We start from the raw sequence: 119,328 nt of genomic DNA on the forward strand, positions 1-119,328 counted from the left end.
AATTAGCCCAGAAGCAATATCTAAATTTTGGTGAGAAAGATGGGATTTCCAAAGAAAATACTTCCCTGGACTTTCCAAGGAAATTTTGGGAATCTCCACACTTTCCACTCAAGGCTTATACCTAATCAAGAGGGGAACCTCATGCCACAGGCCAGATGGTGAGGCCCAATGGCACCAACGACTGATATTGGAACAAAGGCATCAAAATGGCACTCGTTCTTCTTCAAGAGACATTCGGTCAGGTAGCTTTAAGTGAAGAACTTTTAAAAGCCATTTTTACCCTGAACCCTTCTGGATTCTGGAAGGAAGTCACACATGATTGCTTATTAAGGTAGTTCATGTATGGAAACTATTTTGAGATGAATAGACTCAGCAGAGATCTTCAAAGAAACCGTAGACTCCACAATTGTGCTTTTTGCTCCAATCAAGGCTGAGACGGACTGGCCCAAAGAAATTGCTTTGTCCATTCAAGACTATCCTCCTGTTATTTTTCCTCAAACAAAAACTAACCTCTTTTCCAAGTAACTAAGAAATTTTTTCCTTTATTACCTCCTGAAGTGATGATAAAATTTTAGTATTTTCCTTGGATATTTGAGGATATTGTTGCTCTTTAAGCAATACGCAAATATTTGCTCCAAACCAAATGCTAAGTCAAAGTACTTGGTGCAAGACCGGGGAGATGCAGAACCACATTTATTCCTTCTCTAGGTACACACTCCAAACCACCAGACGATGAAAATAGGCAGTGGAGGTAAGCATTCCAAATTGTGCACCCATGGGCATGCACGCACCACCACCCATTTTCATCATCCCATTTCATACATTTCAAAAACACGTGAAGGATTTCAACTAGTCATTCTTAGGAAGAACTTTATTACTTGAATTGGAAGAATCACTGAGCCTTCTGAAAATTCTTCTGAAACCGTTCCAGACCTGATCTGGAAAAGCCCATGCTGGGATTATGGAATCAATCATCAAAAGACATTCTGCATGAAGCTCTAATCCTATTTTATGCTTTCCTGCAATAATTCAATTCATTATAATGTCATTTGCCTCTGAAATATTCTTGGTGAAAAATATTTTGCCATGCTCTAAGTGCCAGCTTATGCTCTCTGCCAATGAGGTCTAGCCCAGCAGATTGTACCATCTACCACTGACCAATGACCATTAGCATACCATACTGAAAATGCATCATGCATGTGTTCATTTATTCAACAAATATTTATTGAGTACTTGCTATAGGCCAGGCACTGTTCTAGATGCTGGGAATGGAATGACAAAGAAAACAAAATCCCTGAATTCATGAAACTTATACTCTAATGAGGAGAGACATACAGTATACACATAAATTGTTCCAATATCTATTACAGAATAACAAATGGTCCCAAAACTTGGTGGGTTAGCACAACAATTTTATTATTATCTTTCACGGTTCTGGCAGGTGATTAGACTAAGCTAAACAGTTCTCACTTGGAGTCTCATGCAGTGGCTGAGGCTGAAGTCATCTCAAAAGCTTCCTCAAAAGTCTAGAAGTTGATGATGACTGTTGGCTTGGACTGAAGCTGGGGCTGTTGGTCAAAACAGTGAGCTGTTGGCCTCTCCATGTGGCCTAGGCTTCCTCATATCATAGTGACTGAGTTCCAAGATTTAGTGCCCCAAGAGGACCAGGCAGAAGTTGTCTGGCTTTTTGTGACCTAGCCTCAGATGTCACATAGCATCACTTCCACCACAGTTACAGGCCCACTTCGATTCAAGAGGGATGGGAAACATCTCTCAAAGGGAGTAGTAGAAACATCACATTGTAAGAAAAGTATGTGGAATGTGAAATCTTGTTGTGGTCATCTGGGAGAATATGATCTGCCACACAAATAAATGAATATATAATATGTGATATGGTGATAGGTGCTATGGTGGGGAAAAGGGCAGGACAGGGAATTGGGAGTGTGGTACAGGGGTAGAGGGTGGTTGGAGAAGGCTTTGTCATTAAGGTGACATTTGAGCACAGACCTGAAGAAGGTGGAGCCAAGTTCAGGTTTTACTCTTAGTGAAAGTGAAGTCACTGGAGGATTTTGAGCCAAGGAGTGACATGACCTGAGAAACATCTTTAAAGGAACACTCTGGCCGCTTGGAGAGAATAACTGGTAGGGGCAAGGTTAGCAAGCTATTGCAATTTTCAGGTGAGAGATGATGGTGGCCTGGACCATGGTGGGAGCTGTGGAGCTGCTGAGTGAGTTCTGCAGTACGTTGTTTACTTCTCTGTGACCTATTTTTCTGTAGTTTAGTTTGTGCCCTGGGAGACAGTTTTGACCCATAATGGCTAACAAAATGTGTGTGAGTGATGGCGCTATGCCTGCCACAAAAAAATAAAGGAAGAATATCCTGCTGAATGTTAAAATGGGAGTTTTGCAGGGACTGGAGGCATCTTTGAGGAAAGAATTCAGGAAACAAGGGTAAAGATCAACAGATAATCAGGGAATGGAATAAGTTCTTTGACACTGTAAAAGGTATCCTAACTATGCCACAGCCTGGGAGGATTGATCAACAGTTGAACGACTGATAGCTGGAAGAAATCAGGGGCAGAGACGTCTATAAGTTCAGAGCATTTGAAGAAAACTCTACCACCTTGCAACACCAGAGCAACATGTCAAAAAAGGCTTTATAGTTAGCGTTCCCATTTCCAGAAACGTATTCTCCTAGCTGAAGAAGGAGAGCGTGTATTAATTTGGACAGTCTTGGAACATTTTGTTGTCGTCTGCTAACACACAAGTTTCTAGAGTGAAATAATAGAACTGATACTTGTGGTCTCCTGTATTTGAACCATCTTGATGATGATGGGAGAACCAAAGCAGCAGAACAAATAACCTGGATTAAATCCCTAGAAATCAATTCACATGTACCTCTATAACATTTTGGGGAGGGGTCTGAAAGCCAATCCAGTTTGGTATATTGAAGAAATTGGGACCCTAATACTGCTGCTAAAAAGCGACCCAAGTCTTCGGTAGCCAACTTAGAAAAACTGAATCCTCTCCATATGGGTTTCTAAGAAAGAAGGTCAAAAGTTAATGGAAGTCCCAAGTTGGGCATTTCACAGTTAGGTAGCAGGAGAGTGTTTCTTTTCAACAGTTTATAGAAACACTTATTTGCTTCCTTGGCTTATGGTTTCTGCCACGAGCTGAAAATTGGAACCACCTGTAACTTGGAGAGTGTCAAGGCAGAGACACAAATGATTTCAACATGTCTTCTGAAGTAGTGAGCCATGGGTGCTCCTCTGCTGTCACTTTGTTAATGTACAGACCCAATCGCTGACTCCTCAGGTTCAGTGTGAGGCTGAACGGTATGTCTCAGGGTGGGGATTGAAGAGGATTGTAAGGTCAGTCAGGCAGAAAGCAGCTTCGTGGGGGCCAATGCCAGGTTTCCTTAAAAATGAGCATCCCGCTCTTACAGAACACACTTAGGTTCATCAAAACCAGGAGCTCAAAGGAAGCTACTCATTTTGGAACAGCTAGAAAAACAGTGGAAACATTTTCACCACCTGAGCATCTCCCAGCTCAAAAAGATTGACAACTGATTGCAGTGAGCCCGGGAGTCTAAAGAAGTCAACGTGTGGAGTGGGAAGGAGACATGGAAATGCCTAGCTTGCAGGGAAATCATCGTGAAATAAAGGACAAGTGAAGATCTATGTTTGACCAGTGTCAAATAAAAAATGGGGAACTTGGAGGCTGTTGTAGATTGTATTTAAGAATATTGTTTGCTAACTCCTTATGTTTAGAGGAGCTGAGGACTTTCCTAGGGGCTCAGATAATTCTAAGGAGGTGAGAAATAGCTGGAGGAAGTTTTCAGCCTGGGTTTCTCAAAGAAGAATTCCTCATTAGCTTTCAGCAAGAAGCAATTGAAAGTCTCTGTCTTCAAAATATATTTTTCAAGAAATGCATGAGCAGCAATCTCATCCGTCATCAAGACTTCTCAGTGAGTTGCTATATGATTTCATGGAAGATAATAATTTAGTTAAACTTTGAATTAAATTAATATTATTTAAGAGATACTCAGAAGCAAACCTATACTTGTTTCATCTAGGTTGTTGCACTGGAGTTGAGCAGGTATGATTATCAAGTAATTAAACTGATTCCATAAAACTTCACAGAAAAATGAATTGGATTACTTTATGGACACACTTGTTTATGTGGCTTGTTCATTATAAGAGATTGCAAAGTAAAATTAAAAATTTTTTTTGTCTAGGATACATTTTTTTTCTAATTTAGCAGTGTTTGTATTTTATTGTAGTCATAAATAATTTCCAGAACACAACTGTGGACATTAAACAACTTGAGTCATTCTTTTGAAGGACGTGAGGATTAATATCATTGTTTTACAGATGAGGAGACTGAGGTATCCTCCAGAATTAAATTAAAAAATTTTCTGGTGTAGATAAGTGGTCAGATCCTTTTGGGTCTCTTCTTATTGTTGAGTATGTACAGTAAGAGTTAGAGGTAGCAAGGAGGCCATCTCCTGTGATAGCCAAGTATTCATTTTTTAATGCTGTTCCTATTGCCTGAAACATAAAGGTAATAAAATCTGAAAATGTGAGAGTGCCAAGATTCACCAATTTAAAATCATTTTATAGGAGGAAAATGATTTAACCTTCATTCATCCAGGAAATAATTCTCGCTTCTAGGTTTGTCTGTAAATGCATTGGTGTGTAAGTACTATGAGTCAAGTGCGAATATGAGCTTCCTCTTTCCTATGCACCTGCTTCCTGGCAGCCTCTGATCTCTGCTTCTCCTATTCAGAGATCTTATACCTAGTCTAGAGAAGTGAATCTTAACCTTTTCCGCATTATGAACCCCTTGAAAATCTCTATAAAAGCTATGGATAATCTGCCCCAGAAAGATGCATATTTGTGCATATACACAAAATTTTGCAAACACTTTCAGGCTTAAAGCCCATTCATGTGCCTGTCCATGAACCCCAGGGAAAGAACCTCAGGCCTGGGCTCATTGGACAAGATGCTTCACTCCCTGTGTTACCAAAGAAATGATAGCCTCTCAATAATCATATGAACATGTGTGCCCAAAGAACTAGAGATTCTTCTCATTCTGACAAGTGGCTTATTATTATTATTATTAATTACTATTGTTACTACTATAATTTTATTTCTTCCTTTACCTTTGCCCAAAATGTTATTCAATATCTGTGAAAGTCCAAGAACCTCTAAGACCTGAAAGATGATCAGATAGTCTAACTACCTCATCCAGTTGAATTGATACCTTTGGAATTGAGGAGGTTATCCCTGATTCTCCAACCCTGCAAATATAGTGACCCTCATGGGATGCCTGGCCTCATTTACCTGATTCATTGGCTGTGACTCATTGAATATTCATGTACTCTCTGCATTTCCCGGCCTTGAGGTAGGGCCTCAAGATTGAGTCCTGACAAATGGGAATATGAGTGTGATTGGTGACTCCCAGCCTAATTAAAGCACTTAAAGGCTGGTGTGGCTCTTCTCTTCCCATTTAGAGAAACGGTAGAACCACAAGATGGAAACAGTCTAGATCCCTGAGTCACCCCAGGGAGGAGAGCTGAACTAGTGAGTTTCCCAAAATACATTGGACTTAACCAGACAACAACAAAAAACCTTTATTGTGCTAAGCCATTGAGATTCCAGGATTAATTTGTTAATTCAGCATGGCCTAACTATACTGACAAATACATTGGTATAAAGACTGGATTTGAAAAAAAGAAAGAAATTACCCCAGAATACTTTTATGGCTAAGAATGGGAATCATTATGGTTAACTGGATAGAGTTTGATATTACCTACATTGCAGGGTTATTGTATAATAGATATGATAGTATATAAAATACCTAGGATGGCACCTGGCTTATATTAGTTACTCCATAAATAGTGGCTTTTATTATTAGTTCTTTTAAAAAAATATTTATTTTATTTATTTATTTGGCTGTGCGGGGTCTCACCTGTGGCATGCAAACTCTTAGTTGCAGCATGTGGGATCTAGTTCCCTGACCAGGGATTGAACCCGGGCCCCCTGCATGGGGAACGTGGAGTCTTAGCCACTGGACCACCGGGACGTCCCTATTATTAGTTCTTAAGATATCCTATAGCATACTATAAGTATTTTATGGGACATGACAAAACTGGACTACACTCATGGATGATAGGCTCCCTATTCTGATTCTTTCCCAGATTCTCCCCTTAAGGTATCTCTCCTAAATAGTTTGGGTGTTGGGCTCAAGCATCTTTTATAAAATTACTAGAACTAATAACTTCCAAGAAGTAAGCTGTATATTGTCTTTAATCCACCAACATTGAGTCAAACCCTATTATTTCTTCCACACGTTAATTAACAAAACAGCGTAACAGGTAACATAATATCGCCAAGTGCTGATTCATGTGATCCAGACAATGAAAGAATATGACATATAAAATAATGCTGTGTGAGACAGTACTTTCTGGAAAGAAAAAGGAAAGCTCTATGTAGGCTCAAGTCTTCAGTGAAAACTTCTTGAAAGGAGTAGGGCTCAGATCTTGTCTTGAAGCACAGGTAGGATGTGGATAAGTAAGAGAAAGGAAGAAAAACATTCTAAGTGGGCAACAGAATGATCAAGGTACTGATCAGACCCATAAAGGATAAATAATCAGGTTGAATCATATAACATTACAGGGGGGTTTTTTGTAGGTAAAAAACAATCAAATATTGGCAATTTCATATTGTTCAACCTAATAAAAGAGGCATTTGTGGAGTGATACACTGGAAATTTTAACTGTATTTGTAATGTTTTATTTTTTGTCCTGAGTGGTAGGTACATAGGTTCCTTATATGACTTCTTACTTCTTGTGGTTCTTAAGTATTTCACAATTATTAAAATAATTTAACGAAAAGCAAAAAAGAAAGTTGTCTCATCAAATAATGTAAATGACTCCTTTAGGTAACACTCATTCTCTTGACGAAGATAACACTCAGTTTTCTCAGCATTCTCAGACTTTCACCCTCTTCCCCAGCTTTTCTCCAAGTATATCAGGGGACAGCATAGCTTATGCAACCACATGACAAAGGAGAGGATCCAGAGATCCCCCAAGTGCAGTGTTCTTTGACTCCTCTGGCCTTTGGGGCAATGTCCCTCTCCACCTGGCCACTGCTTGCCCTGCTGGTGTTGGCAGCTGAAATTTGTGGTTCGAGACCGTGTGGATATAAGGGACCTGGCCTCCTTTAGGGTGCTCAGGCCTCGTGGCTCTCCCTCTACCCCGCCTCAGCTCTCTGACTCTATGGGTCCTTCTCCCGTTTGTCTATGAGGCCCATCTGGCCGTGGCCCCAGGGTGGCAGAGGGGGGTGTTCCCTTTGCAGTCTTCACTGCAGTGTCACCTTGCCCCTTAAGGTCACCCCCCCAGCCAGCTCCTTAGTCAGACATTCAGCCACTATGGCTCTCACTGTGGGTTTCCCAGGAAAGCTACACCTCAAGGCCTCCTGCCTGACTACACCTTTACCTGGTGTGACAGAGGAGAATAGAGCGTTCTGGGCCTCCTCACAGGGGCCCAAATAGGACCAGTCCCTGTTATTCCCTCCAATTATATGATGCACCTCTGTCATCTCTACACAGAAGCCTGGAGAGGAGAAATTGGGACACACATCTGACAGTTTTCCCCTTCCCCTTATTTCTCGATTCCCCTTCTTCTTCCCAGTATCCCCCAGGGTCAAAAACACAGGCTTGCCTGCCTTCCTCGTCTTCATGTCCTTCTATCACTGAGCACAGGCATCATGACCTGGCAGTCATACCCTTTGGAAGAACTCCCTGAGTTAAGCTCCCCAAGCTGGGCTCTTCAGGGAGGTACAGGAATTTTTTTTTTAAAGGGAATTTAGGAAATCCTCCTTCAAGCCACTAACCTGGCTTACAAAGTTCTTGTCTCGCTATAGAATCCTATGTTGAATGTCAGAAGCCAAATATCTCAGTATTTTTTTCCCCATTCCTTCTGTAACAAATCTTTATCTCCCCCAGGCGGATGGATGCCAAGGGCCAACTAAGGATAAAGTCATTTTCTCAGAAAGGGAAAAAGGAAAGCATGCTATTTTTCAAAAGATTACTTTTCTAATTGCACTAAAATTCTCCCCATCCCCTGTTCCTCTCCTTCATAGAGCTCCAACAACTGCCCCATGACCCCGACAGGTCAAACGCCAAGATTTACTGCCAGGGTTGATACTCAGAATGTTGAACAACTAGCTGAATAGCAACCCTGACCCATGATGAACACGTAGAGGAAATAACAACCAGTTAAGTAAATTCGCAGTGTTTGCTCTTCTTCTCTCCCAAAGCATATCTGTGCACAGCTTTGTAAACAATTTACCCAGGGGCTGCCCTTCCTCCATCCACGTTTGCAATGACCCCCCTTGCCTGGTAAACAAGATCTGTGGAGTGTGTCTGGTGCACTTCAGATGCCAGTTAACAAGGCATGACTTCAAGGAACATAAACTGTCTCACTGATATCACAATCGCCTTTTAGGCAAGAGGTCTTTGGAGGAAAACACTCAGATCCAATATTCAGGGAGTCAGTGAAATGAAATGAAAGGAGAGATGGGCAGCGGGTAAAGAGTCCTGCCAGGCACTAACTAGCACATTACTTACCCTTGTTTAAGCTCAGTTTCTTCAACTATGAGATAGGGTTATTAGGAGAATTCACTGACCTAATGCATGTAATTTTCTTAGCACAGAAAAGTGTTGATAAATAAATGTTGATAAATATAAGTGTTAATAATAATTATTTTTATTATTATTTTATTGTTGTTATCACTGGGCCAGTGGCCCACTATTGACAATGAAAAGTGTTTCCCTACCATCGGCACCTTCACCCGCATATTCACGTGGGCCTTCTGATCCAAATGTCGAACAAATGAAAATGGCAGGAATGAAGTGAGTGTGTGTAATGGGGGCAAAGATAGAAAATTCAGTCACAGACCACAGCCCTGATTAGCACAAAAGAGAGCTTCCCCTACTGAGAGGGGACAAAGTCAAATTCAATCACTTCAGGCTTTCATATGACCTAAACAGGATGATAAAAAATTTTAAATAAACAATTAGGGAAAAGAGAAAAATGTTTACTTTAAAGTAAACATAAATAAAAATAAAATAGATCCACAGGAGTATTTGAGTACGTGATATTCCAGCAACACAAGCTTCCAGGGCTGCACTGCAGATAGCGCTTTCAGACACATGTGGAATGTGTCCATGGCCCTGGGGTCACAGGGTAATAGAGGAGCCATAGGGAAAAGAGGAGCTTGGCAGAATTGCCTTCATATTTTAAGCTATAGCTTTCTTTACTGAAATAATAGCTTTCAAGAAACAAATTATTCACAAACCATTAATAGCATATGTTGAGATGGGAAGATGATAAGCAAGAAGGATAATTAATTCTGGCCTATTCTTTAAATAAAATACTGTCTAAGTATAGAGGAAAAAATTACATGACTTTTCAAACCTTTCTAATCAGAGCCTCCTAAAATAATCCCATTGTCTAGTGCAGTGGTTTTCAAACATTTTTTGACCATAACACACAGTAAGAAATATATTCTACATCTAGACTCGGTACATGCAAACAGACAGTAGTCTCTCATAATACTGGTTTCACGAAAGAATATATATATATTTTAAAATAAATTTATTTATTTTACTTTTGGCTGCGTTGGGTCTTCATTGCTGCATGCGGGCTTTCTCTAGTTGCGGCGAGCGGGGCCTACTCTTCCTTGAAGTGCGCGGGCTTCTCACTGTGGTGGCTTCTCTTGTTGTGAAGCATGGGCTCTAGGTGCGCGGGCTTCAGTAGTTGTAGCACGCAGGCTCAGTAGTTGTGGTTCGCGGGCTCTAGAGCACAGGCTCAGTAGTTGTGGCTCACGGGCTCTAGGCACGCGGGCTCCACCGCATGTGGGATCTTCCTGGACCAGGGCTCAAACCCGTGTCCCCTGCATTGGCAGGCAGAGTCTTAACCACTGTGCCACCAGGGAAGCTCCCATGAAAGAATATTGATCCTTAGTTATGTAATATTTTTCTATTCTTTTATGCTGGCTCCTTCCTTTCTTTTCCTTCCTTTCTTCCCTTGTCCCTTCTTCCCTTTCTTTCTTCCTCCCTTCCTCCCTCCCTAATACTCCTTGCCAAACTGATTTTGCCACTCATAATCTGAAAAATACAGGCCTATTGGGTTTTCCTAATCATTAAATATTTCTGCAGGTGAATTTACCCATCCAGAATATGGACAGAATTCAGCCAACTTTCCAGAAGAGCAGTTTCTAGGTTTGACTTTTGTCTCTTGGATTTAAGAAGTCATTCCCAGGGGACCTTGTTTTGTCTATAGCTGAACATAAGGATTTGGGAGAGGGCGGGGAGGAAGGGGACAGATGAGAATCAATATAAAGAACTGCAAGGTCCGAAGACAAGAACCATTTGTCTAGTGCAATCTATTTTACTATATATTAATTTAAAAAAAAACAATTCCATCTTAAATATTTAGCATCATCGTGCACCTTTTACAATTAACCCAACAAACCAAGCTCTGGCTTGAAGGCGCAATTATTCATTTTCAAGGAAGAGTGACCTCTTTTTTTAAAATCCAGGACCTCCCCCAGCGCCCCAGCCCTTCTCCGGCCTCCAACTTTTCCCTCCAGTTTGGTGGAAGGTTACATTAGGAGAAAATAGTCCCTATAGTCTAGAAACTTTTCAGGGGAAAAGAGGGCGTTTGACGTGTGGGTGGGTGGGCAGCGCCGGCCGGTGCAGCTGGAGCGGCGAACGCCCGGGGCTGGGCGGCACGCGGACGCGGAGGCGCCAGCGGCGGGGGCGGGACGGGGCAGGAGGAACCCGGGCGCGGGGGTGAGAAGAAAGCGCTGAAGTCCAGCAAAGGACAGAGGCGGCCTGCGCTCCTTTGCTGCGCACCCGCCTCCCGGGAGGGGGCGCTGGCTGCCGGGGAGTTGAGGATGGGGCCTTGGTCTCCCGAACCCTAGAGTCGGCTTGGGTTGTCAAGAACCGTCTTTTTTATTGATCATTTCTTTTTGTCATGATGCTCTCTTGGCCTCAGACTGCGTGAAGGGAGCCATATTAAGAGTGCAGAAGAAGAGGTGACCTGGAGGAAAAATTAAAATGCGATATAAAAAAAGAGTTTTTCTTACTTCCTTTCTCTCTCAAATTAATTTAGATGTAAAGTACATTTTGAAAGGTCCCAAGATCGGTCGGTCTCCAAGTCTCTGTCCTCTGTCCTCACCAGATACACAGAATAAGATTTTGATGTGATAGTAATTTTGCCAATGGAGGCCGACTCCCCAAACCATCACCCTGGTAAGTAATGAACAATTTCCACGGGTTATGACTTTGAGGTTTTGTTTTACTTCATTCTAATAGATGTCCCGTCTAAAAGTGGGTAAGATTATACCTAACTCAGCCCAGGTTTAATTCGGATTATTTTTGAAAACTCTTGATGGGTAGGTAATTTACCTAGTTTCTCCTTATTCAGATTTAGGAAATTTTGCTTTATTGCTACATGCATTTTAAGTGTCTTTTGCCATGCTGTTCTTAGTGTGGGTAGAATGTCTCTCTCTTTCCCGGTTGGTACTGTCAACAAACATTCGAGGAGTGCTTAGCTCAGAATACTGTTGGGTATTACAGATTAAACAATCTGACATACCTGTCAATTTCATCAGAAACAGCATTTATGTATACATATAGTCTGTACCATGCTATATACTAGAAATCTTTGTGAAATGTAAACTCCTCATATGTAGAGACCCTATTTTATTCTGCAGTGAAATGGAGTTGATCTCCTTGCAGTGTCGTGTATTTTAAAGGATCTAGGATTTAATAGGGACTATTAAATGATAGCCATTAGTATTACTTACCTTGATATCCTCCAAAGTGCTTTGCTCGTGGCAAACACTCAATAAATATTGGTTGAATGAATGAACATGGCATGTTCTTTACTATGCGCATAGGGAAAATACCAGGATGGGGACCCTCTAGCACAATGACTTCATTTCACCAATGAAGCTTAGTGTGGAGGTGTCTATCCTACAGCCCTTTTACCAGATGCAGGCTCTCTTGACCTTGGAATGTGGATCACTTAAAATTTTCAGGGGAAAAAAAGTGTACTTACTTAACTAGTAGGCCCTAACCTCTTGTCAGTATGGAGCTTGAGAAGTGTGCTTAAATATGGAAAAGCTAAGCTTACTTGACACAAATCAGGGGGAAAAAAAGGTTTCTACATGTTATTCAAGTTATTCATGTCAAGAGTGATTAGTGGGCCCCAGCTTCCATTACATCATTCATTAGGAGAGTGTGGGCTGGGAGCTCTGCAAGTCACATGATTCGATGGAGGAATTAAGACAATTTTCTTTTGTGTTTCTGCCCTTAGCCATATCCAGTGGTAAGCATGTTTGGAAAAGGTTAAAGCAGAACATGGAGATCTAGTTTATTTTAATGCTGTCAGACTGCTAAGCGGTGGAAACTTGTTGAAGAGATTTACCAAGCTGTTTCCTTAGATTAAAGACTTCAGTGAATTAATTAAAAGGGTTCTGAGAGATACAACATGCCAGACCCCTACTGGCTCATAAAATTGTTCTTTCTGATTGATGTGACGTGACAGCTGAGCACAGTGCATGTAAAGCTGCAGGAGAATAAGAGTAGTGCTGATGTGTTCAAAGACATGTAAGAGTTCCACTTGAACTAGCTGTGACCACGGGGTCAGCTGGACACCGTGCTTATTTCCTTTGGCTCAAGCACCTGAGCTCAACAGAAGCACAGATTTGGCAAGGTGCTGAACTATTGGGTGAAAATGAAGTCACAGCTTCAGAAGAGCTTCACAGATTGTGATATGCAGGTATTATGTTCCATGCTTTAGTCATTGCTTTTAGAACGCACGCTTGAGGGTGGTCCTCAAGTATGGAGCCATGTCTGCGCCTCTTGGTTTCCCGAGCGACTGACTGAGCTGAAAGTGAACTACGTTTTTTTTTTTTTTTTTTAAATTATTTATTTATTTATTTTATTTATGGCTGTGTTGGGTCTTCGTTTCTGTGCGAGTGCTTTCTCTAGTTGCGGAGAGCGGGGGCCACTCTTCATCGCGGTGCGCGGGCCTCTCACTATCGCGGCCTCTCTTGTTGCGGAGCACAGGCTCCAGACGCGCAGGCTCAGTAATTGTGGCTCACGGGCCCAGTTGCTTCGCGGCATGTGGGATCCTCCCAGACCAGGGCTCGAACCCATGTCCCCTGCATTGGCAGGCAGATTCTCAACCACTGCGCCACCAGGGAATCCCCTGAACTACGTTTTTAAGGAGACAGATATCCAAGACAAGTAGATGAATTGCAGAAGTATTCTAAAATTTTTAGCCAAATTCTAGGCAATGTTGGGTCTAACTGGTTTAGAAAATTACATTCTTTTTTAGCCAACAGTGTCAACAATATCAACCAACACTGAAGCTGAGAGCCGTCAGCATTAATACATACCTGCAGTCAGAATTTGAATGTGCCTTGGCCAAATACATTTATTCATTTATTCATTCAACGCATATTTATTAAGTGCTAGGCCTTGGAGATACCTCAGTTCTTTTTTTTTTTTTTTTAAAGAGCTCCTGACTTATTTGTTTATTTATTTATTTATGGCTGTGTTGGGTCTTCGTTTCTATGTGAGGGCTTTCTCTAGTTGTGGCAAGCGGGGGCCACTCTTCATCGCGGTGCGCAGGCCTCTCACTATCGCGGCCTCTCTTGTTGCGGAGCACAGGCTCCAGACGCGCAGGCTCAGTAGTTGTGGCTCACGGGCCTAGTTGCTCCGCGGCATGTGGGATCTTCCCAGACCAGGGCTCGAACCCGTGTCCCCTGCATTGGCAGGCAGATTCTCAACCACTGCGCCACTAGGGAAGCCCCTACCTCAGTTCTTATATTGTTTAATAGTGTTGTTCAATAGGAATATAATGTGAGCCACGTATGTAATTTAAAATTTTCTAGTAGCCATATTAAAACATTTAAGAGAAACCAATGAAATTAATTTTAATAAGGTATTTTATTTCCACCAAATATAGCTAAACTATAATTTTAATATGTAATTAATATAGGAATTATTAATATAATATTTTACATTCTTTATTTTGAATTGTTGTTCTAGTTCAGTGTATATTTTATGCTGAGAGCACATCTCACATTGCACTAGACACATTTCAGCTGCTCAAATGCCACTAGTGATTACCATATTGGGCAACGCAGGTCTAGAGGGAAATACAGATGGGTAAAAAGGTAATTTCAATAAGATGTAATAAAGGCAATGACGAGAGAAGTATAAGGTACAACAAGAACATATAAAAAGGGCTTAGTTCCTTCAGTTCTTCCACCTAAAAATCCCATACTTCTCTCTGCTCCTCTGCATTCTTCCTGCCACCACTCTAATCCAAGCCAGCATCATCTCTGTCCTTGACTTTCACAGCAGCATCCAAAACTGTCTACCTGCATCCACCCATGGCCCTCTCTGCAGCTAGAGTGATCTTTTAAAAACGCCCATCTGATCATATCACTCCCGATTCAAACCTTAACTAGATGATGAATTGAGCAAATGTGAAATGATGGACGTAAAGCACCTGGCACAAGACTTCTGCTCACTAAGTTTACTTCTCCCCACGTCTCCCTTCACTCTCTTGTTTCTGCCTGCCTCTTCCCTCTCTGGCTCTGGAAAAACCATCTGCCTCTCACCCCCTCCTTCCTCTTATCACTTATCAGTCTCTTACATCTGACTTTTTTTTTTCTTTCTTGCTTTCCCCTTTCTTCTTTCTTGTCTCTCCTTCATGCTTTAGTTTATTACAGTATAGAATTTAAATAGGTTTGAAATTTTGTGCTGTAGGGAATTCCCTGGTGGCCTAGTGGTTAGGATTCTGGGCTTTCACTGCAATGGCCCGGGTTCAATCCCTGGTGTCGGAACTGAGATCCCATTCCATAAGCTGCACAGAGCAGCTGACAAAAATAAACAAACAAACAAAATCTGTGCTGTAGTTATGTACTTCTGTGGTTCAAGTTCTTCATTTTAAAAGTCAGAAAAGCTTGGCCTTGTATCAGGATTAAATTAAAATGCTTTTTACTTCAGCATGGTCTTCAGTTAACTCTTCTTATAGAGAGCTTCTATAGAAAAATACGTATTATCTTCTTTTGGGAGGAAAACAATCCCCTTTTATGTTTTGTAGAGGAGAAAATGGTGCGGCTGTTTACACAGCATCCTCCTCTAGTGATGTGAAACAACTCAGAAGAACCCAGGTACCTGCCCGTAGCTGTGCCTCTCTTAGGTGGATCGCTGCTGCCTCTTGGCAGTAGGGCAGTGAGGCAAGTTAATTATTCAGTGTCAGTGGAAGTAAATAAATAAATGAATTACCTAATTAAATAAACCTTCAGGGTGCTGAAAGCTGGCAGTTTCCTTAACTGCACACTTTCTTTGGAGGATCAGTTCTCTTGTTTGAAGGAACAGCCAACCCAGGCATATGGGCTCTTCCCTTGTACTTCTGAGAAAGTGGATTTACGACCGTCTGTGTACTCATCTTTCTGTTTATGTCTCTGACATAGACAACTCTGCCAGTTGCCAACACTCTTTCTACCTCCACTGAGAACAAGGAGAGATCCTGCAACTGCAGAAGGAAGAAAGGAAGTTATAATTCAAGAAGGACTTCCTGCTGTCAAGGCATAATCAACACCAACACAAAACAAGTGAGGGAGTATCTTAGCCTAGAAAAGATGTTCCTGTTATAGAAAAGACCCCCACTCATCCCAGGCCTGGCCTGAGGGAGGCCCTGCCCCCGGAAAGGCTTGGGCATTCAGAGTCAGAATCAGCAAGCATTTGTTGAATAGATAGATACTACATAATACAAGGCAGCTCCATGTACATCTTTCTACTACACCATTTTAATATGTTAATCTAAGAGAAACCCTTCAGCTTTTTCCCAAATGGAATTTTATCCTGAAATGAGATCCTGCAGCATGAGGACCAACTAGAGAAATACTTTAGTATTGGGCTTCCCTGGTGGCGCAGTGGTTGAGAATCTGCCTGCCATTGCAGGGGACACGGGTTCGAGCCCTGGTCTGGGAAGATCCCACATGCCGCGGAGCAACTAGGCCCATGAGCCACAACTGCTGAGCCTGCACGTCTGGAGCCTGTGCCCCGCAACAGGAGAGGCCGCTATAGTGAGAGGCCCGCGCACCGCGATGAAGAGTGGCCCCCGCTTGCCGCAACTGGAGAGGGCCCTCGCACAGAAACAAGGACCCAAAACAGCCAAAAATAAATAAATAAATAAATAAATTAAAAAAAAAGAAATACTTTAGTATTAAGGGACCTCCACAACCTGAAACATTTTTCCTAACTTTGACCACTGTTCCATGCGCTTCCAGAGGCTGTACCACATTCTATCCTAACAGCTTGTTCTTAACCTCCCACTACAAAGATTTACTGAGAATTTCTTTCTGAACAGAATTACTCTCGTGAAAGAAATGGTAGAAGCATGTTGTATTTGTTAGGATAAGTGCTGTAACAGATCCAAATAAGGAAAATGGCTCACACACAGTAGTTTATTTCTTGCTTCTAGGGTGGCAGAGCAGCCCTCCTCCGTGCAGCCGTTTAGGAGCCCAGGTTAATGACGGCCTGCAGAAGGCACGGAGGAGACACATGGGAGGTTTTATGGGCCTTGAAGGAGGGTTCATCCCCCTAAATGGGCTCCACTGATGGGTGTCAGTTTGCAAACAGTTTGTTACTGATGCCTGACAAGATAAGTACGGAAATGGAGAGAAAGCCTTTAGAAAATTTTATAGCAATTTTGATAGAGTAATTTTATGTCTGCTGAATTTAATAAAAAATTGGGGCTTAATTTATATCTTCGTTTTTTAATTTCATTTTTCCATTAACTTATTGCTAGTATATTTTATCAAAAGTTCTGGTCCACAATGGATTAGAAAGAAAAAAAAAATCTTGTCTTTTTTGCCACATATGTTATGAGAAGCACTAGTGTACATACATTCCTTCTCTCCATGTACCTTCTGCCAGAACTTAGTCTCATGGTCATGTCTAACCGTAGTGGAGGTTGGGAACGTGGTCTAGCTGTATGCAAAGGGAAAAGGGGAGAAGGCAGATGTTGGTGAGCACTAGAAGACTCTGGCACACGTAGCTCACACACCTGGAAACACAACTTGAAGTTTGAAACGGAGAGAGAGGACTGAGCCCCCAGGATGAGGGTGAGCTATGGGGAATGTATCCATCCTACTTTCGTCCAGGCTGCAGACCACTGACGGCTATTGGCATTAGTTACAATTCAGAAGGATTTGGCTGCTAAGGTCAGAAGGAAAAATGTTGTCTTTATTTGCTATGCTCATTTCTCTCACACTCGAACTTTTCTTTCCATTCTCCCTGCCATGCCTTACTTAGTTCGTTATTTCTTAAACTATCGAAATAGCCTCCTATCAGAGGCCCCTACATCTGTCTTCACCCACCTCAGCCCCATCTAACATGTGAGTCTCACTGTGTTATGCTTCAGTAGTTTCCTTGTCACTCACAAGCCTGAGTTAACTTTTGTCATAAAAATCCCATGAGGGCATTCACATTCTAGTCCCTTCCTACCTCTTAGGCCTCATCTCCTGGCACTGTGCTCTGGGCATTCTGTGCCCAGCCTTACAGACTTCCTCTATTCCTGGCACACTCCATGCACTAACATGCCTCCTTGCTTTGGACGTGCAGCCTCCCTGGGCCCACTCCCACCTGTCCTTCAGCTCTCAGTTTAATGTTACTTCCTCTGTGAAACCTTCCTTGATTCTCTTCAGCTTGGTGATGCACCCCTTCCTTCAGGAAAATCATAATTGTTTGGTAAAGAATAGTTATCGCTCTAAAAAGTGTATTTCTCCCCAACCTTAGACTATAAGCTAAATGAGGCCCAAGAACATGTGTTCTCATTTATGTATCTCAAGTGCCTCCTGTGGTTTCTGATAAAGAGTTGGTACTCAGTGAAGATTTGTCAAGTGAATGAATGAATGGTTTTCGACCTTTGGACAATTCAAGGATGAACCTTTGGACCATTTAAGCTCTTTCTTGTCTGCCCCCTGTCTAAGAATAAAGGGTTTGAGGAAGATAGGACAAGAAGTTGACACAAAAACAGAAGAAACGAAAGTTAGATCTCAGAAAGACTGTCAAATGAGAGGACTCTGAAATGTTGGTGTCTTGGACTGGATGTGACATCTCAATGCCTAGAGAGAGGAGACTGCTAGTTGCCTACTCAGTACCCAATATTTCATCCTTCCTTACTAACAGAGCCCTTATGTTATTGAAAGTGGCAATGGGCCTAGCTGAGAAACGACATCTCTTAGACCGTTGTTGCTAGGAGGAGCCATGAGATGTGATGGAACTTCTTGGAAAAGACCTTTAAAGGTGGCTGACTTCGCTGAGAGGTCTCCCTTTCTACCTTTGCCTCAGCCTCATTTCTGCTGCTTAGAATATGGATGTAGTATCTGCAGCTGCAAATCTTGCTACCAGGAGGCAACCTTGAGGATGGAAGCCGTGAGCTAAGGAGAGCAGAATAGAAATGTAGAAGCAGCCTGAGTCCCTAATAGGATGGAGCTACCCTACCTGGCCTGTCTTGCCTATTTTGTATAAATTTATTTATTTATGTATTTTTGGCTGCGTTGGGTCTTTGTTGCTGCGCGCGGGCTTTCTCCAGTTGTGGCGAGCGGGGGGCTACTCTTCACTGTGGTGCGCAGGCTTCTCATTGCGGTGGCTTCTCTTGTTGCGGAGCACGGGCTCTAGGCACGCGGTCTTCAGTAGTTGTGGCTTGTGGGCTCTAGAGCGCAGGCTCAGTAATTGTGGCACACGGGCTTAGTTGCTCCGCGGCATGTGGGATCTTCCCGGACCAGGGCTCGAACCCGTGTCCCCTGCATTGGCAGGCGCCACCAGGGAAGTCCCAGTGCCCACTCTTAGCCATTACCATATTAGCAATAACATAATCGCATTCAGAGGCCTGACTGTAGTTCGGAAAGCTTCGGTAACTTGTTTAAGGTGACGCAGAAAGTGGTAGAGCCTAGATTCAGACCCAGGCCCGCCTGAATCTTAAAACTGTGCATTTCTGGGAATTCCCTGGCAGTTCAGTGGTTAGGACTCCACTCTTTCACTGCCGGGGTTCGATCCCTGGTAGGAGAATTAAGATCCCGCAAGTTGCACGGTGAGGCCAGAAAAACAAACAAACAAAAACAAAACAAAAACCCAAACTGTGCATTTCCCCATGCATTTTGGAAGGACCCAATGTGGGCAGACTACAGGGTGAAGGGGCGGGATACCAGATGGATAAATGAAATCCTGCCTTTTACTCTCCTGTAACCCTGAGTCTTACCCATGGAGCCGACATCCATCTCGCCCTCTTGTGGCCACATGACCCACTGCTCTTGGCAAGCAGTGACTAGGAAGTCCCACCGGGAGGGCTCAGGTCAGCAAAGGGCTTAGCTCAGCCCACCCATGGGAGAAAGATGGGGTATTCAAGGAGGAGGAAGGCAGCTACCAAGTTCAAGGGAACCATGCTTAGCCTGACTTCCCAGTACCAAGTCCATCCCCAGAGCTAGGAGTGTCAGCCTCCCATAAAAATGAGGCCCAGAAAACTCTAGGCAGTTGATAAGACTTTCTTAAGCATGATGTGGGGCTCTCAAGAGAGGAAATGGAAGATATAGTCCCCTCCCTCAATGAACTCATCATATAATTTATCCATTTGCGCAATCAGCAGACAGAATTGTATATGGTTAAGAGCAAGACTCTAGAATCTGACTGTCTGGGTGTGAATTCTGCCTCTGCTACTTACTGTGTGACCTTGAGAAACTTAATTCTCTGTGCTCTGGTTTCCACGCTTAAAACAAGGGTGATAATACCACCTACTTTATAAGATCATCATGAAGACTAAATGAAATAATATTTGTAAAGTAATTAGAATAGTGTCTGGCATATAGTAAATGCCTAAGTAATTAGACTAGTGTCTGGCATATAGTAAATGCTTAAGAGACTTATAGATAACCTATAAATGAAACACTCCTTTTGTGGTTTAACTCCATAAAAATTCAGAAATGGGAAAAGTCATAGGAGAAAAGAAATTAAGAAGGGTTTCACTAAAATAGTGAAACCAAATAATGGACAGGATTTGGGACGACGCAGAGGTGTGGCCCGGATCCAGGCAAAAATATGGAGGCAGAAACTGGCATGGTCAGGGCTACAGATGAGGTGGGGAGTGAGAAGGCATGCCAGACAGTAGACAGGGTAGGTGCTTGCAAGCCTCTGATCAGAGCATTTTCAACTGATAAATTCATAACCTTGTGTGTGTTTCTGTTTGAAGACACCTTATTTAATATCTATTGTTGATTCATTAACATTGAACTCATGACAAACAGCACTCCAAATCATGCCTGAAGGAAGCTTATCTAACGCCCTTTTTCTCTGTAGGGCACATCCCAGCCTTCTTGCACCTGGGAAGCACTTCAGCACTGCAGTTGGGGGCCATTGTAAACAGAGAAATCACCAACAAAAAGCATACACACAAAAGCAAAAAACATGTCACTAAACAGACCATGAATAGGACACTTGTTTACAGGATGAGAGCTGAAACAAGGAGGTAGAGCGTTGCCCTGTTGGACCTCAGTTGGTAACGTCACTACCCCATGACTCAAATTTTCTCCTGCTCTGAACACATCTGTGAATGACCGTGAAAGCCTTATGATGATTGATTGGGGGGTTACAGATAAATTTTAGCAAGTAGGCAAAATTGACAAGTATAGAAACTGTAAATCATGAGGATGAACCATACATAGAGAGAGGACCAGCTTCTTGGTCATGTGACCTGTCCAGTCACACAGAGACTACATTCAGAAGGGCCCCAGGCTTGGTTTAATGCTCTGATGTTGTTACTGTCCTGAAATTCCTAACTTTTTTTAAAATTGAAGCATAGTTGATTTACAATATTGTGTTAGTTTCAGATGTACAGTGAAGTGATTCGGTTTTATATATATATATATTTTTTCAGATTATTTTCCATTATAGATTATTACAAGATATCAAATATAGTTCCCTGTGCTATACAGTAAACCCTTGTTGCTTGTTGCTTATCTATTTTATATATAATAGTATGTATCTGTTAATGCCATACCTTCCCCCCCACCCCTCGAAATTCTTAACTTTTGAACAAGGGACCGCACGTCATTTTCATTTTGCACTAGGCTACAAATTATGTATCTGGTCCTGTATATATGTTTGTGTATGCATATTTAATTTCATAAACGAGATCATATTATAAATACTCTTCCTTTTTTCTTTCTTATATTTTCCTTTTTTAAAAACTTAGTATTATATCTTTGGAGATATTTTCATATTGACATATAGAAGTCTACTTTCCTCCTTTTAACATCCATAGTATAGGTGTATCATGATTTATTTTTCAAGTCTCCTATTGCTGGACATTACTTTGTTTATGAATTTTTAGAAATTATACTGAAAAGACCATCCTTGTTATACATACACAAACGCTTTGGCATATCTTCAAATTATATTCATACACTATACTAGCAGTAGAATTGCTGCTAGTATAATATGATCATTATTGCCTTGTATATATTGCTGCTAGTATAATAATATTGCTGCTAGTATAATAGTGATCATTATTGCCTTGTTGCTCTCTAAAAAGTTTGTACTGATTTTCACTCATACCAAGAAAGTTTGAGAATGCCTATTCTCAAATACAGCTTGCCGACTCCATAAGTTTCCAAACTTAAAAAAAATTTGCCAGTCTGATCAGCAAAAAAGGTATTTTGTAGTTGTTTTAATTTGCATGTATTTAATCATGTGTGAAGTTGAACATTTTTTCTGTATGTTTATTTATTAATCATTTTTTCTCTGTTTTTGAATTTCCTGTTGCTATCCTTTGTTCATTTTCCTATTAGGTTGTCTTTAGTACTTCTTTATATAAATGAAAGAAATTAACCCTTTGCTTATTATATGAATTATAAATATTATCCCTGACTTATGAGTCTTTTTTTTTTTTTTCCCACACACACACACTGTATTTTATTTTTACAAGAGATAAATAGACTGACACCAAGCATTGTACATGGATGACCACAACAAAAGCAACAATGATTGCAATTACTAAACATGAAACACACTCATACTATGTCATAATATTGACATTCAGTCCAGTAATCCTCCACTGACACAGCTCCTTTACTTTGCAGTGAAAATTGATTTGTATATTCTTTGCCTCTGAGTCCTTGTGGGATTTTTTTTTTTAAATTCAGACAGAAAGTCACAAAAATTATACTCATCCTCATCAGTTCACTCAGTCCCATGTAATTAATTTTTTTTTTCATCTTGATCTTTTGTTAGCACTTTTATGAGTTCATCAGTTTTTCATTAGAGTTCTGAAAATGCTTATTCATTCAGTTCAGCAGTACAGTCAGTTACCAGAAACCTGTACTTGTCAGAGTCTTTTCCATGAATTTCTTGAAGATGAAACCCTTTTATAGGAACATATTTGCAAAATCATCAGAGTACACCCAGAACTGTCTGTAAATGACAAAAGACTTAAAAATGACCATGGTTAAAGAGTTGATGAAAGTTCATAATAATGCAGTTGACAAGAAAATTAGTTATTTCTGAGATATACATTTTAAAGTAATAACTAGGATTATTACTTATAACATTATACCAGAACATATAAGATTTTTAGAAGTTTCCTGTAATGTCTGAAACATTTATATTAACATATTTCCATACATATTTCCATACAAATACAAATATAAGATTTTTAGAAATTTCATGTAATGTCTGAAACAGGAACAAAGCTTTTCATGTTATACACTGAAACTTCTAGAAGAGAGATATTTTAAATTTCAATCAGGGAATTCCCTGGTGGTGCAGTGGTTAGGACTTGGCGCTGTCACTGCAGGGGCCTGGGTTCAGTCCCTGGAATGGGAACTAAGATCCTGCAAGCTGCGCAGTGTGGCAAAAAAAAAAAAAAAAATTAAGTCAATATCACTTCATGATAGCTTAGATATAAAGGGCCTGGGAGAGGAAGACATCAAAGATAACACCAGTGTTTCTAGGTCTGGGGAATAATAATAGTGTCCGTACAGGCTCCTCCAGCAGGAATCCTCCCAGCGATAGGTCTTCCCTGTGAGCTTAGGGAGCCAAAGTTTCAAAATCAACAATTCATTAGAGTTTACTGCTTTTATTTTTTAATAAATTATTTAGGAATAATTTTAGATTCACAGAATAGTTGCAAAGATAGTAAGCAGACAGGGTTCTCAGATACCCTACACCTTGTTTTCCCTACTATATATTAAAATATTACATTAACATGGTATATTTATCACAATTAACGAGCCAATATTGACACATTATTATTATTATTATTATTTTTTTTTTTTTTTTATTGATTGATTGATTGATCGCTATGTTGGGTCTTCGTTTCTGTGCTAGGGCTTTCTCCAGTTGTGGCAAGTGGGGGCCACTCTTCATCACGGTGCGCGGGCCTCTCACCATCGCGGCCCCTCTTGTTGCGGAGCGCAGGCTCCAGACACGCAGGCTCAGTAATTGTGGCTCACGGGCCCAGCCGCTCCGCGGCATGTGGGATCTTCCCAGACCAGGGCTCGAACCCGTGTCCCCTGCATTAGCAGGCAGATTCTCAACCACTGCGCCACCAGGGAAGCCCCTGACACATTATTATTAACTAAAGTCCATACTTTCTTCAGATTTCCTTAGTTTTTAGTCTCATAACCTTTTTCTATTCCAGCATACCATATAATATTTATTAGTAATGTCTTCTTAGCCTCCTCTTGACTGTGACAATTGAGTTTCCTGCTTTTTGTCATTGTCATTCCACATCAATTCACTAATGGGAGCAAAAGCCTATCTGAACTAGCCATGCCCAGGATACAGAATCAGCAAATAGCTGACTCTAGATCCCTATCCCCACTCTCCTCCTGCTTCCAATCCCCCTTTTCTGAGTCTCTCAGGCACCCTCCACTTCCCCTACATTCACTCCAGTGCCCTGCGCATTCCTTCTTTGCCCTCTGACTTAACCTCTGACTTAACCTAGCAATGGTTAAGTCTTCCTTTGAAATCAAAGACTGTTTTCTACCTTCTTTGCCAAAGGTAGGGATTAACCCCCACATAGTCCCATAAATTTGCCTTATTTGTTTAGTTATAGAATTATTTGTTTGTTTGTTTATCCCCTCAATCAGAGTAGCTGGCTGGTTTTCTTAGTAGCTAGTCTCTGGTACAATTCTAAGAAAGGAGGTGCTCCTGATATTGGAGAGAATGAGGGCTACGATTAGTAGAGGCAGGGAAGTTGGGAAGGAGAGCTGGGGTACTGGGGAACTTAGTGCACCTGGTTTGTATGTGTCCTAAGTACAGGTGAGTTGCGCAAGTGCAGAAGGCCCGGAAAAATTTAGACATACAGATTTCGTACACTAATGAGAGGTCAGTGTTTAAAATGGAGCTTGGAGAGATGTCTGCTTTTGGAGGTGGCAGCAGAAAGCATGAGAATGAGGGAGAAGAGCAGGGGGCAGAGGAAAGAACCTTGTCCACAGTTAGGAGACAGGGGAAGAAGTTCCCATGAAGGAGGCAGGGGAGGGGCTGGAGCTATGGAAGACCATGGACAGAGCAGTGGTGAAGGAACCCAAGGAGAAGAGAGTGTGGAAAACCAGGAAGCAGAGGAAGAAGAGCCACTCAGTAAAGGGAGGACTGAAAAAAGGTCTTCAGTTTCTCAGCTCACGTGCAGGGGAGGGACCAGAGGACTTGGAACCCTCGTATAATAAACTGCTTGACTCAGACTTAGTAAATAGAAAGGAAAGAAATAGGAGAGCAGCTTCAAGTTGCAAAAGGATGAGGATAAGTTTCTCTTATACATTTTCAGGGCATAAGGAAAGTAACTCAGGGAGGGAATTATTGAAGATGATAAAGAGGAAAGGGAGATTGGTGGAAGTAAGATTCTAGCTTTTAGTTTCCCTGCTTCACTTAGGATGAAGCTCATGAAGGCAGGGATTTCTGTCTGTTTTGACTTCTGTTATATTCCAGGAGCCTAGAACAGTGTCTGGTACCTGGTAGGTATTCAATAAATACTGCTGAATAGTGGAGAGGAACAGGAATTATTAAGTCTAGACACTAAGAGGAGAGGCTGGTTTTAGAATGAAGGATAAATAAATATCTCTTCCTCTGAGATCGTAGGGAAAACTGAGGAGCCAGAGGGGGAGGAAGGAACTCAGGCCTGAAGCCCTAGGCTGAATAATAAGGTACCTAGTGAAGGTGGACTGCAGGAAGGCAGGTCTGGCAGGGCACTGAGGGCAAAAATCCCCTCCTGCTCCCATGCAGGGCAGCCAAGAGCTGGCCTGGGACACCAGCTGGGCGCTTTTCCCAGCCCTTGCATTCCAGCCGAGTCCCATACACAATGAAGAAATGGAGCTGACAGTGCAGTGACATGATTTAGGTTAATGAACTACTGATCATCTGCCAAGTGGGTGGGAAGTTGTTTTTCTGTCTGCCCACTTTTATAGAAAACATTTTTTAATGAATGATTCATGTCTTATTACTCAGAGCACAAATTTGTGAGCTGATAACAAGAGGTTAAAACCCAGAGAGAACATAGCTACCCCCACCCCATCCCATTCCCCCCAGTTTCTGGTGGATAGGTATGCTCACCCTCTTGATTTTGGTGAGGATTTCACAGATGTATATATATATATATATATATATATATATATATATATGTATGTGTGTGTGTGTGTGTCAAAACTATCAAATTATATATTTACGTGTGTGCAGTTCACTGTATGTCAGTTATACCTCCATCAAGCTGTTTAGAAAAAGGAAAACAATCTTAAATGTAAATATTTTTTGATCACAGAGTTTGGAATATATATATATACATACACACATATATACACACATATATATTTATATATATTTTTTATATTTTCATATATATTTATATTTATATTTTTAATTGCATATATAAATTTATCTAATTTATCTTTACAATCAAAGAAAAAGTCATTTTGAAATAAAGTAATTATTTGGGGGGAAAACAAAGGTCAACCCAGGGAGACGAGATACAAAGAGGGTCATTGTAAGATTTCCAGCCACATCCCAGGATAAACTCCCTCTCCTCGGGTGAAAACTGAAGAGGAAAAAGTCTTTGGTTAGCTGGGGTGAGAATGTTGTGTTCCTTTTATAAACTTTTTATAATTCTTTATTTAGCTCTCCTTGAGGCCATGCTCTCCTTGTAAACTTCAATCTATAGAAAACCCTCCCTTTCACAGCCTGGAGAGAAAGATGGCTTTTTCCTAGGGAAGCCAGTTGCTCTGCCATTCTGCTGGTGCCAAGGGTCCCATTTCTTCGTCCTCCTGATACACTACAGAACTTGAGAGACACCAGTACAACTTACCAAATAGGTGGATCTGGGACCTGGTTTCCCTGCCCCCAGAACTCAGTGGTGAACCAAATCCTAGCTGAGGCCAGTTTACTTTAAACTTTTCTGAAGAGGTTTTGAAAATCATTTCCAAAGGAATTAAATTTAATTGGGTAAGGACTGAAATTACTCCCACTTTGGGCTCTGCCATCACATTGCAGCCTTAGGGCTTTTATGCCGGACAATATGCATGAAACAGTGCTGGGTGCTGTTCTTAATCCTAAAGAGACAGGGTTGGTTCTCGATCTTGACTTGAAATTCAGAAAGCCTAGAGAATAAAATCCCTGGGGTGGGGAGTCACAAATCCATATTTACTTTGTGAGTTGGAACTGGTCTGCTTAATAAAGCTCATTCATAAGTGAGGATGGTAAAAGTCAACACACTTCCTGAACTAACAGGCCCCAAATTCACCAAAAATATCCAAAGGACTCCAAGGGGAACAGAGCCAAGTGTGCTAGTAATTGCCTTCTAATCCTTCAGGCTTTAGTTCCAAAGCCAATTCCTCAGAGGGAGTTCTCTTGGTCAGACCACTCTCCAAACCTTGTCACCGTCATGATGCCCTTTTAAAATTGACTTCAGGGGACTTCCCTGGTGGTGCAGTGGTTAAGAATCAGCCTGCCAATGCAGGGGACACGGGGTGCTCTAGAGCCTGCGCCACAACTACTCAGCCTGCACACCATAACTACTGAAGCCCACGTACTCTAGGGCCCGTGTGCTGCAACTACTGAAGCCCGTGCACCTACAGCCTGTGCTCTGCAACAAGAGAAGCCCCTGCTCGCCGCAACTAGAGAAAGCCCGCACACAGCAACGAAGACCCAACACAGTCAAAAATAAATAAACAAAATAAATAAATAAAATTGACTTCATAGCACTTATTAGCATTTTATCAATTAATTTACCTGTTTATTTTCTGTCTCTCCTACACTGGAAGAGAATCTCCATGGAAGCAGGGATCTCACATCCTGTGTTCATCTCTGTGTTACCACAATAATGTAGAATAATGGCTTCCCCAAAATGGCCACTTCCTAATTCTAGGAACTCCTGAATATGTTACCTCATGTCATAAAAGAGACTTTGCAGATTTGATTAAGTTAAGGATGGGGACTTAAAAGTGGGGAGAGTAGCCTGGATTATCCAGGTGGGCCCAATGTAATCACGAGGGTCTTTATAAGAGGGAAGGAGGATCAGTGTCAGAGAAGGAGATATGACAACAGCAACAGCAGTCAGAAAGTGGGAGAGAGATTGGAAAATGCTGTGCTGCTGGCTTTGAAGATGGAGGAAGGGGCCATGAGCCAAGGAATGTAGACAGCTTCTAGAAGCTGGAAAAGACAGGGGAATAGAGTCTCTCCTAGCCTCTAGAAGGAACGCAGCCCTGTGACAACTTGATTTTAGGATTTCTGATCTCCAGAACTGTAAGGGGATAAATTTGTGTTGTTTTAAGCCACTAAATTTGTGCTAATTTGTTACAGCAGCCATAGAAAACTAAGACAAATGGTACCTGATGCATAGTAGATGCTCAACAAACATTTATTGATTGACCAACTTCCTTATATCTGAGACCCCAGCCTACAATAAAAGCAATACTTTGCAACTTCATAGTGTTGTACAATAGCAAAATGAGATCATAATCCTAATCTCATTTTATTTTCACAATTATTATCCTTATATTACAGACAAGGAAATTAAAACTCAGTTGTCAATTTCCCATAGAGGCAGAAAGTAGATTCAGAACCAATATCCTTATTTTCTCCTTATTTTTGTGTAATGTATAAACAATGTTAACAGTAAAGGACAGGTAAAAAAAAAATTTCATCCACAATCCTTTTACTCTAATAGATCAACTAGTTTTATTTTTCTATGTCTTCTTCCAGGTCTCATCTATGTAAACGTAAAAAATCTTTGTAATTCTAGTCTGTGTTACATATATACGTAGTTTTCATTTTTCTGGTTAATATTATTTTACTGCCTGGGTGTGTTGGTTTGGGTCTTTTGGGAAACAGCTGCTGAGACAAAGTTAACAATATAAGAAGTTTATTGGGGGTAACACCTGTAAAAGATAAAGAGAGAGGAAGCAGGATTGGGTGTGGAGAGCCCCAAGTCATGATGCAGCTCTGACAGACTCAGCCAGCCCAACACGGAGATCTGGGATAAAGATCGCCAGTTAGAGGAGTCTCATGGAGCAGAAATGGCCAGTCCTGGTACCCACATCAGGCTCAGTCATTGGCTGGGGGCTGTCTGGGAAGAGTATGGTCTCAACTGGAATATAATAGTGAATCCTGAAGGTGTTGCAACTGGAAGCTGTGAGATCACTGCATTCTGGTAGGTGAACAGAAATACTTTCCTGAAGGGGATCCAAGTGGGGCACCTCCACAGCTGCTACAGTCCACACCTTGTGTCACATGGATTCACTTCGCCATACATATTGGGTAAGTGTTCCCTGGACCTCTTCTCAGGAGAAACTCAGTTGAGGGAGGTTAGTGGAATAATGTACAGCTCCATTGCTGCAGTTGGTCTCAGGGCTGCAACTGGTGCTCATTGTTTCCTTCCTCCATTCTAAATCCCCTTTGCCCTCAGCCTTCACCTCTACTGGTCTCAGTGGCTTACCCAGTGGTGCAGCCCAAACACTAATTCCTAAGGGGTCTGAGGTACCTTCTCAGGTCAGGGTTGCTACACTTGTCCATTCATGGTCACAACTAGGCAAGGGAGTACCAAGAGGTGCCCAGGTGGGTCACCGCACACATTCCTCCCTGCCCCAATTGGGTAACTGAAGGAAGTCTACCTCTGCCCTGATCAGAGCCAATGACCCCTGACAACATGGTAATTTCTTTTCTTGCCTGCTGCTCTCTGTATACAAGGAGTGCAAAGTGCCCAGGTGGCAGCCACTGCATGAAACTCAATGTTACCCTTGTGGAAAGAATATATCCCTTTGGGGATTAGAACTTCAAACCCTGCAGAGCCCAGAGTTGCAGGAACAGGAAGCACAAAGTCCCCAGTGGGTCACTGAGAATGGTGGTAAGTGGGTGCTATTGTCTGAATGCTTGTGTCCCTCCAAAATTCATATGTTGAAATCCTAATGCCCAATATGATGGTGTTAGGAGGTGGAGCCTTTGGGAGGTGATTAGGTCCTCAGAGAGAGCCCTCATGAATGGTATTAGTGTCCTTATTAAAGAGGTCCAAGAGAGACCCCTCCCTGCTTCTGCCATGTGAGGACACAGTGAAAAGACAGACATCTAAGAACCAGGAAGTCCTTACCAAATACCAAGATGCTGTACTTCCCAGCCTCCAGAACCATGAGAAATAAATGTTTGTTGTTTATTAGCTACCTGATATGTGGCATTTTGTTGTAACAGCACGAGCTAAGACTGTGGGGCTACTCCTTTCCTGCTCCAGGCCCCACTCAGAGCTGGCACTTTTTTTTTGTCACCTAGTATGTGGGCCAGAGCAGTATTCCTAGCGTGGAAAGTATTGCCTTCACAAGCTGAAGAGGCCTCCCAGGTCTGTGATCCTTTCTTTGTGGTAAGGGATGGAAGATGAAGTAGTTTGTCTTTTACTTTGGAAGGGATGTCCTGGCATGTCTCTTAAACACTGGACTCTTAAGAACTTTACTGATGTAAGAAAGACTTTACTGATGTAAGACCAACCGATGTAAGACTTTACTGATGTAAGAATTTCTGTAGGGATTATCTTCCACACTCTGGAGTGTGTGTGTCTTACCTAGGCTTTTAGGGTGCTAGCTCCTCTTGCTCATCCTGACTGATCAGCATGATGTCATCAATGTAACAGACCAGAGGGATGTTGTGCAGGATGTCCACACAGTGCAGATTGCTTCTGACTAGGTAGGGTGGATCCACTGGAAGCTGGACTTTGGCTAGGACTCTACTTATCACCTGACTCTCACAGGCTCCCACTCCAACAGAGGGGTGAGAATGACACTTTGGGTCTCCAGGTGTCAGTGTCAACTTAGATTCTGTGTCCAACAGTCCTCAAAATGCCTGGGTGTTCTCTCCTATATCTACAGTTACTTGAGGAAATAGTCCTAAGTCCCTTCTTGGAAAGACTGGGGAATCACTACAGTATACACTTACTGTGGTGTTGCCGGTCTTGGAGACATGGCCACCTCTTTTATCAATGAATTCTTGGTCTGGAAACTGACTGAGGCTGGGGAACTAGACAAGGGACCATGATTTTTTACTGGGACCTCCATCCTGAGGTTTCTGCTCATCTATTTTTGCTTTCTTTTGATATATCCAGCAATACCCTTGTTTTGCCTGCCCATCTATTTTGCCCCTAGGGATGCCATGTTCTATTAGTCATCTTCACAACTCTTTGTGTCAAGCTCCTGGGCTGTCACTCTGACCTTGCCAGTCATTAGGATCATTAATAACCCCCAGGCTTCTGGCAGTTAAATGCTGCCACTTGGCCTCTATCGCTGTTGCTATAGAAGAGCCAAACTGTGACAGCATCTCCTCTCGTTAGCTCTGGCTTGCAGAAGAAAACCAACACTGAACTTCTTAGTAATGCTGGTACTCCTCTTACCAGCACATTCCTGATGGCACTGGTAAATGGGGTTGTTCTAGACCTTCCAGGGAACATCCTTTGGTAGGGTTTCTGGCCTCTTATAATTGACTCTAGCATGGCCACTTCACTGAGCCATTTACTCCTTTCTTCCTCACAATTGCTGTGGTAATTCAGGCAATTGAACTTCACTCAGCAAAAGTTATCACATCCTCCAGGTTTCTAGGAGCCACACAGGCAGGTCCTTACAAGGAAGTTAAATTCTATTCCAGGGGAGGGGGTCCCAGTCAATAAACTCTTCCTTATCCAGTCTTGTATTTCAGCCCCTTGATTAAGCATCACCAAAAACCCAATCCCAGAGGCTTCCCTCGTGGCGCAGTGGTTAAGAATCCGCCTACCAATGCAGGGGACGCGGGTTCGAGCCCTGGCCCGGGAAGATCCCACATGCTGTAGAGCAACTAAGCCCGTGCGCCACAACTACTGAGCCTGCGCTCTAGAGCCCACGAGCCACAACTACTGAGCCCACATGTCACAACTACTGAAGCCCGCGCGCCTAGAGCCCGTGCTCCACAACAAGAGAAGCCACTGCAATGAGAAGCCCGCGCACTGCAACAAAGAGTAGCCCCCGCTCGCCGCAGCTAGAGAAAGCCCGAGAGCAGCAAGGAAGACCCAAAGAGGCCAAAAAAACCAAAAAAACAGAAAAACCCAATCCCATAGATACTCCCCAACTCTTACCAGTTCATATTGGTCAGTTCTTGCAGCTACTTTGGGGTATGTCCTTTTCTTCCCTTATCAAGACCAGCATGTTCTTACTGGACTATGCTGTGACTTAACCCTAATTAAGATCCTGGCAGTCAGGAGAGGAGGTGGAGGCAAATTCTGAGGGGGAGAGCCCTCTGCAGTGTCTTCCCACATGGAGGGAGGGCTAGCTCCTAACGGGAAAGGGTGGGCCCCCTTTTAAGGCTCTGAGGTGCTCAGAAGAGTGTAGGGAGCCAACATCTTTGGGGGCACCACCTAGATACCTCCATTCCACGTGTCAGGGTCCTGGGTTTTCCTAACCAGGATCCTGACCTTGATTACAGATCTGCCTCCTGGAACTCTCAAGTCTTGAGTTTGGTCTTCAGCTTTCCCCCCCCCCCCCTCTCCCATTGTTATAGATAAGGGCCTCTTTGTAACCCATCAAAGAGGCTCTCTGGCCTTCACAGTCAATTTTCAGTGTTTGGTAACTGCTCTCAGCTTTTCATTATCTCTTGGCAGGACTCAATGCAACTTAATAACAGTCAGCCAATTCCATTGTCCTTGTATTTGCTGCTATCCCTCCACCTACCACATATGTCCGAATTGTTGCACCATAGGAATATTTTCCCACTTCACCATCAGTGAAAGTTTTAGCAAATGCGCCACCATCTTGTCCCAGTGACTATCTGTACCCCACATACTATCCAGGAGGGGTTCTTATTGCCAGCCAGGCGGTGAGTAATGCAGTTCCCAAACCCCATCTTACTGCCAGCCTTCTCAGACCACTCCTGGAACCAACTGAGTCAGTTCAGGTGGTCTGGCAAGCAGATGCTGAGACAAAATTAGGAGTGCAAGAGATTTATTGGGTAGTAATGCCTATGAAAGATCAAGGGAAAGGAAGCAGGAATGGGTAAGTAAAGCGTTTGGATAGTGATACAAAATTGGGCAAGGAGAATCTCAAGTCATGATGCAGACAGATCCTCCCAAGTTGCAGTTGACCCAGTGAAAAGTTCCAGAGCAAAAAGTGTCCTCTAGAGGAGTCCAACAGTGGGCAGAAATGGCCAAGCCCTAATGTCCACATGGTGCCTAGTCATAGGCTGATAGCTGCTCAGTGAGAGTGGGGCCTCAGCTCTAACACTGTAACAAATCCCAAAGGTGATGTAGCTGGAGGCTAACAGCTAACAGCACTCTGGCAGTTGAATGGCAGTGTCTTTTTTTTTTTTTAATTAATTAATTTATTTTTGGCTGTGTTGGGTCTTCACAGCTGCCCACGGGCTTTCCCTAGTTGCGGTGAGCGGGGTCTACTCTTTGTTGCGGTGTGCGGGCTTCTCATTGCAGTGGCTTCTCTTGTTGTGGAGCACGGGCTCTAGGCGCGTGGGCTTCAGTAGTTGTGGCACGTGGGCTCAGTAGTTGTGGCGCATGGGCTTAGTCATTCCGTGGCGTGTGGGATCTTCCCGGACCAGGGCTCAAACCCGTGTCCCCTGCACTGGCAGGCAGATTCTCAACCACTGAGCCACCAGGGAAGTCCCCAGAGTCTTTCTTAAAGGGAGAGCTGAGCTACATATCTCTGTGGCTGCCATATCAGGTATTTTGTCTTCGAGTCCAGTGCTGTGTCCATATATCATCTTGCCTCTGTATTTGAGACATGAACTTTGAGAAACAGTCAGATAAAGAACCTAAGTAAATCAGAGTGGGACTCTGCTGGAATTCTTTGCCACAATGGACTGTGACAGAACGTGTGCATAGGTTTAAGCTGCCTAGCTTCTGCCTCCTTCACCGATGAGGAAAGGAAAGTGGGGTGTGAGGTACAATCAGCTCTTGTTTGGCTGTGTGGAGGAAAGCTGGCTGTCTCCTCAGAATGGCAATTTACCAACTCGGAAAAAAAAATTATGCAGAAGGAATCTGTTCCTTTTAATTACCATTGGAATTGGAAGTATGTAGCCTTCTTGCTCTTTTTTCCTTTTAAATAATACTCATATTTTGAATGTATGCTGGAGACTGAACATGATGGAATTTAGTTGCTCAGAGCACTAGAGGTGGGGCAGCTGGGACCTATTGAAGGGTTAAAGGGTATGGGGTCACCTGAGGAGCTGGGAGAGGAGTCTTTCCCTTGTCAGGGAGTGACTCTGATTAGGCTGAAAATGTTGCTTGGAATTCTTTGTCCCAAACAGTTATCTTGTGTCAGATATGGTTACACTTACTCATGTTTCTAACTGATAATAAAAAGAGGAGCTGGAAGACAGAACAAGACTTCCACCCCCAAAGAAGCCAAAGGAAACAATATAATTATGGAATCTGCAATCATCTTTTTTTTTTTTTAATTTTAAATTTTTAGTTTTGGCCACATCGTGCGGCTTGTGGGATCTTAGTTCCCTGACCAGGGATCGAACTCAGGCCCTCGGCAGTGAAAGTGCAGAGTCCTAACCACTAGACTGCCAGGGAATTCCCATCATCTCCTTAACTTCTCAGAAGAAACTGAGTTCCAGAGATTTTAGGAAACTTGGCTAGGATTACAGCTTTCTCAGAAGTAAAATTAGAATATAGGTCTCTTGACTCCTGACTCAGTACTCTGCCTCGGTGATGTTCACTCATAAAGTCTCTTGTGGAAAGAGTGGAGGACGTGGGTCAGAAAAAATGAAAGAGCATTTGGGGACTTGGAGATCCTGAATCCAAAGATTGGAAGAGTATATCAAGCGAGTATATAATGTGACCATTTCTTATTATCTTCCCTAACAACACCCATAATAGAAATTTTACTCAACCGGGAAAAGCCCCAAGCATTAGTATAATTACAGGTTGTGACTGCTGTTGAAGAGCAGAGTATTTGTAATGGAACTTGTAAAGAAATGGTGAGTAATGTGCTCAAAGGACGTCAGGGTGACAGGTCCCTTTCTTTTCCCCTCCTTGGTCACCACTCTAGTGCAGGGCTTGCCATCTCAGTCAAGCCTTGCCATGGCATTTATCATCCCAACCTAGACTAACCTTCTGAAGTACTGCTACTTTCTTGTTCAAAAACCTTCAATAGCTCTCTATGACCTACCAATAAAGCCCACATTCCTTATCCTGATATTCAAGGCCTTGTAAAATTTATCCCAGAATCTACCTTTCCAGTCTATTTCTCAATACTCGCCTGTCCCTGTGCTCAGCCTGTGGGATCTCCTTCCAGTTCCAAAATAAACATTGTGCTTTCCTGCCCCAAGGGCCTTCCCCCCACCTCTCCCCTTCACCTACCTGTTTTTTCAAGGTCCACATTAGATACCACCTCATTCTAGTTGGAAGGAAGACTTTTCAGTACTATTTCATTTGTGCCATTCATTTGGCACTTTTCATATCCTTTTTTAGGCTCATAGGTAATTCCAACAGCTTCAAAACTTGTTTACACAGTCTCCGGCCCTCAGAATCACTCTTCTTTTTGGCAGGTCCATCTATCTGGTGAACTAAAGTCACCTGACTCAACTTCCTCAACTCCCCACTCCTTCATACCTGGTCTTCCAATTTAAGTTCTAGAACACAAAATTTACCTTTTCTTCTATGTCCAGGCTTTGAGTGTTCTCTCTCTCTCTCTTTTATTTCTTGAATCTTGCTCACTCTTCTTGCTTATTCTCAAAATACAACCAAGTCTCTCTTCCCTGAAAACAAAACAAAACCAACATAAAACTTCCCCTTTCACCCTGTTTTTCTTTAAGTCAAGGTACCTTTTCTCCTCTTTTCTTGATATACTTCTGTTATTGCAGTTTGACCTAAGGGTCTGCCACTCTGCTGAAACTGACATCTGGAAGATCAACCATAACTTCTAAATGCCAAATTCCAGTCTCTTCTCCTACTGAACACGTCCCTTCTATGGACTTTTTCATCTACCTCTCTGACTACTCCATCACTGGTTTTTGTTTTTCTCCCTCTGTCCCATACTTCTCAAGGTTTGTTCTTTGGTCCTCTTTAGAAACTTTCACTTCTGTGGGGATGATTCTTAGATCTGTCTCTAGCCCTAGCTTCTCTTCTATGCTTCAGTTCCAGTTGTTTGCCAGACTTGTGTGTGTATGTGTGTGTCCCACCTACTTCTCCAAGATGGCAAGTTCCAAAGTTAATTTATTTTATTCTTCCTTTTCCAGGTTATCCCCAAATCTCTTCTGTCTCCTGTCCTTTCAGTCTCAGCCAGTGGCATCACCCCCTTTCAGTTATTTGTTTATCTTTAATTACTCTTCCTGTGTAGCTTCCTGCTGCTCCATTTAGGAATTGGCCACAGAATAATAGGTGATCTCTGAGATGATTTCAGTAGAGTTTTTAGTGGTAGTGGTGATAGTCTTGGAGAACTCAGGAAAGAACTGAGGAAAGAATTGCAGGATAAGAATTTGGCTCCAAATTCACTTCTTTCATGAAGCCGTCTCCAATATACTTAGAACATTCTCTCCTATACCATTTCACAAAAGTAAAATTACTCTCTTGAGTACGTATCAATGTAATTCATTTCTTCTTTCTGGATACTATATTTCGCTCTAATTTTCTACCTTTGCTATATTTATAAACTGGTCAATTTTGCCAAATTGTAACATTTCTTAAGGAGACGGACCACAAACTCTGGAAAAGGCATTAGTGTCATCTTTGCCATCTGTGCCTGATGATAGTGTCTCTCTCAGATTGCGTACTTCCCTGAGGAACAGATGATGATGACTGTGACTCAGAAGCCTCCTAGTTTTTTCTTGTAATCTGTGTTCATAGTGCTGGGGTGGGGTGTCTCCTTTGCCACTCTAACTTTGTATTTACTACAAATATACGAAATGTCCTAATTATTGAGGTGTTAACTTAGGAGAGTTAGGAGTTTCCACTTTTCCAATATTTGGCTCAATTAAACAATCTCACATTTCAAAAAAAAAAAAAAAATCTCTTAAAAAACCACCCCAGTGGTCTGGAGATAACGTAGTCCTGGAGAGACATTTCCGATCCTCCACACCCCACCTCCCCCCCACCCCCACCCCGAGGAACTGCACTCTACCACCCACTGTTCCTCCCTGGGGCATGGGCCGGTTTGATGGCTCAGATCCCTACGTAAAGCTTCCTTTGGAATGCAGAGACTTTGCGTCCCAGCCTATGAACTGGGAGGTGGACTTTAATCTCCAGGACCTACATCTAGCCTTCGAAGTTTGGGGGGAGGGGAAGGAAATGAGCTCCCGAGAAAGCACTAGACTGTCAGCAGCATGTAAGAGTCCTCTTCAACCCCAAATAGGTACACGATAAATATTTGTTGAATAAATGAGAATATCAGAACCCAACAACGTAAACTAAGTCAATCTCTTTTTTACATACCTCAACGATTAAAATCTAGGAAGTCAGCTTTACCGCTGTTTACACCTAGTAGATTAGCGGAGTGCCTGCAGTTTGCTGAGCACCCCTGACTTTACTCTTCAGGGCACTGGGATTAATTTCCCCACTTCTTGAAAGGCTAAACCCTAAAATAGATTTACAATCTGGGGTTGAGACCTCCTTCTGTTTAGAATAAGAGTCATTCCCGTTCCCTGTAAACTCACCCCGCCCCTTCCCATTCATTCACTCAACAAATATTTATTAAGCGCCTAACAATGCCGATCCCTTTGCAGGCGTTTGGGATAAACCAGAGAAAAAAACAAGAGATCTCTGCCCTGGTAGAACTTAGCGTAGGGCGAGAGACAAACGACGACTATGAATTTTAGATTATATGATTTGGAAAGTGATACATACTACCGAGAAAAAGGTGCCAGGCTGAATGATTTGTGGAGGCCAGGAGACAGGGGAGGAGAATCCAAGATTGGGATCCAGCTCAGGTTGGGGAAAAGGGAGACGGAGCTGAAGTGGAGGAGGTGCTGACGTCGGGGGACCGGGAAGATATTTTCCGCAGAATGCGACGGAACAGTATTCTGGCTTATGCGGAGGTAGGTGAAGGGCAGAAAGGAGTCTGGACAGAGATTCCCGTCGAGAACCCGGCAGGCGGGGGACTCTTCAGCAGCTGAGGAGAGAAGATGCTCTGGACGGAGGCTCCTGGTCCAGGGGCCGGGCGGGGGGCGGTCAAGGGCGGCCAACCACTACGTCCCCAAAATGGCCTCCCGATGCCCCTCGCAGCCCCCACCCCCGCCCCCACACTCCACCGCCCGCCGGCCCACGTGACCCGGCCGGCCCCTCCCGCCCACCGGGCAGGCGACCCCGGGTCCGGGTCCCTGCGGCGGTGGCCCCGCCCCTCGCGGGAAACGGACCAACCGAGGAAGGGTAAGGCGGGGCGGGTGGTGACGGCCAATGGAGGTGGAGCTCAGGAGGGGAGTAACAGGTTGGTGGGAGGGGGAGAAAGAAGGAGGGAGCGCCGAGGGACATAGGGGGAGGGCCCGGGAGCCGCGCGTGCAGCTCTACCCGAGCCCGAGCCCGAGCCCGGGAGCGCCGAGCCCGGCTGGGGTGAGTGAACCGGGCGGGCGCAAGGGCACCTGAGAGGCAGGCGAGCCCTCAGGTGTACCCCTGAGGGGCGGGAGTCCAGGCGATCAGAGATACCCAGGGCACAGGTGCTGAGTTGGCGAGAGGAGGAGGGGAGGTCAAGTTAGGGTGGGAGTACTGATTAAGAGCTGGCTCCTACTCTAAGATGCCACACGCAGGTGCCTGGGAAGGTGCCAGGTGAGGGGCACCTGAGGCTAAGGCTATTCCCAGGGCATGGAAGCGTTTCAGGGCCAATATATCTCTGGAAGTCAGACGCCAGTCCCCGGGGCAGAGTTTCTCTTGGAGACCGGAATGGTGGGGGGAAGGAGTCAGTCTCAGTTGGGCAAAGGGAACTGCTGCCTGAGGTTCAGACACGTAAGGGAGAGGGCGTGGAAAGGTGCTGTTTCCCTGAGGTTCTTTACCCGACTGCCAGTCTGAGCCGGTGCTGATACCTCCCTTCTGGCTTTGAGGTGGCTCTGAGGTGTGGAATCTTTCTTTAACCATTCATCTATAGGGCAAGACAGGTGCAATTAATAGACACTGAGAGGTAGAACCAGAGGGCACCCCCATCTCTTTGCTAGGTGTGAAACTAAGTCTTTCAGTTTTTGTCCTCCTTTGCTTTCTTGCCAGGGAGAAAGTTTCCTTCTTCCTCTTGAGAGAGTGCTCTACAAGAGGGGGATTTGAGTAAGCCTAGATCCCTAGGCCTACAAAATATGTAGAAATACTTCTTTCTAATGAGGCCTCTTTCTGGGGGCTAATGTCAAGCCCTCCCCCCAAGCATACATACTTCTGTGGTTCTAGATGGGGCCATTGGGTGAGGTTCGGGAGCCTAACCAATTTCCTTGATGCCTCTCAGAAATTCCCCATTATTCCCTGAAACCCTACCAGGCATCCCTGACAGCTGGACCATGATGGCTGTCAGACTGGCCATAGGCACTGGTGCAGGAAATAAGCAGGACTCCTCAGGAGACCACCGGACTAGGAGATTCAGCACCTCTAAGTCTCCAAGCTGGATGAGAGGTGCACATCAGAGCCGAGACAAAATTTCTGAGGCAGATTTCCTTGCCTTAGGCAGGTGAGGGAACCAGAGCCAGCCTTAGCTTGGCCCTTTTGATGCCCTGCCTGAGGAGAGTTGTTGTAATTGGGAAATAATTAGCAACCGCTATGTTGTCGACAGGCTGCCTGCACATGCCTCTCTACCTCTTTCTTCATCCTGGATATTCGGGAATGGGGGGCTGGCTCCAGGGGACTGCTAATCCAGAGATTTGCCTGACCCTAAGAGGATTCTGGCTTCCTAGAACCCTTCCTGCTTTCCCCAGGCTGACCTGCATGCCATCACCCCTGTGGGAGGTGAGGAGGGGGTAGGGCTGCTGCTTCTCTTCATGCCAGGGAAGGGGAGAACTGAGGGCCAGGGAGGTGGCCCAGGTTAAGTGTGGGATCTGGAATGCAACCTTGGGAACTTTAGAGGGAGGGGTAGAGGGGGACAAAGTCTTCTGTTACACACTGGCCTGTCTGTCAGTCACCAGGCACACTGTGTATCTGTTCCTGCGTGTTCCCTCCCCACCTTCTGCCTCTTCCTTCAGAGCCTTGGCCTTGGCATCTAAGCTGGACAGAGTCCCTGCCCATGGTTTTGCCCCTCTGCCTCCTCTGTGGTGTGGAATTTCTCTGGTCTGCTTCACAAGCTGCCAGTGGAGTCTCCCCGGCCCTCCCCTTTCCCTTGCCTCTCAAACCAGTCCAGCCAGTTTGCAGGGGCCCAGTTCCTCATTGTGTTTTTTTCCCCACTGGCCAAGCAGCTCTAGTCTGGTGCTCAGGTTTGACTTTTCCAGTGGACTGAGCCAGGAGTACGCACGAGGGGGTCTTTTTGGATCCTCGGGCAACCTTATCTTGCTAACTCTTTATGAGAAAATAGGAGCCGAAAGAGCAAGGTCACTGAACTGTCCTTTTCTGTTTTCACCATTTGCTTTCCTTGTTACCTCCGAGGGGAGTCTAATCTCTGTACCTCTAGTTCACCCATTTTCTGCATCTGCCAATTATATAGCATCTAGCATATTGCCAGGCCCTATGTATACCAGTTCTTCCTGGGCACACCTGAAGCCACCCCACCCCCACTTCCTGCCAGGAGTCCAGAGACCCTGTCACTCCTAGTTGGAAGCCAGATGCTTATGGCTGGGCCAGAGGTGATGGAATTGGGGCAGGGCAGGCTAATGAGTAACTCAGGGAGAAGTGGCTGCCTGATACAGGTGCCGTGTTCTCCCTCTCCTTACAGGCAGGAATGACAGAGGCAGAAAGATGAAGCTGAATTAACTTGTGGCTTAGTCTCTTCCCAGAGTACAGTTGGTGGGAAAAGCAGGGTCAGGCATCTGGTGAGAGGAAAGGCTCTGGGCTCCCTGTTGCCTGGCACTAGATCACTATTTACCTGCCTCTGGGGCTTACGAAAGGCCTTGGAGCTGCCCTGCTCCCCTGGCCCCGCCCCGCTGTCCTCTGTAACTGAAGGCGGATAGGTTTCGGGTTTTCCATGTTGAATCATTTAGAGCCCTGCTTTCTGACCCACCCCAAAGATCCCTTTAGCCCTCCTGGCCCTTGACCTACATGTCCTGGGACTGAAGGGGGTTGAGGTTAGGGAGTCACTGGGACCTAGGGGTACACTTGGTGCCGCCTCTGAGCAGCTTGGTGCTCTTGGGCGGGCAAGGGCTATGCACTCTCTGGGACTAGGCTGGGAACTCCTTGACCTGGATCTGGAAGATCAGTAGATGTACTGTCAGGGTAGAGCTGCATCATGAATAAATCATGTGACTTCTAGGCACATCTGGTTCCAAAATTATGACTGAATAGGACAGGGAGTCCAGGCCAGGAAGAGGTCCTGTTACTAGGACAAACAAGAAATGGCTGTGCGGGATCCTTGGGAAATCTCCCCACTGCTGTGTTGAGTCTGCCTTGGTTCGGGATACAACTTTTAATAGATATATATTGACATCTACCATCTGCCAGGCCCTGGGGACACAGGAGTCAGCTGAGAGCAATGTTTGTTTTTTTTTTTTAATTTTTTTTCTTTTTTCTTTTTTTTTTAAAGTTTAATTTTTTTAAATTTATTTATGGCTGTGTTGAGTCTTCGTTTCTGTGCGAGGGCTTTCTCTAGTTGCGGCAAGTTGGGTCCACTCTTCATCGCGATGCGCGGGCCTCTCATTATCGCGGCCTCTCTTGTTGCGGAGCACAGGCTCCAGACGCGCAGGCTCAGTAATTGTGGCTCACGGGCCCAGCTGCTCCGTGGCATGTGGGATCTTCCCAGACCAGGGCTCGAACCCGTGTCCCCTGCACTGGCAGGCAGACTCTCAACCACTGCGCCACTAGGGAAGCCGGAGAGCAATGTTTTTTTTCCCTCCAGGAGCTTATAATCTAGTGGAGGAGACAGATAGGAAACAAATCATCACTCTGATAAATATATAAATAAACTGAGGCACACTCACTGAAGGCCAACTGTAGAGTGTATGATGTGAATCTGATCTAGTTTGTGGGAAGGAATGGTCAAGGAAGGCTTCTCTAGGAAGTGACATCCTTCTGTAAACCAGGTGAAGTCAGGAAGGTCCTGTTGGAAGGAGCAGCATATGTGCAGGATAACATTTGTTGTCAGCTTTGTGACAGGCTTATGCTGCTAGATGCGTTCATGTTCAATATCTTGACATTTTCCCTCTTTTTATTGAAGTAGAACCTAAGTAAATAAAGTGCAAAAATCTTAAGTGTATAACATGATACATTTTTACAGTTGTGTATACCCACATAATTATTATTATCTAATTCTCACAGGTAATTACCTCATGAGGTATTATTATACCCATTTTACAGATGAGGAAACAGGCTGGGAAAGTTGTGATTTGCCCAAGGTTATATACATCAAGTGAAGGTCAGAAGCTGGGATTCCAAGCCAGATCCTGACTGTAGTCCAGTGCCTTTTCTATTGGATGAGTGGCTTGGAGAACTTACCCCTTTGCCTTGTAGCTTCTTTTCTGGTCCCATTTCTTACTTGAATTCCAACATAGGGCCCTGCCAACTAAAAATATTGCTTTCTGGTGTATCTGAGTCAGTGGTTGGTTAAAGTCCTCCCCAGTGTCTGCATAGTGGAAGGATCGGGTCCTCGGGTTCATGGGTGGGCCTTAAGGACCTCTTGAGATTCTGTGGTAAAAGTTTGGATGGGCTGTCTCCTGGGGGAAGGGTGCATTGCTTTCATCATTTTCTCAGGCACCAAAAAAGGTGAAGAACCATTGCTGATAAGGGGTTCCTCCCCCCAGTATCTTCCTCTGTAGGGGAGGGGCTGGGAATGCGACTAGGAATGCTCTTACTCCAATTCCTTTCTCACCTGGAGCTCTGCCCCTCCCTTCCCCACCCATCCTGGGTTCCTGAGCTTCCTGGCACTTCTACAATCCCTGAAAGGGGCCTTGCCAAGTTTCCTTGGCCCAGAGCTCCACTGGGAGGTTGAGCTGGGTATGTTTGTGTCTCTGGCATATCAGAGGCTCCTCCTCCAGTTTGGTGCTAGGCCCTGGTGGAGGTTAGCAGAAGGGGTGGGGAAGCTGGATTTTTATTTGCTTAGAGGAGAACCTCCCCCCAAGTTCCTGGAGCCAGAGCAATAAGCAATACCTGGAACACATTCCATTTGCTGACTCTGAGCTTAGGCAATGTAGACCCAGGGAGCTGGCCTGTAGGTGGTCTTGGCTCTGGCCCTCAGCTGGGACAAGTCTGCCTGTCCTGGGGCCTGATACTCTTTTTTGTTTTTGGCTGCACCATGCGGCTTGTGGGATCTCAGTTCCCTGACCAGGGATGGAACCCAGGCCTCGGCAATGAGAGCACCAAGTTCCAACCACTGGACCGCCAGGGAACTAACTCCTGGACTGGTACTCTTAAATGTTACTTAAATCTTTTCTTGAATAGGTAGTACATGGTTCCAGATTCAAAAGGGACAAAAAGATATATAATAGAAAGCCAGTCATTCTCCCATCCCTGTCCCCAGCCCTCCGTTCCCCCAACCCTGATGCATCACTGCTATTGGTTTCTTTGAGGATCCTCCCAGAAATGGGATGACCTATCTTGAGGTCTTCTGTATTTGAAATGAGCTCTGGGATTGGAGGCCCCTATTCTCCATTGGGTTGGAGGTGTCTGCAGGTGGGGCTTGGGTTCTGCCTTCCCTGGGGGTGGGAGCAGCACATGGTAGTGCTCTCTATGTGTACATGTGAAGGTCAAGAAAAATCTTTAAACTCTTGACAAAACCAAGCTCCCCAGGACTGTATTAGAGGAAATGGATTCTTCTGGGTCAGTGGGTCTCAGAATGTGGAATCTGGACCAGCAGCGTCGGCATCACCTGGGAACTTGTTAGAACTGTAAATCCTCAGTGTGGGACTACCTACTGAATCTGACACTCTGGGGGCAGGGTCCAGCAGTCTGTTTTAACTGGTCCTTCAGGTGATTCTGCTGCTCAGATGAAGTATGAGAACCACTATTTTGTGTAGAAGGGATTGGCAGGGCAATCAGCCTCACAAAAGCTGGGCAGGGCTTCCCTGGTGGCGCAGTGGTTGAGAATCTGCCTGCCAATGCAGGGGACACGGGTTCGAACCCTGGTCTGGGAAGATCCCACATGCCGCGGAGCAGCTGGGCCCGTGAGCCACAATTACTGAGCCTGCGCATCTGGAGCCTGTGCTCCGCAACAAGAGAGGCTGCGATAGTGAGAGGCCCGCGCACCGCGATGAAGAGTGGCCCCCGCTCGCCGCAACTAGAGAAAGCCCTCGCACAGAAACAAAGACCCAACACAGCCATAAATAAATAAATAAATAATAAATAAATAAATAATAAATAAATAAATAAATTAATTAATTAATTAAAAAAATAAAAAGCTGGGCAAGTGGTGGTTTCTGGGTTTCTACTTCTAGTCTCTCAGCTTAAACTCTTCATCTTCTAGGACCCCTCCTACCCATGGAGCAGGTGTCCACCATGGCCGAGCCCCGGGGTCCTGTAGACCATGGAGTCCAGATTCGCTTCATCACAGAGCCAGTGTGTGATGCAGAGATGGGCACCCTACGTCGTGGTGGACGACGCCCAGCTAAGGATGCAAGAGCCAATACCTATGGGGTTGCCGTGCGTGTGCAGGGCATCGCTGGGCAGCCCTTTGTGGTGCTCAACAGTGGAGAGAAAGGTGACGACTCCTTTGGAGTCCAGATCAAGGGGGCCAACAACCGAGGGGCCCCAGGAGCTCTGAGTTCCGACTCAGAAGTTCCCGAGAGCCCCTACTCTCAGGCCAAGGAGTTTCCTGCCTCCTCGCAGGGAAGCACATCTGATGAGGAGCCCGGGGCCCACTGGAATGGAAGGCTACCGCGCTCCCAGTCCCAGGCCTCACTGGCAGGCCCTGCCCCTATGGGTCCAAGCAACAGGAGCACCAGCCTGCTGGAGCTAGCCCCCCAAGGACCTTACCCGGGCAGCACCATTGACACTGCCCCCCTGTCTTCGGTGGACTCCCTCATCAACAAGTTTGACAGTCACCATGGGGGCCAGGCCCGGGGCCGGACTGGCCGCCGCATGCGGGTGCTGCCCCCTGAACAGCGCAAGCGGAGCCAGAGCCTGGACAACCGGCTCCCACGGGACACCATTGAGGAACGGGAGCACCGGTCCCCCAACCACTGGACCCCAAGTGCACAGCATGACCAGCACACGGGCAGCTTGAAACAGTCAGCCCAGAGCTGTCTTGGTGGCCTTAGCCGTTCCCGTCAGACCCAGGACTGGGTCCTTCAGAGTTTTGAGGAGCCACGGGGGAGAGCACAGGACCCTCCCATGCTACAGGTCAGACCTCACCCCTCTGTGGCTTCCAAGCCCTGGCCCCTTCTCATCAGCCCTGACCTACTTGGGTCTCCATGTTGATTCAAATGACCTATGGCAGAAAGTCTACTTTTTGTCCTCCACTTTATCCGTCTACTTAATAGATGGTATTCACATGTACAAGACACTTCCATGGGCAAAATTCTAAAGGAAGTGGAAGTAACTATGAAATCACCATTCACAAGCATGGAGAGTTACTTGTCATTGCCCGACCATTAACTGTGCCTCAGTCACCAGCATTTGCTAGGTCTGCAGCAAATGTGAGGCAGGCTTGGAGGATATGAGTGGCTCTCTGGTGCTCTTGCCAAAACTCCCCCCTTTGTCTCCCACTCAGGAATGTGAGTGAGTGGGGGAGTGACTTTACTCTGAGACAAAGTTAAGCCCATCCTAAAAGTAAATCATTCACAAATTCTAGTACATTAACTGCCATTAGTGACAAATAACCTGTGACACAGCTCACAACTGGTCGAGATCTGTTTGTCGAGCAAAATCTGGTTTGCAGCAATAGTGAGAGGTGTACCTTGCTTGGACCCCTTCCTGGCCTGTTGCTCCGGCCTCAGAGGTGTTGCCTCTTTACCCCACTTCAGGCTTGTTCGTCGTGCTCGAAGGGCCTCGTCTCCCAACTGCCACTTCTCTTCCATCTGAACCCCACACACGCTTGTGGCGTAATCTTCGTAGTCTTCCTATTGCTCTGGGTTTACTTTTTTTGTAGTTCAAATCAACTCCAGACCTTCTCCGAGACCAGCAGGAGGCGGTCCCACCAGGCAGTGTGGACCACGTGAAGGCCACCATCTACGGCGTCCTGAGAGAGGGGTGAGTGGGGACCCTCCCAACAGCAGAGTCACACACCTCCCTTCTTTTCCTTCTAGCTTTGTTCCCCATCTTCCCTGCTCTTAACCCTTCCTTCCCTCATCTCTGCTACCCCTTTCCTCCCCTAACCTTTGCCTCTGTCCTTTTATCCTCCAGAAGCTCAGAAAGTGAAACCGCTGTGAGGAGGAAGGTCAGTTTGGTGCTGGAGCAGATGCAGCCTCTGGTGGTGAGTGGCCTTCTCACGGTGGGGCAGGGGGCAGGGTTAGGGCCTTGTGGGCCTTGGGATCTGGATGTGGACTCACTTCCTTCCCCCCGTGTCTCTGGCAGATGGCTTCTTCTGGTCCCACTAAGGCAGGGCAGGGTGAACTCAGCCAAAAAGTGGAGGAGCTACAGAAAAAGCTGGATGAAGAAGTGAAGGTGAGGAGAGATTAGAGGTGCAGGAGGGATGAAGGGCCACAGGGGGAAAGAACCTTGGCCTGGGCCGGCCCTGCCGAGCAATGGAATGAGCACTTGCGTGTCCTGTGAGACAAGAGTATGTGCTAGTTGCAGGAAGGACTTCTGGGGTTCTCTGGAGCTTAGAGAGGAGGAGCACATTCATCAGGGGTCTAACTACCTTTCATTCCATTTCCCTTGGAAGTTCCTGTCCTAGCTCTGCCACTCACTGTGGCTGTATAAATCTTGAGCAAATTATTTACCTCAGTTCTTGGCATCATCATAGTAATGATGGCAGTAATAGTAGCTGTCATTTATTGAGTTTAAATTTTGTAGTAGGTACTATCCCGAGTAATATGTAATCATTACAGTGACCCTGTAAAATAGGCATCCTGGACCCTTGTATGATGAGAAAGTTGAAGATCAGAAAGATTAAGTGAATTGCTCAAGGTGGTACGTTGTAGAGGAGGAATGTTAAAATTCAGGTGAGTCTTATGCTCAAGCCTACGTACTCCTCTTTTTTTATACTGCTTCCACCTGTCACAGTATTGCCTTGTATATAGGTGGTGCACAGTAAGTGTTAGATTGTAACTCCCCTTGTTTCCTGAAAAGCAGTGTCATGTACTGGTTGAGCGGTGGGCTGTGGAGTCAAACTGACTTCAAATCCTAGTACTCTTACTTGTTGGCTATGTAACTGACCTTGGGCAAATTCTTTAAATGTTCTAAGCCTCTGTTTCCTTAACTGTAATGTGAGGATAATAATTGTGCTGTGTTAGTTATCTCTTGCTGTGTAACAAATTACCTCAAAACAAACATCACCCAGTATCTGAGTGCCCAGGATCTGGGAGCCACTTAACTGGGTAGTTGTGGCTCAGGGTCTGTGATGAGCTTCCAGTCAAGGTATTGGCTGGGGCTGTAGTCATTAGAAGACTTGACAGGTGTTGGAGGATTTACTTCTAAAATGGCTTACTCAATGGTTGTTAGTTGGATGTCTCAGTTCCTTGCTATGTGGACCTCTTCATAGTGCTGCTTGAGTGTCCTCACAATATGGTAGCTACCTTCCCCCAGAGTGAGTGATCCAAGAGAGAAGGTAAGGAGGAAGCTGCAATGCCTTTTTATGACCTAGTCTCAGAAGCTACACATCACTTCCCCCTTTTTCTATTTGTTAGAAGAGGCAGCCTATACTCAAGGAGAGAGGCTTCACCTTTTGAAAGAAATGTCAAAGAATTTGTGGACATATTTTAAACCATCACAAGTACCGAGGCTTGTTATGAGGATTAAATGCAGATAATATACATGAGGTCCCTAGTACAGCGCCTGTCACATAGTGAGTGTCAAGAGATGTTAGGTAGTCCCATTATTCCTGGTCCTTCTGAGAGGCTTTCCCTCTTCTCCACCTACTCTGTTTTACTCTCTTTTCCCTTTCCAGAAACGGCAGAAGCTAGAGCCATCCCGGGTTGGGCTGGAGCGGCAGCTAGAGGAGAAGGCAGAAGAGTGCAGCCGACTGCAGGAGCTGCTGGAGAGGAGGAATGGGGAAGCCCAGCAGAGCACCAAGGAGTGAGTGCAGCTGACGGTGCTCGCAGGGCTGCACGAGGGCCTCAGCCAGCGTTAGAGGCTCCCCCAGGGCTGGGGGAGACAGGGAAATCTCCAGAAGCTGAAAGGGGCTGACAGAGAAGGTTAAAGACAGGACCTTTCTCTTTACCTTCTCTATCAGTAATGCTAATAGCGCATGAGTTAGGCTCCCTGGATTTGCCTCTGTGCATCAGGTTCTTAATCTGTAAAATGGGATTAATAATGGTACCTACCTCACAGGATTGTTGTGAGGATTTAATCATTCATGTAGCAGAAGTTTTTGCAATGAGTACTGTGTAGTAGGCACTGATCTAGATTCCTGGGGTTCATCAGTGAACCATAAAGATGAAGCATAACTTCTAGTGAGGGGGCACAGACAGTAAACAGTTAACATATTGTATAAGTAAACGTATTACATATGAGAAGGTGGTAAGTAGAATAGGTTAAAGCAGATCAGGAGGGCTGGGTTGTACAGGGGCAGGTTGCAATATTAAACAAAGTAGTCAGGGGAGGCCTTGTTAAGATTTGAACAAAGACTTGAAGGAGGTTTATAGGAACTAATATAAGTAAAGTGTTTAGAAAATGGCCTTACACATAGTGCTCAATAATGTTGTCTATAATTAATTATTAGGCTCCAGAACATGAAGCTCCTCCTGGACCAGGGTGAAAGGGTACGGCATGGGCTGGAGACGCAGGTGATGGAGCTGCAGGACAAGCTGAAACAGGCCCAGGGTCCTGAGCCTGCTAAAGAGGTGCTAATGAAGGTAGGGAGTAGGATTGGGGTACCTTAGCCTCTGCTTCCTTTCAGCTAGATCATCCTCAAGTCTGCTCATCTGCAGTTTCCCTAAAGTATGGGGAGTAGGTAGCTGATTACAGGTATCCCTTAGGGTGCTTTCAGGCCGACTCAATGGCGGGGTGGCACTAGAGCCCAGAATGGTAGATTTCCTTTATCCTAACAGGGCATCTTAGAGGGCAGAGAGCACCTGGTACCATGCCTAACAGATAGGAGGTGCTCAATAAATATTTTTGATTGACTGGATGAATGAATGGACAGGTGGATCCTAATTTGATCACCTCTGTACTTCCACCTTCACTTTCCCCAGGACCTGGTAGAGACCCGGGAGCTTCTGGAAGAGGTCTTAGAGGGGAAGCAGCGGGTAGAGGAGCATCTGAGGCTGCGGGAGCGGGAGCTGACAGCACTGAAGGGCGCCCTGAAGGAGGAGGTGGCCTCCCGTGACCAGGAGGTAGAGCACGTGCGGCAGCAGTACCAGCGGGACGCAGAGCAGCTTCGCCGGAGCATGCAGGATGCAACCCAGGCACGTGACAAGAGCAGGGCTGGGAAAAGAGAGCGCCCCCAGGGAAGGGGGCTGCCTTGAGGTCTTGGTATTTGGGGGTTTTTTCATGGTCATAACCGGAACTCCCCCTAAAAGACACATGTGAGATGTAATGAAAACCTTGCTCAGGAAACCTACAAGGGCAGAGGGAAGGAGTGCAGGCCAGAAGTCCCATGAGGATCTGTGACAGAAGTCCCATGGGGAAATAACTGGGGGAGGCTTCCTGTAGATGACAGAGGGGCAGACTGTGTCTTGGGAAGAGAGCCTTCTGCTAGCATTGCACCAGGTACCCCGGGTGTCAGGGTGTGCAGTGGGCATGGTGCCTCTGGACCTGAGCCTCCCCTTCTACACACTCACACTTTGGTTTAGAGTGAGCTCTTCCCTCTGAGCCTCCTGGCCCCTGACTCTCCCCTTCCCTAGGATCACGCAGCATTGGAGGCTGAGAGGCAGAAGATGTCAGCCCTGGTGCGGGAGCTGCAGAGGGAGCTGGAGGAGACCTCAGAGGAGACAGGGCATTGGCAGAACATGTTTCAGAAGAACAAGGAGGAGCTTAGAGCCACCAAGCAAGAGTAAGGACACTGCCCCCCAGGATGCTTATCCGTGATTCTTATATCCCCCCTCTTTTCTGCCAGTGTTGTGCTCCTTCCTTTCCCTTTTCTCAAAATGCCCTTCTGCATCCCCACCTTCCGCCCTCCTGAGGGTGGTTGCCCAGTGTACGGCCTCCAGGGAGGTGGTTTTCATTGTCCTGCTAACCTCTTCCAGGCAGGCGGCCTCACCCTGTTCCCTTTCCCTTTTATTTCACCTTTCTGGGCTCAGACTCCTGCAGCTGCGGATGGAGAAGGAGGAGATGGAAGAAGAACTTGCGGAGAAGATGGAGGTCTTGCAGAGGGAATTAGGGCAGGCCCGAGCTGGTGCTGGAGATACTCGCCAGGTGGAGGAGCTCAGGAAGGTACTTGGGAGTTGGGGGGCAATAGGGCAGGTCGGGGTGATGGGCATCTGCCTCACCTATCCACGAGGGCCTCCACACGTGTGTGGCTGTCTCCCGTGTGCTTGGTTTTCAGGCTTCATCCTGCCTGCTCAGCCTTATCTCTTCCCAGCACACACTCGAGCAGGACTGGTCTCCTCATTCAGTATAGAAGTTTCTAATGGAAAGGGCTCTCGGTGACCAGGTTGGGTTATAGCCAGAGGCTGCTGGCTGCCTCCCAAGAGACCTCATGGGTAGCAGCATTGAGGTGGATTTGTGAAACTCCAGGGTCATTTTTGCAAGCTTGGAAACCTAATTTGGTCAGCATAGCAAGAGTTGCTCTGTCTCTCAGAGGGGACTCATTAACTACACTTATGAAACAAACATTTATAGTTAGAATGCCAGTTTATTAACTTACGATGAGTAGTGTTGTCACATGGACTAGAACACTTGCAGTGGCATGGCCAGCTGACTTACATGGGAAGCCAAATTGTAATTTGAAGGCTGCTTAGAGAGTATAGAATCTAGACACAGGTAGCTAAATGTTTTATCATGCATGGATATTTTATGAATAATAAGGTCATAAAATTGAAGTGAACACATAAATAATTTCTTCATATTCCTGGTATCAGTTTATGAAGGAAAAGAAAGCAGTGAATTATTTCAGATGATTTGAAAATTAGAAAATATTTTCATTAATCATAGGGAACTGGCATTTGTGGCCTCCTGAGAATCCTTCTGGGTTTATATTCTTTCATTTGCTATGCTGGATATGTAGTAGGTGCTCAGTAAACAAGTATTAATTAATCAATTCTTGTTTATCATGCTTTTACTATAAGACTACCTAATTGTAATCAAGGTAATCATATTTTTAAATGAGTAAAGAAATATAGCTCTGAATGATGATTTTCCAGATAAATAAAAGCCTGAGCTTATGCAAAATATTTGGTGGAGAAAAAATAATAAATGTTAACCAAACATACTTTGGTGGTTGTGAAATCAAAAGTACTCCTAATTTTTACTATACTGTTTTTAAGTTAACAAATATCAAGGATAGTCTGAAGTCTGTTAACTATATTAGCTGACATAGTGAACTTGGACATTCCTCTGGACAATCTCAGTTGACTTATTATGCTGGGTAAAGCTAAAAAGCAAAAGAATAATAACTAGTGTTTCATTTATCTCATATATTAAGCTAATTTTATTAAGTATTTAATCAATCAATAAGCTATACATTAGGAAAATAGACTAACCCAGTCCACTGTAGACCATACACTGTGCTATTTTTCTTTTTCTTTTTTTTCTTTATTTAAAAATTTTTTAAAAAATTTATTTATTTTTGGCCGCATTGCACCTCATGTGGGATCCTAGTTCCCCGACCAGGGATCGAACCCTCACCCCCTGTGGTGGAAGCGTGGAGTCCCAACTGCTGGACCGCCAGGGAAGTCCCCTCTTTTTCTTTGTAATTAGTATGTTAGTGTCTTACACTGAAGACTCACTATATACATATAACCTTTCAGCCTAATTATACTTTCTGAATTTCAGAAGTAGCTAATAGATAAAGAATTAGAATGAGAAATCATATTTTAATTTTTTAAAAAAGAAATCAGAGCAGCACCAATATTTATTGTGTCACATATTTTGGTTTTCAACATTTAAAAAAAATAGCCAATCCTGTTTTATGCATACCCTCATCTGTTCTCACTCCATGTAATTTTTTTTAATGGATATTTAGTTCACATACCATAAAATTCACCCTTTTAAAGTATACAATTTACTTTGTGGGGTTTTGTGTACTCACAGAGTTGTACAACCAACACCATCACCACTATCTAATTATAGAACATTTTCATCACCCCAAAAAAGAACCCCGTATCCATTTGCAGTCACCCTCCCCACTCCTGGCAGCCACTAATCTACTTTCTCTCTCTATGGATTTGCCTATTCTGGACATTTCATATAATTAGACTCCTATAATATGTGGCCTTTCGTGTCTGGCTTCTTTCACCTAGCATAATGTTTTTCAAGGTTTATCCATGTTGTAGCAAGTATCAGTACTTAATTACTTTTTATGGCTGAATAATATTCCACTACATGGATATACCACATTTTTTATCTGTTCATCAGCTGATGGATATTTGGGTCATTTCTGTATTTAGCTGTAATGAATAATGCTGCTATGAACATTCACTTACAAGTTTTTTGTGAACATATGTTTATACAGTTCTCTTGGGTATATACCTAGGAGTAGAATTGCTAGGTCATATGGTAACTTTATGGTTAACTTTTTGAGACATTGCCAAATTGTTTTCCAAAGTGGCCATACCATTTCACATTCTCACCAGCAGTGTAAGAGAGTTTCAGTTTCTCCACTTTCTGTTATCCCAGGCTGGCTCTCTCTGCCCTGTCACCATTTCCCTTCCCTTCTAGGAGCTGCGCCGGACACAGGAGGAACTTAAGGAGCTGCAGGCAGAGCAGCAGAGCCAGGAGGTGACTGGGCGACACCGGGAGCGGGAATTGGAGAAGCAGCTGAGGGTAGAGGCTGAACGAGGCTGGGGGCTGGAACAGCAGAACCTCCAGCTACAAAAGACCCTCCAGCAACTGAGACAAGACTGTGAAGAGGCTTCCAAGGCAAGGGGAGTGGGCACAGGGCTTAGGAGGTGGAGGCTGAGGGGTCTGGAGGGCTGAGGAGCCAGAGGGCGTGGAAAATTACCTATCATGGGTATGTATAGACCAAATACCTTGGTCCTAGGTGTGTGGTTAAAAGTAGCCAGGATGTGGCAGGGGGAGGTTGGGCTGTACCTGGTGACACCCATTGCATCTCTAGAGGGGTGGGATTCTCAGGGAAGCCTCTGGCTGGTGGCACTACCCCTCTTCACACCTGGGTTCGTGTGCGCTCTCTTTGGGGTGGCTTTCCTGGGAGTCGTCAATGACCTCGAGCCCTGGGGTCTGAGCCACCTCTCCCTGAACCGGCCTCAGGCTCAGATGGCAGCAGAGGCAGAAGTGGCAGTGCTGGGGCAGCGTCGGACAGCAGTGGAAACGACGCTTCGGGAGACCCAGGAGGAAAATGATGAATTCCGACGGCGCATCCTGGGTCTGGAGCAGCAGCTGAAGGAGGCACGAGGCTTGGCGGAGGGTGGGGAAGTGGCAGAGGCTCGGCTGCGGGACAAGGTGCAGCGGTTAGAGGTCAGTGCTTTTGCTGACATTGTTGGCTTCCTCCTGGCCCTCTCTCCTCTCATCCCTGGCTAAATACTCAGCCATCACTTTGATTTTGCCTGTAGTGTGCTTCTGTTTGCCTCCCTAGTCCTCTGTTAACCTTGGGTTTACTTCCTGGAGTGTGCTTTAGTGTGAATGTCTCAGCCCTTGCACTTGTATTTTTGTCCATTTCCAACTCTTTGCATGTTCTCTGATCTTTGCTGGTTCCTCTGAGCCTGTTTTCATTACCCACCTTTTTCATAAATATCTCTTCCTTCTCCCTCCCACCTACTCACCTCCAAATGGCTTGAGCCCAAGCTTTGCATCCTCTCAGTCCAACGTCCCTCACCTTCCCCACTCCCAGGCAGAGAAACAGCGGCTAGAGGAGGCCCTGAACACAGCTCAGGAAGAGGAGGGGAGCCTGGCAGCAGCCAAGCGGGCACTGGAGGCACGGCTGGAAGAGGCCCAGCGGGGGCTGGCCCGCCTGGGACAGGAGCAGCAGGCTCTGAACCGGGCCCTGGAGGAGGAGGGGAAGCAGCGGGAGGCGCTCCGGCGCAGCAAGGCTGAGCTGGAGGAGCAGAAGCGCTTGCTGGACAGGACTGTGGACCGGCTGAACAAGGAGGTGGGGCGCAGGGTGGCCTGGGCTCAGGAAGAGGCTCAGCTCATACAGAAGCTTGCCTGGGGCGGAGGGACAGGGGAGGGAGCGGGGTCACAACGTGTGGTGTTTGCTTTCCTCAAGTTCATTGTTGGGGAGGCCAAGTCTGCATCTGCAGGGTGGCATCCTTCCTACTTCCCCTCAGTGTTCTTGACCTCCCCCTACACCCCATTCCCTTATGATCTTGATCCTTGGAGAATGTCTCCTGGAGTTCCTCTTAGAAGTCTGTAACACCTAAACATAAGAATCTTCGTTGGTAGAGTTTTATATTTAGGGGAAGGTAAAAGGCCTATAATCCCTCCTTAGACGTCTGTAAGACCTAAAAACAGGAATTTTCATTGGTAGAATTTTATATTTGGGGGAGGGAAGGAGAAAGGAAGAAAAGGAGATAAATTGCTTTTTCTCAGGTAAGGTTCTCCTCCTAATCTTTTATTTATTAAACCGGAGCAAACACCTAATATATTTCATCAATTCTAAAATGTACATTATATTGTCTCTGAAATTGATTTGTGTCTTATAATTGACGGTATGTTATAGTTCAATTGGCAAATTTTTCTTTTTCTTTGTAATAATCATTGGTATCTTGGGTTTGCTGAAATATGGTCATTTAAGGTTTACTTTGTATCAGGCACTATTGTAAGTACTTTACGTAATTAATTAACATAATTCTCACAACAACCTTGTGATGTAGGTGCACTGTTATTATCCCATTTTACAGATGGAGAACTGAGACCCAGAGAGGGTAAATAACTTGCCTATGGTCACACAGCTAATAAGTGGTAGAGCCAGGATTTGAACCCAGGAAATCTATATATTACTCCCAGCCATACTAGGGACCTAGGTCCAGGAAAGAGCAAGAGAGGGCTACGTTGGCAGGAAGGAGGCTCTGGGAGTGTCTTGGGAGTCTGGGCCCAGAGAAGGGAGAGAGGCATCCGTTAAAGAGATGCAGTGCTGAAAAATCTCTTTTCTCTGTGTCTCAGCTGGAGCAGATTGGGGATGACTCTAAGCAAGCCCTGCAGCAGCTCCAGGCCCAGATGGAGGATTACAAGGAAAAGGCCCGGCGGGAGGTGGCAGATGCCCAGCGCCAGGCCAAGGAGTGGGCCAGTGAGGCTGAGAAGACCGCTGGAGGGCTAAGCCGGCTTCAGGATGAGGTAGGAGCCTAAATGGCAGGAGTCCCAACGTCCTTGGTTTGAAGGTCATTACCTCTTAACCTGTGACCAGGGGATCCTGGGACCTGGGTTTAGGTCTCATCACTTCGGTGGGGGAGGGCGGGGGGAGTTGTCCACTGTAGGCAGAGACAGTAGAGGATGCACTGTCTGCACAGCAGTGATTTTCAAACTCTGCTGCACATTAGGGTCACCTGGGGAGATTTTTAAGATCTCAACACCCAAGATGCCTCCTGTACACTTAAATCATAAACCCTTGGGGCTTGGATCCAGGATCAGTCGTCTAAAAACTCCTCAGGTGATTTAAACTTGTGTAGAGAATTTTAAGACGATAAAGAATATGGGCTAAAAGTCAAGTCTTTTTATCATCACCGTGCTCTGGCAATTCTAAAGAATGTCAGAGTTGAAGAATTTTCCCCCACGGGGTGGACTGCTCCCACCCTTCAACCCCCATCTTACCTTATCTGAGCTGCTGCATTTTTCTCTTCTGACCAGACTCAGAGGCTGCGGCAGGGCCTGCAGGCATCCCAGGCTGAGCGGGACTCTGCCCGGCTGGACAAAGAGCTGCTGGTCCAGCGACTGCAGGGGCTGGAGCAAGAGGCAGAGAACAAAAAACGCTCCCAGGATGACAGGAGCCGTCAGCTCAAGGGCCTTGAGGTGAGGACAGTGAGGGGGTGACGGGTGGTGGGTGGGATGGGGAACGTGAGGGGGTGTGGATCCTGGCACAGGTGGGACTTCTGTGGGGAAAAGAGCCAGGACACTCCAGCCTCTGGGATAGGAAACTGGCAGCCGACAGCTGATGGGGTTTGTTTGACTGCAGTGTTGTAAACAACTTTGAATTAATTGCCACTGTTTAGAAATTTATAGATGTCACATAAAATTTTGGATTTCTGGCTTTTTTTATACATTTGGAAAATATAATAACGCTGGGCTTTGAATCCTGAGTTGTCCGCATGGCAACAGTTGGCTGGAGCTGAGCAGTGGCTTCTCCCCTTTAGAGTCAACAGTGGTCTTCAGTTTGCTATATTTGGCAATAACAACAACAACAGTAATAAGAGCAGCAGCGGCAGCAGCAAACACTTACATACTGTGCTGTGTGCCAGGTACTTAAGAATTATTTAATCCTGAGAATAACCATATGGCATGCGTAGGCTTGTTTTCCCCATTTTATAGATGAGGAAAACTGAGACACAGAGAGGCTAAGCAACTTGTCCGTGGCCCCTTTGCTAGGAAGCGGTCGATCTGAGTTTTAAATCCAGGCAGTCTTGTCTTAGCCTCTACATGGTACTGCCTGACTCGAATTTGCTTCCCCAGTCTGTACCCTGATGCTTCAGTTTCTGACTCTCTTTATCTCAGCCTTGGCCTGGGCACTTGGGTTTCTCTCTATTTTCCCATTTGGGAAATAGGGCTGCGCCAGTGAGAAATAGACTGTGGGGTTTGTCATCCTGCCAAGGGGCCAAGGTCAGAGCGGGCCCACCCCTTCCCCTTGATGCCTCACTTGGGCAGCAGAGGGCGCTAGCTCCGTGGTGGCTCTGGGCAGGGGCAGGGACCAATGGGTTCTGGGATGTGGGAGAGAGAAGAACCTGTGGAGGCTGGTGTCTGAGAAGCTTCTGATCAGAGTTTGACGTTCTGGTGTCCAGCATTTGGGGCAGAATTAACCTGTTGGCCCTCTGCCACAGGAAAAAGTCTCACGGCTGGAGGTGGAGTTAGATGAGGAGAGGAGCACTGTGGAGCTGCTGACGGAACGGATGAATCGTGGTCGGGACCAGGTAACCCCTTCCTTATGCCTTATCCGTGTCTACCCCGACGACAGAACCTCTTGGCCCTTTCAAAAACAAACCTACCTTCCCATCTTTCATATATGGAGTTCTGGCTGCAGAATCGGTGCGTGGCCGGCTCTACTGCAGGGTCTCATCTGCTTTCGGGAGGGGTTGGCGGGTTTCCTCAGGTGGAAAGAAGCCGGGAGTTTGAATGGAGGAAGGAATCCTGGTGGCCTGGGCTGCGGATCTGAGTCTGGGCCGCTTCCATTCAGAAGGGACGTTAGTTCCTGGTGAGACTGAGGAGGCCCTGTTTAAATTCTGTGGCCCCTCCCATCTGAGTAGGCTGTGATTTCTCAGTTGCCTGGGAATTTGGGGGATTCAGAGAGCACCCTCCAGCTACTCTGCCCCACTTGGGTCAACTTGCTGGTTCATCATTAGTCCTCCCTAAGTCTGGTTCCTCTGGCCCATCCCCCCTAGGTGGACCAGCTGAGGACAGAGCTCATGCAGGAGAGGTCTGCTCGGCAGGACCTGGAGTGTGACAAAATCTCCTTGGAGCGACAGGTGAGGGGGAGGGGGGGGAGTCTTGGGGATAGGCCTCAGGAAGCGGGTAAAATGACCATGGAAGAAATCGCAGGTTGAGTGCTAACCAAGGAGGCTTCCTGTCCCTCTCAGAACAAGGACTTGAAGAGCCGGCTGGCCAGCTCAGAAGGCTTCCAGAAGCCCAGCGCCAGCCTCTCTCAGCTTGAGTCCCAGAATCGGGAGTTGCAGGAGCGGCTGCAGGCTGAAGAGAGGTGACATGAGCCCATCCTCTGTCTCTCCCTCTGGGCTTTTCTCCTCTGGTGTCCCTCCATCTTCTGCTTCAGACATGGCCAACCTGGCTTGATCTTTTGGGAGGCCTCTTCTCTTGATAGGGAGAAGAGAGAGTTGCAGAAATTCGAAATGTGAATGACCTCTATCTACCTGGTTCTTTGGATCTGCCCTGGGTCCTCCCCAGTCTAATGGTTGGGCTCGTGGCTGAGCCCTTGGAGTTCTTGGAGGCAGTATGGGGCCAAGTAGGAGTTTCTTTAGAAATGACAACAGCCATAGACATCCCCCTACCCCACCCTTTTAGGGAGAAGACAGTTCTGCAGTCCACCAACCGAAAACTGGAGCGGAGAGTTAAAGAGCTGTCCATCCAGATTGATGATGAACGACAGCATGTGAATGACCAGAAAGACCAGGTAAGGATGGCAGCTAGGGCCAGGCAACCATATGGCGAGTATATACTATGCATTTGCTTGAAGGCCAAGAGAGGGCCCATCTCATATGTCTTCTAAACTTAGACTTTCCTTCTATAAGGTCAGAGAGACTAGAGTGAAAGGACTAGATTGGAGCAGTCGTAGTAAGCATGGGTATCGAGCATTTATGATGTGCTAGGCTCTCTTTCTAAGTGATGTATTAACTTATTTAATCCCCAAGACAAACCTAAGAGGTTAGGGTACTCGCCCGCGGTCTCAGCATTTTGCTAGGGGCAACTGTATATACCTTGTCAAGATTGCTGCAGGGGAGGATCCCGGGCCACCGTAGCAGCAGCTCCTTTTCTAATGTGGGGACTTGGTATCCTGCCTAGCTAAGCCTGAGGGTGAAGGCTTTGAAGCGGCAGGTGGATGAAGCCGAAGAGGAAATTGAGCGACTGGATGGCCTGAGGAAGAAGGCCCAGCGTGAGGTGGAGGAACAGCATGAAGTCAATGAACAGCTCCAGGCCCGGATCAAAGTCCTAGAGAAGGACTCCTGGTACGGGCTGCTCTTCTGCCCCCTGTTCCATCGGGATAGCAGAACAATAAGGGAATGGGCTCTCCTGAACTGGATGGGGAGGAGGATCTCTAAGAAGGGACTTCGCAGGCACTCATTCCTGGATGAAAGCCAGTATGATTGTCTTTTAGTATCTCAGTCCCCATCCTGTACCCCATCTCCCTGTATCTCTAATTAGTGGGGGAATCTTGTGAGTAGCTTTAGGCCTTAGGAGAACTGGGAGTTTCCTTAGCATGAAAAGGGAGGCTGTTTAAATCTTTCTGTCTCCTTCCCTGACCAGTATTCCTCTTTGACTTAGGCGCAAAACTTCCCGCTCAGCTGCTGAGTCAACTCTCCAACATGAAGGGCTGAGCTCAGATGAGGAATTTGACAGTGTCTACGATCCTTCCTCCATCGCCTCACTGCTTACGGAGAGCAACCTGCAGACTAGCTCCTGTTAGCTCGTGGTCCACAAGGGCCCATGAACCACACTTGAGGCCTATCCTGGCCAGTCCTGCTCTGCTCTGCCCAGCCTCAGATTCCTCATCCCTGTGGGAGACCCAGTTATTCAGACCTAAGACAGGGAGGGGTGTGAGTGATGGTGATAAAAAAGGCATCAGCGCTAAGCCGGTAGACGGACTTTCCCTTTCCTCTGGAGGAGTGGGCATTTTAGGCCAACTGAGCCCCCTCCTTAAGTGCCGACCCCCTCCTCTGCTCCCTCACAGCAGTAGGTTGGTCAGCATATAGGCTGAGGGGGATTGAGCAGGATAGGAAGGGATAGAAATTGCCATGTATATAAAGCTTTATTTCTTTAGCCCTTAACCCCAGGCTCAGGGAAATACCCTATGTGATTCTGCCCCCTTGACTCCTGCAACTCATTTCCTTCCCATTCTGGAGCAGGGTAAGGGGAACATTATGGGTAATGGACATGCTGGCGTGGCTCTACCCACTTCTCAGAGGCTCTTCTTTGCACAGTCATGGGGCCCATGTGGTAGTCCCCACCTGTCTCCATTCCTGTATTTTTTGTCTTCCCCAAGCCAGGATCCAAGGGACCCTTTCTCCTCCTCTTCCCGTCTTTACCGTTTCTATGTTCCTTCTTTCTTCTCAGTGCCTTAGGTGGGGTGAGGAGATAAGGATGCTCTTCTTGCCTTTTATTACCTGCACATTCATACCTCTCCAAGGCCCACCCTTTCCCCAACCGGGGCCCTCTGCCTTCCCTGCTGCTCCAATGACTGGTCGAGAGACCTACCGGCTTCCCTGCCTATGAAGCCCTGTGAGGGGACTTTGGGAGGGCCGTGATAAGGTGGTGGGGCTGCTTCTGCTCAGGGTTTCCATCCTTCCTCCTCTCCCTCTGTGACTATGGATGTGCTTATAAGACGGTTGCACCTGGGAACCCTGACAACTGTCTACGCAAGTTTGAAAAGCAAAGGTTTTGGTCTCCGGGGCCTTAACTTGTGGTTTCTCTGATCAGACGTGCCCAAACTCAGTAGGGAACTGAGGGACCCTCATTATCTCAGGAGCTTGGATCTGATACAGAGGGGCTAGAGGCCGACTCTTGGTAGAAATGGGAAGAGGCAATGGTGGACTTATTCCTCCTTTGGGATTTGGGGAGAGCCACGTTCTGGTAGGAGGAGGTAAGGGAGATGATTCACCTCTCTTATTTTCTAAGCAGACTCTGTAAGAAGCCTAGAGGAGGGAGAAGCCTGTTCTCACAAATGACTTGTAATTTCATGATTAAAAAAAATTTCCTTTATTCTGCAAATCATACATTATCTCCCAATCCAATCCAGCATTGAATTTATTTTAAATTAAATATTAAAATTGTATATCTATACTGAAATCCTTGACTTGTCTTCTCATTCTTTTTCCTGACTTATTTGGAGGTCTAAATTTTATGAAGAAACCATTTTACTGTACCGCTTAGAGGCTGAAGCTGGGGTTTTCTTCACCTCACTTTTAGAGGCCTTTTACAACGGATCAGATGGAACTTAGGGAGCCGAGAAGTGTTTATAGCAGCTCCATTCTTTCCTGAGGAAACTTCTGGGAATAGCAAGGCAAGTAAATGCCTTCTTTGAGGGTTAAAGGAGACAGACCAGAAACGGGTTTTATTCCTTTGGGGCATAGGGATAGCCCAAGCATGCACCTCCCAGGTGCAAAGATACCCATCCATTCTTACCAGGCATGGGACCCAGTCCCTACATGGGAGGTGGGGAAGTTTCTGTCATCCCTGCCCTTGTGTTGCCTTGAAGAAGGAGCTAGCTGTTCACCAGAGCCTATTGCCAGATTTAGGGGTTTTGCCCACTCAAGAGTGGGTCAGGCCTCTTCTTGTCTGGTGTCCATGTGGACCATAGCCCAGTGGAGAAGCCACCTGCTGAGAGCAGTTGGGCTGGAAGGGCTCCAAGGTCCTGCTTGGCCATCCTCTATTCTAGGCCCTTAAGATGCTAACCTGGGCTTAGAGAACAAATACCACTGGAGAAGTTGAGGTTCATTCCTTCTCAAGAATGCAAATTCCTTTTAAGGCAATGTGTCCCGCCTCTCCCATCCATATAAGGGCAGCTTTGGTATAATAGCTTCTGCAAAACAAGCCCCACCCAGAGCCGAGCTGGCTTTGCCTTTGTCCTGGGCTTCCTGCCAGGGAAGGGCACCTGCCAGACTGGCTTAGGCCAGTCTGAGTGAGCTGGTCTTGGGAGCCTGTACAGTGGAGGAAATGTTTGCTCAGCTCCACAAAGCCTACAGGCTGGCCTATGTATAGGGAGAGGAGAATGCATGGAAGCTTTTTTCGAACTCCTCATCCTCTAGGGGCAGGCAGGGTGATTCTGTCTTACCAATACTGGTCTTGGAGTTGAAAGGGGAGGGCAAGACTAATGTTTGAGGTACAACCATACATAACGCTAGGCAAAACTTCAGTTAAGCAGATAAACAGCTCCCAAGCCCCACCTTTAGGTAAATCTGAGAGAGCGCAGACGGGCGTGCCCTGAAAAGTCTAGGCCACGCCCACTTCATCCCTTTGCTCGCTCGTTGGCGAACGGCGTCCTAGGGGTGTGTCCTATCGTGCCTCAGTCCCTGACGCGCTTATACAAGGGAAGGTTCGGAGGGCGCCAGTCTAGGAGAAGCCGGACAGCAGGGCCCAGCGTTGGGGTCCTAGCTGCTACCCCAGCAGAAGATGAACGGGACGCATAGCTGGTGTACATTGGTGGATGTGCACCCGGAGGGGCAGACCGCGGTAAGAAAAAGCGTCCGCACCGCCTCCCTCGCGCGGTATTCTCGGTTTCTAATTCCGCCCTTCCAGTGCCCAGCGAGGAGTTTGCTGACATCACCTGGTGCAGCGCTCGGTGCGGTCAGCTCCTCGCGGCGCTTCTCTTTTTCTGCCGCTTCGCGGCGGGCGGTGGAATCCTGGGGAGTTGCGGGATGAAGACTGTTTTGAGGCTCGAGGACAAGGGGCGTCCCTGTCCTTTGGGAGGACACTGCGGCTCCTGCCCGGAACTGAGCGCGGGTCTCCGGGTGCGCGCTGCTCAGGCGTCCTGTGCGCCGCTAGATTGCGTCGTAGGAGAATGAGCTCCAGGGACGGGATCCCTGTGCTCTTTTGGACTTTGGTTCCCAACGAGGGGGATTAGGCTTTTCTGTGGGTCCTGGTGACCTCAGGGGCCCTTCAAAGAACTTCATGGGGCTTTGGGTGAGCAGTAGCAAGACAAAGGGTAGAGAGTGAAATCCTAGGGATTGGACTGGAGGGTGGGGGCGGTAGAACTCCAGGTACGCTGAGATTGGCCAGGGACTCTTATCTTTCGCTAGGGGGTATAGGGCTGTCTGCTTGGGGGCCATCTCTCTGCTGAAAGAGGATTTCTCCTCTTTCCCCCATGGAGGGTCTCCTGCTCCCCTCCCCCCATCGGCTAACTGATAGCTTCCTGAGACGTGTTGTTGGTTTTGCTTCCGTCTCCAGCCTTCAAGCCCGGGGCAAGTGGATGGAGGGGATGCCAGAACCTGGGCTGAGAAGGGGAGGGAAGTGACTTACACGCGAGAGCTTCTGGACGGAATGAGTGGGGGAGAGAGGAGTGCTAACCCATCTGCTCCAGGGCTAACCGATCTGCCCAGCTCCCCTTACTCCCTTGGCTCCCAGTACCTGGTCTCCTCCCCACCCCAGCAGACCGTAGGATTCTTCCTCTCCAGAGGCAGAGGAGGGTAACTTGTGGCTGAGTGTTTCTAGGTCTGCTGGGGAACTTAACCCAGAATGGGTGTGTATTATTTCATCAATTTCCAAGCTATTGTGGGGGGAGAATGAAATGGGAGACAAGGTGATGGGGCGTTTGTATGCCTCCCTTTCCCCCACTCCACTCCAATTCTGATTCCCTTCCCCTCTTCCTCTCTCAGCATGCCCTTGAGATAGAGCTAACCCATGTGCACCTGAATTATGGCTCTTCAAAGAATATTTGTTGAATAGTTTCTCATTTCAAGTTTAGGGTATAGATGATCACTTAATTCTGTTCACAGTCCCCTCTCTGTTTCTGCCCAGGCTGTGAGAGTTTCTACCACATTACAATTCAGGTCTTGCTACTGCCCAACCCCAGTACCTCCATCCCTCATCTTCAGTAGATGGAAAAAATCCATCCTCTATTGTGTTAGCCCCAAGTCTTACTCCATGAGCTTGCTCACTGTCTTGGGATGGTTGAGGCAGGGAACGGGGTATGACGGAAATAAAGGAGAGGGGTGTTTGGGCTTCTTTTTGCTTGCTGTAGAAAAGAGATCCAGAAAAGTCTTAAGTCTAAGGCATTGGCAGTGTTGAGAATGAATTGACACTCTCTTCTATCACTTGATGTTTTACTGCTTGTCTGGCGGGGGAAAATAGTGGATTGAAAAATAGCAAGGAATTCAGACAATTTCCAGCCATAGATTAGTTTGAAGCTTATCAGAGACCTCTAGAATGAGGGGGAGACAGAAATTCCCTTTTATCCCTTCTTTCTAAGCTGGGCTTGAGAGTTATTTGACTTCAAAGGTGGGAATGACATAACTATTGCTGAGATCTGGTGTTAGAGACATTCCTGAGCTCTTAAGGAAGGGGAGGAGATCGTGAACAATCGATCAGTCAGGAGACAAGCTTTTCCCTGGATTCCTCTCCTCTGAGCCATCCTGCAGATAGAATTTATGGCTCTGGACAGTCCCCAGGAATCTCTTGTATATTCACACCATTGAAGGAGTGCTCAGTGCATGTGTAAAGTGAGTGAGTGAATAAATAAATGAACAGATGTTTCTTCTGGTGTCCGCAGCATAGACAGTTTAACTGTCTGGTGTGTCCTAGTGAATGTCAGGACCCTGGGACTGTGTTGGCATTTCTCCACCAGCCAGGCCATATGCCTCAGTGCACTACACATGGACATGGAAATATGGCTAATTCATTCTCTGGGTTGCTTTTATTGTTGGAGGCAGATGCGGCAGGTATAGGGAGCCAGTGTTTTTTTTTCAAACTGCTGATCATAATCACATAATCACTGAGATCAACTTAGTGGGTCAGAACCAGCGTTAAAAAAGAAATAGATGTGCTTAGAGCAGGAGGCCTGAAGAAATGGTTCCTCTGTTTACAACACACCCAACAGGAATCATTGTAACAAGGGGCACAAAACTTGTGGCCTTCCTATGAACAAATACCCTACACATGTCCCCCTGTACCTCCACTGGGCAGGACCAGTGGGACAGGGCTCAATATTAGATGAAAAGTTGCAGTATTAGAAGAGTTTGTCCTTTAGATCCTGTCTAGTCCATGCATGGGTGGGCCATGAGTGGTCTTATAGTCATAAAGGCTTTGAACTCTCTTTTCAAAAAGAAAGAAAGAGGGCTTCCTTGGTGGCGCAGTGGTTAAGAATCCGCCTGCCAATGCAGGGGACGCGGGTTCGAGCCCTGGTCCGGGAAGATCCCACATGTCGCGGAGCAGCTAAGCCCGTGTGCCACAACTACTTAGCCTGCGCTCTAGAGCCCACAAGCCACAACTACTGAGCCCACGCGCCACAGCTATTGAAGCCCGCGCGCCTAGAGCCCGTGCTCCGCAACGAGAGGCCACTGCAATGAGAAGCCCGCGCACCGCAACGAAGAGCAGCCCCCGCTCGCTGCAACTAGAGAAAGCCCGCAGGCAGCAACGAAGACCCAACGCAGCCAAAAATAAATAAATAAATCTATTTAAAAAAAAAAAAAAGAAAGAGATTCCAACTATATGCCATTCTGGAAAAGGTAAAACTATGGAGACAGTAAAAAGATGAATGGATGCCAGGAGTCTGCGGGGAGAGGGGAGATGAATGCACAGAGTACAGAAGTTTTTTAGGGCAGTGAAAATGCTTTGTATGATATTATAACGATGAATATATGTCATTATACCTTTGTCCAAACCCATAGAACGTGCAGCACCATTCACTTCATTAGAGTGAACCCTAAGGTGATCTGTGGATGTTGGGTGATTATGATGTATCAATGTATGTTCATCTTTGGTTAAAAAGTACCATTCTGGTGAATGATATTGATAATGGCTATGCGTGTGTGTGGGGAGGTATATGAGAAATTTCTGTACCTTTCTGCTAATTTTGTTGTAAACCTAAAACTGCTCTAAAAACAATAAAGTCTTTAAAAAAAAGAAATAGAATTAACACTCTCAGAGTGTTAGGGTAGACATTTTGGCAAAACTTTTGTTTCAGTTATATCTGTGTATACGTATTATATATATGTGTGTGTGTGTTTATTTGATTGTGATGTAAAATGTATTTTTTAGGTCAAAAAAGTTTGCAAGCCACTGTAGTGGCAAATAAAAGCACAGATTAACCTCAAACTCATTTTTTTTAGACATTCCCATTAAGTTCCCTTATTATAAGCAACAGAGACTGGCTCCAGCTAACTTAAGCAAAAGAGGAATTTATTAGATGGAAATGGGCAACTCAGAGGATTTAAGGGAGAGCTTAAAAAGTCCAAACCAAGGGAGTCCTGGGGCCTGGGTAAGTGGAAGGTACTAATGGAGGGTTTCTACTTCTGGGTGAAGTGGATCCAGCTGTTTTAGGTCTTTTTGCCATTCTGCTCAAGATTCCAAGAGGGTGTCACTGGCCCCTTCCCCCACTTGGCCAGGGCATGTTGGGGTTCCTTGATTGACAGGCCCACCAGATTGCCCAGTGAAGGAGGGAGATTCTCCAAAGCCAAACCCAAGTGCTGTTATCAGTGGAGGAGGATGGAAACTGTGGCAAGAGCAACAGTAGACTTTGATTTGCATGATCTCTGATTTTCTTTCTTTTTCCTTTTTAATCATTTTTTATCAAAGGAATATATGTGTATGGTTTTTAAAAGATCTATTAATATCAAAAGGCCTTTAAAAGAAAATTGTAAGCAGTTCCCTACGCAAGGCCTGCCCCATGGAAGTTACCACTTTTAACTCGTTTAGCTCTTTCTAGTGTTTGCTGCTATGTTTCTAAATAGTATGCTTATGATTTATCAGTTTTAGACATCATTGACTTCCTATTGTAGGAATTATAGGAAGGTTTATACTCCCACTCCTTACATGCTCCCCTTTCCTTCTCTCATCTTCCCAAAGAAATTATATCACAATTTTTTTTAATATCGTTATTGGAGTATAATTGCTTTACAACGCTGTGTTAGTTTCTGCTTTATAACAAAGTGAATCAGCTATACATATACATATATCCCCATATCTCCTCCCTCTTGAGCCTCCCTCCCACTCTCCCTATCCCACCCCTCTAGGTGGTCACAGCGCACCCAGCTGATCTCCCTGTGCTCTGCAGCAGCTTCCCACTAGCCGTCCATTTTACATTTGGTAGTGTATATATGTCAGTGCTACTCTCTCACTTCATCCCAGCTTCCCCTTTCCCCCTGTGTCCTCAAGTCCGTTCTCTACGTCTGCATCTTTATTACTGCCCTGCCACTAGGTTCATCAGTACCGTTTTTTTAGATTCCATATATGTGTGTTAGCATACGGTATTTGTTTTTCTCTTTCTGACTTACTTCACTCTGTATGGACTCTAGGTCCATCCACCTCATTACAAATAACTCAGTTTTGTTCCTTTTTATGGCTGAGTAATATTCCATTGTATATATGTGCCACATCTTCTTTATCCCTTCATCTGTCAGTGGACATTTAGGTTGCTTCCATGTCCTGGCTATTGTAAATAGTGCTGCAGTGAACATTGTGGTACATGTATCTTTTTGAATTACGGTTTTCTCAGGGCATATGCCCAGTAGTGTGATTGCTGGGTCATATGGTAGCTCTGTTTTTAGTTTTTTAAGGAACCTCCATACTGTTCTCCATAGTGGCTGTATCAATTTACATTCCCACCCACAGTGCAGGAGGGTTCCCTTTTCTCCATACCGTCTCCAGCATTTATCGTTTGTAAATTTTTTGATGATGCCCATTCTAACTGGTGTGAGGTGGTACCTTATTGTGGTTTTGATTTGCATTTCTCTAATGATTAGTGATGTTGAGCATCTTTTCATGTGTTTGTTGGTAATCTGTATGTCTACTTTGGAGAAATGTCTATTTAGGTCTTCTGCCCATTTTTGGTATATCACAATTTTTGACTAAACTATGATTCTATTAATAACATTGTGGTTAAGAGCCTGGTTCTGGGAATCTGACCCAGTGGACTAGAGTCAGGGCTTCAGTGTTTGCTTTGCCCAAGATCACTTTGGTAAATTACTTTATCTCTTCAGTCTCAGTTTCCTCCTCCGTAAAATGAGGATAATAATTGCACCCTTCTCATAAGGTTGTTGTGAAGAATGCATATGAAATATTAAGCACAATGCCTGGCACATGGTAGGTGCTCAGATGTTAGTTGTTATATTCTGTTACTTACTGGCTAGAGTGTTTTATCTTCCCCTGGTCAAGGGATGGAGAAAGAGTCTGGGAACTCTGTGGTCTGGTCAAGGTTTGCTCCTTCTCATTATGTTGATGTTTGCTCTTACATGTTCCTTTCCCCTTTCCTCTGCCAGTGGAGGGTCTTGAGGATTAAAAGGGACCTATAGGTAGACCCAGAGTGAAGACCTGCGTAACCTTCGCTAGTCCCAACTCAGCCAAGACTGTCTTAGAGTGATAGTCAGGGTTCATATTTTAGCATCCCACTCTGGGCTCCTTTCCTCCTCCTCCTTTTTCTGAAATCATGGCCAAGACAGCTGGTATCCCATGATGCACTGGACTCTGATAAAGTGATTCCCTTTAAGTATCCTATCAGTGTTACCCTTCCTTAGAATATTTGCTCTCCCCTCCCCCGCCCACCACCAGTCCTCTCTCCTTTTTTTATATTGGTCAGTCTAGGCCAGAGAGGTTCTCTCAATGCCTGAGTGGATTTGAAATTTTATATCAGTTGCAGTCTGAACCTTTGTCTTTACCCTGGAATAGGTGTCATTCCTTTAGGACCTCAGAAGCTGCATTAGTTACATGCCAAGTCTTTCCTGAGCCCGACTCTTTTTTTTTAAAACTAAAGCTGTAATTTACTGAAGGCTTACTATGGGCCTCATTTCTTTTTTTTTTTTTAATTTATTTTTGGCTGTGTTGGGTCTTCGTTTCTGTGCGAGGGCTTTCTCCAGTTGCGGCGAGCGGGGGCCACTCTTCATCGCGGTGCGCAGGCCTCTCACTATCGCGGCCTCTCCCGTTGCGGAGCACAGGCTCCAGACGGGCAGGCTCAGTAGTTGTGGCTCACGGGCTCAGTTGCTCCGTGGCATGTGGGATCTTCCCAGACCAGGGCTCGAACCTGTGTCCCCTGCATTGGCAGGCAGATTCTTAACCACTGCGCCACCAGGGAAGCCCCTCATTTCTTTTTATAACAGCTTTATTGAGATATAATTCATATACTGTACATATCACCCATTTAAAGTATACAGTTCATTGGTTTTTAGTATATTCACAGTTGTATAGTCATCAGCACAACTGATTTTAGAATATTTTCATCACCCCAGAAAGAAATCCTGACCCATTAGCAGTCACTCCCCATTTTCTTCCAACACCCCCCAAATCCCACCAGTCTACTTTCTTTCTCTATGATTTGCTTATTCTAGATATTTTATCTAAAGGTAATCATATAATATGTGATCCTTTGTGACTGGCTTCCTTCAATTAGCCTGTTTTTAAGGTTGATCCATGTTGTAACATGAATCAGTATTTCATTCCTTCTTATGGCTGAATAATATTCCATTGTATGGATATATTATGACATGTTCATCATGAATAAATGTTAGTGGACTTTGGGGTTGTTTCTTTTTTTTTAAAATTTTTATTGGAGTATAGTTGATTTACAATGTTGTGTTAGTTTCAGGTGTACAGCAAAGTGAATCAGTTATACATATACATATATCCACTCGTTTTAGATTCTTTTCCCATGTAGCCCATTACAGAGTATTGAGTAGAGTTCCCTGTGCTAGACAGTAGGTCCTTATTAGTGGGTTGTTTCTTCTTTTTGTGTATTGTGACTAATGCTGCTATGAACATTTGTTTACAAGTTTTTATGTGGACTTACATTTTACTTTCTCTTGGAAAGAAATAACTAGGATTGGAATTGCTGGGTCAGAATATTTGCATTTTAAAAGGGGATTCATCTGGAGTCATTGATGCTTACTCCAAAGGAATGAATGAATTCTAAAACGGTGGAAGCCCTGGCTCTGTCATACCTGGGTGGGGAAGAAACTCCTGGGCAGAGGAACCATTCAAGTTTGGTGACTGCCTGTTCCTTCCACTCATGAGACCTGCCTCAAGCTCAGCCCATAAATTCCTCCTCACCCCATTCCATCTCCCCCATTCATTGCCAAGTTCTCACCTTCAGGAGCACTACAGCTGATGTCTCCAAGCCTGCCAGGAATTTGGGGAATCCTGGGCTCTGTGGGAGGATCTGGGTGAGGAGGCTTACCCAGTCACCAGGCATTGGGCGCCAGAGTTTGCCCATATTTCTCCCGGGTGGGAGTAGTGGGGCGGTGTGTGCACGCAGATGGTTTTGGTTCCACACACGCGTGCTCAGAGCAGGTGGGGCAGGCTTCCTCGCCTGCTGGTAATTATGGTATGTGCCTCTTTGCGTCACGATGCAGAGTCTTGTGAAACGCCTTTGTCTCCTAGGGGTGGGGAGGTTTAGTTGAGAGAACAAGTATGTGCCAGGGAGGCTGTTGGCCCAGATTTAAGCCTAGCCAGCAGGGGCAGGAAGAGGAGAAGAAAATACAGGGGTAAGAAGAGGAAATGGTCTTCTAGGGCCTGTAGGCAAAGAAGCAAAAATCACAAAGCAAGGTAATCAGAGACTAGAGAGGGGAGAGGGTGCTGGGGAACTGGGAATTCCAGGCTGGCTGGGCACTAGGTGGGTTTCTTGAAGGGAGATTGGCTGAGCAAAAGGGTGTCTTCCTCAGAGTGGAGAGTTCAGGAGCCCACCTCCCTCTATGTACACACTCTCACTTCCAGGCCCTGGTGAGTCCCTGTGTTAGGGATCCAGGGAATGAGGAGGGCTGCCCCATTTAGGGTGCCACCCTAAATCCCTTTTTCTCATGTCACCTCCCAGTCACCCTGGTCAGCCCTCTGCATAGAGCTTGTCCAGCCCATGCCTCTGGGCAGGTAGCCAGACAAAAAGCAAATATCTGTTCTGTTGGTTAATCTGTGGGGAGGAGCAGGAATGATTCTTTGTGCCATCCCCAAAAAAGGGCCATCTCTGACCTAGAGAACCCTGTGAAAGGCAGGACCAAGGGTGCCTGAGATCTGTGAGCTGAGTGGGTTGGGAGTCTCAGCCAAGAGAGGGTCATCCCCCAACCTCTGCATCTGGCCTCTTTGACTTTATTGGGGCTTTCCTCATCCTGACCTCTTGGGAACCATTGTTTCAAGGTGCTGGCTATTCCCATTTCTCAGAAGGGGAAAGTTGAGGTGGCTGCTGCCGTAGCAGCTTGAGAGACCATGTGCATTCCCGGTGGGACCAGGGAACAGGATTGAGGGACAAAATGGTGGAGGAGGGGGTTATAGGGAGAGGATAAATGAAGGATGCTGGTTTCCAGCTCAGGGGCAATCTTCCACTTCCCTTACTTCCTTCTCGGAGTCCCTTGATCCTCACCTGCCATCCAGTCCTCATGGCCCTCATAGCAGCCTGGGGAGTGGGAGCTGGGGAAACGTATATTCCCATAGCTCTTTCCCCTATTCACATGAGCCAGTGATGTGAGAACCTCTGGGGCCTCCCTGATATATGTCCATATCACTCCTCCTTAGCGTCTTGATCTCTAAGCCCTCAGCTATGTGTTTACCCCCTCCCCGCTCTGAGGAGTGAGTCACAGCTGGAGATTTGTTTGAACAGAGTGGAGAGGCTGCCTGTAATTTGAAGGTGGCTGGGCTTCTCCCCAAGAATGTTTATGAGGTTAGAGACTGCTTACCTTGTGATTAGCTCTGTTCCTTTTTCCTTAGAGAAGATGGCTCCCTTTTCTATCTTGCTGTTCAGAGAGCACCCAGTGGGGACCACCCTGCTAGACATCTTGGGGGTATTCCTAAAGCTTCCTGGAGCCTGCTCGCAGCCTTGGGGTCACTCCAGCCCCAGAAAACAACCAGCGGCACCAAGCAGAGAGGGGCCTGGGTTTTCCTTCTTGGCTACGGTTTGCGGTTGTGGGGTGAAGTCTGTGGCCTTACAGACTGGATCCTCTGGTTCTAGAGGATGAGGTGCCAGAGAGAACCCTAGATTTATTCATAGGCTTCTTTTAGACAGTTTGTCTCCCCTACTCTCCTCCCTTGCAGTCTTTCCAGAGCTCCTTGGGGAAGTTGATGCTGCCTTACTTTTGTGAAGTGATTTATGGTTTGCAAAGCACTTTTCACACTGTTCCTACACATCTACCTACCCTGCCTAAAGTGTAGGCAAGGTAGGTATTATTACCCCCATTTTGTAGACGGAAAATTGCCCAGAGAAATAAAATGATTTGCTCAAGGATTAGTAGGGGTCGGACTCAGATCCCACCTCTAAGTTTAGTACTCTTTCTTTCCTTCTCTTTATTTTATATATTTTATTATAGGAATGTCACACAAATACATGTTTGTTGCAGAAGTTTAAAACACTATAGAAGTATATGGACTGAAAGTCCCTTGACTCCCTTGACTTTCTCTAGCTTAGTGTATATGAATTCAGTGCTTTTCTGTTGTGCTTACTTTCAAGAAATGCCAACGTGGCATGGTGGGTAGGAGCACAGACTCTGAAGCCACAGGGCCTGGGTTTGAATCCTGGCTCTGCTCCTTACTAGTTATATGACCTTGGGCAAGATACTTAACTTCTGTGCCTCAGTTTTCTTGTCTATAAAATGGGAATTTATACCTACCATATAGTTGTATTGTGAGGATTAAATGAGTTAATACATGTAAAGCACTTAGAACAGCGCCCAATAGGGCTCAGCATGTAGTAATTGCTTTATTTAGGAACCGGCAATTACCAATACTATGAACATATGTATGTACTTAAATAAATAAGAAGTCATATTTTATGAATGAATTTGTGACTTGCTTTTTTTTCACTTAATATGTCTTGGAGGCCTTTTCCTGTCAATTTATAGAGGTTTATTTATCAGCAGTGTAGTATTTCATGGTGTGGATGTTACCATACTTGATTCACACACTCACTTACTCATGAATATTTATGCTGTTTCCACGTCTTTAACTATTGCAAAGAGTATTGCAGTCAACAGCTTTACACACATATCTTTGGGCAAATGTGCATGGATTTTCATAGGCCATATTCGTAAAAGTGGAATTACTCAAAGGGTTTATAAAATATGCAAACTCTTTATTAATATCGCCAAATTAGTTTCTAAAAATACTTTTATAATCTCCCAACGATATACATGGGAGATTAGTCTTTTTCCCTGCATCCTCACCAACCCTAGGTATTATCAGTATCTTTAAAATTTGCCAGTCACTTGATCTAAAAATGATATTTCTGGGAGTTCCCTGGTGGTCCAGTGGTTAAGAATCTGCCTTCCAATGCAGGGAACTGGGGTTCAATCCCTGGTTGGGGAACTAAGATCCCACATGCTGCGGGGCAACTAAACCGGTGCGCCACAACTACTGAGCCTGCACGCCACAATTAGAGAGCCTGAGCGCTGCAACTATTGAGCCCACGTGCTCTAGAGCCCGAGCGCCGCAACAAAGAGCCCACACGCTGCAACGAAGATCCCACATGCTGCAACTACGACCCGACGCAGCCAAATAAATAAATAAGTATTTTAAAAAATAAAAATAAAAATGATATTTCTGTAGGATTCACATGAAGTAACTCACTTGCTTACTGAAAAGCAAGAAAGGATTCTTGTGTATATGGGAAGGTTTTTTTTTTTTGGCCACACCGTGTGGCCTGTGGGGTCTTAGTTCCCTGATGACCAGGGATCGAACCGTGCCATGCGCCCTGCAGTGGAAGTACGGAGTCTTAACCACTGGACCACCAGGGAAGTCCCTATATGGGAGGTTTTAAAGCATAGCAATAAAATGGTCCTGGTGTACTGAACAACCAGGTTAAGAAACAGAACATTACCAATACTTTTGAAGCCCCCTGGGGTCCTTTCTGGATCATAACCCCTCTGCTTCCTCCACAGAATTTGTGAATTTTGTGTTTATTTTCTTGCTTTTTATTATACTTTTACTACATGCTCAAGTAATATATTGCTTAGTTTGACATGTTTTGAACTTTGTATACATGGTATCATCTATATTCTACTGCTTACTTTTTTGCATAACATTAATTTTGAGATTCCTTCATGTCAATGCATGTAGCTGTAGTTCATTGTACTAATATGCCGGATTTTATTCATCCATTTACTTGTCAGTGCATCATTTGGGTTGTTTCCAGTGTTTTGCCATTGCAAGCAGTGCTGCTGTGAGCATACTTCTATGTGTCTTATCTTACACTTTTTAAATCAAAATTTAATGAAATTCCCCCCAAATGATAACTCATTATTATTTTAATTTGCATTTCCTTGATTACTGGTAAGGTTGAGCATCTTTCATATATTTATTAGCCGCTTATATTTCTTCTTAGTGTTGCCTTTCTTGGTCTTTGCTCATTTTTTTTTTTTCTTGTTTTCCTCTTTTCATGTCTGCCTTTTTCCAGTATTCCATACCGCTTCTCTAAACTGAGGAGTCTTATGTTCTCAAAAGAAAGAGAATTGGGAAAATCCCAGACCACAGTACCTGAAATTCACACAACACATATTCTTTGATATGCCCGCTCTAAGCAAGGCACTGTACTAAATAAGCCATAGAGGTCTTCAGGGAGCTCATGATTTTATTGGGGAGATGAATGAATAAGTAGTTATGAAGGAAGGGGGCCAGTGTTGCAGTGTAGGGTATGTAGGGTGCAGGGGGTGCAGGAGCAGGCTCTGACTAAGGAGTGCTAGGGTAGGACTCTTAGAGCTGAGCCTTCAAGGTTGACTGGGGATTCTCCAAGGAGGCAAGGGAGGGAAGCCTATCCCTGGAGGAGAAAACGACATGTACACTTGTGGGGAGGTGGGAGCGTGTATTGCATTAGAAAACTCATCAACAGAAATAGAAATTTGGATTTGGATGCCTTCCTGCAATTGGATCAGGAACGTTTGGGATAGCTAATGTAGGGTACAGGTGGGGTACTGGTGGGAGTCAAGACATTATGTGATATATACTGTGATAGGTCTGATCATAAGGGGACTTTAATGCTGCAATAAGGCGTTTTAAATTTCTTTGCTTTTTTTAAAAAAAGCATACATTTATGTATGTTAAACAATAACATACATACATAAACGTGCATATATCATATATGTACAGTCAAGTAATTTTCACAAACTGGATACACTTCTCTAACCATCACCCAGATCAAAAAACAGATCATTACCAGTACCACAGAAGCCCCCTCTTGTCCCTTTCTAGTCATTACCTACCCTCCACCCTCAAGGGTAACCACTGTCCTGACTTCTGAAGCATATATTAGTTTTGCTTGCTTTTATACTTTTTATATAAGTGGAATCATATAGTATACTTCTGTGTATGACTTCTATTGCTTAACGTTTCTGTAAAGTTCATCCATGTTGCATGTACATTAGTTCATTCTTTTTCATTGTTGTACAGTGTTCTGTTGTATGACTGTATCACAGTTTATCCATTCTACTCCAAAAACATTTGGGTAATTTCTAGTTTTTGGCTATTATGAAAAATGCTACTATGAACATTCTAGTGTATATATATATATATATATATTTTGTATGTACATTGCGCTTTTATTCATTTTTAAAAATTTTTTAAATTTGTGGCTGTATTGGCTCTTCGTTTCTGTGCGAGGGCTTTCTCTAGTTGCGGCAAGTGGGGGCCACTCTTCATCGCGGTGCGCGGGCCTCTCACTATCGCAGCCTCTCCTGTTGCGGAGCACAGGCTCCAGACGCGCAGGCTCAGTAATTGTGGCTCACGGGCCTAGTTGCTCCGCGGCATGTGGGATCCTCCCGGACCAGGGCTCGAACCCGTGTCCCCTGCATTGGCAGGCAGATTCTCAACCACTGCGCTACCAGGGAAGCCCCTAGTATATGTTTTTATGGGGAAAGTATGTATGCATTTCTGTTGAGTAGATAACCAGGTGTGGAATTGCTGCGTTATAAGGTATGCATGTGTTCGTCTTTGGTAGATACTTCCAAAGTGATTGTGATAATGAGCAAACCCACCATCCGTTCTGATTGTTCCACAGCCCCCGAAACTTGGTATTTTTTTTTTCATTTTAGTCATTCTGATGGATAGTTTGTGGTATCGCCTTATGGTTTTAGTTTCTAGTTCTTTGATAACGATGACTAATAAGGTGGAACCCTTTTCATATGTTTATTGGACATTTGGATATTCTCTCATGTGATGTATCTGTTGAAGTCTTTTGCCCATTTTTCTGTTGGGTACCACTCTCTCTCCCTCTCATGTTCCCTCCCTCCCCACTTTCTTTCTTTCTTTAAATATACTTTTTATTTTGAAATAATTTTAGATTTACAGAAAAGTTGCGAAGATAATAGTCATGTACTCTTCACCCAATTTCCCCCAATGTTAGCATCTTAATAACCATGCATTTGTCATAACTAAGACATTAATGTTGATACAATACTATTAACTAAATTATAGACTTTATTTGGATTTCACCAGCTTTTCCACTAATGTCCTTTTTCTGATCCAGGATTCAGTCCAGGATACCACATTGTTTTTTTGTCTTTTTGTTTTGTAGGAATTCTTAATGTATTCTGAATATCCTTTGTCAGATAGTCATAGAGTGAATATCTTCTGCTCTGTGGGTTGTCATACTCTCTTAGTGGAGTCTTTTGATGAACAAAAGTTCAAAATTTTAATATAGTCCAATGTATCAGTTTTTTATGGGGAGGATTTTTTTGTGCTGTGGTTAAGAAAAATTTTGCCTTTCCAAGGCCGTAAAGATGTTCTCCTATAAAACCTTTATTGTTCTGCTTTTCACACTTACATCTACAATCCACTTGGAATTAATGTTTGTATATAGTGTGAAGTAGGAGTTAATATCCATCTTTTTCCATGACAAGGCATATTACTTTAACCTATAAGCATATGGAATATGCTTATGGAAAATATTTTGAAGAGGAGCATTATGTCAAATTTGAGGAACTGGCGTTTTTGTATGTCTATGTGTATTAGTCACTGTGTTCTCACTTAAATGTTGTACTATCCATCTTGCCAACTACTAAACTAAGGCTGAGGGAGAATAAAATTAATACACACAACAAATAAAAGCTGGAGCCAGTGCTTGAGCCAAGGTCTAACTGTTCCAAATGCTATTCTTTTTCTGCAAAGAAGAGAGAAAATCAAGTTGGGCTTGAGGAGTAATGGACCAGGTAGTAAATCTGGTGGTGATCTAGGTACTGCTGTGTATCATGTCATTCTATCAAAATAAAATATATTTTCTAAAATAAAAAAATAAATATATAAAAAATAAAATGCAAAAAGTTGATAAGAACCTGTACTGGGGTGGGGGGGTAGGCTGAATAAATTAGTCTGATCTATTTGTGGAATACTAGTAGCCATTAAAAGCAAATTTTGAAGAATATTTATTTATTTATTTTTAAAATGTTTATTATTTGGTTGTGCTGGGTCTTAGTTGTGGCAAGCGGGCTCCTTAGTTGTGGCACATGGGCTCCTTATTTGTGGCCCAAGGGCTCCTTAGTTGTGGTACACGGGCTCCTTAGTTGTAGCATGCAAACACTTAGTTGCGGCATACATGTGGGATCTAGTTCCCTGACGAGGGATCGAACCCAGGCCCCCCGCATTGGGAGTGCGGAGTCTTAACCACTGCACCACCAGGGAAGTCCCTGAAGAATGTTTAATGTGATGGAAATTAATGATGAAATATTAAAGGGGGAAAAAAGCAAGTATATAACTGTATATAGTAGTATGCCTTTCAAAAATATGCATAGAAAAATTATAAGGAATACACTAACATTTTAATAGTGGCTATTTTGGAGTAGTAGGATTATAACTATTACTTTTTTAATAAATGTATTTATTTATTTAATTTATTTATTTTTTGCTGCATTGAGTTTGTTGCTGTGCGCAGGCTTTCTCTAGTTGCGGTGAGCAGGGGCTACTCTTTGTTGCGGTGCATGGGCTCTAGGCACATGGGTTTCAGTAGCTGTGGCTCATGGGCTCAGTAGTTGTGGCTCGCGGGCTCTAGAGCGCAGGCTCAGTAGTTGTGGCTCGCAGGGTCTCGGGTGCAGGCTCAGTAGTTGTGGTGCACGGGCTTAATTGCTCCACAGCCTGTGGGATCTTCCTGGACCAGGGATCGAACCCATGTCCCCTGTATTGGCAGGTGGATTCTTAACCACTGTGCCACCAGGGAAGTCCAGGATTATAATTATTTTCATTATATTCTTTAATTTTTATCTCTGGAAGTATTACTTTTTTAAAAAAAGACAGTTGTAGATTCACATGCAGTTATAAGAAATAATAGAGTTCTCTGTACCCTTTACTTAGCATTCCTCAGTGGTAACATCTTGCAAAACCATAGTGCACTGTCACAATCAGGATAGTGACATAAATACAGTCAAGGGACAGAATATTTCCATCACCACAAAGATACTTCAGGTTGCCCTTTTAGAGTTACACCCACTTCCTTCCCATCTCCATCTTCTCCTTAACTCCTGACAACCCCTAATCTGTTCTCCATTTGTATAATTTTGTCATTTCAAGACTATTATCAGTACATAAATGGAATCATATAGTATGTAACCTTTTGTGATTGACTTCTTTCATTTAGCATAATTCTTTGGAAATTGTTGCATGCATCAATAATTTGTTCCTTTTTATTGCTGAATGGTAAGCATTCCATGGTATGGCTGTACTGCAGTTTGTTTAACCATTCACCTATTGAAGGGCATCTGGGTTGTTTCTAGTTTTGGGGTATTACAAATAAAGCTTCTATAAACATTAGCGTGCAAGTTTTTGTGTGAACATAAGTCTTCATTTCTTTTGGATAAATGCCCAGGATATAATTGCTGGGTCATATGGTAGTTGTAGGTTTAGTTTTTAAAGAAATTGCAAATTGTTTTTCAGAGTCGCTGTGTCACTTTGTATTTCCACAAGCAATGTGTGAGTGATCCAGTTTCTCTGCATTCTTGCCAGCATGTGGTGTATTTTTTGTTTTAATCATTCTGATAGGTGTGTAGTGGTATCTCACTGTGGGTTTAATTTGCATTTCCCTAATGACTAATGTTGCTGAACATTTTTTATATGCTTATTTGCCATCTGTATATCTTCTTCAGTGAAATATCTTTTCATGTCTTTTACCCGTGTTCTAACAAAATGTTAGAGAATAAAATCTCTGTATTCATGAGAGATGTTAGTTTGTAGTCTGTTTGTTTTTTTCTTTTTAAAATTGTCTTTGTCTGGTCTTGGTGCCACACAATAAGAATAGATTCATGAAGTGAATTTGGAGGTGTTCCCTCCTCTTACTTTCTGGATGAGATTATGTAGAAATAGAATTGGTGTTAATTTTTTAAATATTTGGTAGAATTCTCAGTGGAGCCATCTGGGCCTGGATAGTTCTTCTTGAGAATATTTTATTTTGGCCTCGCCACACGCTTGTGAGATCTCAGTTCACCCACCAGGGATTGAACCCGGGCCACGGCAGTGAAAGCCTGGAATCCTAACCCCTAGGTCACCAGGGAACTCCCGAGAATTTTTAAATTATGACTTTAATTTCCTTAATAGTTATAAGGCTATTCATATTACCTATGTCATATTAGATGAGCTGTGGTAGTTTGTATTTTTTGAAGAATTGGTTCATTTTGTCTAAATTGTCAAATTTATGTTCATAGAGTTTTTCATAGTATTACCTTATACTTTTAATACCTGCAGGGTCTGTAGAAATATCCTATTTCATTCCTGATATTGGTATTTATGTCTCTCTCTTTTATTCTTTGTCAGTCTTGCTAGAGGTTATGATTTGTATCGATCTTTTCAAAGAACTGCTCTTTGTTTCATTGGTTTTTCCCTATGGTTGTTCTGTGTTAAATTTTATTTATTCATGCTCTTATCTTTATTAATTCCTTCCTCCTGCTTGCTTTGAGTTTGGTTCTTTTTCTAAATTCTTGTAGTGAGAGCTGAAATTATCTGATATTAATACAGCACTCCTGCATTCCTTTGATTAATATTTGCATGATATATCTTTACCCATTCTTTTACTTCAACCAGCCTATATTTTTATATTTAAAGTATGTTTCTTATAGACAGCATATAATGAGTCATGTTTTTTTTTAATCCATTCTGCCAATCTGTTCTTTATTTTTATTTTATTTATTTATTTATTTTGGCCATGGCCACGTGGCTTGCGGGATCTTAGTTCCCCAACCAGGGATTGAATCAGGCCCCCTGCAGTAGAAGTGTGGAGTCCTAACCACACTGGCCAGGGAATTCCCGCCAATCTGTTTTTTAATTGGTGTATTTAGACCATGTACATTTAGTGTAATTATTGGTATGGTAAGTCTGCTATTTTATTTTTGTTTGTTGTTTGTTCTCTCTGTTCTTCATTTCTCTGTTTTCTTTTCCCTGCCTTTCTGTGGGTTACTTGAGCACTTTTTATGATTCAATTTTGATTCATTTATAGTGTTTCTGAGTATTATTTCTTTGTTAAGACTTTGTAGTGATTGCTCTAGTATTACCTGTTTAAGTGAGGTACAGAAAGCTTGCCTTCCTTTACATTCCTTTACCCTCTCCCATTTATAATTAATTTAAATATTTCCTGTGTATGCATTTAGAATTACATCAGACGGGGTTATAATTTTTAGCTTCAATCATCAAACATAATTTAGAAAACTCAAGGAGAGAGGGAAAGCCTATTGTATTAACCCACGTTTTTGCTATCCATGTTGTTTCTGTCTTCCTAATGTTCCAAGATTCCTTTTTTATTGTTTCTTTTCTGTTTAGAGAACTTTCAAAGCCATTCTTTTAGTGTAGGTCTACTGGTAAGAAATTCTCTTAATTTTCCTTTACCTGAGAATGTCTTGATTTCCCCCTCATTCCTGATGAATATTTTTCCTGGGAAAAAATTGATTGAGAGGTTTTTTTTCCCCAGCACTTGAAAAATAGTGTCCCATTTTCTTCTGGCCTTCATGGTTTCTGATGAGAAATCTGTTGTTATTCAAAGTGTTTTCCCCCTATAGTTAAGGTGTCATTTTTCTCTGGCTGCTTTCATGATTTTTTCTTTGTCTTTAGTTATCAGAAGTTTAATTACAATATATCTTGGCATGAATTTTGGGTTTATCATGTTTGCTGAGCTCCTTGAATCTGCAGATTCGTCTTTTGCCAAATTTGGGAAGCTTCAGCCATTATTTCCTTGAGTACTTCTTCAACTTGCTCTCTTTCTTGTCTCCAACTGGGATTCTGATGACATGAACAGAAGAGATGACCTCTCAGGGCCCAAATCCAGCCTAGTTGTCTGTGCTCTTCCAATTAGAATACCATGGTTGAACCCAGGCCACAGCAGTGAAAGCGCCAAATCCTAACCACTGGACCACCAGGGAACTCCCGAGATTGTGTTTTAATCAGAATGCATGCCTGTGTCCTGGGGAAAAGGAGTCGGCAGCCACTCGGGCTATTTTGAAATTATTTTTTCTTCTTTCTTTTCTAATGTTCTCTTGACCTAGATGTCATGGAACACTCACTATGCATTCAGAAAATACTTACCTTTGTTAGGGGCTGTGGCAGACAGCTGCCCACAAGGAGTTAACAGTTAGAAGGGGTAATTCCTCATGGATCACAAATAAGTGAGAGGCACGTGCCACCAGAGGCCCTGTGATGCAGAGGGAGCTCAGGGAAGGGAGTAGGTGTTTCCCACAGGATGTAGGGAAGTGTCATGGAAGATGTGGCAATTGAATGCAAGCTCTTGAGGGACTTGCAGATGCCCCTGGTGAAAATGGGAGGAAAGAACATTTTTTTTTTTTAACATCTATGTTGGAGTATAATTGCTTTACAATGGTGTGTTAGTTTCTGCTTTATAATAAAGTGAATTAGCTATACATATACATATATCCCCATATCTCCTCCCTCTTGTGTTTCCCTCCCACTCTCCCTATCCCACCCCTCTAGGTGGTCACAAAGCACTGAGCTGATCTCCCTGTGCTATGTGGCTGCTTCCCACTGGCTATCTATTTTACATTTAGTAGTGTATATATAAGTCCATGCCACTGTCTCACTTCATCCCAGCTTACCCTTCCCCCTCCCCATGTCCTCAAGTCCATTCTCTACGTCTGCATCTTTATTCCTGTCCTTCCCCTAGGTTCTTCATAACCTTTTTTTTTTTTTAGATTCCATATATATGTGTTAGCATACATCATTTGTTTTTCTCTTTCTGACTTACTTCACTCTGTTTGACAGACTCTTGGTCCATCCACCTCACTACAAATAGTCCAATTTCATTTCTCTTTATGACTGAGTAATATTCCATTGTATATATGTGCCACATCTTCTTTATCCATTCATCTGTCGATGGACACTTAGGTTGCTTCCATGTCCTGGCTATTGTAAATAGTGCTGCAGTGAACACTGTGGTATGTGACTCTTTTTGAATTATGGTTTTCTCAGGGTATATGCCCAATAGTGGGATTGCTGGGTTGTATGGTAGTTCTATTTTTAGTCTTTTAAGGAACCTCCATACTGTTCTCCATAGTGGCTGTATGAATTTACATTCCCACCCACAGTGCAAGAGGGTTCCCTTTTCTCCACACCCTCTCCAGCATTTATTGTTTGTATATATTTTGATGATGGCCGTTCTGACTGGTGTGAGGTGATACCTCATTGTGGTTTTGATTTGCATTTCTCTAATGATTAGTGATGTTGAGCATTCTTTCATGTGTTTGTTGGCAATCTGTATATCTTCTTTGGAGAAATGTCTATTTAGGTGTTCTGCCCATTTTTGGATTGGGTTGTTTGTTTTTTTGATATTGAGCTGCATGAGCTGCTTGTAAATTTTGGAGATTAATCCTTTGTCAGTTGCTTCATTTGCAAATATTTTCTCCCATTCTGAGGGTTGTCTTTTCATCTTGTTTATGGTTTCCTTTGCTGTGCAAAAGCTTTTAAGTTTCATTAGGTCCCATTTGTTTATTCTTGTTTTTATTTCCATTTCTCTAGGAGATGGGTCAAAAAAGGATCTTGCTGTGACTTATGTCATAGAGGGTTCTGCCTATGTTTTCCTCTAAGAGTTTTATAGTGTCTGGCCTTACATTTAGGTCTTTAATCCATCTTGAGTTTATTTTTGTGTATGGTGTTAGGGAGTGTTCTAATTTCATTCTTTTACATGTAGCCATCCAGTTTTCCCAGCACCACTTATTGAAGAGGCTGTCTTTTCTCCATTGTATATTCTTGCCTCCTTTATCAAAAATAAGGTGACCATTATGTGCATGCGTTTATCTCTGGGCTTTCTATCCTGTTCCCTTGAACTATATTTCTGTTTTTGTGCCAGTACCATACCATCTTGATTACTGTAGCTTTGTAGTATAGTCCGAAGTCAGGGAGCCTGATTCCTCCAGCTCCGTTTTTCTTTCTCAAGATTGCTTTGGCTATTCGGGGTCTTTTGTGTTTCCATACAAATTGTGCAATTTTTTGTTCTAGTTCTGTGAAAAATGCCATTGGTAGTTTGATAGGGATTGCATTGAACCTGTAGATTGCTTTGGGTAGTATAGTCATTGGAAAGAACATTTAAGGCTAAGGAAATGATGAGAGCAAAGTTACAGAAGTGGGAATGCATGGGACGTATTGGACCAGGGGCAGTGAAGAGCAGTAGCAGGAGATGTGAGTTGACTCAGACTGTGGAGAGCCTTAAATGCCACTCTAAGGGTCTGGCTTTTATTTGGTAGGAATTAAGTGTTTTTGTAAAACTAGCTACATTGCCAGGATTGGGAAGGCTTAAGGGCCATGTGGAAGTGTCTTCCATTTTTCTTAAATTTGGGTTCATTACAAGAAGTGGGAGGAGGCTAATATTTGAGTACCTCCCTCTTATGTGGCAGAGAACAACCTCCATACATTTTCAGTTAATCTTCAACCAAAAAGCTCTCAGTTGGATGGTATTCCCATTTTATAGCAAGAACACTGAGAGTTAAGTAACTGACTACAGAGACTGATTACTTCTCCACCAATTCACTCTTTCTTGTGTAGGAAGGACTATTGCCTACCCAGAAAAGCTTCTCCCAACTCTCTGGGCAGAGTCCATTCTTTCCTCTTTCTTTCTTTCCAACAGGCATTTGGAAGGTTAGGAGGGTTCCTTAAAATGTGTTAAGAGTAAGATGACATTTATACTTCTGGACCTCATGGCAGGGTATGACTAGATGACCTGAAGGTCACTTTCATCTTGGCTAGTTCAGCACCCATCTTCCCATCGTTGGATGGGAGAGGCATATACTCCTCTTTTATGCTGCCATAATATCAAGGCTGGAAGGAGCCTTAGAGATACTTAGTCCAACGCTTATTTTTCCAGTGAGATCCAGAGGCCCAGAGTGGCTAAGCCTCTTGTCCACCTGTACACATAACATGGGTTATTGGCAGGATTTGGTCCACTCTGCCTTGCTGATTCTCTCTCAATGTTATTATCTCCCCAAATCTCCAGCCCCCCACTTTTCCCTCTTATTGCATGCTTTCCCCCTCGGGTTTTCTATCTTCCTCACAATGTTTTTTAAAACTTCTTTGAGTTATGAAAGAACATCTGCTTTTACCTTTGAAGTTAGGTGCCTGCTTTCATTTGGATAATTTCTGTGTGGCTCATAGAAATAGGGGTTTGGATTCATGTACCTTCCTATGGTTTGGTTCAGGAAGGATATCTTAGTCTTATAAAGTGTATCAATAACTACCTGGTTGGCTGTCAGGTGCAGAAATTCTGGATTGGGGATGACCAATCCAGGGATGCCGTCTTCAGGGTTGGGGAAAGGAGAGTGCATGCAATGTGCTTCCTGTAATCCAAGGACCAGGGTAGCCCCTCTGGAACCACACGGAGCAGTGTGCTGTGTAGTCTCTGTGCATTGTAAAGAGCACTGTCAAAGTCCCCAGAGACATCCTTATCACCTAAGAGCGAACTGATCTTGGACAAGCTGATGTCACCTCCCCGGACCTCAGCTTTTCTTGTCTGTGAAATGGTGATTAATAAGGCCCACTCCACAGGGCTGGCAAAAGTGCATGTGTACTGGTAGCAGACTATAAAGGTAAGAGGTTATTGTTGCTGTCATTGTCATTATTAGGGCAGCGTGGACATTCTCAGGCTGACTCTCCAGGGTGAACTGACAGGAGATGAACTTGAACGCATAGCCCAGAAGGTATTGAGGTTTCTGGTGGGGCAAGGCCTCCTCCCCTCCGCCAGTTCTCCTTCCTTGCTGCTGACCCCTCGTCCCAGTGCTGGCTGGAGCCATCTCCTCTGCTGCCCGGGAGCATCTCCTTTCAGACACACCCAGCTGACCTCAGCATTGTGCACTGCTTTGGGGGATGGAGAGACCCCCATTAAAATTAAAACTAACCTGCAATTTCAACTAATTTTCCCCGTCCTATGTTCTTGCTGCTGCTGTGTTCGTCCTGTGGCTTCTGGTAGAGGTTCTGAAATGAATTTTTGGAGGGGAAGATCGGACTAACCCTTCAAGTCTTTTGAGGAGCAGTTCTTCTGCATTGGTTGAGGGGCAGAAGTTCTGTGCTTGTCTTATGGTTTCTGAGCCACTTTTCTCTCTCTCTCCGGTAGGCCGGCAGGAAGACCTATGCCATGGTGTCCGGCCGCTCAACTGGTCATTCTCTGGCCTCAGAACTGGTGGAGTCCAACGATGGACATGAAGAGATCATTAAGGTAAGCTTAGTTCACCTCCACTGTTTCTCCCTCCTCTCTTTCTCCCTATAGACACAGGAGAGGGAACAGCTGACTTCGTCAAAGGGACCTTGTGGTTTGACTAGGAAGAACCAGACCTGCGATGCTAGCTCCTGGCCATCTCCTGGAAAGATCTTAATTAACACCAGGAGACCACAGTCAGTCTGTAGTGACTTTGGTGCTACGCGGCCCTGGGCAAGGGGATGGATGGGATGACCTTTCTAGGTGCTTATCCACTGTCCATGTTTAGCTGCTGGAAGTTGTGGAGACCGGTGGGAAGTGTGTTTATGGAACTTATTTTTAAAAATTACAACAATTTTTGTTATTTCTTTTTTAGAAACAGCTTTTTGAGATGTAATTCACATACCATACAAATGACTTGTTTAAAGTGTACAATTCAGTGGTTTTTAGTATATTCACAGAGTTGTGCAACCACCACCACTACTAATTTCAGAACATTTTCAGTCACTCCTTCTAGCTCCTGGCAATCACCAATCTACCTTCTGTCTCTATGGATTTGCCCCTTCTAGACATCTCATATAAATGGAATCATACAACGTGTGGCCTTTTGTATCTGGCTTCTTTCACTTAGCACAGTATTTTCAGGGTTCAGCCACGTTGTAGCATACATCAGTACTCACTGCTTTTAACGGCTGAATCATGTTCCCTTGAATGAATATACCACATTTTGTTACCCATTCGCCAATTGATGGACATTTAGGTTGTTTCCACTATCTTTTATGAATAATGCTGCTCTGAATATTCATGTACAGGTTTTTGGGTGAACATACGTTTTCAGTTCTCTTGGTATATACCTAGCAGTAGTGAAATTGCTAGCTCATATGGTAATTCTATATTTATATTTAATCTTTTGAGAAACTACGAGACTTTTTTCCAAAGCATCTGCTCCATTTTATATTCCCATCAGTGATGTACGAGGGTTCTGGTTTCTGTACATACTCATTAACACTTGTTATTGTCCATCGTTTTGATTATAGCCATCCTAGTGGATGTGAATTGATATCTTGTTGTGGTTTTAATTGCATTTCCCTGATGACATCTTTTCTTATGCTTATTGAGAAATGCTTATGCCATTTGTATATCTTCTTTGGAGAAATATTTATGCAAATCCTTTTCTCATTTAAAAATTCAATTGTGTTTTAATTGTTAAGATTTAAGGGTTCTTTTATATATTCTGGATAATAGACCCTTATCAGATATATGATTTCGAAAAAAATCTTTAATTTTTTCCCATTCTGTGGGTTTTTCTTCTTTTTTTACTTTTTCTTTCTTCTTCTTCTTTTTTTTTAAAATATTTATTTATTTATTTGGTGGCACCAGGTCTTAGCTGTGGCAGGCGGGCTCCTTAGTAGCGGCTCACTGGCTCCTTAGTTGTGGCATGCAAACTCTTAGTTGCGGCATGCCTGTGGGATCTAGTTCCCTGACCAGGGATCGAGCCCAGGCTCCCTGCATTGGGAGCACGGAGTTTTAACCACTGCACCACCAGGGCAGTCCCCTGCTTGCCCCACCTTTAATGGTAGTTTATAACATCTTTGTATCCATAAATGGGTGCATAGTGTTCTAGTATACACATACCATAATTTCTTTAATCCCCCATTGTTGGACATTTTGTCTATTTCCATTTTTTGCCGCCATAAACAATACTTTGTTGAGCATATATGTTACTAATTTGTGAATGTGCTTTATAATACAAGTGATAAAGAAATACTTTCTCAGTTGTTAAAGATTCAAGCATGGTATACAGAGAAAAATGTGTAAATCCCCTTTTACAACCCCCTTTCCATGAATTTGCATATATGTATGTGAGTATTTATGCTAATTTAGCTAAATTTATTTCATTAGGATGAATTTCCAGAAATAGATTTGATAGGTTAAAGAGTAAATATAGGTTTTTTTAAAAAATTTATTTAGTTTTGGCTGAGTTGGGTCTCAGCTGCTGCATGGGCTTTCTCTAGTTGCGGTAAGCAGGGGCTACTCTTCATTGCGGTGCGCGAGCTTCTCATTGCGGTGGCTTCTCTTGTTGCGGAGCACGGGCTCTAGGCGCGTGGGCTTCAGTAGTTATGGCATGGAGGCTCAGTAGTGTGGCTCACGGGCTCTAGAGCGCAGGCTCAGTAGTTGTGGCGCACGGGCTTAGTTGCTCCGCGGCACGTGGGATCTTCCCGGACCAGGGATCGAACCCGTGTCCCCTGTATTGGCAGGCGGATTCTCAACCACTGCGTCACCAGGGAAGCCCCCAAAGAGTAAATATAGTTTTAAGTCTTCTCATCGGAATTACCAAATTGCCACCCAGAAAGATGGTGACAATTTACCCTTCCACCAGCAGTGTATGAGGTTGCCTATGTGGAGTTAATTTAACTGGAGATTTCTTTTTATTGAAGTATAGTTGATTTACAATGTTGTGTTAGTTTCAGGTGTACAGCAAACTGATTCACATTCTTTTCCCTTATAGGTTATTACAAAGTATTGAGTATAGTTCCCTGTGCTATACAGTAGGTCCTTGTTATTTATTTATTTATTTATTTTGTCTGTGTTGAGTCTTTGTTGCTGTGTGCAAGCTTTTCTGTAGCTGCGGTGAGCAGGGGCTACTCCTCGTTGCGGTGCGCGGGCTTCTCACTGTGGTGGCTTCCCTTGTTGCAGAGCACGGGCTCTAGGCACGCAGGCCTCAGTAGTTGTTGCACATGCGCTCAGCAGTTGCGGCTCGCGGGCTCTAGAGCACAGGCTCAGCAGTTGTGGCGCACGGGCTTAGTTGCTCCATGGCATGTGGGATATTCCCCGACCAGGGGTCGAACTCATGTCCCCTGCATTGGCAGGAGAATTCCTAACCACTGAGCCACCAGGGAAGTCCTCTATTTTATATAGTAGTATATATATGTTAATCCCAACCTCCTAATTTATCCCTCTCCCCTCTTCCCCTTCGCTAACCATAATTTTGTTTTCTGCCTATGGGTCTATTTCTGTTTTGTATATAAGTTCATTTGTATCATTTTATTTTTCTAAATTCTACATATAAGCAGTATCATATGATTTTTGTCTTTCTTTGTCTGGCTTACTTCACTTAGTAAGATAATCCTAGGTCCATCCATGTTGCTGCAAATGACATTATTTCATTCTTCCTTATGGCTGAGTAATATTCTATTGTGTGTGTGTGTATGTGTATATATATACACCACATCTTCTTTATCCATTCATCTGTCAATGGACGTTTAGGTTGCTTCCATTGGAGGTCTCTTAATTAGTGTTGTTTTCCTTATTTTAGGTGTACTTGAAGGGGAAGTCCGGAGACAAGATGATCCATGAGAAGAATATTAACCAGCTGAAGAGTGAGGTCCAGTATATCCAGGAGGTGGGAACCCCTTCCCTTTGTGGAAATGACCTAGGTCATTTCTCTGAACCTCACATTTTTTTGGCTCCCTTCTTTTGTAAGTTCTGATTTTCTCCCTTCTGCTCCCTGCGTATCTCCAAAGCACCATGCCCCCTCATGTGTAAATATCATTTCTGACCCTTCCATTAATCAACCAATCCATTAATCAACAAATACTTATTAAGCACCATGCACCTAGCACCGTCCCCCCAGTCATCCTACCTAAAGTTGCCAGCCTTGCTTCCTTACTTTTTTTTTTAAACATATTTATGTTATTTATTTATCTTTTATTTATTTTTTTGGCTATGTACGGTCTTAGTTGCGACACACGGGACCCTCGTTGTGGCATGCAGGATCTTTCATTGCGGTGTGTGGGCTTCTCTCTAGTTGTGGCATGCAGGTTTTCTCTTCTCTAGTTGTGGCACGTGGGCTCCAGAGCATGTGGGCTCTGCAGTTTGCGGCATGCAGGCTCTCCAGTTGAGGTGCACGGGCCCTGCAGCATGTGGGCTCCTAGGTCCCCAACAAGGGATCAAACTCGTGTCCCCTGCATTGGAAGGCGGATTCTTTACCACTGGACCACCGGGGAAGTCCCCTCCCCACTTTTCTTAACCCTCACTCTGGCTCATGTTTCTCCTTGGCACTTGTCACCATGACATGTTACATGTTTTACTTATTTGTCTTTTGGGTTGTGTGTCTCCACAACTAAAATGTTAGATACACCAGGGCACGGTTTTTGTTATTTTGTTGCTTGTATAGGAGGGACTGGGTTGCAGCCCCACTTGACTAGAATCTCTCCTTTCCCAGCCAGTACTTAGAACAGTACCTGACTCATAGGAGTATGGGCTGTGGATAGGCACAACGGTGGGTGAGTTGGTGTGCTCTCTTTCCCAAAACTAAAGCCTCTTGCCCTCTCCTCCCAGGCCAGGAACTGCCTGCAGAAGCTCCGGGAGGATATAAGTAGGAAGCTCGACGGAAATCCAGGAGATTCTCTCCATCAACAGGAGATACAGGTAATAGGAAATGGTCCATGGTTGGGTCCCCACTGAGGAGGTGGGGTTGTGCCATTTACCAGTCACCCAGTGGGTGCCGAATCTAATGCTGCTGCCAGGAAAGGCGAGAATACAAGTGATGCTGGCTTCTCTGAGCACTCACAGCCTTGTTAGGACTCTCCAGCAGATGGACACTTGTATTCACACTAATCAGCCTACATACAAGCACACCTGTTCCTAAAGCATGTGCAAAAATTGAATTTATATCAATAAAATTATTAAGTCAATGGCAGGCCATCTTATATATAAGGATTCTGTGATCAATCTTCTTGTAATACAAAGTCTTATAAAGAGAAAATTAACCTATAAATCCAAACTTCTCATAAGCTGATCTTGCTTAATTTGGTGATGCTTGTGGTGTAAATTGAAAGTCTTGGTCCTTGTCTATTATTACTGTCTGTGTCTATAACTATCTCTACCCTGGGACAGGAAGCTCCTCCAGGTTAGGGTTCACCCCCCGACCCTCGTCTCTGTGTCCCCACACCCCAGCCCAGGGTCTGGGATGCACAAGGTCATCAGTAAATGTTTGTTAGACCAAACTGATTGGAGCATCCCTCTTGGGATGGATGATCCTGGGATCCTGTTTTTCAGTTCTTCAAAAATTTGAGGATAGAAATGTCCCCAGGAGAGCAGAACTATCTCTTCCATGACTTCACCCTCATCTTCCCTTAGATTCCGAGCTGTGTCTCCTTCATTTGCTTTTGGTTTGGTTGCGGTGGTCTTTCTCCAGTAGATCCTGCCCTCGTTCTCCTAAGGGGAACAGTGACCTAGCAGCTAGTGCCAGCAAAATTACCCTTCGTCTTGGGCATGTGCTAGGCTTGTGTGGTGGATTCTCCCTAATTCATTTTGCTTTGGCTGGAGGTAAGACTTTCACTGCCTGAGCTCACATCTGGCTGGTGGGAGGTGCTTTGTCTGGTGACTGAAGAACCTAATGTGTTCAGAGCCCAGAAGTCCAGGCACCTTGTTTACACAAAACGGCAGTCGTATGATGACTAATCAGGCTTTGGGTTGGAAAGAACTGCAGCAAATGCCGCTTCCCCTTTTGATTTATGCTTTGTCAGACCTTGTCAGGATCCCCGAGGGGCAAAGGAAACTCTTTGTTTATGGCAGACAGCTGCTTGTATTTCCTGGACTTCGAGGAATGGGCCTGCACATTTTCCAGTCTGCTGAAAGGTTTTAGCCTGGGGTTTCTTTCCTCCTCCCAACAAGGCTAGATAGAGTATTCCCTCTCAAGGCTGCACATGTTTCTCCACTCCCTCTTTTCTCCATTTTCCCACAGAGCACTAGATGTCTTTTTTTCTTTTCTCTTCTCCCTTCCTTCCTTCCTTCCTTCCTTCCTTCCTTCCTTCCTTCCTTCTTCTTCCTCTTCCTCCCCCCTTCTCTCTCTCTCCTCTTTCTTTCTATCTAAGATTTGAACTCTTAGAAGAATAATGTTTCAAAAATACATGATACTGCTTATATGTGGAATCTAAAAAAAATGGTACAAATGAACTTATATACAAAACAGAAATAGACCCACAGACATAGAAAACAAACTATGGTTACCAAAGGGGAAAGCAGGGAGGAGGGATAAATTAGGAGTTTAGGATGAAAATATACACACTACTATTTATAAAATAGATAACCAACAAGGACCTACTGTATAACACAGGGAACTATAATCAATATTTTGTAATAATCTATAAGGGAAAAGAATCTGAAAAAGAATAGATATATATATGTATAACTGAATCACTTTGCTGTACACCTGAAACTAACACAAGATTGTAAATCAACTATACTTCAATTAAAAAAAAAAACAAGGAGAAGAATGTTTCAAAGTTGATTGCTTGGGACTGTTTTCACTACCAACTTTATTTTTCTCTGAATAGGTGGTGCTAGAAAAGCCAAATGGCTTTAGTCAAGGTCCCCTGACTCCACATAGCAGCCCACCCAAGGTAGGTAACAGGGAAAATAGTGGTAACTACTGCTTGGCCAAGAGGCAGGAAATAATCCTTCCTGATCCTTTGTTTATTGCTTTCTCTCTCTCACTAAATATGAGAGTGATATTTACTGGCTGTAAAAATTCAAACAAAGGAGAAATATATAAAGCGGAAATGTTCCTTCCCCAATTCCACTCCTTGTAAGTATTCAAGGTTAACAGATTGAAGTGGGTGGGTCCTTTTATTTATTTATTTATTTATTTATTTAATTTTTATTTTTTTGGCCGTGCTACGTGGCTTGTGGGGTCTTAGTTCCCTGACCAGGGATCGAACCCACACCCTTGGCAGTGAAAGCTCAGAGTCCTAACTGGACCGCCAGGGAATTCCCGTGGGTGGGTCCTTTTAGAGCAGTGCTTCTCAGCCTTCATTGCCCATTAGGATGGCCTTGGGAGCTTTAAAGGATGCAATATCTGTGTGCCATCCCTAGAGACTGTAATTTAACTGGTCTGAAGTGTGGCCTACGCATCAGGACTTTTAAAAGCTCTTCATGTGATTCTAATATTTAGCCTATTAGTTCTATTAGTTCTAATATTCTAGTCTAAAGTTCTAGAGTGTTTTTCTATATACAGACAACCATATTTAAAAGCCATATGTATGTGTGTGTGTGTATACACTAATATATACACATGCACTATATATACATACATGGATAAATGTATGTATATAATATGCACATACTTTTCACAATTCCAGTCATGATAAATACATTATTTCTTGCTTGCTTTTTTATTTTTTTAAGCTGAAAAGTATATATAGCCTTCTTTCCATATTTGTATGTGTAAATCTATCTTGTTCTTTTGAAATTATTTATTTATTTATTCATTTATTTTTGGCTGCTTTGGGTCTTCATTGCTGCGCGCAGGCTTTCTATAGTTGCGGCAAGCCGGGGGCTACTCTTCGTTGCTCTGCAGCATGTGGGATCTTCCCGGACCAGGGCTCGAACCCATGTCCCCTGCATTGGCAGGCAGATTCTTTTTTTTTTTTTTTTTTTTTTAAAGGTATCTTTTTTTAAAAAATTAATTAATTAATTAATTTTTAATCTATTTATTTTTGGCTGTGTTGGGTCTTCGTTTCTGTGCGAGTGCTTTCTCTAGTTGCGGAGAGCGGGGGCCACTCTTCATCGCGGTGCACGGGCCTCTCACTATCGCGGCCTCTCTTGTTGCGGAGCACAGGCTCCAGACACGCAGGCTCAGTAGTTGTGGCTCACGGGCCTAGTTGCTCCGCGGCATGTGGGATCGTCCCAGACCAGGGCTCGAACCCGTGTCCCCTGCATGGGCAGGCAGATTGTTAACCACCGCGCCACCAGGGAAGCCCCTATCTCATTCTTTTGAATAACGACAAAATATTTCCTTCCATGGCTGTACTTTTTTTTCCCCCCCAACTTTATTGAAGTATAATTGACAAATAAACATGGCTGTACTTTTTTTTAAAATGACATTTGTTATTATATTTTTTGTGATTACATAGTAATTTAAGACACACATATTGTAGAAAATTAGGGAAATTCAGAAACACAGAAAAGTTGAAAGAAGAAAAAGATATCAATTGTAATCTACCCAGAGAAAAACCAGTTTGGTGAAATTTCCTTTGTTTTTCCTTCAGTGCAAATATATGTTTATGATACTGAGATTAGACTGTATATAGCATTTCTTTGCATTTGTTTCTTTGCTTGGGCAGGTATATTTTTGGATTAGGTTTGTTTGGCTCTCAAGTGCAGAGCTGAATCAGACCCTCCCATCAGTTCAGGGCTCCTTATCATCATTGGTCCCATAAAGGCCTCTCACTGCTTTCACTTTTTTTTTTTTTTGTCTCCCCAACCAAAAGGTACTCACTCTAACATATTCAATATGTGATTTAAATATGCCTATTAAATATGGTTTTTAAAATTAATTAATTTATTTGTTTTTATTTTTGGCTGGGTTGGGTCTTCGTTGCTGCGTGCAGGCTTTCTCTAGTTGTGGCGAGCGGGGGCTACTCTTCATTGCGGTGCACAGGCTTCTCATTGCGGTGGCTTCTCTTGTTGTGGAGCATGGGCTCTAGGCACGTGGGCTTCAGTAGTTGCAGCACGCGGGCTCAGTAGTTGTGGCTCGCGGGCTCTAGAGCGCAGGCTCAGTAGTTGTGGTGCACAGGCTTAGTTGCTCCATGGCATGTGGGATCTTCCCGGGCCAGGGCTTGAACCCGTGTCCCCTGCATTGGCAGGCGGATTCTTAACCACTCTACCACCAGGGAAGCCCGTTTTTAATTTTCATAATGGACTGTGCTGTATTTCTGTTTTTTCCTTTTTTATCCAACACCATGTTTTTAGGCTCTATCTACGTTGCTGTGTTAAAATCTGGTTTGTTGTCTCTAGCTCCTACATGTAAAGTTTTATAACTCCCTTTTTTTCTCTTCATACTGTATCATTAAATTTTTCCATGTCATCAGAGAGTCTTATGAGAACGCCATTTGAAATAAACACATAACAGTTGTGCTCCAGGAGGAGCCTTTTCAAACATTCTCACCTGCCCAGCAGCATAGGCGCAGACATAGGGGAACTGACCAGATAACTTACTGACGGCTGGATTTGGAATGTTGTGATTCTAGCCACTTACTTTAGATGTGCAGTTTGGATGTTTCCCTTCCCCGAATCACCATATTTGGCAAATATGCTGTTGGCAACAAGTTATAATAACACCTGGCACTATCTGTTCAGCCTTTCTTCTCACAAGCTCCAAGCCCTACCGGATATTATCTTAGTTTTGAGGCAGGCTGTAAGGCAGGGCGTGGTAAGGAGTGTTCTCCCTGCTTCCCAGATAGAGAAACAAGGCCCACAGGACTCAGTGATAACACAGCTACCCAGGGACCCTGTCCCCTCCTCCCAGCTGAGCTCTGTGCTCTTGTTTGAAGGTGCTGCTACTTCTCGCTGTGCAAGACCGGGAGGGACTTTTCTGTCAGACTCAAGGGAGCTGGTAACTGAAGTGCAGCGAGAGTGTACATGCCAGCTCAGCCCTAACCACCCCCAGTTCGGGTGTGCCTGGGGGAGAGGCTCACAGTCACCTCAGTGAGACACCTTTTCCTCCATCGAATCAGATTCCTGGACTTATTGGGTGCTTTTGCCTTAAGCTGCCCATCTGTCAGTAACCCTTTATCTGCTGATCTTTGTGCTAAGTGCAGAGAACCACAAAAGGCTTGCCTTTGGGACATGCCCCTCATGATGAGTGTGGCACAGTCCCTGCCCTTGGGGAACTGTAGTCCAAAGCGAAACATGGTCCCTGCTCTCAGAGAGCTCTAGTCTGACGGAAGCAGGACAGACACATGAGAACGGCATAAACATACCTGTTCATTAATCAGTTGATACATGTATAAAAATGACTAGTGTGTCCTAAAATAATCAGGTGATTGGAAGCTAGTTGAGTTCTTTAGGGTATGAGAGTGTTTTCGTATGAATAACTCAGAACTCCTTGGTGCCTATGGCTGACTAACTCTCCCCTTGTGCGATGTGAATTCTTTTGTGAGGGTGGTCTAAGCAAGATGGTCCAAACAAGTGTGCGTGGTCAGGGGGACCTTCTCTTACCAAGTCACAAACATAGTAACTTCACCTTCCCTTCCCTGCTCTGGCTGCAGGTGGACACCTATAGAGATGAAGATGTCGAGAGCTTGAGGAGGACCGTGCAGGACTTGCTTGTCAAGCTGCAGGAGGCTGAGCGGCAGCACCAGTCAGACCGTGTGGATTTTGAGGTGAGATCTGGGATCTGGGGAGAAGGTGCCCTAAGGGTTGGGCCACTGGATACAGGTGCAGATGAAGTCTTCCTGGCTGGAGTGCCATCAACTGGAAAGGCTAGGCTCTGCGGCCTGGAGCACTTCCTGTCTGCTTTGCCCTTTCCTGGATATGTATAGTTTTTGTTGTCTAAGGCTAGCTCTTGAGTCTCTGCTCTACTGGAGCAGAGTGGTGATGCTGGTCTGGGAGAGCAGGTACTTCAGAAGTCCTTTCTATAAGGACTGCTGGGCTCTAGGCACCACGCAGGCAAGGATTATTGCTGTCAAGTTCACCACTGCATCCCCAGTGTCTGGGACAATACCTGGCATCAGGTGGGTGCCTCTTAAGTGTGGACAGGATGAGTGGATGAATTGGTGTGGTCTTAGGAAGAACTGTGCCCATGGAGTCAGGGGACTTTAGATCAAGACTTGGCTTTACAACACAGAGCTCTGTGATCTTTTTTTTAAAATTGAAGTACAGTTGATTTACAATGTTTTTAGGTGTACAGCAAAGTGATTCAGTTATATACACATATATATATTCTTTTTCAGATTCTTTTCCATTATAGGTTATTTCAAGGTATTGAATATAGTTCCCTGGGCTATACAGTAGGTCCTTGTTGTTTATCTACAGTATATATAGTAGTAGTATCGGTTAATCCCAAATTCCCAGTTTATCCCTACTGCTGCCCAGAGCTCTGTGATCTTGAGTGAGTATCTCAATTATTGTTATAAAAGTAATACTAGGTTATTGTAGCAGATTAAAAAAAATACAAAAATCTCTATATAGAGAAAGCCCCCCACTATTAAAAGTATGTGACGTCTTCCATGCTTTCCAGACAATTCTTTGGGTATAAGATGAGGTACACTGGGCAAACAGAGCAGTTTTCCTAGCTGCTCTATGTGAGAGTAGCCATCTGTTATGTGCTATTGTTCACCCACACGTAAAGTACTTTTTAGGTCAGAAATATGTAATGGTAGGATTCTGCCCTGCCCAGGCTTGCTAGGGTCTGGTGGAAAGAGGAATCCCAGCCTGAACTCTTCTGTTTTATGGACTAAGAGAGAGAATTTTTTTTTTAGGCCACGCCACGCAGCTTGCGGGACCTTAGTTCTCTGACCAGGGATCGAACCCGGGCCCCCGGCAGTGGAGGCGTGGAGTCCTAACCACTGGACCACCAGGGAATTCCCTAAGAGAGGGAATTTTGAGAGGTGTATTGAGGGTGAGGACGAAGGGCAGTGCGAGTGATCAACTGCCTCAAGAGTAGTCGAAGTCTTACCTGAGTGAGTAGTTTAACCTCCCTAACCATCAGTTTCAAGTTTTGTAAAAAGGGGTCATGAAATATACCTCACAGGTTTGATGTATGGATTGAGTGAGGTAATATATGTAAGTATATTTATTACTCAAAAGGGTTTTAGAAACAAAAAATATCCTATATTTTTCTTAGTGATCAGTTTAACACGTGGGTTTTCCTATCCTAAATAATTTGGGCTTAGGGTAATACTAAGATTAGTTGGTCTCAGAACAGAGTAGCTGTGCAGTAAAGGAGTTTGTTGTATCTATTTCAGATTCCACAATTTGGATAATTTGGTTGACAATGAATTGGTTCAATGACCAGCTGTTCCTTACCTTCTTGGAGTAGAACAGGAGGAAGGGGAGGTCGAGGCTGTAGCACTGACCAGACTGTGAATTTTAGAAAGAAATTTCTACATTGAGAGACATTGTGAAGTACTGGTTGGTTTTGGCAGCATACGGGGGGGCTCTGCTGGCCCTGGGTTTCAAAGCTTGAGCAAAAGTGCCTGAGTAAAAGCCCAAGGCTAGAAGACCCCTGACAGCTGTTAACCACACGCCCATGGCTTCTTACAGGGGGCTGCCCTTTAACCCCAAGGCATGCAGCACCCACCTGCGATAGGAGATGCTCCTTGGGTTTCTCCCGCTGTTGGGGTAGGTCACCACACCCTCTTATGATTAAGAGGTTCCCTTAGGGCAGAGCTGGCTGCAGCTGTGGGACTCATGTGGCAGAGGGCGATGTGTTTCCTCTGTCATCCTGCAGCTGGGTGTGAGGATCATCTGTGGCCCGTTAATGCTGTACTCCGAGCACACATCAACCTGGGTGCAATGTCTGTGTACAGAAATGAGAGGCCTTATTTTTACATTCCCGCCCATGGGGCTGGCCTGTTCCAGGCTAATATGAGACATTTGAAGGCTTTTCTCTGTCTCTCCTGGTGAATTAGACTTTCTGGTCTCCTTTTCTGAACATGCGGGGGAGGAAGGGCAAGGCTGTCAATTACCATGAGGAAAACCTCATGCTTTCCCGTCCTGCTGGCTCCTGGCCGTTAGGAAGGATTTGCCGTGAGGTCGCTCTGGACAGAGCTGTGTGCAGCATGGACACATCCCATCACACATCATCCCGTGCTTTGCTTTCTCCTCCTTGATTCTGACTTGGGAGGAGCCACACAACCTGCTTGCTGGTGTTCTGTTTTACCAGGTCTGGTTAGGCTTTCCGGAGGCTACCTGGATTCTTTTTTAGTAACTGACTGGGGAGTCAGTGTGGGGTAACTGGGAAGCATTGAAATGGATGATGAAGTAACCGGGTTCTGTCATTCATTGGCTGTGTAACCTTGAATAGGTCAGTTGATCTTTAGTTGTGAAAGGAGAGGGTTGGACTAGATGACCATCAATTCCATTCATGATATTATGGAGCGGCGGCTGTGTGCTCGGTGTTGTGCTGAGCTCTGGAAAGGTAACGGTGCCCAAGGTCTCCGCCGTCATGAAGTTGATGGTCTCCTGGGGGGTGCACACAAGTGACCGGGCAAAATCTGCTCAGTGCTATAAGAGGGAAGGGCTGTGTGTCTTCTGTGGACACACAAGGAAGGGCTCCTTACCCGAGCTCAGAGCTCCCTAGAAGAAGGGGTGTCTAAGCTGAGACCTGAAGGATGACTGGAGTTGGCAAAATGCACGTGGGAGGAAAGGAGGCAAGTTCTTACTTTTTCACTACAAATTCTGCTTCTCTCCTTTCCAAGTTGGCTTATCATCTTTGACAAAGAGCAAATTCTTCCTGGTGCTAGTAGCCCTTCCGGGTGCCATTTTGGCCTTTCCAGTATTGCTGGAAGTGAGGACGAGGAAGAGTGGGAGACAGAAGGAAGGACATAGAGATCTCCTCCCCTGGATTTTTTGTGTTTGCACGAGGAGGAAAGCTGAAACACTGGGTTAAGCTTGGGTGGCACTGGAGGGCTGGTGGGGGTGTTGACGAAGTCAACCATCTGGAAAGTGGTGCTTGTGGGTTCCAGGTGTCACTCTAAAGTAGAGCTTGATCAACTATGTGACAATTAACCCTGCCAGTGGAGTTAATCTGCTAGTCTCCTGAGTGGTCCTGGAACAGTGAGTGGGAGACAGCGGTGTGCTCATCAGGGTTGCCTCCCTCCTCCCATCACTGCACCCAGATTCCTGTTTTTTTGTTTTTAATATTTATTTATTTATTTGGCTGTGCTGGGTCTTAGTTGCGGCGTGTGGGATTTTTAGTTGTGGCATGCGGGATCTTTAGTTGCAGCATATGAACGCTTAGTTGCAGCATGTGGGGTCTAGTTCCCTGACCAGGGATTGAACCCGGGCCCCCTGCATTGCGGGCGCGGAGTCTTAGCCACTGGACCACCAGGGCAGTCCCCCTCTGGGTTTTCTTTTCTAAGGTTTTTAATCCATGTTTGTCCCTCTGCATGCTTAACGCCTCCCCATCCTGTGTCACAGGTCACACTCAGTCGGTACCAGAGAGAAGCAGAACAGAATCGGGTGGCCCTTCAGAGAGCAGAGGACAGAGTGGAGCAGAAGGAGGCGGAAGTCGGGGAGCTGCAGAGACGCTTTGTGGGAATGGAGACGGTAACTGTTGGAGTCTTGCTCTTCCGCACTCAGACTCCTGGGCCGGAAGGTGCCTGGGGATTGACTGAGGTGGTTGCAGAGACTGTCCTTTTCTGAGCAGCTCCAGAAAAGCACATTTCATAGCTTCCTTTGGCAAATACCTTCGAAGACCTCTTAGCCCTTAAGGAATGGGAAGGTCTTTCTCTGTCTAACTTAGCCCTTGATAACTAGAGTTGAACCCATTTCCATTTCAGGCGGGTTCTTGTATAGCTGCCCTTTGGCCTTTGAAGATGGTTCTTCAGGAGCCACTCAGCCTGGTTTCTCGGGGACTGGTAGCCATAGTTGGCAGGGGGGCCTGGATAATGCAGGGCCAGACCCTCCCTCTGGGCAGCTGGGTGAGGCTGAGAAGTTTCTATGTGCCGGGGTGGGAAGGGTTATCCCGGACAGGGGAGAGTGCCCCATCAAACCAGCTTGGGCTGCTGCTCTTTGGCAGCTGTCCCAGGCCCAGCAGGGGCTGACTGCCAGCCCTCGTGCCCATCTCACCCCAAACGCAGAAACTGTCGCCATCTCCTCATCTTAAATTTTCTTGCCTTTGGCCCACCCAGGAGCATCAGGCCTTATTGGCAAAGGTCAGGGAAGGGGAGACAGCTCTGGAGGAACTTCGGAGCAAGAAGGTTGACTGCCGAGCAGAACAAGAAAAGTAAGGACTCTGGGTCACTGTGAGGTTGGGGTGCAGGGAGGGGAGGGCACAGACCTGGGGAGGAAGCTGGTGCTGATGTCAGATCTTCCAGCTCTGACTCACTGTGTGTCTCCTCAGTGTGGGACCCTGCCCAGGGAGATACTGTTGGGGAGGCTGCCATCTCCAAGGAGCTCATTTTCCAGGGAGTAATAACCTGAAGAAAGGGCTTCTACAGTTTTAGAGCAAGGGTCAAGCAGGAGCTGACAAAGTGTCTGCCGTTGTGGCACGTCATCCCGTGGTTGTCACACTGGACGTGCAAGTGGTAATATTACACCGCAGCTTACTCCCCCCTAAACAAAAACCAACTGTAAACTATCTGAGGGTAAAACTGAATACTTTCCACACAAGTCGTGCTGATGAAAATACAATGAGCAGCTTTGTGGAGAGATACTGAACTTCTTTCATCTGAACCAACTCAGCAACTGAGACCCACCTGTCCGCAGTGGCATCTAGGGGATCTCTGAGATCCTTTCTACTCCAGGGTTAGAGGATTTTGCGAATTCCCTCTGATCAGAGGGGATCAGAGGCCCCAGACCAGTGAAACCTACAGAGCCAAGATTGAGTCATTCTTGGACCTTCGCGAATTTAGAAATTTTTTTATGCTGTTGGCAAATAATATAGAAGATCTCAGATGGTAAATCAAATTTTTTTAAATAAATTTATTTATTTCATTTATTTATTTTTGGCTGCGTTGGGTCTTCGTTGCTGCACGCGGGCTTTCTCTAGTTGTGGCGAGCGGGGGCTACTCGTCATTGCAGTGCATGGGCTTCTCATTGCGGTGGCTTCTCTTGTGGCGGAGCATGGTCTTCAGGCTCACAGGCTTCAGTAGTTATGGCGGGCGGGCTCAGTAGTTGCGGCTTGCAGGCTCTAGAGCGCGGGCTCAGTAGTTGTGGTGCACAGGCTTAGTTGCTCTGCGGCATGTGGGATCTTCCTGGACCAGGGATCGAACCTGTGTCCCCTGCATTGGCAAGCAGATTCTTGACCACTGCGCCACCAGGGAAGTCCTGGTACATCAAATTTAATGTTAGTATATTGGTCTGGACTTCATTGTATAATTTGGACCTTTCTAAGTTAAACAGACATTACCTGAAGGGCTTTCTAAGGAATTCCAAGATAAACAGACACAATCCTTGCCTTCTTAGACCCCTCAGTCTGCTGGGGGGTCCTTTTCTCTCCTTTGGGATATCCTTGATCTAGGCCTGCCTGGCATGAAAAATGCAGACATCTTATTGTAGCCTTCTTTCAGACTTCACAGCAGAATTGCTTTATTTTTTTAAAAAATTTTTTATTTTTTTATACATTTATTTATTTATTTTTGGCTGCATTGGGTCTTCGTTGCTGTGCGCGGGCTTTCTCTAGTTGTGGCGAGTGGGGGCTACTCTTCATTTCTGCGCATGGGCTTCTCACTGTGGTGGCTTCTCTTGTTGCGGAGCACGGACTCTAGGCGCACGGTGTTCATTAGTTGAGGCACGCGGGCTCAGTAGTTATGGCTTACGGGCTCTAGAGCGCAGGCTCAGTAGTTGTGGCGCACGGGCTCAGTAGTTGTGGCGCACAGGCTTAGTTGCTCCATGGCATGTGGGATCGTCCCGGACCAGGGCTCGAACCCGTGTCCCCTGCATTGGCAGGTGGATTCTTAACCACTGCGCCACCAGGGAAGCCCCAGAATTGCTTTAAATTACTCAGCACTCCCTCCTCAATGGTGGAGATGCTCATGGGCAGGAGACTGAGTGGAAGGAGCAGGAGAAACACAAAAGACCAGATAATCCAAAACCGAGACTTGGGGATGGCAAGTGACAGCTATGCATCATAAATGCTGATTTTCTAAATAAAAGGAGACTGAGTAATAGGGCACTGGAGAGCTGAGGGTGACAACTTAGAATGTTTGAAGCTTAGGAAGGATGAGTTTGGAGGCTCAGATTGCACTGTCCCCCACACCAAGCACTGCCCATCTTCTAGCAGTGGGCGCTTGTCTGTTTCCTCAGGCAGACCCAGAGAGTAATGGGTACCAGCAATTCTTCAGCGCTCTGAACTCCTGGACACTCTCCCCAGCTGCCTGACCTTTGGAGATCTTGGCCCAGTTTGCTTAGAAGAGGCAAAGGAAACAGCAGTGTCTGCAGGAATCAGGAGACTTAGAAACAGACTTGTGTGACGAGGCTTTAAGGGTCCTCAAATCTCATCTCCCTCTTGATATAAAATCCCTGCCAAAGCTTGATGGTCTAGGGTATCATAATCCCAGCTTGTACTTGAATCTTTCCAGGAAGGAGGAGTTCATTACACACGAGGCAGTCCACTTTCTGACAACTTTAATACTGAAAAAGTCTTTCCCGTGTTAATATAAGAACTCCTTCCTTGAAACGTCTACCTATTGGCCTTAGTTTTATCCGTAGAACTATCCAGAATGACTTATCCTTTCTAACCTTTCCGAGCCTCAGTTCCCTTATTTGGACTAGATGATCTCTAGTGATGCTTCTGATGTGTTGTTCTAAGGTGTCCCACCACCTCCTCCTTACAGCAGACCACTGGGGAATCAGGCAGAGGGAATCATGCCTGATCGAAACCCCCTGAGCCCAAGGCCCTTACTGTGACTGGGTGGAGAGAGCATCTTTTCCCCTTGCCTCAGCCTTCTGGTCTTAATCCCCAGAGCTGCTAACCTGGAAAAGGAAGTGGCTGGGTTGCGGGAGAAGATCCACCACTTGGATGACATGCTTAAGAGCCAGCAGCGGAAAGTCCGGCAAATGATAGAGCAGGTAAGCAGGGTTAGATCTTACCCTGCTCTGGGTTACCCCTCTGGAAGTTTCCACATTGTCTAGCCCTGTTTTCCTATCAAGTCTACACCTTTATTGATTTATTCTCTTGGGTATCTTGGCTTATATTCATTAAGTGTCCCATAAAACATTTATGGCAACCGATTACTAGGTTAGGGTGATTGGGATTTGCTTTTCTCCCATCTTCCCCCTACTTTTTTGGTTATTTGCCTTATGCGTTCCCATGGGAAAAGAAGGAAAAGGTTATTCTCTCCCACACTTTGAAGAGTGCTGGTAAATGAGTAATTAAGTCCCAATAAACTCACTTATCTGTGTGTAGATTTTCAACCTTTGCACCTCATGCACATTTTCTGCCTGTCCTTGCCTGAGCTAGGGTAGCACACTCAGAATATGCTATTTTGTAGAATCGTTTTGAGAATTTAAGATACCCTAATTGGGAGGGCATAGTTGCTGCATGTCAGCTCCATGAGGGCTAGGATTTTTCTGTCTTGTGCACTGCTGTTTCCCATTCTCTAGAACAGGGCCTGTCATATGGTAAGCACTCAATAAATATCTCTTGAACCAATACATAATTTGTATTTCCCAAAGTCAAATGGAATGGGTTTTGAATCGTCCATTATTTTGGATTATCAGGGTGGTATTCCCCTCAAACCCCTGCCCTCACACCTGGGATAATCAAGAGTTTAACAGTGACTGAAACAAGGCTTTTATAGAAAAGCTAAGCCAGTCACGAGAGAGGTACAAAACTCTGCCCTTTGTCTTTGCTGGCTCCCCCGGCAGCGGGGCGAAATGCGATGAGTATGTAATGAGTCATTTCAGAACAAGCTCCAGTGTCTGCCACGTCTTTGCAGCTCCAGAATTCAAAAGCTGTGATACAGTCAAAGGACACTGCCATCCAGGAGCTCAAGGAGAAAATTGCCTACCTGGAAGCCGAGGTGTGTGTTCTGGGCAGCCCTGGGAAGGGAGCAGACTCTTGAAGAAAAAAACTGGACATAGGGAGGGAGAGATTCTGGAGGGGGTCTCGATCCTGTCTAGCTGCTGCTTGGAAGTGAGTAGCTGGGGTGGTTGGATGATCTTCAGTTCCGCTGAGTGAACATTTTCTAAGACTCTTCAGGGAGTTGCAAACAATGGTAAGACCTGTCCCCACTCTAAAAGGATATATCCTCATGGTGCAAGCCCTGTGCCACATAGCAGCATGGAGGCCGGCCCTTCATTCTGACTATATGGGCTTGGCAGAGGAGCTGACAGTGGAGCTGAGCTTTGAAGGAGGATGCATTCTACAGGTGGAGTCTTCTCTTTGGCTAAGGCGATGGGCTCGATTAGCTAATGAGTTGTTGGTCGGATTTCTACCATACCTCAGGGCCCTTCCTGTCCATTGACTAACTACCTGAGATTGCTTTGCAGCCATTGTGTGAGGGTCCCAGCTAGTGGGGGAGATAAAAAGAAATGGGAGACAGGGTTGTTTATCTTCAGGGAGATTGCAGTCTAGATTTATAGATAAAATACATTTTAAAAATACCTAAGAATACTTTATAGAAAAGCATATGGACAAACATAAGTAAATATCTCAGCAAACTATAGGAAATTATATGCAGGAAATGTATAGAGAGGATTTACAGGAGATGATCAGTGCTGCACAGTTATTGAGAGAACACGCCTTCAGGGAAGGAGGCTGGGGCAAGTACTGGAGGGAGAGGGCATCCTGGTGGCACACACGGTAGAGGTGGGGGTGACAGCAGCGCACAGAGGTGGAGACCAGAATGAGCTGGTTAAATGTGGCACGTGGCAAACCAGAGGAAGCCCAATTCTAATCTCATAACTTGTGTTACAGAATTTAGAGATGCACGACCGGATGGAACACCTGATAGAGAAACAAATCAGTCATGGCAACTTCAGCACCCAGAACCGGACCAAGACTGAGAACCTGGGCAGGTGAGTGGGCATGCCTGGAGTGGGCCCCAGGTAGGAAGTGAAGGAAAGAGGGACAGAGCCTTGGGAAGGAGACTTTTAGTGCCAAGGCCAGGATGAGGCTCTTCTAAATCCAGCTTCATTCTCTCAGTCTCGAATCTGACCCATTCTCCACCTGAACCACTTTCTAACCAGGTTAGAGTAGAGCCTGATACCAGAACCCCAAAGAGGCCCATGAACAATGCTAGAGGCGTCTGAACCCCCTGAAGTTGTATGCAAAAATTGTGAATGTGTAGTAAGGGCATATTTCCAGGGAGAGGGCCTTTTGTTTCCAAGAGATTCGCAAAAAGGTCCAAGACTGAAAAAAAATCAAGAATCACAGCCATACCCACTCCTAAGGTGTTCAGCTGCGCCTTCTCTTTTCCCCACCCCTGCCACCGGACAAAAGTACCAGTCCCCTAATCTCTTAGCACTGACAATTACTATTTCAAGGCATTAGAACCAAGAGATCAACGGGCCCTGCAGGGTAGAATCCAGAGGCAAACTGGAGGGGCGGCTCTGTGAAGGGTGGGCAACAACAGGGCACTCAGCGCTTCCGACTCTCTTTTCAGCGTTAGGATCGCCAAGCCCCCCAGCCTAAAGCCCATGCCTCTCATCCGAGTGGTGGAAACATGAGCTGCAGGAGACAAGATGCTGCTGTTGCTGGTGCCTCTGGCCTGAGGAGGAGCCCACCACCCCTGGAGGCTGCCGGCCCTGACTTTGACTTCCCGACTGCTCCCTTCATGGTTCCGAACGCCCATCCTCTACGCTGGGCGGACGGGGGATGAGCTCCCCCTCTGGACACTGCAGCCTCTGGAGGCCGGCGATATCCTGCCCGCAGGAGCCAGGGCAGTAGCCTTATTCCCATAGTTACTATTTTTCTCTGTAGCAGAGCCTCCCTTCTGTTGTAGGCTGGAGTTTGTAGCCCGGGCCGGTTATTCTGCCCCAGAAGCCAGGCCCTCCGCAGATCGGGAGAGGTGACAAGATCTGCCTCAGCCCTAGAGGCTGGAGGCACAGACGTCAGCAGTGATTGGAGAGTGTCCCGGGGGCATGAAGTTCCTTCCTTAAACACAGCTCAGTTCTTAGCAACAAACTGTTTGTTTTTCTAATTGCTCCACCCTCACCCAATGCTGACCCGGGCCTCCTGCAGACAGACAATGGGGCTACCTGTCAGGGCCTGTGAACCTCAACTTTGACTGGACAGGCCTTGTCTTTTGGGGAGGGGGAATGTCCTTCAGGGAGTAGCTCTTAGCAGAAAGGTTCTGTGAGGCCACGGACAGTTACGGGCGACTTCTGTCTGCTGTGAAGACTCCCAGAATCTCTTAGGGTTTCCCCCTAAGTTGCAGTGCAAGATACACCTCATTCTTCTCGACTCAGCGCCTAAAAACTGTTTTCACTGGGTTACATCCATCTCAGTGAAGAAACTCTCGTGGTATTTATTTTGCTAAGTTATTGGTGTTTTCGCTTACATCTCACAACTGATTAAATACCAGAGTTCAGAGTTCTACAGCCTTCTCTTGCAGTGTTTGGATTTGCTCGACAGAGGGAAAAGAGTGTTCCCAGTGGACTTGTCGATTTCAGAATGATGTCATAGTCTTTTTCTCTCTTTCCTGCTGCTTTTCCCTTCCTCCTCCAAACCTCAGGAAGGCAAGTATTGATATATTCTCCCTGAAGCATCGGGGTCTGAGTGTCTGTTGTTTGGGGGAAGAGAGCAATCAGGAGGGATTGAATTCTTCCCTTAACCCCTCTGTACCCCTCTGCTCCACAGTCAGTTTGTTATCCTGGCTCTGCGTGAACCTGCCACTCATCGAGTTTCTTTAGGGCTCTTCCTGCAGCCTTAAGGAGGAGATAAGCATCAGAATGTGGTACCGTAGGACACAGAAAAATGAAGAATAAACATTAAGTCTTTAGGTTCTACTTGGCTCAAAACCAGAAGCCTTAAGTCTGCGGTTTCTGTGCATCAGGGCTGAGCTCCCATGCTGGCTTTGTCCATCGTGTTCTGGTGTTCTGGTGTTCTTCACGCCATTCCCATTTGTGAAACGAGGGGGTTGGACCAGATAATCTCCATGGGCCCTTCCAGTTCTGATATTCTTTCCTGTGGCATGTTCTTTGTGTGGTGAATTTAATAAATTATGTTCATGTGTCTTTTCGAGCTCCTGGCCTGGTTTCTTTCCACTTTTCGGGGAGGAAGAAAGAGCATAATTTTAGTGCCTCTTGCAGATGGGCACCCTGCTATCCACATCTGGGAGGTATGGAGACATCCCCAACACGATGATATGGGGACTTTGTGGCATTCAGAGGAGTTAGCATGTCTCTGTTAAACAGCTCACCTCCATGGTCTGAGTCCCCATGGCAGGAGGTAGCCCCTAACTTGAGCTCTGACCCTGTCTGGGGTGGTGGCCTTGTGGGATCCCTAAGGTTGGCCACTGCGTGTCTTCCTCAGTTGGAAAAGATCTGCTCATAGACAGAGGTCCTGTGATTACTTAGAGATTTACCAATCAGCACTGGAGGGAGATGACTAACTCCATGTGCTTCGCAGAAATGAAAAGTACTCTGGAAATGCTGACTGCAGCTGTTTGAGGCTTTAGTTTTGGGCTATCTCTAGGCATCATTCAATTAATCCACTGATCATCTTTTTCCTTCTGCCAAAAAATGTAGTTGACTGCAGGACCCAATGGGGGACATAGTTAAATTTACACGAATCTTCCCTGGACCAAAGAAACTAGAAATGGAACCCCCGTCATCCCTGACCGCATTTCCTCTCTAGTCCCCTTTCTCCTTCAATCAAAAGAATGTAAATTTTTCTCTTGTGACTTTTCTTCCCAGCTAATTCACATCCAGGCTTCAGCTAATTCACATCTCAGGTAATGCTTCTCAGCTAATTCACATCCAGGCTTCAGGATGCACTGGAAACCTTCCATTCCAGACCTGGGTTTGTCTTCTGACAGCCTGGGTTCTCTTCCTTCTCTGGAAGTCTTGCTTGGCCTGGGTGTATCTAGACTGTGCTTGTTCTCCGAATATTAAGAGGGTGGAAGCAGGGTGCGGTTGCCTGAGGTGCCAAGGCGACTTGCGTGGCTGGAAGGAGACAGGAGCGAGTGAGCCGCCGCACAGGAGAGGGGGGGCTCTGGGCTGGGTCTCAAGGACATGGTGGGATGAGCAGAGCTTCGATTTGGAGATAATGAGGTGGTCTGGAAACGTTCTGGAGATTAGAACTAGAGCTCTAACGGCATTTCCCTGGCGGTCCAGTGGTTAGGACTCTCTGCTTTCACTGCCTCGGGCCCGGGTTCAATCCCTGGTCAGGGAACTAAGAGCCCACAAGCCACGTGGCATGGGCAAAAAAAAAACAAAAAAAAAAAAACAAGAGCTCTAAGAGATCTCTGGGACCAAAAAGTGCCCCTGGTGTATATTTCCCCGAGTTTAGTTGTACCACTGCTGAAAGGAACAGGGGCTAAGAAGGGTCTATGAGAAGAAAAAGTAGCTGAGGGAAAGGTAGTTTATATCCTGGCAACTTTTCCATTAGAGATGGAGAACGGGGACTGGAGGAGAACAGAAGCAGGGCCCAGGGCCTGAGAAAGGGCGTGGTAAGAAGCTGCTCCTGACTTCAGCGGCCTGTTTATTGCCTGCGTTATGTCATGTGTAAGCCAACTCCTCTGTGCTCCTTGAATATGTTGTAGAGGGAAGATTGAGTCTGACTCCCTGGGACCTTTGCCATGACAGCCTGTTTATTTGAGCTGGGTATTGAGAGCTGCCCGGACACGCAGCCGTCATCAGCAGGTTGCTGTAAACCCGGAGCATCACCCCAACGTAGGAAAAGCTTGCAGGAGCACTCCTTGCCCCTGTCCTCCCACCTCTTCATTTGTCCCCTCCCTGAGTAGAAAAAAGCCTGACAGGGACATGGTATTTCAACCAAATGGTACATTGGACCTCTTTTGTTTTTTTTTTTCTTCAGTTTTTTATTTTATTTTATTTTTTACTTTAAAAAAAAATCTTTATTGGAGTATAATTGCTTTACAATGTTGTGTTAGTTTCTGCTGTACAACAAAGCGAATCAGCTATATGTATACATATATCTCCCTATCCCCTCCCTCTGAGCCTCCCTCCCACCCTCCCTATCCTACCCCTCTAGGTGGTCACAAAGCACCGAGCTGATCTACCTGTGCTATGTAGCAGCTTCCCACTAGCTATCTATTTTACATTTGGTAGTGTATATATGTCAGTGCTACTCTCTCACTTCCTCTTTTTTAAAACTAAGTATCTAAAGCCAAAATTTGATTGGCTTATTTTCAACTCTATTTAAAAAAATTTTGTATTATGAAACCTTCCAAGATGTACTCTGTAAAGATGCTTTGACATGATATGGCTTAAAGAAACTTAATTTGACTGAGGAGGGTAATATCCCTTGGGGGTAGAAAAGCAAATTTCTGTCTTTAATCAGCTCTTCAATGTGTGTTGCTGTTTTTTGTGGGGCCTCTGCTAATCCCGTGGGCTCCCTCATTCCTCATTGCCAAGCGTTGCGGAGCTCGGGCCTGAGTTTGTTCAGGCTCTGACCCAACAGCAGATGTTAGCCTAGGGCCCTTGGCCTCTTTTCCATGCTTCGATTTAGGACTCTCACTTCGCAAGGAGAAAGTGTTTCCTATCTTCCCTGTCCCAGTTCTAAGCCCCATGGCCTTGAAACTCAAAGTTGGAGACCTAAATATTCTCTAGCCCCTCTTTCTCCAAGGAAAATCCTTATCTAGCCTGAGGCTAAAGGAGATGTGTTTTTAAAAGGTGAGAAATTTCTAACTCTGTGTGCTCTGTGGGTTGGCAGTGAGACCTATTTGAACTCTAAAATGTGTGTGGCCTTTCTTCTGGAATCTCTCTTCCTCTGGAGCCCTCTGGGACATGGGATTGAGGGTAGATGGTGGTAGGATAATTAATTTCCTGACCAGGTATTGGTCGCCAAGTCTTAGACCACAGGATCTCACAAGCTGAGGGGAAGGAAGTAATTTGTCCTCTTGACTTAATCTGTCAATTCAGGGGGGTCATTCTAGGCCAAACTCGCATATGTCTGCAGGAGTTTGAGGACACTTATATCTGTTTTATATCTATTTCTATGTGTTTGTGTTTGAACTGGCCTGCTATGTAAAACATATGACTGTGGGGGAAAATTGGAAAAACACTGATGTTTAGGAAAAACTCAGTTTTTCACCTGTATGTCTCCTTTACTACATACACAGAACACTTCACTTCTGGTCACCAAGTATGTGGGGTTTTTTTCCCCCTGTAACAGGCAGTTCTCTGCAACACCAGCTGGGTGTCCTACAATTTAACTCAATTCTGACACCATCTACCTGGAGATAAGGTTAAGGGCTCAGTCGCAAGAGACTGTCCCTCCCCAACCTCAGATGCCAACTGCAAGTAGCAGGTCCCTAGCTGGACTTTGGTCTGACTTGCCTGCAAACCAGAGGTTCCCACGACCCCCTCCTTGGGTTCGATTAATTAGCTAGAGAGGCTCACAGGACTCCGGGAAACACCTACTTACCTTTACCAGTTTATTAAAGGATATAATAAAGGATGCAGATGAACAGCCGGATGAAGAGATCCATAGGGTGAGGCCTGGGAGGGTCCCGAGTACAGGAGGTTCAGTCTCGGTGAAGCCGGAGTGCATCGCTCTCCCAGTATAAGGATGTGCTCACCCACCTGGAAGCTCTCCGAACCCCATACTGTTGGGATTTTATGGAGTCTTCCTCATGCAGGCATGATCAATCGTGAACTTCATTTCTAGCCCCTCTCCCCTCTCTGGATAAGTGAGGGACAGGGCTGAGAATTCCAAGCTTCTAATCATGGCTTGGTCTTTCTGGTGACCAGCCCCCATCTAGGAGCCCTGCCGGAGTCCCCTCATTAGAATAAAAGATGATCCTAGTGCATTTATCACTTAGGAATTGACAAGGGTGTTAGGAACCCTGTGCCAGGAGCCCTGTGCCAGGAACCCAGGGCACAGACCAATACATAGGTTTTCTATTATCTCACAACTAGTCTGTAGATCTGTCTCCTTGGATATATTTTAATCTTAGGGTCAGGAGGACCAAAATTGACTTCCTTCGAAACTACCTTCCCTTTTCAACTCTCATACTTCCTCTTAGTAGAGAGAATCACTTTCTTCAGTGATTTAGAGCCATCTTTGACTCTTTGCATTTCTTTATTCCTTATATCTAGTTTGTCAATATGTCCTAATGTTTCCTCTTTTGAGATATCTCCCAGACTTGCCCCTTCCCATGTTCTCAGCCTCATCTTAGCCCATCTCTTTAAGCCTGGATTACCACAGAAGCCAGTCCTCACTGGTACCCCACCTCTAGCCTAACCTGCCCCAAATCCACCCACCTCACCACTGTCATTTGAATTTCTCCCAGATACATTTTCATCCTATCAGCGGGGTTATTTAGCCAGGACAAAAGAAGGCTGACGGAAACATGATAGCAGTCTCCAAGAGATGAAAATCTGTCCTGTAGAAGGAGGTGCATTTTCACTCCACCTAGCTCCAGAGGGCAGAACTCAGACTTGTGGGTGGTACCTGCAGGGAGATGGCTAAGAAACAAACAGACAATTAGAGTGTCAGTTGGACTGTCTTGACAAGTTAGCAAGTTTCCCTACATATGCCAGTAATATCCCAGTTAGAAAACAATCTAAAATAACAAATACAAAATACCTAGAAATAAACTTTATTTGAAATGTCAGTGATCTATGTGAAGAAAATGACCACATTTTGTTGAAAAATATGGGAAACTTAATGAAGAAAAACTTTCCTGGATGGCAAAGTTTAAAAACGTAAAGATGTCAATTCTTCCTTAATTTATTTTTAGGCTTCGTGTACTTACAGTGAAAATTCCAAGAGTCCTTTTAGAATTGGATATAATTATTTTAAAAATTCATCTGGAAAATAAACAGGGGAGATGGCAAAGAAAATTTTGAAGACAGAGCTTAATTGGAGGATTATTGGCCTTGGCGGATAGTGAAATATTACATAGCTGGGCAGAAATAGACTCAATTTTATATAAGCATTAAAAAAAGGATAAAAGAAGCATTGCAACTCAATGGGGGAAAAGGCGTTTGAAGAGTTGGTTAAGAATTTAGAAAAAAAAGAAAAAAGAATTCTAACCTTAAACAGTACACCTGAATAAATTCTAGGTAAATGAAAGAAATTAAATACTACAACTTAACTGTAGAAAAACTAGAAGAAAATACAAATGAATATCAACTCTGAGAGGAGATCCATTTAGAATTTTAGTATTAAAGGTCATGAAAGTATATGTCAGTTATATCCCAATAAAAAATAAAAATAAAGGTCATGAAGGAAAATATTTTAGTTCATAAAAATGTAAACTTTCTAAATTGAAAAACTAAAGAAGGCCAAAAAATGAGGAATTATTAGTGGCAAATATGATGAAGAGGCAACATTTTTGTTGATAAGCTCATATTGATAAAAGTACTAAGATCCTTCTAGATCACTGGTCAGGATAAGAATGGATAGTTCATACAAGAGTTCATATTCTTTTTTCTGCACATGTTTATTAGGCTCCTACTCTGTGCCTTGGACTGAGGATTCAGGTGGGTTTACGACAGTGAGCAAGACAAGCTCAGTCCTGTCCTTGGAGCCCTTCTGTTAGGTGGGATAATGTGGGTTGCAAATCAGAGAAAATGCAGCTCCGATTGGCTTAAGCAATAAGGGATCAGTCTGACTGGCTCAGGTGACTAAAGAGTCCAGAGATGCTTTAGGGTCAGGTGAGCCTTCATAGAATAATTTGAGGTCTCACCAAAGACCCAGTTTTGTTCCATTTCTTCTCTCCGCACAAGAGATCTGTGCTTCTTATAATAGTGTAAAATGGGAAACGTGTCCAACAAAAGAGAAATAGATAAGTACATGCAGATGCAGCCACTCTAGAATATTATGCATTCACTACAAATGGCCTTTTTGAAGACTATGTCACATCAGGGAACTGTGCTTAGAATGTTAAGTGAAAAAAAGTAGGACACAAAATTTTATGGACACTTATTACAGCTTAGCAAAAGAAAAAAAAAATGTTTCTAAAAAAAAGGCTAGGGCTTCCCTGGTGGCGCAGTGGTTGAGAATCTGCCTGCCAATGCAGGGGACATGGGTTCGAGCCCTGGTCTGGGAAGATCCCACATGCCGCGGAGCAACTAGGCCCGTGAGCCACAACTACTGAGCCTGCGTGTCTGGAGCCTGTGCTCCGCAACAGGAGAGGCCGCGATAGCGAGAGGCCCGCGCACCGCGATGAAGAGTGGTCCCCGCTTGCCGCAACTAGAGAAAGCCCTCGCACAGAAACGAAGACCCAACACAGCCATAAATAAATAAATAAATAAATAATTTTAAAAAATTTTATAAAAACTCCAGCAGAGACCTGTGGCAAGGCCCACCCTACTTATCTCCCCCTCCCCCTAACCTCCTACCACTTTCCAGCAGGATCTTCAGCTGGGCTCATCATCGCCCCCCACCACGCCGCATTTTTTCCCATTGCAAGCTTTCTTTATGTCCTTTCTCTTTGAACCTACCTGCTCCAATCCCTCAGGGCCTGGTTCTAGCTCCACATCCTCCCCACCCTTCTCTGTTTCTTCTTATATCACTGTCTGCCTCTCTCACATTCGCATTTCACATGTTCCATTATCTATTTCTATTCATTTCATTTCTATCGATTTCTATTCCACATGGCGGTATTTTTTTCCTCTACTCACCTGACAAGATTCTAAACTTCTGGAGGACTGCAACCCTTTTCTATATTTTTCCATCCTGGCCTCCCCTAGCACCTGGCACATTATTGTACAAATAATAGTTTTTTTTCTCTTCCTTATCTTCCTCATCTTTTTTTTTTCCTCCTAACAATAACAACTAACATCTGTAAAGCAGTTTACAAAGTGTTTTCATGTACATTACATTCCACAAGCTGCATGATACGCCTGTATCAATTATCAATAAATATTTGATGGATTAATAGGACAAAAGAGGAAGGCATTCCAGGTGAAGGAAATAACACCAGCAAACGTACAAAGAGAGGAACGATCCCAGCATGAACAGAAGGCAGTGAGGGAACACAACCCTGCTGGAGAGGGAAGAGTGAACACTATAGAAAATTTGGAAAATGAAGAATAAAGGTAACAAAAACCAACAGAAAAATAAATCCTGCCTTAACACTAACATGGTTAGCAGTTAGGTGTATTTATTTCTAGCCTTTTTTTTTTCTTTTTTTTTAAAGTGTTTATTTATTTATTTATAGCTGTGTTGGGTCTTCGATAATAATAAGATAATAATGTCTACCTAATAAGAACATTTACTGAGTGCTTACTGCCATTTAATTCCCATTTTACAGATGAGGAAATTGAGACACAGAGAAAGGATGCACAGGTGTGTGGAACCAGGAGTCGGTCATAGAAAATCTTGTCCCAGAGTCCTTGTGAAACAGGAGGGAAGGGGGCAGGGCACAGCCTTTGAAAGAACGACATAGCCCGAGGACATGACATAAACTGATTTGAACCAAATGGGCCCAAGATGGCAGACAAGTTGACTTCCACTAGACCTTGAGCCTCAGTATATGCTCACTGTAACACATCAGCAAGCTAAATTACACACCCATAGGCACCATGACAGTTCCAAGGCTGACCACAAGGATCAAAAAGTGGGCGGTGGCCCAATTCCTGGAAATCCCCACCCCTTCCTGAAATAGCTGGAATACTCCTCCCATTCATTAGCCTATGAAATTACCCACCCTGATAAAAACTGACAAACCCATACCCTGGTGCCTTTCTCACCTTCTGAGGTGGCCCACACTCTGTCTGTGGAGTGTGTGTTTCTCTCTAAATAAGTCCACTTCTTACCTATCGCTTTGTCTCTCACTGAATTCTTTCTGCAATGAGACATCAAGAACCTGAGCTTCATTAAGTCCTGTGATCTCAGTTGGAAGACTGTGGGTTTTGGCCGCGTTCGAGTCCCGGCCGCATGGGTTTGAGTCCCAGTCAGGGTTTTGGCCGGGTTCGAGTCCCAGCATGTGGGTTCAAGTTCCAATCTGAGGTGCATGGTTTCACCTGTGCTTAATGGTGTGCTCTATAACTTCACAGGTGTGGCGATTGCCAATATAAAACCATATCTAAATATCATGTAATGTGTCTGGCAGTGTCAGCAGACACTGAATATGCTAATTTTGTTAATAAATCTTTTTGAGCATCTAATATGTCAGTGGCATAGGGTTGGGCTTTGGGGATATTAAGAGGAAAAGACTCTGCCCTCAAGTTACTCCGAGTCTTAATAACACAACCAGATATTTGTGTGCCAAGAGGCAAACAGACAATCATAAACTATCAGTGCTAAAGCAAACTTTAGAAAACATCCAATCCAACTCCCTCATTTTCCAGAGGAGAAAACTGAGGCCCAAAAGTGGGAGTGTGGTATGAGTAACTAAAGGTTGAAGCTTGGACAAAAATCCTGATCTCCTACAATGGAGTGGTGTGTCCTTGGCATAAGAAAGTGTTCAAAAAAGACAGCGAGATGGTCCTTATCCAAGACCTGTGTGCAATTACAAAGTGGCTTTCCTTGGGAAGCAGAAAATGGGAGAAGTGGTCAATGACGGATGGAGAGAAGCCCACCAGATCCTCCCGGCTCAGCTGGCTCACCTGGTCTGCAACTTTTTAGCATTCTCTGTTTTCCTAAATTTCAACTGGCAGTTTCCTTTTGCTTTCCTGTCTTCTCATGAGGGTGGTGTTCCATTCCTGCTCACTTCTCTAACTAGGGTGTGTCCTTAGCTAAATGACCATATCTCTCTTATCCTCAGGCTCCTTCTCCACCAAAAAACAACCACCACCACCAAAAAAAGGGGGTTCGGCCAAGGTTCCTTCCAGTTCTAAAATCACATGGGTCCTGGGACTTCCCTGGCGGTCCAGTGGTTAAGACTCTGTGCTTCCAATGCAGGGGGTGCGGATTTGATCCTTGGTTGGGGAACTAAGATCCCACATGCCGGCGCTGGGGGGTGGAGGGGGGCACAGCAATGTTTCAGAGCACATTTCGTCAGCCAGTGAACCTGAAAACAAGAGGAGTTTCTTTGTTTGCCAAGCAGAGGTGCTTGCCACAAGAGGGCAGCAGGGCCTTGAGCACCTGGGCAGGTGCCTACCGTGGGCCCCACAGGAAGACAAGCAGGCTCTCTCCTCTGACCGTGCCTAGGCCCCCGGGGTTTTCCTGTTGTAAATCCCAAACTCACTTATTTAGCAAAGGGCAGCCAGCCAGATTGGAGTGAGACAAGGGAGCAGTTTTGCAAATTAAGTCTAGCACCAGAAAGATGAAAGACCAGGCCTAAAAAGAAATTGGATTCTAGAAAAATAAATACTTTATGAAAAATTGAAAACCTATCCCTGTCCTAGTTTAAGTTGCCTACGGCTCACATCATCAGAGGCAGAGCTTTGAGAAGAGCTGGGAGTATTTTACAGACCAGTAAACATTTTAGCAGACTGAAAGGTTTAAAACTCATTTGGAAGGCTTGTGTGTTAGACCAGCATTTCTCAGAGTTCCTTGAGAAATTTCAGCTCATTTTGCTCATGTTTAATAAGCTCTTAAGAAAGAATTCGTTCAGGAAGTTTCCAGAAAGCTCAGCCAAACCAACACTAAATTAATTAATTAATTAATTAATTAATTAAGGAGAGGATGAAAATAATCAAAATTATCATGTGTTTACTGAATGAAGGGCACCGGCCTTGGCACCTGAAGGGTCTGAAAGGATGGAGAGGAAGCTCAGGGAGGGTGGAAAGGAGGGCTGGGTTCTGCCTTGGCTTATCCTCTTCAGAGTTCCACTCAGCAATAATCACATTTCAGATCATCACAACAGCCCAAAGATTCCACATGGCCTGCCCAAGGGCCTTTCAAATATATAAAAGAACTCTGTTCCTTGAGAAGACAGTTCCCATTAGATTATAATCTTGCAAAATACCTAGAACACCCACAGAACAGGATATATAAGGCCATGAGCTTTATACTGGAAGATAACATTGCTTATTCACCAGCAATAGAGCTAGAGCTTTGTTTTTGTCCCCCTCTCCCAGGGCCAAGGAGGGGTCATTGTTGGGATTAAGCTGCCCACTGCCTTACTCAACCAGCCTCATTTCTGAGCCTCTGCTACCTTGCCAGTTGTTTCCAAAACAGAAGGACTTGTCTTTCCTCACCTCTCTGCCTTTGCATATGCTATTCCCTCTGCCTGGAAATCTTTTCCCTGCCTTATCTTTCCAGCAAGCTTGTACTCATTCTTCCAAACCCCACTCAATGATACTGGTGAAATCTTCCCTGACTCCCCAGAGAATCCAGAGAGACAGCTAATCATCCTTCATCTGTGCTCCCAGAGCAGCTGGTATAAACCTTATCACATTGTACAGTAATTGTTTGTTTTCATGTCTGCTTCTCCCCTCAGACCTGAGAATTCCTAAAGGGCAGGGGCTGATGATTTCTCCCTGTATCCTCAGTCCTATATTGCCTGGCACACTGTGCATACTCAGTCAATGCTGGCTGAACGGAAATGGATTCTCTTTCCTGTAACCAGCAGGGTGTTTTGCAAGGTGACTGACCAGGATCACTGAACAAGAGACAATCATTCCTGAAGGGAGCCCTGGGGCACTTGCCTAGTATCAGGAGCTAAATACATATAACCGATTGCTAACATTCAATTGCATTGGAGGGCACACATCACTCAAAACTTGATGGAGGCCGTTTGTCTAGAATCCATTTTATTTACAGCCGATTACGTGTAAGGAGACACCTTCTGATAGTGTGACTAAGCTCTGGGACACGAATTTAAGGGATCGGTGAGTGTTCCATGTTGAAGGTCTTTATAGTCTATGATATGTTTTGGAAAAGACTGCCCAGAGTGAATAGGTTAAATATGAGTAGATGATGGGAATTCCCTGGCGGTCCAGTGCTTAGGACCCTGTGCTTCCACTGCAGGGGGCATGGGTTCAATCCCTGGTCGGGGAACTAAGATCCCGCATGCCGCATGGCACAGCCAAAAACCAAAAAAACAAACAAAAAAAACCCCAAATAAATATGAATAGAAGACCTCTGTTTTCAAGTTTATGTAATAGAATGGCTCAGCTCTGGGCTCTGGACCTGGGGGCAGGGGCTTTGGTAGCTGCAGCGGGAATGACCTGGTCCTCTAGGAATGGGTGTTTGGGTTGGATACCTAGCTGCCATTTCTCTACACAGCAGCTTTGCCTCATTTGCAGACATCTGAGGGATCAGTAAATATTAGTACATATGTGTTGTCAGTAAATAGAGTTTGCGAGAGCTGCCAACACCCCCCGATGCTTTGTGCTTTTGCTTCTCTCTGGCTCCGAGTCTTCCTCTCTGCCTTCTTGTCCCAAAGCCTCTGGGCATGGATGTGGGGAGAGACAGCTGTATTGAAAAAGGACCAGAAGACAAAGGAAGGAAGGGGAAGGTAACCTTCAAGAGGAAAGTAAATGGGTATCCTCGTTGATTCCATTCCAAGCAGGGGATTCCCTTGCAGGGCATTTTTCGGAGACAGAATTTCTTGATCCGCGCCTCGGTCAAAATAACAATGAATATGAGGAAAGAGGAGAGAATGGCACATGATCTGGACAGAAGTGATAGCTGAGGCTGGGAAATGACTACCACCCACAAATCAAAATAGGTAAAAGTTCAACATTATGGTTATTAGAACCATGAATTTATATTGTACATTTTTCAAGTTTAGCACAATTTCTTTGCTCTATATCTTAAATAACCTCACTATTTTATTAATTTTTTGTGTGTGATAGAATATACACAGCATAGAACTTACCATTTTTACCCTTGTTAAGTGCACCTTTCCGTGGTATTAAGTACATTCACATTGTTGTGCGACTGTCACCGCCACCCGCCTCCAGAACTTTTTCACCTTCCCCGACTGAAACTCTATACCCGTTAAACACTAACTCCCCAGTTCCTCCCCCATTAAGCTCCTGGAAACTACCATTCTTTCTGTCTGCATGAATTTGACTACTCTAGGAACCTCACTGTTTTGTAATTAAACTCTTTTCATGAGAGTGTCCTGCAAAATCTTATTTCTAAAAGTATCTCTACATATAGATGAAGTAGGTATCATCATGCCTAGTTTGTAGTTGGAGAAACCAAGCTGAAGAGAAGTTCAGTGCATCAGATACAAGTGGCTGCTTCTCCAAATCTATTCTGCCCTGTTCCCGTTCCCTGTCACCCTTCTTTCTTTTGGCAAGTCCCAAATTTTGTTCTGGTATTCACAGGCAAGCTATGCACACAGGGAAGGGGCTACTCTTAGCCCCAGGAGTAAGTCTTGATGCATTTGAGTCAATCACAGTAATTTCAGTTCCTTTGCCAATGATTGGTATAGGGGATTAGTAGGTGATACACTTTTGTCCTATGAGACATGAGAGAAAGCGGATGCAAGGATTCTAAAAAGGGTTTCTTTGTTTTGACAAATACACACTTCCTATTTTCTGCTTCTCAGTATGGTGGCCACATGTGTGAGTGATGCCTGGAGCTCAGCAGCCATTTTGGCACCATGAGAAGAGTTAGCCACATCACCCAGATAATACACTGAAGATGGCAGAGGGGAAGATGGAAAGAATCTGGATCCTTTATCATGTGAATGAGTTTCTGAATTAACCAACTCTGGAACTCCCCACTTTTAGTCTTGCTATTTATGCGAGATCATAAATTTCCTTATTATTTAAACTACTTTTGCATTTTCTGTACTTGCAGCCAAAAGCATATTATTGATAAATGACTTGTTAAGGATTAAAGCTAAACAGGAACCAATGCAGAGGAACCAAGTCTCACATGCTTTTCCACTGGATGATGCTATTGACTCAGCATTGGTCTTTTTGTTATGAACTATCCCAACCTATTGTATTATTTCTGA

General features: G+C 44.8%; 2 protein-coding genes and 1 pseudogene across 8 annotated transcripts; all 3 read left to right on the forward strand.

The window, feature by feature from the left end:
• The first annotated feature begins 11,265 nt into the window (after positions 1–11,265).
• On the forward strand, positions 11,266–60,476 carry CGN (cingulin). Of its 3 annotated transcripts, none has more exons than XM_057534930.1 (21): positions 11,266–11,324; positions 44,096–44,970; positions 45,719–45,819; positions 45,973–46,042; positions 46,144–46,233; positions 47,678–47,805; positions 48,452–48,584; positions 48,924–49,136; positions 49,575–49,723; positions 49,971–50,103; positions 52,549–52,749; positions 53,098–53,304; positions 53,678–53,935; positions 54,949–55,119; positions 55,630–55,791; positions 56,814–56,903; positions 57,372–57,455; positions 57,567–57,685; positions 58,006–58,114; positions 58,504–58,667; positions 58,984–60,476. In XM_057534930.1, the coding sequence occupies exons 1-21, from the start codon at positions 11,294–11,296 to the stop codon at positions 59,123–59,125; spliced, it is 3,630 nt and encodes a 1,209-aa protein (XP_057390913.1). In that variant the 5' UTR covers positions 11,266–11,293; the 3' UTR covers positions 59,126–60,476. The 3 variants fall into 3 exon arrangements, with proteins under 3 accessions (XP_057390913.1, XP_007178121.2, XP_007178120.2); XM_007178059.2 differs by lacking the exon at positions 11,266–11,324 and adding an exon at positions 37,610–37,628; XM_007178058.2 differs by lacking the exon at positions 11,266–11,324 and adding an exon at positions 38,051–38,139.
• A 1,249-nt stretch (positions 60,477–61,725) lies between these two features.
• TUFT1 (tuftelin 1) lies at positions 61,726–106,568 on the forward strand. Of its 5 annotated transcripts, none has more exons than XM_007178062.3 (13): positions 61,726–61,887; positions 84,848–84,949; positions 87,438–87,477; positions 88,245–88,331; positions 89,270–89,359; positions 91,270–91,335; positions 94,984–95,097; positions 98,858–98,986; positions 99,571–99,665; positions 102,346–102,451; positions 103,321–103,404; positions 104,301–104,401; positions 104,989–106,568. In XM_007178062.3, the coding sequence occupies exons 1-13, from the start codon at positions 61,862–61,864 to the stop codon at positions 105,050–105,052; spliced, it is 1,104 nt and encodes a 367-aa protein (XP_007178124.1). In that variant the 5' UTR covers positions 61,726–61,861; the 3' UTR covers positions 105,053–106,568. The 5 variants fall into 5 exon arrangements, with proteins under 5 accessions (XP_007178124.1, XP_007178123.1, XP_007178122.1 ...); XM_007178060.3 differs by lacking the exon at positions 87,438–87,477 and adding an exon at positions 84,360–84,434 and having other exon boundaries at positions 61,727–61,887; XM_007178065.3 differs by lacking the exons at positions 61,726–61,887; positions 87,438–87,477 and adding exons at positions 83,100–84,129; positions 84,360–84,434.
• On the forward strand, positions 64,188–64,310 carry LOC114237171 (small nucleolar RNA SNORA11; annotated as a pseudogene).
• Positions 106,569–119,328: the final 12,760 nt, after the last annotated feature.

This window comes from Balaenoptera acutorostrata, chromosome 1 (assembly GCF_949987535.1).
Source record: "Balaenoptera acutorostrata chromosome 1, mBalAcu1.1, whole genome shotgun sequence".
Taxonomy (NCBI): domain Eukaryota; kingdom Metazoa; phylum Chordata; class Mammalia; order Artiodactyla; family Balaenopteridae; genus Balaenoptera; species Balaenoptera acutorostrata.

Coding starts and splice junctions, on each gene's coding strand:
- TUFT1 (XM_007178065.3), top strand. CDS start 84,013: ATGACCAATCCAGGGATGCCGTCTTCAGGGTTGGGGAAAGGAGAGTGC. Junction 99,666..102,345: donor TGCCGAGCAGAACAAGAAAA/GTAAGGACTCTG, acceptor CTTAATCCCCAG/AGCTGCTAACCTGGAAAAGG. Junction 102,452..103,320: donor TCCGGCAAATGATAGAGCAG/GTAAGCAGGGTT, acceptor ACGTCTTTGCAG/CTCCAGAATTCAAAAGCTGT.
- CGN (XM_057534930.1), top strand. CDS start 11,294: ATGGAGGCCGACTCCCCAAACCATCACCCTG. Junction 11,325..44,095: donor CTCCCCAAACCATCACCCTG/GTAAGTAATGAA, acceptor TTCATCTTCTAG/GACCCCTCCTACCCATGGAG. Junction 46,234..47,677: donor AGCTGGATGAAGAAGTGAAG/GTGAGGAGAGAT, acceptor TTCCCTTTCCAG/AAACGGCAGAAGCTAGAGCC.